The 142,013-nt window shown below is 36.4% G+C and overlaps 2 protein-coding genes across 2 annotated transcripts; both read left to right on the forward strand.

Annotated features, from left to right (window-relative positions):
• Positions 1-15,990: 15,990 nt before the first annotated feature.
• On the forward strand, positions 15,991-99,449 carry LOC147393159 (DNA repair protein RadA-like protein). The gene is made up of 15 exons (XM_086455698.1): positions 15,991-17,010; positions 23,010-23,065; positions 46,688-46,746; positions 46,933-47,004; positions 50,518-50,601; positions 50,995-51,102; positions 64,907-64,969; positions 66,249-66,329; positions 72,763-72,828; positions 74,056-74,211; positions 75,565-75,642; positions 91,992-92,030; positions 92,492-92,574; positions 94,627-94,699; positions 99,111-99,449. Exons 1-15 carry the CDS (start codon positions 16,175-16,177, stop codon positions 99,270-99,272), a joined length of 2,016 nt encoding a protein of 671 aa, XP_086311824.1. The 5' UTR covers positions 15,991-16,174; the 3' UTR covers positions 99,273-99,449.
• LOC147393160 (uncharacterized) lies at positions 26,655-29,008 on the forward strand. The gene is made up of 2 exons (XM_086455699.1): positions 26,655-28,562; positions 28,799-29,008. The coding sequence occupies exons 1-2, from the start codon at positions 27,947-27,949 to the stop codon at positions 28,834-28,836; spliced, it is 654 nt and encodes a 217-aa protein (XP_086311825.1). The 5' UTR covers positions 26,655-27,946; the 3' UTR covers positions 28,837-29,008.
• Positions 99,450-142,013: the final 42,564 nt, after the last annotated feature.

Below are 142,013 nucleotides of genomic sequence, written 5' to 3' on the forward strand. Positions count from 1 at the left end.
CGCCGAGGGTTTTCTCGGAACTATGCTCAGATGCCGCCAAGGATTTTCTTGGAATTATGCTCAGATGCCGCCAAAGGTTTTCTTGGAATTATGCTCAGATGCCGCCAAGGATTTTCTTGGAATTATGCTCAGATACCGCCAAGGATTTTCTTGGAATTATGCTCAGATGCCGTCGAGGGTTTTCTCGAAACTATGCTCATATGCCACCAAGGGTTTTCTTGGAATTATGCTCAGTTTATATTCACTTCATGCTTAGTTTTGACTCATTTCCAACTCAAACTCTTTGAAATCTATCTCAGATTTTGAGTCCACACACTTGCACAGTTTTTACATCAGTCAAACAGAATTTTTTAAAATTCAAGGATCTGACACTGCCAGTGAAAACTCGCGCTCAAGGACCTGACAACCTTTTAGTTCGGGGAGAGTTTTACGCTCAAGGATCCGAACACCCCGACGAATTGCTAAATCAGGCTGCAAAATGAACTGTCACTAGCTTTGGCATTCGGATATTGTACTATCTACCGAAATAGATTTGCTATCTAGTTTGCTTCAACCCTCTGCCAAAGAGGGGCATCTGTAGACACCCCATTTTTGCATCCGCCTGATTAGTCAACTCGTCAACCTGATCGCAACGGTTCCCCAATGATGGATGTCCATTCAAATACTTTATTTTGTTACCAGATATATTTCAGAAATCCGGATAAGGTATCTCAAATTAACAAAACTTAGAAATCACGCTACGCTAGGAAAATACGACCCCAGAAACATAGAAATCATCATCTTGCAAACCAAGAAAAAGCTTCACGATAAAAACCACTAAAAATGATCAAATTACCAAAATACCCCTAACATCAAAATAATCCTAGAACCTACGTTACGCTTAGAAAAACCCATTCAAAACACATAAAACAACAAATCGAAACCAAATAAACCACTTCGCCAATTTTCACAAAATTTGACAAAATTACGAAAATACCCCTCATAAAATTCACGATCATTTCACACAAAAAATTTCATAAACGACAAAAACTAACATTCTCATTGAATTCCTTAAGAAAAACTGATTCCAAAACATCCTGAAACATTGAAAAATGACTTAAAACATAAAAAATCCTCTCCGAGGGCAAAACGGTAATTCTACAATTTTAATAATTAAAATTTTCGAAATTATAAACAAATCATTAAATAATGTAAAGTGAAACATTAAAGTCAATCAAGTAAGGCTAAAGTCAAGATATTAAAAGTCAACCAAGAAAGACTAAAGTCAAAGTATTAAAGTCAATCTCATAAGACTAAGGTCAAAACCCTAAATCAAAACCCTAATCTAAATTAATCAAGTCAATCTCATAAGACTAAGGTCAAAACCTTAAATCAAAACCCTAATCTAAACTAATCAAGTCAATCTCATAAGACTAAAGTCAACACCCTAAATTAAAACCCTAAAGACTAAATCAATCTCATAAGACTAAAGTCAAAACCCTAATTGAAACCCTAAAAGAAACCCTAATCAAACCCTAATTCTTCTAAAAAACTTTATAAATAGAAGCCTCCACACCCTATTTTCGTATAAAAAAAAATCCTAGAAAAAGTAGGTCAAGAAGCCTCCACAACCTTCCCAAAACCCTAATTTTGAAGCCCAACTCCTTACCTAACACCCATACTTCTTTTTTAGCCTGAAAAACACCCAGAAGCCCTTCAAAAACACCTTAAAATCCATAAAAAAAATTTCAAAAAATCCAAATCTAAGAAAGAGATACCTTGCCTCGACGATCAGAAATCAGATCCGGAGACAGAACGAAATAAGGAGTACGGTACAAGGAACGATTTTATCAGATCTGAGGGAATAAAATCGTTGCGCTCGAAAAAGGTGAGTATTTTTATTTTTTTATTGTTATTTAGGTTTTGTTAGCAATGTAGTTTTATTTGAGAATTAGTAGAAATCGGCGTTTGCCGGGCGGGATTGGTGCCTAACACCTTCCAACCCCGTAACGTGATCCCCGGACCCGTATTTTTCTTTCGTAGATTAGTTTATTTGCCTTTTAGAGTCAAAATTCGATTCCTAGACCGTAATAACTAGGTGGTGACTCCCAAACCTCAAAGGTCAAAAGCGGATCCGACACCCCGCGGATCGAAGGCGCTTTCAACCAAGCATCATGCATAGCAATGCCGATTAAAGGAAAAAAATTGATTGCTCCCCATCCCAACCACCATATTTCATCATCAATTCATATGTCACTTTGAATCTTTCATTATTTAGGGTTGTTTTAAATGACCCTCGATTGAACCATAAAAAAAATTATATGCCAAATCAAAGTATCCAAAATCGAACCAAAGGATACCAATAGAGGATAATACAAACCCAAAAATAATTCAAATAATAAAAATGGGTCAACACCCATTTTTCCACATCATCATCCTCTCAATATCCTGCATTATTTAGGGTCATCCCAAACAACCATAAATTAAATCATAGTAAATAATATTCCATAATAATACGCTAAAAAATGATGTCGAGAGAAAATAATGCCATCCCAAAAATAAATGAATCAAATAAACTAAAAAAAAAACAAAACCAACATAAAAAAAACTAGGTCTAAATGGCAATGTTCCCATACTTAGGGTTTATCAAGTTTGATACTCAATAATCCCCAATGGAGTAGCCACTGAAAGCGCCTTCGATCCGTAGGGTGTGTAGATCCACTTTTGATTTTTGAGGTTTGGGAGTCGCCACCTAGTTATTTCAGTCTAGGAATCGAGCATCGACTCAAAATGGATAAAAATAACTAATCTACAAAAAGAAACTAAGTCCAGGGATCACGTTACGATGTTGAAAGGTGTTAAATACCAACCCCGTCCTGCAAAGCCGGTCTCTACTATTTCCCAAGAAGATTACATTGCTAAATAAAATCTAAAATAAATAAATAACACAAATAAAATAAGATAGAAGGAAAATATACCTATATGATCGCAATAAGTTGTTCCCTCATAATTAATAGAGCGGTTCTTCGTAAGATATTCCTTGCTTCGTTTTTGTCACTGGATTCACTTCAGATCTCTAAGATAAAGTGCCTCCTTCTTAGATCAGAGTGTTTTCTAAATTTTTTTGATGGATTTTTAGGTGTTTTGTGGAGAGTTTCTGTGTGTTTGTGAAAAATTAAGATTTGGATGATAGGTAAGGAGTTAAGGTTTCAAAATCGGGGTTTTGGGAAAGTTAGAAAAGCTTTTTGACCTACTTTTCCTATGATTTTCTTTGACCTATGAAATTAGGTTGTGGAGGCTCCCTATTTATAGAGTTTTTTTGGTAGAGTTAGTATTTGATTAGGTTTCTTTCAAGGTTTTAATTAGGGTTTCACTTTAGTCTTATGAGATTGACTTGGTCTTTTTAGATTAGGATTTTGACTTAAGTCTTATGAGAATGACTTGATTTCTTTATATTAGGATTTTGACTTAAGTCTTATGAGATTGACTTGGTTAGGGTTTTAATTAGGATTTTGACTTTAGTCTTATGAGATTGAGATTGACTTGGTTTAGATTTTTAAATTAATTTTATTAGGGTTTCACTTTACGTTAATTAATATTTTATTTATTAATTTCGAAATTAAAAATTTTAAAAATTACCATTTTGCCCCCGGAGAGAACTTTTGCGTTTCAAATCGATTTTCGATGTTCCGGGATGTTTTAGAATTGATTTTTTGTAAGGAATTCAATGGGATTATTGGTTTGTGTTATTTATAAAAAAAAATTTGATGTGAAATGATTATCAACTCTTATGAGGGGGCATTTTCGTAATTTTATCGAATTTGGTGAAAATTGGCAAAATGATTTATTTGATTTCATTTTGTTGTTTTATGTATTCGAATGGTTTTTTCTAAGTGTAAGGGGGCTCTAAGAATGTTTTGATGTTAGCGGTATTTTGGTAATTTGGTCATTTTTTAGTGATTTTTATCATAAAGCTTATTTTTGTCTGCAAATGATAATTTCTGTGTTTTTAGGGTTATATTTTCGTAGTTTAGCTTGGTTTCTATAGTTTTGTTAGTTTGAGATACCTCATCTGAGTTTTTAAAATATATCTAGTAATAAATAAAGCATCGGAATAATCATCCATCATTGGGAATCGTTACGATCGGGTTGACGAGTTGATTAATCAGGCGGATGCAAAAATGGGATGTCTACAACTATCGATTTGTAATTATTTCCCATATCACTCTACAAGAAACGTGCAAGAGAGAAAATTTGGAAAAAATAAAAAATAGAAACCTTTCATATAGGACATCCCATTAAAGAAAAAACTGAAAATTTTTAGAAAAGAATCCAACGTCCCATTTTGTCTTAGAAATAAAAAATAAAAATAAAATAAAAGGATTTTTTATAAAGAAAAAATGTATAAAATCCTCCATTCTCCCAAATGTTGAGGGCTCTCTCTTTTTCCCTCTTAGAATGATACATTCTCTATTCTCTCACTCCCTATTCTCCCTTACGTCTTCTCCCACTCTCTCAACCTCCTATATGAATCTATCATACTTCCTATCTTTCTAGACAGCAAAGAATAACGACATAGTTATATATAAAAAGGGGGGGGGGGGTTTCGACTTTGCTAACACTGAGGAACACTTTTTAGGAAAAGAAAAGCGAAAGGAAATAAGAGCTTACCTTCCTCCATTAATGTTACATCGCAGTAGCTCACCTTCCTCTATTAATAGTCCCAACTAATTTTTTTTCTTATTATTCTTTTATATTATTTCATATGCTAATGAGATTAGAAAATATATTTTTTCTCATCATGTTCACTGTCGTCGTGCTTAAATCAATTTTACTTTTTGAAATTTATTTGTGATTATAGTGATTTGATTTATTTTGGTAATTTGCATGTTTAAGAATGGATAATTGTTCAAAGTGATGTATTGTGATAGATGATACTTGTGCAATGATTTGAAAATGATGTCATGCAATAATTTATTCATTAAATTGTTGAATATTTAAGACAAATGTTTTGAAAATTCAAAAATTGGCATATATATCTCTCTTGTTGATTTTGAAATTTCATCTATGTGCATAATTTATCAATTTAGAAATTTAATAATCATAACTTGATAATTTAAAAATTTATAAATTGCAGGTGTTTTGGAACTTTCTCTTCTTATTTGTAATTTTCTATTTTGAAAATTTTCATCTTCATAATTTCTATTTTGAACAATCCATATTCATAAATTTCTATTTTTGGAAAGTTTATATTTGTAAATTGCTAAAAATTCATACTCGTGTTTTCTATTTTGAAAAGTTCATGATCAAAAGTTTTTATTTTGGAAAATTTGTATTTAGAGCTCCCTAATGTGGAAATTTCATCATTTTCTCTCTTGGAAAAATTTATATTTATCAATTTTAATTTAAGAATTTCTTTTGTTTGTAATTTTCTAATTTAAGAGTTTTTGATTTTTTATTTAGAAATTCCATGTTGATTTACGACTTGCTAACTCAAAAATTTCAAGTCTTTTTGAAATTTTCTATTTTGCAAAATTCATATTTTATAAATTTCTAATTTAGGGAATTTCATATTTCTAATTAACTAACTTCATAGGTCGCCAATTTAACAACTTCACGTTCATGATTTTCTTATTTGAAGAATTTTCATAAGTTCCTATTTTGGATGATTTGGAAAATATTTTCACGTATGAATTTTTTATAAACTTCAGAAAATGGGATATAATTATGGTTTTTTTACAGTATTCCCTTTTTGTGCGCAATTCAAAAACTCATTTAAGTATTTGGGAGAATTTTATCTATAAGATTCATTTAGCAAATTTGATATAAATTGATGACGACTGAAGCCTAGTCTAACTTTAGCCTTTGCATGTTGACCGTAGGATAGTTTTGGATCGTAGTTGAAATCGATCATCTCAATCGGGCGGATTTAGTGTTTAACACCTTCCGAAACCCGTAATTTGACCCCTTACCCATTTCTATTATCCGTGGACCGATCTGGATTTATTTTATAGTTATTTTTAGTTCCTAGACCTAAATTAGGTGGCGACTCCCAATTCTCAAAAAATCCCTCGTTTAACCAATTAACCAGTCAGATTCCTTTTCACTATTTAGCGAAAAAGGGCCGAGATGATTTCATTAGTCAACAATACAGCAGGACATGCTATACTTTCGTTTATGGATAGATTTTTGGAATACAATCAGATAAATATAGATCCGTGTAATATGCAAATGACATCGTTTATCATACAATGGGGACCACTCTATTACAAGGTCATGCCCTTCAATTTGAAGAATGTTAGGGCCACATATTAAAGAGTAGAGACAACTCTGTTACATGACATGAAGCACAAGGAAATTGAGGTCTATGTGAACGACATGATAATAAATCTAAGGAACAAACAGGCCACACAACTGTACTACAAAAATTTCTTACTAGGATTTAGAAATACCAGTTGCATCTCAACCCATAAATATGTGCATTCGGAATTACTTCAAGAAAATTAATGGGGTTCGTAGTTAGTTAGAGAGGAATCGAAATAGATTTGGGAAAAATCAAAGCTATCTAAAAAATGACATCTCTTAAGATAGAAAAATAAATTCGAGGGTTCTTGGGTAAGATTTAGTATATCAGCAGATTTATTGTTCAACTCACCAATGTCTGCGAGCTTATCTTCAAGATTCTCAAGAAGAATGAGCCGACAGTTTGGAATGAATAATGTAAGCAAGCTTTTAATCAAGTTCAGGAGTATCTCACAAGTCCACCTATCTTGGTTCCACCTACTCCAGGTGAACCATTTCTTCTCTTATCTATCCAGTCCTAGAAATAGTTATGGGATGTTTGCTAGCACAATATGATAAAGATAGTCGCAAAAAAAGAGTCATTTACTACATCATTAAGAAAATATTAGAGTATGAGCAAAAGTATTCCTCACTTGAGAAGACCTACTATAGACACCCCATTTTTGCACTCACCTGATTAATCAACTCGTCAACTCGATTGCAACGGTTCTCAATGATGGATGTTTATTCCAATGCTCTGTTTGTTACTAGATATGTTTCAAAAATTCGAATGAGGTATCTCAAACTAACAAAACTGTAGAAACCATGCTACGCTAGGAAAATATAACCCCAAAAGCTTAGAAATCATCATTTTTCAGACAAAAAGAAGCTTCACGATAAAAATTACTAAAAAAGTGATCAAATTACCAAAGTACCCCTAACCTCAAAACATCCTTAGAGCCCACATTATGCTTAGGCAAATCCTTTCAAACACAAAAAATAACAATCGAAACCAAATAAATTATTTCGCCAATTTTCACAAATTTTGATAAAATTACAAAAATGCCCTTCATAAAGATCACGACCATTTCGCACACAAATTTCATAAATGACACAAACCAATATTTCCATTGAATTTCTTATGAAAAATTGATTCTAAAACATCTTGGAATTGAAAAATAACTTAAAATGCAAAAAGTCTTTTCCGAGGGCAAAACGGTAATTTTACAATTTTAATAATTAAATTTTTTTAAATTAATAATTCAAACATTAATTAATGTAAAGTGAAATCCTAATTAAAATCAAGTCAATTAAGTGAGACTTAAGTCAAAATCCTAAAATCAAGTCAATCTAATAAGACCAAAGTCAAATCCTAATCAATCTAATAAGACCAAATTCAAACCCTAACCCGAATAGAATTCTAATTAAACTCTAAAACTATCTAATGTAATTTTAATTAAACTCTAAAACTATCTAATGTAATTCTAATTAAACACTAACTCTACCTAAAATAATTCTAATTAAACACTAAATCTATTTAAAATAATTTTAATTAAACACTAACTCTATCTAAAAAGTACTTTAAAAAATCTATAAATAAGGGTTTCTACAACCTATTTTCGTATGAAAAAATAAACCCTAAGAAAAATAGGTCAAAAAGCTTCCTTAGCCTCCCCTAAATCCTAATTTTGAAGTCCTAACTCCTTACCTAACATCCATACCTCAACTTTAACTTAAAAAATACTTAGAAATCCTTCAAAAACATCTAGAAGTCCATAAACAAATCAGAAAAATTTAGATCTAAGAATGAGATACTTTGTCTTAGAGATCTGAAGCGAATCCGGTGATAGAACGAAGAAAGGAATATTAATCAAGGGATCTCTCCGCCAGATCTGAGGGAACAATACCGTTGCGTTCGTAAAGGTAAATATTTTTTATTATTTTTTTATTGTTTAGGTCTTTTTAGTAATGTAGTCTTCTTGGAAAATAGTAGAGACTGGCATTTGCCGGGCGGGGTTGGTGCCTAACACCTTCTAACCCCGTAACGTGATCCCCAGACCCGGAGTTTCTTTCGTAGATTAGTGTTATTTACCTTTTTAGAGTCAATACTCGGTTTTTAGACCGTAATAACTAGGTGGCGACTCCCAAACCTCAAAAATCAAAAGTGGATTCGCGCACCCCGCGGATCGAGGGCACTTTCACTTACCTATCAGTAGTTTTGACTACTCAAAGGCATTGATATTACATACTCTCTCACTCAATTATCTTACTATCTAGGTTGGATCCTCTCAAATATTTTGATTTGGAAATTTTTTAAATAAATTTGACATATTTACTAATTTTGAAATTTTTATGCATTCGACGTGTTTACCGATTTGAAAATTTTATGTAGGTGACATTTACTGATTTGAAAATTTATTGATGCATATGATATTTTTACTGATTTGAAAACTTATTGATGCATATGATATTTTTACCGATTTGAAAAATTAATTTACATATGGTGATAATCTCTACCAATTTAGAGATTCTTAGTATGTGATAATATTCTTATCGATTTGAATTTTTTTTTCATATAATTACGTATTCACTGAATTAAAGATCATTCATGTGATGACATATTTACTTAATTGAAAATTTTCATGTTATGAACTTTCATCACTTTGGAAATTTTTCATAGTATAAATTCTCATCAATTTGAAAAAAATTTCATATTATGAATTCTCATTAAATTGAAAAAATTTCATGTTACGAATTTTCACCAAATCGAAAACTTCTTATGTGATGACTTGTCTACCAACTTTGGAAATTTGGGCATGCGATGATATTAACTAATTTAGTAATTCATTTATGAATGTGATATACTCTTTTGTAGAAAAAATTATATGCAATGATGTGTTTAATCATCTGGAGATATTCTCATGCATGCGATATTTATCACATTAACTACTGTAAGGCATGCTAATTGGATTTCATTCTTATAAAAATTTGTTGCACGAGGCCTAGGACATCAAATTGATTTAGGTTTTTTTCAAATTATTTTTTACATCTATGCGAAACATGAGGAATTATTTTATATTTGGGAAATTTTATCCTTAGGGTTTACTTAGCCAATTTGATATAAAATGATGATGATTGGACTTTAGCCTTGACTTTAGTCTTATTTCCTTGTCTTTAAGACATCATGGATCGAAGTAGAGACCTATCATCTTAATCGAACGAATTCAGTACCTAACACCTTCTGAAACTCATAACTTAACCCCTTGCCCATATCTCTTACCCATGGATTGATCCTGATCCATTTTGAGTTATTTTGGTTCCTAAACCTAAATTTGATGGCAACTCCCCATTTTATGGTAAGATATTTTTTTTTATTTTTTTAGTAAAAAGTGTTAAGGCGTTTTCAATGAACTTGTCTTGATGAAGTAAAGATAGATTACTAGGATTGACCAAATGAATGAAGGAAAGCGGGCCAACTAGTTCTAGTTTGGTTAAGTAAATTTGATTCAAAACGAATGGAGGTTGACTTTAATAAATGGGCAAAGAATTGGTGGTGACATTAGATGTCGTAGCTGTGGATATGGTGACTTTCTTATGATCAATCAGATTTTGAATAACATGCTGCAAAGTCACACATTTGTCAGTGTTGTGACTAGGCATTTGATGGTATTCATAGAATATGTTGGCCTTATAGTTTTGTGTAAGGGGATTAGTCAAAAGCCTAGGTTGTAAGGTTGTGAGAAGACTCTTTTTCAATATCTTTTGAAATGCAGTACTAAGAAGTATCCCGAGGTTAGCAATTTTTCTTTACAGTCTAGGGTGAAAGTTGATTAGCTTGGGGAGATGGTATTATTCAAGTATTGGCCAGTTGTAGTACATTTGTATTAGATTTTGTCGAATTATCAAAAATTCCCAAGTAGAGATCGTCTTCTATTTAACTTTCAATTTCAAGAAGAGATTGAAAATAAGGAAGATATTAAGGCATCAAGTATTTAGCATAAGTGGGAGTGAGATTCCTAAGGATGATTTTGACTCTTTTTTTTCTTGAAGTTGGTCCCACAATTAAGCAACCTTAGCTCTCTATCGGGCAATGAATTCAGTGAAGGTTTCCCTGGACTTTTGTTTGGTCTTTTCCAGATCCCGTCTTGTGAGTTCGATGTCTATGTTGAACGAATATTGAACGATAAATTTATTTATCAATTCATGTCATGTTTTCATACCAGATGAGTTTAGTGACATTAGTCAATACAAAACACGCCCTGTGGGGGTTCTTTAAAAGAGTTGAGTCATTTGTTCCTCACTCAGTCCTTGAGCTTGCTTGATGCCAATATATATTTTTACGTAAATCTTAGGGCATCCAATCCCATCAAACTTATCCATATCTGGTATAATAAATTTCTCTAGCAGATGAATAATAGGAAATAACGACATTGTTCCTAATCCAAGGGTGAGATCATTGGGATCCTTGATATTTTTCAGCGCGGTTTCAACCTCAGTAATTCAATGAATACAGACAAGGTCGATGGGTACTTAATCTACTCTTGGTCTTCATTGAGGTCAAACACATCTTAAGGCTCTTCAATTTTATCTTTCTTTTTTTTCAACTTTCATGCCATCAATCTGTGCTTTAATAGATACAATGCTTTATGCTTAGAAAAAATCTAAAATCTAATGGAGTGTTGCTTCATCCATGATAGTTGTTCCTTCATAAGACAATGATATGTTACTTGGACCTGGCGATGATATTCTAGCAAGACGATTCTCTTGATGGCCCTAAAATGACATAATCGGTGGTTTTGAGTGCCTAGGAGCAATTATGAGCTGGTCAAAACGAACTTACGTTAATTGTTGATTCTGAATGATTGACTCTTGACCATATGATTAAAGATTTATGATGAATTAGCCAAAGTTTGGTGGAAATCATTAAGTCCACATGCACTATAAGCTTATAGTGACCACATGAGTGATAAAGTTTGGTCATAGTCTAACCCTAATTGGGTTGAAAACTTGGTCAAATTGGATTGATAAAATCACAAGATTGAATCTTCTTAGTGTATTGGTTTGGATCTTTGAATCCAGACCAATTGGTCCAATCAATTTAATATTGATTCGTTTGATCCATTTATCAATTGGGTCAACTAGTTCAGCTTAACTTTGTATTTTTTACCAATTAGATTTATTGGGTCGAACCGATATTATGCGCTTAAATTAAACGGTGTGGATCAGTTTGCCCACTTACATATTGGTTGGATTAAGGAATTGCAATCCAGGAACACCCATAATTAGTTCAAGTCATGGTTAATGGTATCACACTTAGGTTTGAGTCTTTAAGCTCATTGTATGATTGAGGCTAGATTAGAATAAAGTTTAGGTCACTTTAGCCTGAAACATCGATATACCTCATAGTTTTACCTAGTTAAATAATATGTGGTGTTTCAATTTAATATATTCGAAGGTATTAGACTGAAGTTGTAACATACACATGCGTTACCCATGTCCCGAAGGACCAGGTTGGCTATAGGACTATTGAGGGACAAAAAATGATGCAAACATTAGATATGCATGCTTGTGAGTGTGTGCAAAGGGATGGGGTACGTCTGGGGTATTTTCACGAATCATAAACATACAAGCATAATCATCACAAAAAGTAAATAAATAAAAATAGAAAGAAAGAGAAATAAGAGGAACAAAAAATCTAACCTTTCTTAGATTTATAAAAAAATGAAGTTTTTATTATTAAACTTTTCAAATCAAGAACCTTTGTGAGTTTCTTGATTTGAGTTATCCAAAAAGAACTTGAAAATAAATTGATTTAAATTAATTATCCTGTGTGGATTCAATCTCCTTAGATGCTTTCAATTCAAATTTTTTAGTTTTTCTCCAAAAATCAGATCCCTTTTCCTATTAATTTCTAAAATTTGGAATATTAGGGTCTGTCCTTTACAGAAGCCAGCTCCAGGTCCAGAAACTGCTTTCTAGAAGAAGCAGAAGCCCAAAGCCTAAAAAGCCAAATTCAGCAGAAGCTTGTTCGTTACAGAAGCACAGAAGCCAGAAATTGATGTTCGTTTGACAGCTTTTTATTGCGAGATTCAGGTAAAATGACCAGAATACCTTTTATGTTGATAATGTACCGAGAATGCATAAAAAATGACTAGAATGCCTTAATAAATATATAATTACACAATATATATAATAAATTTATATTAAAATTTTATAAAAATAATTATTTTTAATTTAAATAAATTTATAAATATTATAATTCTATCGAAATTTTGATAGCATCTCCTCTTAAAAATGGACATATGAAAATTTTCTGATAAAAAAAATACCTGCATAATACACAATCTAACATCCACGCAACATCCCATACATATTAACATTAAAAAAAACACATAATACGTACATCAACATGTTTTAAACCATTATACTTTAGCATCTTTGAAGGAGAAATATTATTACTAACACTGTAATAAAAAATGACCAGAATGCCTTAATAAACATATCTATATATATATGTGTGTGTGTGTGTGTGTGTGTGTGTGTGTGTGTGTGTGTAAATTCATATTAAAAAATTAAAAAATTAACATTTCTCCTTCAATGAGAAAATAAATTATTTGAGTGGTTTATGGGAGTATTTTTTTTATGAGTTTTTGTGGGAGTATGACAACCGATTCATGACTTAGTAGCATACATGCATCAATAAGATCACAAGTAATGGACTTTTAATGTTTTCTATGTTAGAATGTCCAATGGAGTGTTGTGAATTGTCATACAAGGCACTCCTAATAGAAGCACCTGCATGAGCGTGGAAGTGGGGCCACTTCGTATGAGAATACCGGTTGATTAGAAATCTTGTGAAAACCAACGAATGTTCATAGTCAAAGTGAGTACAACAAAAAATAAATAAAAAATACTCAAGGTGTATCTGAAGAGTTATGATTGGAATTCATTGTGTCAATTTACATTATAAGGTAGGATAATTCAATACAAAAGTTCATTGAACAACTAACATATTGACAAATTTACACTAAGAAAATGTTTAAATCCAAAAGATATTGTTGTCATTCAACTTATCAAAAAATATATATCATTTGGATTCATGAATTTTCCATTGAATTCAAATTTGTTAAGATGGTAGAAATTGGGTTTTTGACATCCAGTCAGTTGGAGACAATAAAGGGAGTGGGATAAAGTCCCCATGAGAAAAAGGTCCTTGCTTCTATACTCTTCTCCTTTGCTTATTCGAAACCTTTTTTTCAGTATTATGTTCATAAGTTTTACATGGAATATTTATTTATGATGGTTTTGAGTTCAAACACATAGAGTTCATTCTTCTTTGAGCTTGTGTTGGGTGTAATTGTTAGCTATTGGAAAGCTAGCTTTCATTAATTTCTCTGAAATATACTAGAAAATTAGATTGATATTTGGTCAATCCTTTTTTTTTCTTTTTCTTTTTTTGCTAAGCTGTTAAATCCAAATTATCTAGATACACAAAAATAAGATTTGTCATCATTTACAAACAATATCCAAAAATTTGAGGTTGGAAACATGAATCATAATTAATCATTCAAATCTATCCATATTTATAAATAAATAAAACAACAATAAAGTTTCATAATTCAACAACACCGATCTATTTGTTTCAGATTTGAAATTTCACGCAAGTATCTAACTTTAAACATTCCAACAAAAACGTTTTCTTCTCTAACACTCAATTTAACAAAAGTTCCATAACAGTGATGATCCCTAACAGATTAACAAAGAAATAAGATCACCTTCTACGAATTAAAAAAGAAGTAGCTTAGAAATCGACCCATCTTTAAATCACAAATTGCCTACAATCATAGATACGAAATTGAATCGAAGACAAACGAAAAAACATAGAGATTCTCTCATAGAGTCTAAGAAATTAATAGAAAGAAAAAAAAAATCCTAGAAATTCAACAAAGGCAGAAGAAAACCTAGGTTTTAGGGAACTTTGTTGCAGTTGAGATCTTCTCGAATTGACACTTCACCTTCGCCCACCACTTCTTCAGTTCTTCCCCTCCTATTGTTCCACTCGAGGTTAAGAATGAGAGAAAGATGTAAGAGTTTCTCTGCAACTGCCTGCCTGAAAAACGAAATTTGATAAAGATGAGAGAGACGAAAAGGGTTTTCTTCGAAAGTGGGGGAAAGATGAGAGAGACGAAAACGTTTGGGCACTCGCAGGAGATGAGAAAATGAAAATGTTTGGATCTCTGCAATTGCTTGAAATCCACTAATTTTTTTTCTAGAGTCATCTCGATCTCTTGGGCGTTCGCAGGGGATGAGAAAATGAAAATGGTGGGTTTTTTTTTTTTTGTTGAAAATTCATTAAAAGATGGAGGGCATTTAGGTAACTTCATATGAACCATTTTTCGGTAATAGGCTTTGCGCAAAAGCCAATTGAAGAAGCGGGCCTGGGACTACTTCAATAAAGAGTCGCTTATTAGCTTCATTTAAAATCTGCGGAGCCAAAGAAGCCCAAACGAACAAAATTTGTTTGACGTTTTGGGCTTAAAAGCAAAAAAAACTGGAAAAGCCAGCTCCAAAAGCGCAAACGAACAGGCCCTTTAGTCTCCCAATCCTTAGTAGAACAACTCTACTTGCCAATCTAAAGTAGATTTTTTAATGTTATATATGATCTTGTTATTTTCAAAGACATCTTTACAAAACGAACTGTCTACATATGACTCCAAATCTTAAATATAAGAGTTTGGGTGATTAAACATATTGACATATTGTGTAACAAGTATAACAATAAAATCATATAAATAGAAATTTCAATTTATTATGTTATTCACGTTATTTCGTTTCCATGAAACTTCCAATGGGAAAATGAGAGATGTTCTTTGATTGCTTATATATGATGGATATGTTGATTTTCTTTGGTGGAATCTTTTTTGTTTGATTACAAGTCGGACAACTTTTCAAGTTTCAAGGGAACCAAAGTATATATTGCAAAATGATTTCGAAAAGTACAACTTTGTAAAGATGGTTCTAAAACGGCCAAGTATTTATTGCAAAAACTTTTTGTGGGCATGATTGAAGAAGAAGAAAAAAAAGAGTGCAACATTTTTTATTAACTATTTTGGGAGTTTAATCATCCAAATCGAAATAGCAAAATGGAATTTTTATGTGATGGAGTACAATTGGTAAAGGGTCGTGTGCAACTACTCAGTCCCTTAATAAATCTCTCCTATTTAAAGCTGTCAATGGATCGTTTCGGATTAGATCGGATCAAACTCTTAATGGATCATGTTTTTATAGGATTCGAGTCCGGATAAACTCGATCTGATGCACAAAATCAAAAATAAACTCTATATATTTAAATAAATAATATAATTTATGACATTTTATTGGATTGGGACATGGTCAATCTAAATTCAATCCAATTAGATATCAAATCGGTACCTTAGTGGAATCTAAATCCTTAATCCAGATCCAGATCCAAAGTTATCAGATTGGAACAGATAGGATTTCGGGACTGATCTGATCCATTAACAGTCCTACTCTATTAATATTGCGTTTGGAAGAGTCATGTGAAGGTTAAATTTATTCGAATATATTTCTTTTTTGGAGTTTTAGTGTTTGATATCGTTAATAAGTCTTTTTAGTTGTCGATTCATTTATAAAAATTAGTCGAATCTCTCGACTACCGATCCGATTCGTTCATAAAAAAAAAAAAAAAAGTTGGACGATCCGAATCGATCCATTGATAACTTTAGGCTACCCGAGAATTTGAGAGAGAAGTATAATACCCTAAACCACGAAATTGCTCAATTCTATGGTCTTTTTGAACTTTGAAGTGAACTTGGCGGGGTTTGTTCTTCTTCTCTCAAGTCTCAACTGAAGGAAGGAAGGCCAACAACCCCCAAACACAAACTTCTCTAAAATGAAAACACTTCGCGCTTTCTGCTACCATATACCTCTCATAAAAACCAAATTTATCCCAAAAAATCTCTATTTGTTTCCTTCGATTTCCACCTTCAAAAGAAATGGGCGCTTGTTGTTCTATCTCCAAGATCGAAGACCTATGCATTCCAGCAACCGCCGCCATGGTAGAGAATCAAGCAGCTCTGGAGATTTGTGTGCTTCTAATTCATCGGCAGATGAACAGCTTGGACCCAATGCCAGAGAGAATCGTGGAGTTTGGACTGCTTATGATCCTGTATCGGACACGCTTGTGACAAGGACAAGATCACTTGGTGAGGAAGAAGAATCTTCGAGTAGTAGTGGTGACGAAAAGTCTACGAGTTTGTCTAGTTTCGACTCACTTGAAAACGATTTCTTGCCAAGGAGATCTGTTACTGTTAGAGCAGTTAAGAAATCAGAGGAAGAATCAAGTAGTCGAGATAAAACGGCGACAACTAGTGCTTGGTTGTCGAAAAAAATTGAGAATCGAGAGAGGGAGAAGAACCAAACGATTGGGTTAAATTCTCAGAATGTTGTGTTTAGGAAGAAAAAGGGGAAGAACAAGATCTCTTGGGTTTGTTCGAATTGTGGGCAGTCGTTTGGACAGTGGTGGGGGACTTGTCTTTCGTGTAGTAGTACAGGTACATTGAAGGAGTTTTCAGTGGCTGAGGATGCTGAGAGTAGTAAGATGAGAGGGTTTGATGTATCTGAAAATGCGACTCGAACATGGCTTCAACATAAGCCGGGAGAGTTGCATCCTCAGAGGTTGACAGATGTTAATAAGGGAATAAATCAATTAACATGGCGGATTCCATTGTAAGTGGTTTCTGCTCTGCTACTATGGTATGTTTTTAGTATTTCATAATTTATTGTACTGTTGAGGAACATGTACGTTAGTTTTCAATTAAAAAAAAGAAGCAAATAATTACAAATTTCATCTCGTATACCAATGTATTAATAACAACAGCTATAGTCACAAAGAAAACTAGGGCTGCAAACCCGAACTCGATGTGTTCAACCTGACCTTGGGTTGGGTTTGGGCACAATTAGGTAGGGTTCAAACTTGGCTTTGGGCAATTTTTTTTTTTTTTGACTGAATGGAATTGGGTTGGGTTCGGACATAGACATCAGATTGCCTGAACTGGAGCCTGATTATAATTTGAAAATATTTTGAAGTATTTTTGATTCTTTCTCATCCATGATTCACATTTCAAACTTTAATTAATCATCATCATCTTCATTAGGAAAATAATTGTAAATTCTAAAATTTTCTACATATCACTTATCTTTTTATAAGTTATTATTGTTACTAAATTATCTAGTCTTACTGAGGAATGAGCTAACCTGACATGGGTTGGGCTTGAGCATTTTATGACCGAGGTCTTGTTGGGCACTGGCCTGGGTTGGTGTTTGTCAAGTGTGGGTTGGGCACTGCTTGATAATCTGACAGGACTTGCCTGAGTTGCAGCCCTAAAGAAAACTTCTAAGGTTCTTAAGTACCTCATCTGATTGAAAAACTCTGCTATAGTTGACATGCCCCTACATTGAAGATCAGTTTTATGGTAGTTTATCATTTTTCTACAAGTCATACTGTAAAATACAGAGGAATGACATACAGGGTTAGTGCTATTGTGACTGAATTTATTTTGTATCTTTTAGAGTTGGTTAGATTCCTAAGGACTGCATAGTTGCTTACATGGAGTGAAAACCACCAAGCTAATATGCTTCAGATCTGATATGTGTATATTTGTTTTTGCCGAGTAAAAAGGATTATATTACAGAAGAGCTGGTTGAGATAACCAGCAAAAAGTCGTACAAACAGAGGTGAGAACTAACCCATGAGTCACTTACACTCGGCTATTACTAGCCCCTTCCACCAAAATATTACACAAGGTCCCAACGCACCAAAAAGTCCTTAAAGAAGACTCCTTTTGATTCTTTAAGCACTTTACATCAAAAGAACAAAAAAGACAAGATAGAAGTAATTACGTCATGTTAAAACGACCCAGACTTGTTCGGTTGACCGAGTGTTTATAATTCTGTTGTTCAACTTTTTCCTCTTCTGTTTTAACGATCAATTTTATCCGAGAAGACTTGGTCTTTGGTTGTTTTCGAACTTGATGACTCTTTCAAGAGTCTATCCTTAAGTTGTTAGGATTTCTCTTCAAATCCTATTCTCTTTTCTCTTCTATAAATAGGAGAGTTCTAGCACAGAAGATTATCAAGCAAAAATCAATTACATCTAAGTTCATTCATCTTCATTTCTTCTTCTCTGATCCATTTTCCGTAATACTCCGAGAGAGAGTGTTCTATCTTTGTTATATTTTTACAGAGATTTCTTGTCGTGAAATTTCGGAACAGCTTGGGTGAAAGTCTCAGGCACAGTGTCCGAAAGCATTAAATAAAAAGACATAAGCTCAAGTGGTTTGAATCTCGTTAAACTCTATCTTGTTTATTATTCTGATTGGTTGAATGTTGTGGATTCTTGTGTGGTTCATTTAATAATGTAACAATTAAAAATTATTAGACAGCCTATTCCCCCCCCCCTCTCTAGGTGTTCTTTATTGTTATTTCAAACCAACTTTCCTGCTCTAAATTATCCAATCTAACTGGAGGCCATCCAAGAGCATTCTAATTCTTTCGTACTCTGTACAAATAGAATAACAATAGTCAAGTACCATCTTTCCCATTGTAACGTGGTTAATGGCTGGACATCACAAAAAAATAAATGAGTGACAACAGTTTTGGATTGTTTCGTGGTGCATGAAACACGTAATATATATATACACTAGAGTACTGCAAACAGTGTTCCATAACCAGAGGGTGACATCAAGCTTTTAGGGGAACAGACTCCAAAACCAGAAAATGCTGAAAAACTGGAGACGTGTTTGTTTTTGACCCAATCCAGCCAGACATCTCTTTTTCTCTCTCTAATCAGAGCTCAACACCAGCCCAACCTCTCTCTCTTTCTTTCTCCGGGATGTTTCCATGGCTTCTATTCTTAAGGTAGTTCATTATGCCTTAATTTCTTCCCAAAGGGTATGATTGATCCAAAAAAAGAGAAGAGAAAGGAAGAGGAAGAGGAAGAGGAAGAGAATGAAAAAACGGTAGAAGTCATACTTATTGAACATCTTCACGCTCCAACACATAGAACTAATCTCCCCCCAATAAATTACAGAGCCTATCCCAATGAAGCACAAAATTCTCAAACAAAACCCCTTATCTTCTTGACAGCTCTCCTTCCCAATTGTATTAGTGTTGGATCTTGATATTTGGTAGAAGTTTTTGTTTCTTTGCATATGCAATATAACTTATGATAAGATCCTTATAGTGATCATTTGATTGATAAGGGGGAGCTTTTGTCTAATTTATTTCCTATGCCAAGCAATTGTGGATCACCTTTTGATTCATTGCCAATTTGCAAGCATGGTATGATGTGTATTGTTACTTCTTTTGTCCTATGTAATGTTAGGTAATTCCTAAGAATGTCAGGGAGTTAATTACCTGGTTGGTGTGTTAAATCTTTACGTCCTTAGAAGGGTTTTGTTGGAGATTCCTCCCTTTGGCCTTTTTGGGCTTTCTTTAAGGAGGAGCAGTTGTATTTTGAAGGAATAATTTGAGTCAATTTAGTCATTATGAAAATTTATGCTATGATCTATTGATGTACTTTTTATCCTCTTGAATAAAATAAATTTTTTTTTTTTGGAGTTTCTTGCTAAACTTGTAAGAGATTGGATTGGGGCTTGTCTAACCATGTCAACGTGTCATTTTGTAACTAATGAAGGCACAACAAATCCTTTTTGTTGAGTTGTATTTTTTTCTCCATTCTTGGGTGTGTCATACCCCAATTAAGCCCCCGTTACCCTCTTATCTTCATATTTTCTCCCTCTGCAACAGATCGGTCTTTTGGAGTAGTTGGTTAGTTAACATGGTACTAGAGCACTAAGACTGCATAGGTCACGGGGTTCAATTCTTTTCACCCTTATGGGTGAGGGGAGGGGGGAGTGATGAGTGTATATTTTCCTCCATTCTTGGGTTTGTCATACCCTAGTTAAGCCCAATGGCATGTAGGACAATGCAACTATTTAACATGACCAAATGCTAAATCTAATGGACAAAATACTAAAACTAGGTGATGAGGTGATGTCCTCATCAGTGAAGTTGTAGATTAGTTCTAGAAGAAGAAGAAAAGAAAAGAGAGAAACTAGAGAAAATATTATCTGAGATTAGGGTTAATCAGCCCTTTTCCCATTATTTATATATTAACTATTTAGAATTACAAACTAGTCTTCATAATACTAGAAATTAGTTAGACCTTTTCTAACATACTCAAAATATCAAACTTAACTATTTCTACACTCCCCCTCAAGTGGGGTATAGATATCAATCATGCTCAACTTGTTAAGAGCTTCAACCAATTTCTTCCTTGGAACCTCTTTAGTCAATACATCTACCAGTTGATCTTCAGATTTCACATAAGGAAGACACATAGTTCGAGACTCCACTTTCTCAATCTCAATGTGCTTTGTAAGATTTGTTGCATCGGATTGAGACCTATATTGAGCTGCCTAATTATCGCAGTAGAGTCTCACAAGTTTTGCCACTATAACACCAAGTTCACCTAACAAGATGCGGAGTCAAAAGATTTCTGTAGTACCCCGAGCCATAGGTCGATATTCTTCTTCAACACTAGATAAAGCAATCACAATTTGTTTCTTATTTCTCCAAGTGACTAAATTACCTCCAACGAAAGTGCAATACCCCGAAGTTGATCGACGATGTTCTTTAGTTCAAGCCCAATCTGCATCTGTGAATGCTTCTATTTTGAGATGGCCATGATTAACATATAAGATTCCCTTTCCCGGAGTGGGTTTCAAATACTTGAGAACTCTTTCTGCCGTTTCTAGGTGAGAAGTTTGTGGGGCATGCATGTACTGATTAATAACATTAACCGCATAGGTTATGTCTGGTCTAGTCAACTGCAAATAAAGAAGACGTCCCATCAATTTTTGAAATTGCCCAACATCTATTAATAATTTTTCTTCTGGTTATCAAGTTTTTGATTCGGATCCATTGGAGTATTTGTAGGTCTGGTGCCAAGTTTTTCAATATTATGAAGTAAGTCCAACATATACTTATTTTGGGAAATAAATATACCTTTCTTGGACCGAGCTACCTCAATGCCAAGAAAGTATCTTAGATCTCCCAAGTCCTTAATTTCAAATTTAAAAGTTAAAATTTTTTTCAACCTCTGTGTATCATGCTAGCAATTTCTTGTAACCACAATATCATCAACATACAAGATGAGGATTGTGATGAATTCCTTTTCCTTTTTCACAAAGAGAGTATGATCTGCACGACTTTGAACGTACTTATCTGTTCCACTAGTTTGCTGAATCTGTTGAACCAGGCCCGGGGAGACTGTTTCAACCCATAAATGAATTTTTTTAATTTACACACCCTTCCTTTGCTTTCTGGAGTCAAAAAACTTGGAGGAGCATTCATGTATACTTATTCTTCTAGTTCTCCATTTAGGAAAGCATTCTTCATATCTAACTGACGTAAAGGCCAAGATAAATTTGCATCAAGGGATAACAACACCTTAATATTGTTCATCTTGGCTATAGGTGCAAACGTTTTTGTATAATCAATCTCTTGGGTCTAAGTATACTCATTTGCTACGAGTCTTGCCTTGTACCTTTCCACTGTGCCATCTGCTTTGTACTTTACAGTAAACACCCACTTGCAACTTGTTCTTAGCCTTCAAGTAAAGTTACCATTTCTCAAGTATTATTTTTTAATAGAGCATCCATTTCTTCTTGGATTGCGTTTTTTTCCATTCAGGAGTTTTCAAGGCTTCTGCAATACTATGAGGAATGAGAATAGAAGACACAAAGGCACGACGTGCAGGGGATAATGAAGAATAGGAGATGTGGTTAGAAATAGGGTGCATTGTGCAGGAACGTGTTCCCTTACGTAAGGCAATATGAATATCAAGATTAGAAGAATTAATAGGAGCAACAAAAAAACTATCTGCCATTGGGGAGTCCAATTGGTTGGTGTAATCAACGAAGAGTCTTTTGTTGGATTGTCTTATGACGACAAGAATAAACTTGTAACTTTTTTCTTTTGTCAATTGACTCTCCAGACAAAGGCACACAAGATGAAGGATTACCTATATCAGTCAGTAGAGGAGCTACAACTGGCAAAGGTAAGGGATTATGATTATGCTACTCTTTCATACTTATCACCTCCCCATGAAAAGAGGCAGTCGAAAGCAAGTACAGAGTAGACTAAAAAAAAGTGACATCCCTGATGACATATTGTTTCCCAGTTGATGGATCTAAACACTTGTATTAACTATTTAGAATTACAAACTAGTCCTCATAATACTAGAAATTAGTTAGACTTCCTCTAACATACTCAAAATATCAAACTTAGCTATTATTACAAGTGACCCTCTTATATTCATAGTTTTCCACCTCTCCAACAAATTGGTCTTTTGGATTAGTTGATTGGTTAACACTTTTGTCCTTTAAATGATAAATGGGCTCTCCCCATGCCATCTAATACAATATATTTATCAGAAATAAGAATAAAAATACCCGGCCATAAATAAATGAAAATAACATCAAATAACTTCTCTTGTAATTTTTGGCCATCACTTGATCATTTTCTTTTTGATACACTTATAATAAGGAAGGGGAATGGGAAGGGTGCAATTTTAAATCTTGTATCTTTGAAGTCTTTGAAATCTCTGTAGTTTGGTTTTAGAGTTTCTATGCAAATATTCCTGATGAATGCACTTGTTTTAGGTCTGGACTCTTTGGAGCTGAAGTTGCTAGGGTGCTTGGTGGTGGTCTTGTACCAGGTATTGGCATTTATATTATATTTATTTATTGTTATCAAAGGATGTTAACTTTTTGTATTTTTACTTAAATCTTTGAATATTCATGGTTGTTGTAGCTGAGTTCTATAGGGACGAAGTGGACGGAGGGTCAATGTAAATAAGCTCATTATTGCGAGTAGTCTAGTAGTCTGGTCTTAAAGCTCCAAGCTAGCATTATAGTCAAAAGCAAGTTAGCTCTTTAGTGAACATAAATTTTGCTTTTCTTTTTGTTTCTGAAAATTTTATTGGAATGGAAATGTAATTGTAAATAATTAAAATGAGAACATATTTTTTCAATAAAAATTTGAAGTTTAAACTTCGGTGGATTATTATTACTTAAAACAGTTTAATAATTTATTTGAAATTTGCGGTGGTTAATCTCATCTATTTTTTAGTTTATTCGTCTTGATTAGATTTAGAGCATATGTTGGACTTTTGAACATTGGCAAATGTTTATCCTTTAGGAGGGGATAGACATTTAGTGGATTTGAACCTACGTTGTTCCCCTAAAAAGGTCGTAGGTCTAGGGGTCCAGAAATTTTAGGTCCATGAATTTAGCATTGCTGGGAAGGTCGTTGTGGAGGATGAATTTGTGGAGAAAAATTATTAAGGCTAATTACGGGGAGTGCTATTTTGTGAGTGCAAAGTTTCGTGGTGAGATCGTCTTTTGGATGTGGAGTTTGGAAGGGGATTATGAAAGTTATCCTTGAGTTTTGGGAAAGGATATCGTTTAATGTCACTCCCCAAAATCCTAACACGCATCCCTATGATTAAGTATTAGAATCTCGAGGTGTGAGATATTTCCCATGTAGTTATAAACACATAATCCAATGATTTAAGACAATGATATCATATATTACATCAAAAGCACAACTAAATACAATACAAACAAAAGCAACAATCCTCTATAACAACTTCCTTTCTTTATATATTATAGAAAGAAATATTGGCACGTACTGCGAAGAATATATTAACCTTCCCTCTCAAAATAAACCAATCTACTCTATTTACTGACGCTCACAACACAAAACCTTATTGATCTCGAAACTGCAACAATCCTAAAGTTGATCTTTGATAACTGGAACTTCTTGAAACTGAGATGATTGGTACGATAAGTAACATGGGAGTTACCTAGAAGGAAATGTATATTTTTTTAAATCGGTAAAGATGAATTTATTGATAAACAAGGAAAAGCGAGGGGGGTCGAGTGGACCCACCCAAACAAGGAGAACAACAACAAAAGAAAAGACAAAAACGAAGCAAACTACAAAAAAACTATCCTCCCAAAGTACAAACTTTGTCCCATCTCGCCACATTATCCTCAAAGAAAATTCTTTTAAATTCATTGTAAAGTTTACTCCCAAGTGAAAAGAAGCTCTAAGACCGATAAAACCCAATGATCAAACAAGGAAACTTTTCCTTCAAAGATGCACCCTTTACGAGTTAACCAAATGCCCCAACAAATCGCAAAAGGAGTCAAGAACCACAGAATCCATTTTGAGGATGTAAATGAGCTTAACCGAGATAGGAAAACAACCCATCAAACCGAATAATGACAAGAAATGCGGCCAAATGTGATATGCTACCTGACAATGAATGAGTAAATGGTCTACGAATTCAGCATGAGATCTACACATACTGTATTGATTCAGAGAAATGAACCCTCTTCTGATTAGCTGGTCCATGGTTGGTAGCTTTCCCAGAGCTGCCATCTACTTAAAGACCGAAATCTTAGGAGGGATATAACCACCCCAGACAAAGGTATGAGGAAAAGACAACACACTTTTTGGGGCAATACCAGCATACAAAGATTTCACCGTGAATTTCCCATCCCTAGTATCGCTCCACAGTCTTTGGTCATCTGTTGATCTTCTGCTGTAGCTATTTTCCACTAGACTAATCTTCCTAAAATATCCACCTCCCAGTCATTAAACATTCTTTTGAAACCAAAATCCCAATTTGTTACTCCGTTTATGAAGTTAGTGACAAGGGAGATAACTTGATTCTTTTTGAAGACAAAACGAAAAGGTTCGAGAACATGTCTTTAAGAGGACTTTCCCCGCATCACCAATCCTCCCAAAACCTCACCTTATTCCCGTTTTCCGACTTTAAATTTCACTTTCTTTTTAAATAAAGGAAGTCTTCTTAGAATGCCTTTCCACACCCCACACCCTAATGCACCTCTAGTCGACCCACTCTCCCAACCATTCCTGCTCACCCCAAATTTATCCACAATAACTTTCCTCCACAGACTATCCTCCTCTTCCCCAAACCTCATAGCCATTTACCCAATAAAGCTGAGTTCATAGAACCAAAATTTTTAAATCCCAACTCCCCATTCTTTTTAGGCAAACAAAGCTTCCTCCAATTCACCCAATGATAGTTCTTCACCCCTTCTTTGCCATGCCATTAGAAGTCCCGGCAAATTTTTTCCAACTGAACTTCTATTCTCCTCGGTAAGGAAAATAAAAAGAAGGTGTAGATAGGAATGCTAGCCAAAATGCTTTTAATGAGAGTTATTTTTCCTCTTTTAGATAAGAGCTTCGCTTTCTAGGAACTTAATCTCTTGCCCATCCTTTCGATCACCAGGTCCCACATATCTTTACAAGTATAAGTATAGCCTATGCCCAAAGAAAGACCCAAATAAGAAGATGGAAGGACCCCCATCTGAAACCCAATCGAAGTTGTAGCAACCTCCACTCCTTCCACCTCTCCCACCGCATACAACTTGCTTTTGCGATAATTTACCGGAATACCCGAAATTGCTTCAAAACACCCAAGGATACTACTTAAGAAACTCAATTGTCTCGGAGAGTAATCCAAAAAAATCTAAGTATCATCTGCGAACTGAAGATGAGAAATCACCAGACCACCTACCTTGGTAGAGAACCCTGATAGCTCACCGCTGTCCATCGTATCTCCTTGGCGAAGCCCCCTCGAACTTCATAAGTACCCAGTTGGAGATCCGTTTACCAGAATCGAGAAATTGGAGTGGAAATGCATTTCATAATCCATCGAACCCATCTCTCGCCAAATTCCATCCTCCTCAGTAGGTATTTCACCAAATTCCAATTCACATGATCATAAGCTTTCTCTAAATCTACTTTGTAAATGAAACCCAGAACTCAGGCTTTTCTCCGCCAGTCAATACATTCATTTGCAATTAATACCCCATCCAGAATTTCTTCCTGCTACAAAAGCTTCTTGGGCCTATTGGAAAATAGTAGATAGTAGTAGTAGATAGTAGTAGTCTAATTCTTTTATTTATGTCCATTCACCTATGTAAGGGCATTTATGTCTATTCACCTATGTAAGGGCATTTATGTCTATTCACCTTTTTATTAGTATAAAATCTGCCAAGCTCTTAATTAGAGACTTGACAATTCCTTTCTATAATTCTTCTTGGTATCAGAGCCAAAAAAGGATCCATCAACCTCCCTTCTCTTCCCTTCTTTTTCTTCCTTCATCTTCACCCTTAATCGCATGTTGCGATAAGGATTGTTCCCGTTTTCACATGCTGCGATTTTCTGCGCTGTGTTTATACCCTATCATAGGGTTTTCTGACTTTCAATAAAAAAAAAAAAAATTTATCTATCCCTAGCCTGTGGTGGCCTGCAACAACAGTTTAGTGACTATTTGGTGGACAACGACAGTATTGGTGGCTGCTTGGGGACCTACAACAGCACCATATACCTATTGGAAGACCTGTGGTGGTTTGTGACAGCAACAGACTGTTGCTGGGTGACCTACGACAGCCTCCCTTAGTGGTTTTTCTGCCCCACAACAACAGTAGTTGCTGTTTAGTGACTTGTTTTGTACCTGCGGTGACCTGCAACAGCAGTTTGGTGACTATTTGGTGGTCTGCGACAGTGCTGGTGGCTGCTTGGGGACCTGCGACAACACCATATACCTATTGGGAGGTCTGCGATGACTTGTGACAGCAATAGACTGCTGCTGGGTGACCTACAACTGCCCTCTTAGTGTTGTTTCTGCTCCACGACAGTAGCAGTTGCTGTTTAGGTCTGTCTAACAGCAACTAGATCAATTTTCTGGGTTGCAGTACTCTTGCCATAGCAGCAGATTTGTGAGATAGCAACAGTGGCTGTGTGGAGCCCTTCTTTATGCCCTGCGACAGTGTTTGGGGCAGTGTTTGGTGGTGCTAACAACAACAGAGGTGATTTTTTTTTCTAGGGTGTGTTAATATCTTGTGTGGTTGCTGTGTTTTGCGACAGCAAAACCTATTACTTAGGTGACTATTCTTAATTTCGACTATTCGAGATCTCCCTTCAATCCACAAGTATTTTTACTTCTAGTTCAGAGTAAGCCATGACATCTACTCAAGAGACAAAGGACTCACACACTCTTGGGGCAAATTTTTCTGCACAGCGAATTACCATTGCTCTGTTAGATGGTCGTAATTTTCAGTCCTGGTCGCAGTCTGTGCGACTTTATTTGGGTAGTAGGGGTAAATCCGGTTGGTTATTAGGCACCATCCCTAGGCCATTCCTCACTGATCCCAAATTTGAACAATGAGAAATCGATAATTGTACTATTCTTGGATGGTTATTTAACTCTATGGAGCAGCGCATCTATACCATGTTCATGTATCATGAGACTGTCTCTTCTTTGTGGTCAGCCCTCACTCAGACATATGCACATGCTATGAATGACTCGAGGATTTATGAACTTTAGCGGGATATTGCCCAAGCTACCCAAGGCACTCAAAGTGTGGCAGATTACTTTGGATTCCTTCAGTCCCGTTGGGAAGAGCTTTCGCATTATGAGTCTATGGCTGAGTTGTCTGCAGAGGCAGCTGGGTATGTGGTTAAGCGGATTGGTTGACATCAGACATACCACTTCCTCATGGGTCTACGTCCTGAGTTTGAAGTACTTCGGACACAGATCCTTAACACCACTCCTTTACCATCTTTATTTGAAACATTTGCGACCATTGATAGTGATGAGCGTCGTCGCCGTGTAGTCTCTTCACAGACTCAGGCTCCTGGGGTTCTCTCTGCCCCAGCTACAGATCAGATGGCTCTTGTAGCCAATTCAGGTTTCTCTGACTCTCGTACTCAGGGACATGGAAGTCGAGCTCGTGGAGGTCGTGGTCGTGGTCGTGGTAAAGGGAGTGACCTTACTTGCAGCCATTGTGGGAAGGTTGGACATGAGAAGATTCGTTGTTTTCAGCTCTATCCCTACCTTTTGAGATCATCTGTGGGACAACCTTCTCCTCGTGCTGCTACTGTGGAGTCTGCATCAGTTTCTCAAGCTTCCCTTGGCACTATAGATTTACAACACCTCCAGACTCAAATTGCCGCCATTGTACGGGATCAGATCCATGCTCACACTACCTCATCCTCGACTGTTGCGTCAGTTATTACACCCCCAGGTACATCTTCTGCACTTCATGCTACTCAGTCTAGCTCTACTCCTCTGACATGGGTAATTGATTCTGGCGCCTCTGATCATATGACTGGTGAGTCTAACCATTTTACATCCTCTATTTTTCCTACTGTCCATAAGGAGGTTCGCCTTGCTGATGGATCCCTTACACCTATCCATAGTAAGGGTACCATCTCATTATCTCCTGATTTTTCGCTTGACTCTGTGCTTCATGTTCCTCACCTATCTCTTAACCTTTTATCTGTGAGTAGCATTACCAAATCTTTAAATTGCTCAGTAACTTTTTTCCCTACTCACTGTATTTTTTAGGACCTAGTTTCGAGGAGGATTTTTGGCAAGGGGTATGAGAAGGATGGATTGTACGTGTTTGGATCTCAACCAACTGCAGTTCCGGCTTTTGTGCTTCCATCTTCTGGGAATCACACTTTTTCTTCTCATTCGTTAGATTTATGGCATGCTCGCTTAGGACATGCCAATTTTCAACATTTATGTTATTTATTTCCTTCTTTAAAAACTTCTTGTAGTGGATACAAATTGTAGTGTTCTGTGTGTGAACTATCTAAACACACTCGCACCTCATATATTCCTCGTATGCATCGGTTTAATACAATATTTGATTTAGTTCATTCTGATGTGTGGGGGCCTTCCCCTGTTACTGCGTTTAATGGTCATAGATACTATGTTACATTTATAGATAATTATTCTCGTTGCACTTGGGTTTATTTGATGCGTTCTCGTTATGAGGTGTTACCTATTTTTGTTAATTTTCTTAAGATGATTCAAACTCAATACAACATCACTGTTAAATCTCTTAGGTCAGATAATGGGGGGGAATATATTTCTGATGGGATTCGTTCCCATCTTCATGAGAATGGTATGCTCCATCAGTTGACGTGTCCATACACTCCTGAGTAGAATGGGGTGGCAGAACGTAAGAATCGCCATCTCATGAATACCGTTCGGTGTCTTCTTCGAGGCATGCATGTTCTAAACGCATATTGGAATATGGCAGTCCTCACTGCGGCTTTTCTTCTCAACCGTGTTCCGAGTCGCACCTTAGGGGGACAGGTACCTCTTCATGTTCTTCAACCCGACCGCACTCTTTTCCCTATTACCCCTAGAGTCTTTGGGTGCACGTGCTTTGTTCAGGATAGGACTCCCACTCGCACTAAATTAGATGATAAAACCATTCGGTGCGCCTTCTTGGGATATTCCTCTATGTCAAAAGGGTATCGGTGTTATGATCCAGTTTTTCACCGTGTCATACATTCTCTTGATGTTACATTCTTTGAAAATATTCCATACTTTTGTACTACTTCTACGTTGTAGGAACCTTTTTCTTCGCAGGACCCATCACCTATAATGCTATCTTCTCCAATCTTTCCTTCACCTCTGTCGGAGCTTCAAGTCTACACTCGTCGCCCTCGTCCCTCTCCACCCTTGCCAACCTCCTCCTTGGACTCAGGTATATCATCTCCTACTCTTACACCTATACCTGCTCTTATTCCTTCTGTTTCTGATTCTCACTTGCCTATTGCTCTTCGCAAAGGTAAGTGAGGGTGTGTTACTGATCATCCCATTGCCCAGTTTGTTTCCTATCAGGGTATTTCTCCTTCTTATCAGGCCTACCTTGCTCTTATTGATTCTATTCGAGTTCCTCGGTCTATATCAGAGGCTTTGCAAAATCCTCAATGGACTAGAGCTATGACTGTCGAGATGGATGCTTTGCAGAAAAATAATACCTGGGAACTTGTTACCCTTCCATCTGGGGAGCGGACCGTTGGTTGTAAATGGGTCTTTACTGTGAAATACCTCGCGGATGGCACTGTTGATCGGTATAAGGCACGATTAGTTGCTAAGGGATTTACACAGACTCCAGGGAAAGATTTTGGTGCCACATTTGCTCCTATCGCCAAACTTTCTACTGTTCGACTTCTAATCTCTTTAGTTGCTTGTCACTCATGGCCCCTTCATCAACTCGATGTGAAGAACGCTTTTCTGAACGGTGATTTGACTGAAGTTATATATATGGACCCCCCTCCTGGGTTTCGTCTTCAGGGGGAGTATTGTGGGAAGGTATGCCGGCTTCTCAAATCTCTGTATGGCTTGAAACAGTCCCCGCGTGCTTGGTTTCAGCGTTTTTCAGAAGTTATTTTATCTATGGAGTTTACTAGATGCCACTCTGATCATACTTGCTTTGTTCATCGAGGATTGGATGGTCGATGTGCCATTGTTCTAGTGTATGTAGATGATATTATCTTGACAGGAGATGATGCACAATGGATTGACAGGGTGAAGATGATATTGGGTCGTGCCTTTGAGGTTAAGGATTTGGGTCCTCTCAAGTACTTCTTGGGAATAGAAGTAGCTCGTTCTCGACGTGGTATTTCGTTATCTTAGCGCAAATACACAGTAGACCTTCTTCAGGACACTGGTATACTTGGTTGTCGTCCTGCCTCTACTCCTATGGATCAGAATCATTGACTTCATATCGAATCTGATGATCTATTGTCTGATCCTTCTTCGTATCAGAGGCTTGTAGGTCGTTTGATTTATTTGACTAACACTAGACCGGACTTGACCTTTGCGGTTAGTGTAGTCAGTCAGTTTATGCATGCTCCGCGCACGTCTCATCTTGATGCCGTTCACCGTATTCTTTGCTACTTGAAGTCACGTCCTGGCCTTGGCCTTTTTTACTCATCCATTGCTCAACCACATTTGTCGTGTTTCACTGATGCTGATTATGCGGGCTCTCTTACAGATAAGAGATCTACATCTGGTTTCTGTACATTCCATGGAGATAACCTTATCTCATGGAAAAGTAAGAAACAAAGTGTGGTTTCTCGCTCTTCCGCTGAAGCTGAGTATCGTGCTATGGCTCTTGGCACATGTGAACTTCTTTGGCTTCGATCTTTACTAACAGAGATGGGATTTCCTCCTTCTGGTTCTTCCTCGTTGTTTTGCGACAACAAATCTGCTATCATGCTTGCTTCTGACTCAGTTCTTCATGAACGCACTAAGCATATAGAGGTTGATGTTCACTTCCTTAGGGAGAAAGTTCGATCTGGTGCCCTTCAGACAGTATTTGTATCTTCTTCAGATCAGCTCGCTGACATGTTTACAAAATCTGTTGGTCCTTCTATCTCTAACTCTCATCTTATCAAGCTGGGTTTAGTTGATATATTTGCTCCAGCTTGAGGGGGAGTATTGGAAAATAGTAGATAATAGTAGTCTAATTCTTTTATTTATGTCCATTCACTTATGTAAGGGCATTTATGTCTATTCACCTATGTAAGAGCATTTATGTCCATTCACCTTTTTATTAGTATAAAATCTGCCAAGCTCTTAATTAGAGACTTGACAATTCCTTTCTATAATTCTTCTGGGCCGACCCAATGATACCACCAAGCATAGTCTTAAGCCTTGAGGTCAGGATCTTCGAAATGATCTTATAGATAACACTCACCAGACTAATCGGTCTCAGATCTGTGATGTCTTCCGTACCCACCCCTTTTGGGATCAATGCAAGGAAGGTGCAATTGGAACTCAGGTCAAGGAAGCCTTTCCTGTAAAAATCCTCGATAGTTGCCAGGACATCGTCTCTTACTATCGCCCAACAAGCCTTAAAAAAACTCAAAGAGAAACCATCTGGACCCGGGGCCTTGTCGCTAGCCAAGCCATTAACCATCCCCCACACTTCTTCTGCATCAAAAGGTCTCTCTAACCACCTTTGTTGGTCCAATGAGATGCTGTCAAAATGCAAAGAATCTAAGGTAGGCCTGTACTCGTGCTCCTCCGTATACAAGTTCTTATAAAATTGCACCGCCCCCTTGCACACCTCATCCTCGCCCACCTTCCTTGACCCATTAACTTTTAGCTTTGAAATAAAATTCGCTCGACTATGAGCATTGGCCATACGGTGGAAAAACGCAGTATTCCTATCCCCCTCTTTTAGCCAACGAACTCTCAATTTTTGTTTCCAACTTATTTCCTCCTTAGTTGCTAACTCTTGGAACACAAATTTCAGATTAACACGACACATCCTCTCCTCAACCCCCAGACACCCTCTCTCATCCTTGCCATCAAGTTCATGTAACTCTAACAGCACGGCTTTCTTCTTTTCCATTACGGACCCGAATATCTCCTTATTCCAAATTCTCAATTTATCCTTAATAGCTTTTAGTTTCAGCCTCAACACTTTCCTTGGCCTACCCTCAAAAGAGGTCTCGTTCCACCAAGTGTGGATCATCTCGTCAAAGTCTTGATGCAACAACCACATATTCTCAAATCTAAAGGGCGAGGGACGATTTCTCGGCACCCCCGCCACCAAGGAGATAGGGCAATGATTTGACACAGGGTTTGGCCATTTTTCTTGAACCAGCATCCCAAAATGCTCTTCCTAGTCCAAAGAAACAAAAAACCGATCCAGTCTGATCAGAGTCAGAGTCTCTTGATTATTAGACCATGTGAATCTACCCCCACATAACGGAAGATCAATCAGCTCAATTACATTCCACGAACTTTGAGAATCTTCGCATTTTAGTCGTAATTCTCGACTCCCCACACCTATCGGACGAAAACCGGGTGACATTGAAATCCCCCCCAGCACCCATGGTTTATCCCACCGCCCTCTTATATCCTCCAATTCTTCCCAAAATTGGCTCTGCTCTCTATTAAGCGTCGGACCATACACCCCTGAGAAAACCCAAGTAAAATCCTCCCCAATCAATCTGCACAAAACTGACACTGAGAAAGCCCCTATAAGATTGTCTAACACTACCATTGACTTCCTGTTCCACATAAGGATTATACCACCTGAAGCCCCCAGAGAAGGAAGAGCACACCACCCTACTGACTTAATCCCCCATAACTCCCTAATCACCTTATCATCCACCTTCTCTAACTTTGATTCCTGCAAAGCCACCAAGTTAGGCTTCTGCTGATATAAAATGTCTTTAAATTGATGCCCTTTTCACCGCCGCATGCAGCCCCCTCACGTTCCATGACAAGATTTTAATCGACATTAACACTTACTAAGTGCCTTCCGGCTCTCTTCCCTTTAGTGGCTGTAAGTGGAAATTCCTCAACTGATTTCTTGAGTAAAATAATCTCCTTCTTCAGTCTTTTATTTCTTTCCTTAATTAGGTCATCACAGTACGACAAATTTCTCAAGATCTTCAAACTAGAGAATTCCTTCTAAAATCGATCCCTCGGCGTCATTTCCACTTTTCGATGGTCCAAAGGGCTTCCCCCCGTTAGAGGCCATTGTCCCACCACCTTCTGCATGCAAAATTCCTTGTCTTTACATTAATCAGAATTTGAGAAATATTTCCTTCATTTCTGACAGACATCCCAACCTTCAAACCAGCTTCTAACATGTTAGCTAACACCTGCTTTGTGAGGTCCTTTAGGCTACTTTTGTAATCCTCGCTACCACTCTCCATCCTATACGACTGATCAAAACCATTTGACGCAACTAGATTCCTCCTCTCCTTATCAGAATCTGAGAAAACACCTGTAACCCACTGTGCATGGTTGCAACTCCTGAGATCTCTTTGGCAATCTAATGGTCTTACCCTCCTACCCAACGCTAAATTGTTCGAAATCTACAACTGTCCTCTAATATCTCCCAACATTGGTGAGAAAAAATTAAAACAAGGAATCAATCTTCCTCCTCTGTTTTCCAGCACCGATAGAGATAAGCTTCTCCCTTTAACACCCTCCAACCCCCAAATCCCTGATTGCGATCTAAAAACAAGCTGCTTTCGGGGACCATACGTGCAAAATTCCCCACTGTCCTCCCCACAAACTTGATCAACTTTAAGATTAAGCAAAACCTCTGAATCCCGGAGCCTACCACTGATGAAATCCAGACCATACCCACCCATCGCCTTGCTGAAACATCCTTGAAACTCACCCTCTGTGGTTCGGCTGATTCCTTCTTTGCACGCTGACTCGAGCTTCGAATTGACCTTGCTGTTTTGGACCCTAGCAATCTCCCTACTAAACCAGTCTCAGATGAAATCGCGCTAAAAGTAGACGACGAAAAGCCTTTGTCTAACCTTTGACGCAGTCTCGATCGTCTGCGAAGAGCTCTAAACTGAGAGACCAGCCCACGGACCTTCTTAACACTTGGACCAGCCCTTATAGAAAGCCCTCCCACCCCATGCCAAGCCTTATAACCTCTCCCCTGGCCTTTACAACTTCCATCTAGGCTTGGACCACAATGCTTTAGATTTGGCCTTAGCTCCAATGGGACATTACAGCCCAGCCTGATCTCAATCGAAGAATGGGCTTCAAGAACAACAGGCCCAACATCTCCTCCCAATACCCCAGCGGTCGCCCAACCCAATCCATTTATACTGGACTCTATGGATTCCATTGCCCCACTTCTTCTTAACCACTTTCTGCTTCAAAATTCGGGCTGTCTTGGCCAGCAAATCGAACATGCGAGAACGATTCCTAGCTTGTCGACGTGGCAACAACCAATTAATGCGCCGAATATGTGTCTTACTAAAAAGGCGAGATTTAAAATTCAAACAGCTGTGAAGCATATTGCGCACGCGTCCTACACCTAGCTTCAATAATTCCAGGTCCAAATTTGAACTACCAGGTACCTCCAGCTGTACCTCCTTCTCCAACGGACATCGCAACTCATTTGTCTGCGTTCCTGTAACTTCTAAGCTTCTGTCCCCTTATCTACCGCCGTTGAGTATAACTACTCCCCAGCTTCTGCGGCTACGACCTCCGCCCCTAACAAATATTTGAACCCATCAACCCACAAGTACAGACCACGAGGCATCTTCCAAGGAGAGCAGCCGACTCTTAACCTCACACAATCCAGCCTTGCGCGGCGAAGAGTGATCTCCTCCACTTCCCAAAGTCCTCTTAGCTGGATGCCAATTTTCCTGAAAGCAAAATTGTTCCATAAATGAAATGGCAACCCACTTATTTGAACTCGAGTTCCCCTTTCTTTCCACTTTGGCCTCAATGCATTACAGTCCGCAAACCAAGGTCTGAGCTCAAAAGCAGTATTACCCAACCAAATCAGTCTACTGAGTTTAACTTTTAAGAAATCTGGTCTTCCCCCCAACATCAGAATGTAAGACTGAGGTTCCCATGCCAACAACTTAACCGTAGGCTGAGAACAGCCTCGCTTAATGACTGCTAAAAAGCTATCCTAATCCGCCTCCTTATTATTTGCTTTACATATGAAGGCCCACCTCCAACTACCAAAGACCTTCCCGTTGTCAAAAGCTTGCTTGTTCCCAAGGTTGGAGCTCGACTCCACTCTTTGCTTCTTGGGATCTACTAACTTAGAGATCAAAGGTGCTTGGACTATCTTGGACTAGGAGAAACCCAAACCGCTCTCCTCTAATACAGCGGTAGAGGTTTGCCTAGAGTTCTCCACCCGTGAATTACGCAACCCACCATCTATCTCGATTTCCTTCATCTTATCGTCTTGTTTTAACAGCAACTTGAGAAGAAGACTAACTTCCCCCCAGCCCTTACCCCCTTGGCCTTCCGGAAACACGAGTGCTCGCGAACGTGTTCTCTCCGAGAACATTTGAAGCTTCAAGAACCGACCAAAGAGGTTCTGATCTCCCAGAATTAGAAACACTACCATCCTTTGAAAACTTCGCCCTAAAGTTTTTCAGAGTGACTCTCGCTTTATCTAGTTGTTCCACAACCCACCATGCTTCCTCCTTCAGTTGAAGAACCGAAGCACATCTTCTGCTCTGCTCCTTCACCTCAAGGCCTCTTTTTTGCTGAATCCAGACTTCCTTAAATTCAAAACACTTACGCTCCACTGTTAGTTCCTTAGTCTGAAGCATCCCTAAAGTTTTTTGAGAACCAGATTAACTAAGCTCTATCCCAGAAGAAGTATTTTGATGAGGTATTGTGTGATGTGGTTCCATGTATATTTTAAAATCATAATCCTAATATGCAGATTAATCACACTAAAAGCAGTTTTTAAAATATGAAGGTTTTATTCCATGTAATATCAACTAAGAAAACAGTCAAATTAATATATTGAAATAACTGCATTTAAATAATTTAACTGAAATATTGTAAATTTAAACATCCGTAAATCATCTCAGCATCTATTTAATATATAATCAATTGTGTGTTAGAATACAGGTTGAGGATCATGACTAATGTGAACATCTCAATCAAGATACGTGGATGTTCCAATACTTCACCAGTGTGGAACCCCACCGTTAATTCTTGATTTTGTGGCCAGCAAGGCAACCCAATAGGGAGTAGCTATTTATTCAACTTAGGTTGGCTGTTTGACGTGAGCAATAGTGAAAGATGCCTCCATAATGTGAGTCAAATCTGTTCGATTACATGATCATTAGCTAGCCAACTTTGTCTATACCCATCGGGGTATATGTGAATCTCTAGTAACTATAGTCTTGTACAAACACTATTTTTGCATCTTGTTCTCTATTAAAGATAGAAAGGGATTTCCCAGATTCTATGTGAGATGTTGCATTCTTATGTATCCCATAGTACATAAGAAATCATACACCGCAATAGTTATCCTAGAATGACGTATGTCTAGAAGTAATGCAACAAGTTATTCTTTATAGGAGTTAACAATCTCTTTAGTAAATCACTAAAATAATATCATAAACTTTTTTTTTTCCCAAAACATGAAGCTTTCATCTTTTTCAAAACATAAATCAAACTGAGAAGTACACTCATTATGAGTATGAATACCTAGTCTTTTTGTGAAATACCATCTCGTTACAACATCCATCCTTGCGATCACGTGAGCTAAAAATTAGGAAAAGAAATTACACCTCGCAATCATGCGTGCTATACTAGGAAAATAAATCACCTCGTGATCAAATGAGCTATATCTAGGAAAATAAATCACACCTCGCAATCACGCTAGCTAAATGTAAGGTACCTGGGTATTTATACACCATACTCATTAACTAATTGAGAACCGAGTCCTAAGTATAATAATACTAGCAATCACACCTCCAATGTTACTTTAAAACGTACTACCAGGTTCTTTTTTATAAAATCAATTTCTTTTGTACTTGTCCAAACTTTGAAATTTCTTTTACAAAATTAATAAAACTATTCTTGAAATCACTATAAAATATTTCGGCATCAAATATCCTACTTTCCATAAAACAATTTTCCTTCTTAGTTAATTAAAATCATAAAAAAACTTGTTTTACTTTTCAATATTCTTCATTATGAAATTCTTTCAAAGATCATTTAAAAAAAAAAAGCAATTTTAAAGAATAACTTTTAAAATTAAAACTTTTTGCTGCACTTTGATGTCAACAAACAAAATCTCCTTTAACATAAACAAAACATCACTAGATCCGAATTCTAAACTAACATACATGAATTTTTGTCAATATACATTGAACATAAATTTTGAAGTAATCATTTCTTTGAAACAAAAACACATTTTAAAACAAATCTGGAAGAAGATTAGGCTTAAAGAGAGGAGGAAACTAGAGAAGAGAAAGAGTAGGTTATCCCCTAGTAGAGTTCTACCTCTCTTTTATATTAAAACATGTGGTTGGTAATGTGGGCGGGCTTAAGTATTGGGCCCACACGACCTTACATTAATGAGAAATAAGACATGGGTCATGTGGGCTTAATTATTGGACCCACACGACATTAAATAAGAACTCTAACAATTCCCCTCAAGCTGGAGCATACAAATCTCACATGCCCAGCGTGGTACAAAAAGTAAGAAAGGAACTCCTAGACAATGGTTTTGTGAGAACATCTCCCAGTTGATTTTCTGATTTGTTATAGGGAGTAGATACCTTCTTAGTCACCACTATATCACGAATAAAGTGACAATCAACCTCAATGTGCTTGGTTCTCTCGTGGAATACTAGATTACTAGTTATATAACTACCAACCTGGTTATTACAATACAAATGCATAGGAATAGGAACTCCAATTCCTATCTCCTTTGGAAGATTATGAACCCTCGCCTTGTATTCTGCTTCAGCATTAGAACGAGATTCAACTTTGCTATTTTTTATTGTGTCAAGTCATCCAATTACCTCTTATAAAGGTATAATATCCAGAAGTAGATCTACAAGAAGAATTGTAGAAAAGTAATTGTCAAGTCTCATAACGAGAGCTTGACAAATATTTATATTAACTAATGTGTGAATGGACATAAATGCCCTTACATAGAAATAATAGTAAATAAATAATAAACTACATTATTTTCAATACTCCCCCTCAAGCTGTGGCAAATATATCAACTAAGCCTAGCTTTACAAGATGAAAGTAAGTGACAAAAGGAACAATAGACTTCGTAGGCATATCAACAAACTGATTTGAAGAAGATACAAAGACTGTTTGAAGGGCACCAGATCGAATTTATTTATAAGAAAGTGAATATCAAACTCTATATGCTTAGTTCTTTCGTGAAGAATTGAGTTAGAGGCAAGCATAATAGTAGACTTGTTGTTACAAAACAAAGTGGAAGAATAGAGATAGGAAATCCCAGTTTCGTCAGTAAGGATTGAAGCCAAATAAGCTCACATGTGCCAAGGGCCATAGCATGATACTCAGCTTCAGCAGAAGAATGTGAAACCACACCCTATTTCTTACTTTTCTAAGAGTTCAGGTTACCACCATGGAAAGTACAAAAACGAGAGCTAGATTTCCTATCTGTAAGAAAACCAGCATAATTGACATTAGTGAAGTAGGATAAATGAGGTTGAGGAGTGGACGAGTAAAAAAGCCCAAGACCAGGACGTGACTTCAAGTAACGAAGAATACAATAAACAACATCAAGATGAGAAGTGCGCGGAGCATGTATGAACTGACTAACCATACTAACCAAAAAATTCAAATCCGATTTGGCGTTAGTCAAATAGATTAGACGACTTGCTAGTCTTTGATAAGAAGAAATATCAGATAATAGATCGCCAGATTTGGCATGAAGGCGATGATTCTGTTCCATAGGAGAGGGAGTAGGATGACAACCAAGCATATCAGTGTCCTGAAGAAGATCCAATGTGTATTTTTAGTGAGACAATGAAATACCATGATGAGAGCAGGCCACTTCTATCTCTAAGAAGTACTTGAGGGGACCTAGAGCATTAACCTCAAAAGTACGACCCAATAACATCTTTACCTTGTCAACCCATTGTGCATCATCTCCAGTCATAATAATATCATCCACAAACCAGAACAATAGTGCACGACCATCTAATCATCGACGAACAAAATAAGTATGATCTGAGTGACATCTAAAAAACCTCATAAGATAAAATAACCTTAGAAAAATGTTAAAACCAAGCTTGCGGAGCCTACTTCAGGTCATATAGAGATTTGAGGAGATGACATACCTTTCTAGAATACTTCTCCTAAAGATGAAATCCAAGAGGGGGGGTCCATATAGATAACCTCTGTTAGATCACCATTCGGAAAGGCATTCTTCACATCGAGTTGGTGAAGAGGTCATGGATGACATGCAGCTAAAGAAATAAGGAGGTGAACAAAGGAAAGTTTAGCTATAGGGGCAAATGTAGCACCAAAATCCTTTCTTAGAGTTTACGTAAATTCCTTAGTAACTAGGTGTGCCTTGTGTAAGTCAACAGTGTCATCTATGAGATATTTGATAGTGAAAACCCATTTATAGCCAACTACCCATTCCCTAGAGGGAAGAGGATCAAACTTCTAGGTGTGATTCTTTTCCAAAAAATCCATCTCAGCAGTCATGGCTCTAGTCGATTGAGGATCTCACAAAGCCTTAGATATAGACTGAGGAACTCACATAGAATCAGTGACGACAAGGTAGGCCTGATAAGAAGAAGAGAGTCCTTACTAGGAAAAATTGGGCAATAGGATTATCAGTAACACAACTCCGCTTACCTTTGTGAATTGCAATAGGCAAATGAAAGGATAGGAAGAGGTGTAGAAGAGGATATTCCTGAGTCCAAGGAGGAGGTTGGCTGTTGGAGAGAGGCGAGGGCGACGAGAGTAAACTAGAAGCGATGGTGAAGATGGAGAGAAGACTGGAGATGGTAACACTATAGGAGAGGGATCCTACAAATGGAAATAGTAGGGAACATTTTCAAAAAAGGTGACATCTAGAGAGTGTATGACACGACACAAAATGGGATCATAATAGCGATACCCCTTTGACATAGATCAGTAACCCAAGAAAATGCACTGAATGACTGTCATCTAATTTTGTGTGATGAGGGGTCTTGTCCTGAGCAAAACAAGTGCACCTGAAGACTTTGGGTGTAATGGAGAAGAGGTGCTCTTAGGGCGGAGAACATGAAGAGGCACATGTCACCCTAAGGTGCGACTCGGAACCTGGTTAAGAAGGAAGACCACAGTGAGGACTGCCATATTCCATTATAACTTAGGAACATATATTCCTCGAAGAAGGCAACAAGCAATGTATGGAAGTAGAACGAATCCCACCAGAAATATATTTCCCACCATTGTTAGAACTAAGAGATTTAACAGTTATGTTGTACTGAGTCTGAATCATTTAAAGAAAATTAACAAAAATAGGAAGCACCTCAGAATGAAAATGCATCAGATAAACTCAAATACAACGAGAACAATCATCGATAAATGTAACATAATATCGATGACCAGTAAAAGTAGTAACAGGAGAAGGCCCCCACATATTATAGTGAACTAAATCAAACATTGCATTAAATCGATGCATACGAAGAATATATGAAGTACATGTGTGTTTAGAAAGCTTACACAGAGAGCACTGAAATTTGTGTCCGCTACAAGAATCTTTCAAAGTAGGAAATCTAGAATATAAATACTCAAAATTAGCATGTCTTAAGCGATTATGCCACAAATCTAAAGTCTGAGAAGAAAAAGTATGGTTCCCAGAGAGTGGAAGTACAAAAGCTAGAACAAAAATAGGCTGAAATTCAAACAAGTACAACCCATCCCTCTCATATCCCTTGTCAAAAATCCTCCTCGAAGTCGGATCCTAAAAAATACAATGAGTATAAAAAGGGTAATTGAGTAATTTAGAGATTTTATAACACTACTCATAGACAAAAGCTTAAGAGATAGGTTAAGAACATGAAACATAGTATCAAGGGAAAAATCAGAGGATAAAGGGATGGTACCTTTACTGTGGATAGGTGTAAGGGATCCATAATCTCCCTATGAGTAGCAGGCCAAATAGAAGAAATAAAATGGACTTATTGGTAAGGTGATCAGAGGCATTAAAATGAATTACCCAAGTCAGGGGAGCAGAGCCAGACTGAGAGACATGAAATGTAGAGGATGTACCTAGAGGCATGGTAACTGAGGCCATAGTCGAAGATGAATGATTATGAGCATGGATCTGATCCCGTACAATAGCGACAATCTAAGTATAAAGTTGTTGTAAATCAATGGTGCCGAGGGAAACAAAAGTATCAGTGGGAGAAAACGAGGATGACTCCACAACAGCAGCACGGGGAGCAGAATGTCTCAAAAAAGGAGTGGCAAAAGATCGCAACAAATGGGGATAGAGTTAAAAATAGTAGGCCTTCTCATGACCAATTTTCCCACAATGGCTACAAGTAAGACTACTTCCTTTACCACCTCGACTCTCATTTCTTTGGATACGAGAGTAAAAAAAACTTGAATTGGCTGTTAAAGCCATCTGATATGTAGTTGGAGCAGAGAGAATACTAGAGACCTGAATCTGAGAAGGAACTACACAACGATGACGCTCATCACTATCAATGGTCGTAAATCTCTCAAATAAAAAAGGTAAAGGTGTGGTATTAAAAATCAGGGTTCGAAGTGCCTCGAACTCGGAACATAAACCCATGAGCAACTGGAATGTCTTATGTCGAGCAATCCTCGCAACCGTATACTCCGCTGCTTCTGCAGATAACTCAGCCATAGATTCATAGTGAGAGAGCTCCTTCCAACGGGGTTGAAGAAATCTAAAGTAATCAGTTACACTCTGAGTCCCTTGGGTAGCCTGGGCGACTTCTTGATAAAGCTCATAAATGCTCGAGTCATTCCTAGCATGTGCATATGTTTGAGTGAGGGCTGACCACAAAGATGAGACAGTCTCATGATACATAAACATGATGTTGATGCGTTGCTCCATGGAGTTAAAAAGCCATCCAAGAATAGTGTAGGTGTCAATCTCCCATTGTTCAAACTTGAGATCAGTAAGGGGCGGTTTATTAATGGTGCCTAAAAGCCATCCAAAATTTCCTCTTCTACCCAAATAAAGCCTAATAGACTAAGATTAGGACTGAAAGTTCCAACCATCTAATAAGGCATTGGTAATGCGTTGGGTTGAGGAATTTGCTCCAAGAATGGTGTTGGAGTCCTTGGCCTCGTAAAACGATGTCATTACTTATAATGAACAAGAAAGTAGTAGTAACTTTGGTTTGAAGGGAGATCTATACCAGAGAATCAGAAACAAACAAATTGTGGCAGTTGAAAAAACAACCAAGGGACCAAGCAGAAACTACCAAACAACTCCCTAGTGGCTGTCACAGGCACCTACACAACACCTTGTTGCTGTTGGAGGCCACAAAAAATAGCCTAGTTGTTGCAGGGTTTAAGACAGCCCCAAAAACAGCCTAGTTGTTGTCCCTCACCTACACAACACACTGTTGCAGGTCACAAAGTCCACACTGTTGCTATCGCAGTCATTCAAACTCACCTACATAGCATACTACTGTTGTTGCAGGTCACAAAAATCCACACTGTTGCTATCGCACTCACATACACAACACACTACTGCTGTTGCAGGTCACAAGAAACCACCTAGTTGTTGTTGCAGTACTAAAAAAAGAACTTCTGTAGAGTAGCAGTAAGGGCAGAAAACCCTATAGCAGGTAAGCAACAACACTCCAATAGGCTTAGCACAGATAGAAACACTAACATAGAGGTGGGATCAAATCAAACAACTTATGCAAGGAAGAAACCCTATCTTAGGGCAAAAAACACTGTGCAAAATCACAGCATGTGAAAACCTTAAAAAATTCCTATCGCAACATGCGATAAAGGGTATATGAATTAAAAGAGAAAAAAGTCCCCGAAGGGGAGACCTTCTAATGAAGCTGCTACTAGGTTATTAGGTTTCAAGATCCAAAGGTATTGAGAAAGGAAGAGAAGAGGAGTGAAGAGAAGAGAAGAGACTTCAAGGTCCCAAAAAATAGAAAAATTGAACCCAAAGGGGGGGGCGATGGTTCCTCTAGGGCTCTGATACCAAGAAGAATTGTAGAAAAGTAATTGTCAAGAGCTTGGCAGATATTTATATTAAGTAATGTGTGGATGGACATATATGCCCTTACATAGTAATAAATAGGAATAATAGAAAACAAATAATAAACTACATTATTTCCAATACTACGATTAGTCCAGCTCCTCGCCCAATCAGCATCTGAGAAGCCAATAATGGATATAAGAGGTTAAGGTTTATTTAATAATCCTATGCCTGGTGACTTTTTAGTTACCTCAATATCCTCAACACAACATCCCAACGAGTTTATCGGGGAGCATGCATAAATTAGCTAACTACTCCCACAATAAAGGTAATATCTGAGAGAATGATAGTCAAGTAGATAAGTTTGCCAACTAATCTAAGGTAATGCCCTGCATTAGGATAAATAGGCCTATTCAACACCAAGCATAGTAGTGGGATCTATGAGAATATTGGCTGATTTAGAACCCAAAGTACTAGTCTCAGATAGCAAATTCAGAACATACTTCCTCTAAGACAATACTTTCTTTGGAGTATGCTATTTCAATACCCAAGAAGTAGTGAAGAAGACCCAAGTCTTTAGTGTGAAACTGTTTTGCTAAACGAGTCTATAAATTTGAGATACCATTAGGATCACTTCCAGTGATGATATTAATCACATAAACTATCAACACAATAATTCCACTAGAAGAGTGGCTCACAAACACTGAATGATCAGGAGTAGACTTAGCAAATCCATAAACAAGAACAACTAAGTTAAATTTATCAAACCAAACTCTAGGCAACTGGTTCAGTCCATAAATTGCCTTTCATAGGTGACACACTAGTCCATCTTACCAGAGGCAACATACCCAGGTGGCTGTTCCATATATACCTTTTCCTGCAAGTCTCTATGTAGAAAGGGATTTTAAATATCCAATTGATACAGGGGTCAAACATAACATATTGCCACAAAAATAAGAACTCTAATAGAGTGAACGTGAGTCACTAGAGAGAAAGTCTCATTATAAACAACCCCATAAGTCTGTGTGTATAAGGGTTACAAGGTGGCCCTTCAACTTCTTAATTTATCCATCAGGAAGATACTTGACTGTGTATATGCCCATCTGTACCTCAGTCTGCTTCTTAGGTGAAAATAGAGATAGATCTCAAGTATGATTATGATGAAGTGGTACAATCTCCTCATCCATAGCTAGTTTCCAACTAGAGGAGGATAATGCTTGCATATAGGAAGTAAGAACAAAAATAACATACAAGGAAAGTGCAAAATGATGAAAAGAAGGTCGACATAAAATCAACAGCTGGGTGCTTAGTGCAAGATCTAGTACCTTTTCTTAAAGTAATAGGAAGATCACTAGAGGTTGAAGTGGATGTGGAGGAATCTCAAGTGAAGCTGATGATGGATCTAGGGCATAGAGAAGATGAAGGTGTTCTTGAAAATGAGTGTCTCGATATACTTGAATAAGTACAATGGAAGGATCACTTGCAGGAAGAATTGGAAGTACAAGACATGATAAAATTGTAGGAGACAGGTCCCCTTAACGAGAAGACACAAGATTCAAAGCAAATGCGGTATCGACAAAAGAAAAGTAAAGTGTAGACTCCAAGAATATCACATCAACACTTACATAATAGCGTTGAATGACAAGACAATAGCACCTATACCTTCTTGTAAATGAGAGTAACCTAAAAAGACATTTGATGTATCTTGGGGAAAGTTTATTTGATCCAAGCTCAAATGCGTAAACAAAACAAACACAACCAAGGACTCTAGAAGTAATAGTAAAAGAATGAACTTGAGGATAAACCAGAGAAAAAAGGTGATTGACCATTTAAAATTAATGATGGCACACGATTAATAAGATGACAAGCTTTGAGGACAACCTCACCCCATAAGGCTTAGGTACATGCATTTGAATCATAATGGCGCTAGCAACATCATGTAAATGACGATGTTTTTGCTCAGCAACACCATTCTATTGAGAAGTATGAGCACAACTGGTCTTATGGATAATGCCATTATCTAAACAAAAAGGCGAATATAAGATTATATGTATTCTAAGGCATTATCAGAATGGATAATTTTCATAAGTTTTCCAAATTGGACTGTAATTTCTTTATAAAAAGTAAGCAAATCACGAGGTAATTTATTGTGATCTTTCATCAAAGTGAGGAATTTCAATATTAGGTTGGTAAGTGACTACACTATCTCCTCTTTCAACAAGTCCAAAGAAAACTTGAGCCTCCTTCCTCTTTCGAAAATCCTGAAACCTCATCTGCTCTTCACCCAGATATGCCTTAGCTCAAAAAGCTTTTGATCAACCTGAACCAAGCCCATTTAAAGTTAGAATTAGACTTGATCACTAATCTACCATCAATGAGGTATACTTCATACTACTTGTACTAGGAGTCCATTGGAAGATCATCTTGGTTGAAATTTAAATAGCTCTATTGTTTTGGTGGATTGGTTGAAACATTAATCAAACATGCCTCAGATCTATTTCATACAATCTTAAATCCTTTTCTCATTTTGTTATATTCTTAGGTGGAGCTAAAGACTCCCTACAAATGTTGTGAAACAAATCAACCAAACCCTAAAATCGCTGCTTCCTCCATACTCAGCTAGAGAGAGAGAGAGAGAGAGAGAGAGTAGGTTAATCGGGCTGGGTGGGGGAAAGACCTTGCATCCAATTTATTGTGCATTAAAACTGGTAAGATTTCCTAGTAGTTGATTTAGTATGAACATATTGCCTATGAATGTCATGTTTTAATTCTATTTTCCTTTGACATTTCACTATTTTGCTTTGTGCATTATTTAATAACAGAAGCCCATATTGTTACATCCCTGAGATGTTCCAGCTCTATTACATGATGCTAAGTGCTTTATATCACTATTACCTTGTTTAGAAGAGATTCAAGTTGCTAGTCCTATATCATCCCTTCTTGAAAATATTTAGAGTATTTCACCAATTCGTTGAATTTTGTAGGCTGCTTGGTTTTAGTTGGCGGTGATCCTGGTGTTGGCAAGAGTACACTATTGTTACAGGTATAAGTTTATTTTCAGGATTAATAATCTTGATACAGGGATGGGGTACATGGATTTATACTGAATGCTTTTAGATTTATTCTCATATTCCATAAGATTTTTTTTTTTTTAATATCCATAAAACTTCAAACCACCATTTTCTTTTAATTTTTCTTTTCTGTTACAAATTTTGTCTTGAATGAGAAGATTGCTGCAATGTTAGCTGAAGGACGTGATTTTGGTGATCCTGCTCCAGTTATGTATGTCTCAGGTGAAGAGGTCAGTTTTGTTGGATTTCATGTTGTTGCTCTCCTATATGCAGAGCTTGTTACAAGAGCTTTATTAAAATTATATTGTTCTGATTTTGTTCGTGACTCAACATGTTGTGCTTTCTTTTGTCACCATTCTGCTTTCTCATCATTTTCTTTGAGTGTTTGGTGTATGTTGTATAGATGTAACTATTCAATTTAACCTTTATCTGTTGCAAAAGATGGAAGTTCTGATTTTCCTTCAATCAAGGTTTTCAAATTTTGATGTTGGAATATATTTTGGATCCCCTGGAAGTGGAAACATGTAGTGGAAGTTTATGGAGAGAATATATTAGATTTCCATAATTTCTTGAAAATTTAAAGAATCTCTTTCTCAAAGCACTGATTGAAAAGCACATTCTTTCCTTATTACTGACTTTGAATGTATCCTTTCTTTTCTGCAAGGTATTAAAGTTATGCAATTTTTTTTTTTTTGTGTGAATGATGTGTTTCCATTGAAACTTCAATTGAAATATATAAAGTGGAAGATTTCCTCAAAATTATGTTAAAGTTTTTGAATAGGAAAATTGAACCTCCAATTTGTGCCCTATTGTTACTTGAACGATTGATTCCAATATGCAGTCTGTTATCCGATATATACGATCAAATGACCGATTAGTCAATGTTACAATAAAAAATTAATCCTAACTGATTAGGATCACACAAACACTCAGATTTCCTACTTATTTAGTCTTCTTCCTTCCCATAATTTCTTGAAAATTTCACGAAATCTCATTCTTCAAGCTCTGACTGAAAAGTGCATTTCTTCCCTATTACGGATATTGACTGTAACTTACATTCGTTTTAAATACCAACATTGCAAAATATAAAGTTCATACTTACCTCAAAATTATGTCAAAATTTTCGAATAGGGAAACTGAACTTCCCACCATGTAAATCCCATTTGTACCCTATTGTTTCTTCAATAATTGAATATCACTTTCTCTTTTGTGGGAAGATTGATGAATGATTTCTAGCATGGGTGGAGTTAGGGTAGGTCCTAACTAGGTGATCTCATCTCTTAATTAGATGATCTTTCCCCCTTTTTTTTCATTGTGTCCCTTCTTTTTCATAACCTTTGTATTTACATTTGATTAGGAAAACAATAGATATAATAAAATGTACGAATCCCCCCACCCCCCACAATGGGCAATGGACTAAGAGAAGGTCTATTGCAACCCAGTTTGAAGAAATGTGCTATTAGAAGGTCCTAAAGGAAGTAGAGGAAGACCAAAGAACATGGACTGAGTTATAGACTAGTGAGAGAAGAGAACATACTTGCAACAACGTACGATGTTGAGTGAGGGAACATGACTCTTCAACCAAGCCCAATTTTTGAGTACACCTTTGAATGCAATACCTCAAAGTTTCATTGTAATATGTCAACTAACTGGCTATGGGTTGAAGTCCACTGACACTCGCTAGCTGCAGACATGTCTAATGTTTAGAATAAGCTGTATGCATATCAATGTTTAGATGTCATGCCATTTCAATTGATGATGCAAATAGTTTAAGCTTAGCGAAGTAGTTTGAATTTTTTTGCAAGATTTCCTATCTATTCTACATATCAAGACATATTTTTATATGTAAACTAAAATGTTATTTAAGTTAACATTTACTTACAAATTTAAGGTAATAGAAGTAATTAATACATTATAGTATGTTTTTTAAATATATAGTTATGGTATCAAATTTAACCTTTCTCTGAATTATTTAATCTTTTTTTTTGATAGTTTTAAGTGTGAAGGTAGGGTTTTAATCCCAAGTCTGGTATTACCACATAGACTGCACCATCTCACTAAGCGAGACCTTCAAATCTTTTAATTTTGTTATATTTTAAATTGAAAATAATTTTCCAAGAAAATTTGTTTCTAATCAAAGTACTCATTTAGCTTTGCTTAAAAACTTAAACTTGTTTAAGGATGGATGGTAGGATGGAGGGGTGTAAGTGGGGTTTACCTATGATTCTCATTTTCTAACTCAGAAATCCTAGATCCAACACAAAAATCTGGCCTAGGTTCACCAAGAAGTAAATTAGCATACTTTCGGTTAATAAATTAGAACAATTTGTTGTTGTTTGAATTGAAATTAATTCATTGTGTTAAAAACCATTAGTCTCAAGCTTCACAACTTGATTCCATTGCCCAAAAGGTATTTATGGTCTTTGTTGAGTGTTGTGTTATCCGCCTCCGCTGCTAGGTGTCACGTGCTCACGCATTGTGCTCCAGTTCGACCTGTGACCCTCTTATATTCATAGTGTCGCCTTCTCCAACAGATCAGTCTTTTGGAGTAGGTTGTTTAACATGGTATCAGAGTGCTAGGTTCGTATAGGTCACGAGTTCGATTCTTTCACCCTTATGGGTGAGAGGGAGTGTTGAGTGTATATTTTCTTCCATTCTCGGGTGTGTCATACCACAGTTAAGCCCCGTGACCTTCTTATATTCATAGTTCTCCCCATCTCTTACAGATTGGTCAATTAGAGTAGTTGGTTGGTCAACATGGTATCAAAGAGCTAGGTTTGAATAGGTTATAGGTTTGATTCTTTCCACCTTATAGGTGAGGGGTAGTATTGAATGTTGCGTGTCGCACCTACGCTCCCGGGTGTTACGTGCTCACGTTACGTACCCCTATTTAGCCCCATGACCCTCTTACATTCATAGTTGTGCCTTACCCATCAAATCGGTCTTTTGGGGTAAATGGTTTGTCAACATGGTATCAAAACGCTAGATTCGTATAGGTCACGCGTTTGAGTCTCTTTGAGGAAAATTTTCACCCGTATGGGTGAGGGGGAGTGTTGAGTGTTGTGTTATCCGCCTCCCCTCCTGGGTGTCACGTACTCATGTAGGGTGCTCCAGTTCGACCCGTGAACCTCTTATATCCATAGTGTCGCCTTCACCAACAGATCGTTCTTTTGAAGTAGTTGGTTGTTTAACATGGTATCAGAGCGTTAGGTTCGTATAGGTCATGGGTTCGATTCTTTCCATCCTCATGAATGATGGGAAGTGTTGAGTGTACATTTTCCTCCACTCTCGGGTTTGTCATACCCCAGTTAAGCCCTGTAACCCTCTTATATTCATAGTTCTCCCCCTCTCCTATAGATCGGTCTATTAGAGTAGTTGGTTAACAGTCTTCAATCTTATTTATGTTTGGTTTTGACCAATAATTACAATAAAACAAGCCTCACTTCAAAATATGAATCAAGTGGGTGTTTCTGTCGAGTTATGGGAAGTTGATATAGACTGCTTTACATGTTTCCATATATCGATCCTGTCTTTATGATATTTATAAAAGCTTGTATGACATATCTCCAACGTTCCATGCAATGTTATGACATATTGTAACTTTATCATAACTTCAATTTTCTTTTGCTGGAAATTACATGTTTAAAATATAAAACCCTGCCTAAAATGCATAATTACTATTTCATGCCAAATTCAAAATTTTTCATTTAGACGAGTTCACCCATTTCTATTTTGTATGGCAGAGTGTTGAGCAAATCGGCAACAGGGCTGACCGTATGAGAATTGGAACGAAAGAACTTTTTTTATATTCGAGTACTGATATAGAGGTGCTTTCTTCCAAAGGTTTTACCAACTTGTTTAGTTCAATTACTCTTATAACTTTTATAGGTTTTCCTAGTGACATGAAATTTGGTTTTAGTTATGATGCAAATGTTGTTTGCTTTAAAATTCTTATTGGTGATCTTTGAGGAAAATGATATTGGTCTCTTGAGGAGGGCATCCTTTCTGAGGTTCATGCCATTGCATGGAAGCAGGGATTTGTGTGATGTGAATCCTAATGTTGTCCCATACCATGGATTGCTTTCCCTGAGAATATTGTCATCTATTTTACGTGGTGGATGATATAGTGAAATTCTATCATTACAGTGGAAATATATATGATTGATTTTGTGGTCTTACTATTATCTCAATAAATGATTGTCTTTGTTCTGTTATCTCAGGACATATTGGAGAAAATTCAACTACTCTCTCCCCGTGCTCTGATCGTGGATTCTATTCAAACAGTTTATTTGAGAGGAGTGACTGGAAGTGCTGGAGGTCTCTCCCAGGTTGGATCTTTTGAGCTCATTAGGTTTTCTTTTTTTAACTTAAATAGGGAAGTCTACCAAGCTTCAGCTCAGGATGCTTAATAGACGGTTGTTTCTAGACCTTCCCATCAATTGATGGGAAAGTGTTTCTAAAAATTCTTTTACTTGGTAAATAATGTTCAAATTTTTCCAACAATGAAAAGTTCTACACAATCAGCTTTTTACCAACTTTTCCCCTGATGTACAATGGGAAGAAATAATTGTAATATCTTTTTTCATTATAGGTAAATGCAAATATCATTAATGGTGAGGCATCCAACAAAAGTACTCTCAAGAGGATGACTTGACCACCTAAGGAGAAAAGAAGAAAAATGAGATACTCCCGAATCCTACTTACGAAACAAAGCCATAGAAGCCATCAGTTATTATTATTTTTTTGATTAAATATAAATTTATTGAATAAGCTAGATCAAAGATACAAAAAGGCAGCCAAGATGACCAACCAAAGAAAATTAACTGGCACACATAAAATCCCACCTAAATACAAAATCCCCCTTTGAAATCGGGGAGTAATTTGCACAAAAAAAAAAAAAACAGCAACCCAAGAATGTTTAGCACAATCCCCTCGAACGATGCTTCCTCTCCTTTGAAAGCTTTCCTATTCCTCTCCTATCATAGCCCCCAAGCAATGGCTATAGGTAGAAACTTCCTAAAGGTTTTCTTTCTCCCCGAAAACAAGGTAGTATCCCAACTTTGAAGAAGAGATAATACCAAATTTGGGACCACCCAAAAGACCTTAAATAGGTTAAAGAAATGACACCAAATGGAGTTAGATAATTTGCAATGAATTAAGATGTGGTCCACTGATTCACTCGATGAATTGCAGAATCAAGAGATCAAGAGTGGGAAGCTTATTTAGCGTAGCTAGCCAAGTGAAAAAAACACAACTTAAAAGGAGCCTTTGAATCCCAAATAAAACCAATGGGGAAATGATCAAGAGATCTGGACGGGGGTTACCATCTCTGAGGCAAAATGATGTATGGTAGAACACACAAACTTGGAGTTTATGTTAAAAATCAGGTTCTAGGGTGAAATCCCAAAAATTAGGAGTAATGAAGATTCTCTATGTTGAGCAAAACAAACTAGAAACTTCAATCTAGGTTTGAGATTGATGGAAATTAATTGCAAACATTAAAATTAAGAACCAATATTGGGTTCTTCTGCTCAAAAATAAAAAAACAAAGAAGGGGAAGAAAAGTCTTTTTATTTTTCTTTTTTATTAATCAATCTTAAAAAAAACTAACTGTTGGATTTGTTTATTGGAGTTCCTTATATAGATAACTCCTTCATAACTACTTAAAAATCTTCTAAAATACTAAAAAGTAACTTCTTAATCTATCTTTAACATATTACTAACCTTCTAATCCTATTAGAACTCAATTTGGACATCTAAAATGATTTCTAATTATAACCTAAAGAATAAAAATGAATTTTAGAAAAGAATAAAAATATAAAAGATAAAACAAATTAGAAACTAACAAGGAAAACAAATTTTCTAAAGTTGAAATAAAAACTAATTAAAACTACTTAAGAAACTTAAAAAATAGAAACTCAATAAAAAAAAGAGTCCTAAGAGAAGTTGGACACGGTCAAGATTGGATCCAGTTGACTTGGTCAAACCGAGTTGACTCGGTTAATGTTGCTGATTTCTTTCTTTGACACTTCTTAACTTAATCATAGGCATTGAGATAAGAGTCGGTAAGCCTATCTACATCACAAAAGAATTAACGGAAAAAATCTTTCTTTTAGAAAGAGCGCTCCTTTCGTCATCTCTTGTGTGCTCCCAACTGGCCTAATCAAGCTGAGTTGTTAGATCTATCAAGTCTTGAAATTCTCAATCTTTAAAACCCCTCCTGAATCTCAAAAATCCCACACTGGCAAATTTCCGTTGAGATGCAAGAAAGCAGCGCAAGGCAACCCCTTTTTTGAGGAAAAGTTGTAAAGGCAGGGAATTGAAGACTGCGAGCTAAGCCTCCACACAACCAATCCTCCCAAAATCTGATCTTGTCACCCTTTCCCACCTTGAACTTCACCCACTTCCTGAAATTCGACTTATTTTCATAATACCTTTCCATGCACTACACCTGTATGGAGACTTGACATCTTGACTCTCCCGCCTACTACTCTTTCCCCCTTATTTTGATCTAATGATCATTTTTCACAGACTAGAATTTTCAATACTATACCTCCACAACCACTTCGCTAACAAGTCCTTAATCCTGAGATCCCCATTTTTCTTTGGTTCGCAGACCAACTTCCAATTCACTAAGGGTGTGTTTGGAAGCTGGAGTTAATCAGAGTTGGAGTTGGAGTAGGAGTTAGAGTTAGTTGTGCTGGACCTAATGTATAAATCTGGATTAGAAATCGGTTATGTTAAATCTGACAGTAAGAATAGTTGGTATGAACCTATTGGTTTGATTGAGTGACTGAGGTATGGAGAAGCCGCTGTTCTTCCAACTAATTTCGCCCCCTTAGGATGATATCCACAATGCAGTCGGTCTCAGGTAATCGGTTTCTACGATTCAACAGTCACAAGTCTGTTAACTGCGCACTTGGAAATAACAGATCTTTGGCGGACTCGATCGAATTAGTTGGTGTATGAGCAGTGAAAATGAGAAGAATAGAAGATAGGGAGATCAAAACAATGTTTCTGTTTGCAGTTTGAGTTTCTGCGTACAAAACACTAGGGCACACTTCTCTTTTATAGTAGAAAGCCCAACGGTACAAAAAAAACCTAATGGCTCAACATATTAAAGGTACGTTTGGGCCTTAATTGACCCATTTCTGAACATTGGAGGATCCAAATGGTCAACACACATTAATTCTAATGGTTACTTTGATCAACAGTCAAGATGAATAAAGGAAAAATGACAAAACAAATTTTAGCAAAAGTGGGCCTATCACATGCACCCACATGAGGCTTAAATTCAAGATTTGCACCTCCTTCGTACACACACTCACTAAGGTTTTTCAACGGGTTGGCCCCAAACACAATGGGCTGTAGTCCCATGGTGCCTTGGGCCCCCATGTGCGCGCGAGACTCTCTCTTTCTCACTCACACTTGGGCAAATAGTAGAGTGGGAACATTAACAAGTTGAGCACAAGTCTATATTCATTTGATGTGGGACTAAAGATTTAGAGAGTTATCTCTACAACTCTCAAGAGAAAGCAAATCAAAGAATCGTTGACTATTCAACTATCATAAATAAAGAAAATGCACTTTTAGCTAGGGTTTCACAAAAAATGGAAAAATCGTGCACCAACCACACTCAAGAGAAAAGGTATTGAGTTCAAATCTAGCCCCCAACAAAACCCAATAAATGAAATTAACTATGAATCCTACAACAGTTTGGGGTTGGAATCCGTGGAGTTAGTTATAACTCCTCAAATAAACTCTAATACTTGGTTTATCTAGGAATTTAGCCTAGGAATTGTAAGAAAACTTCATTTTGCTAAGATTAGTTATAAATCAGTTGAGTCAATTTGGTTTCATGTATTCTTTTTTACAAATAATTAATTTTTATTATTAATTTAAATATTTATTATATTAAATAAATGTGATTAAATATTTTCTTATCACTTTAATCACTTTATTTCATTATAAATTATAATTATTTAAATAAAAAATTCATTTATTAAGTAATGAAAGTGAGTTAAACGATTAATATGCAGGATGACTGAGCGAGTCAATTCGGTTTTTGGGATGAAATGATATGTTAAGATTTATTGTAAGTCTATCCTTGCTAATTTGGCAAGATTTTCAATCTTACTAAAGGTTGTTGAGATCATAATATATCATCCAAAAGATGATCTAATGCCACATGGATGTAGAGGAAGAAATACTATAAATTTTGAAGAAAACTTATAAAAAGTTATTTTCCACCGTTAAATTTTAATTTTAGATTTAGGAGTTAAGTAGCTACCCTTTTCCAAAGCAATATATCATTCGGATCTAGACGGATATAGGGAGGTATTTGTATCTGACCCGGATCCGACTTGGGTTAAGGGACATCAACCCATATTCGACCCATATTTTTCTTCGAATCTATTCCAAGGGTCCAAACCTTCTAAATTCGGATCACTCGAATTTCAGATAAAATTTGAGGGCAACGACGACTCTGTTTGCTTGCATTCTCTGTCGCACTAGAAGCAGGTAGTCAACGAGAGTGTGATCTCGTTATCTACGTCAATGAATGAGACTATAGGCAGACTACTGTAACTACCTAATTGTCATTATAACATAACATCACTATAGACCTTCAACAAGTAGGAATCTAACCTACAATGTCACCCTTTTGAAAAGCCGAAATCACCGTACTGTCGTCATTCGCAAAAGGTAGCATCATGATATCTTCTTTGACGATGCGGGTAGACTACCTTCACTTTTCATTGAGCAAACAGAGTTTGGTAGTCGGACCGGTAACTAACTGTTAGAAAGGAATAGACAGAATAAAGTGTTAGAGAGGAATAAGCGAGTTTCAGAGTAGGCCATGCTAAAAAACGCATATAAGACTTATCCTTGGTGTGTTGGTGGGTTGTTCTTGTATGTATCAAGTCGGTGACTGATAGGTAGGAGATCTCGTATATATCTGGATTGATAGATAACTATAGGGAATGGTGACCATCCAAAATCAAGAAATGAAATAATAGAAAAAAGCACAATAATAGACTCAATGTAAAAAAAGTATAAAAGTGAATTGTCTAAGTGCTCCTCCCCCATTTTATGACCTATTTTAATCTCCTTATTTTATTTAAAAAATAGAAAAAATTTAAATAGGAACCTAGATCATAAACAATGTAAAGTGAGTTAAATGATTTATAATAGAGCTATTAAAGGTTTGGCCCGATCCAGCCCGGTCCGCTATGGACTAGGTTTGGATTTAGTTATTAAGTCCATTTAGCTATCGGGTTGGGCTAGTCAAAGCTCGTTTTGGGATTTGAATATAGGCCCGATGGGTGGCTTGGTCCACTATATTATATTAAATACAATATATAATAGTCTTATTATAAATTAATAATGATCCCCTTACCTTCGTAGTGTCTTTGAAAATGGGTTTGGCTCAGCATAGCCCGATCCATTGACAACCTTAATTTATATACTAGATGACTCAGGTGAGTCAACTCAATTTTTGGGGTTTAAGATTTTTGACTGGAGTTGTATATCCCATCCACATAGGTGGGAGTTGTAACTCCTTTGGAAATAGGAGTTGAGGACCTTCTTGGATTTGCAACTCTGTGGAATTGGTGAACCAAACAAAATTAGAATTCTTAGGTGGGAGTTGCAACTCCAACTTCTACTTCCAAACACACCCTAAATGAATTTTATTCACCCCATCTTTATTGTCTCACAAAAAGTTTCAAACAAGTTTGCTTAATTTTTCTTCCACGCTACTAGGAATCAAAAACAAAGAAATATGATAGATCGGGATACTTGCCAAAGTGTTTTTGATCAAGGTAAGCTTGCCGCCCTTAGACAAATACTTACCTTTCCAGGAGCTCAACTGTTTTTCCATACGCTCAATCATCGAATCCCAAATCGACTTATTTTTGTTCTCCCCCTTTATAGGCAAACCCAAGAACGTGGACGATAGGGCCTCCCTTTGGCAACCAAAAAGGGCAGCCCATCTAGACACCTCATCATTGCCACCAATCTCGAACATTTTGTTATTATTGAAATTGATCCTTAACCTTGATATTGCCTTAAAATAACATAACACTCCCCTTAAGTATTTTACTTGTGAATCCTTTGCTTCCAAAAAGACTAGGGTATCATTTGTGAAATGGAGAAACGACACATTGGAATCCTCTTTTCCTATCGAAAAATCTGAAATCTCTCAAGACTAGAAGCTTTTTTAAGGAAACGACCCAATACTTCCACCACCAACACAAATAACAAGAGGGGCAAAGGATTGCCTCACCTTAAACCCCAAGAACTTCTAACATAATTTGTGGGACTTCCATTCACCAAAATCTAAAAGGAAGTTGTAGACACACATTTCATCTCCCACTCTATGCACTTATCCCCAAAGCCCATGCGATGCATTAAGTATCTCAGAAAAGCCCAGCTCACATGGTCATAAGCTTTATGTATGTCGATTTTGGATGCTAAACCCTGTCTACCTGAACTCTTTCTATAATCTATACACTTGTTTGTGATAAGGACTCCGTTCATAATTTGTCTGCCCTTCATGAACGCCCCTTGCTTCGAGCCTATCAGATTTTTAATCACCTCCTTTAGTATATTAGCTAGCACCTTTGCTAATAACTTGTAAGCCAAACCCACAAGGCTAATAGTTCTAAAGTCCGCTATCTCTGCATCTGGCTTCTTTGGGATCAAGGCAATGAAAGAGCTATTAAGGTTGTAGTCTAAATAATACCTATCCTAGAGCTCCTTTATCATGTTCATGAAATCCTCTTTAATCGTTACCCAACACCTCTTGTAGAAAGCCATGGTGAAATTATCTGGTCCTGGTGCCTTTTTTTTTTACGCATCGAAGTTAGAGGCTTAAACAACTACTCATCAATAGTCCTGATGTAGATAGGTTTGTCGACGCTGATCTTAATGCCTATGATTGAGTTAAGAAGCGTTGAAGAAAGAAATCAGCAACATTAACCGAGTTAAATCTGTTTGACTAAGTCAACTCAATCCAATCTTTGACTAGCCCCACAAAACCTAGTCCAATTTCTCTTTGAACTCTTTTTTTATTGAGTTTATATTTGTTAAGTTGCATAAGTAGTCCTAATTAGTTTCAATTTCAATTTTTGAAAGTTTATTTTCCTAATTAGTTTTATGTTCTCTAAATTCATTTTTATTCTTTAGGTTATAATTAAAAGTCCTTTTAGATGTCCAAATTGAGTTCTAATAGGATTAGAATATTAATAATATGTTATAGATAGATTAAGAAGTTACTTTTAGTATTTTAGAAGGTTTCTAAGTTGTTATGGGGTTATTTATAGAGTTAATTGTAAAAATCTGGTTCTAGGGTGAAATTCCAAGAACTAAGAGTAACGAAGAATCTCTATGTTGAGCAAACAGACTAGAAACTTTAATTTAGGTTTGAGATTGATGGAAATCAATCGCAAACATTAAAATTAAGAACCAATATCGAATTCTTATACTCAAAAGAAAACAAAGAAAGAGAAGAAAAATCTTTTCTTTTTGAATTTGTTTATTGGAGTTCCTTATATAGATAACTCCATAACAAGTTAGAAACCTTCTAAAATACTGAAAAATAACTTCCTAATCTATTTATAACTATAACATATTATTAACCTTTTAATCCTATTAGAACTCAATTTGGACATCTAAAATGACTTCTAATTATAACCTAAAGAATAAAAACGAATTTAGAGAATAGAACATAAATTAGGAAAATAACCTTTCAAAAATTGAAATAGAAACTAACTAGGACTACTTAAGCAACTTAACAAATAAAAACTCAATAAAAGAAAAAGTCCTAAGAGAAGTTGGACTAGGTCTGGTGGGCAGGTCAAAGATTGGATTGAGTTGACTCGGTCAAATAGATTTGACTCGGTTAATGTTACTAATTTCTTTCTTTGACGCTACTTAACTCGATCATAAGCATTGAGATCAGTGTTGGCTAACCTATCTACATCAAGTCCTTTCTAGTTAAGCACTCTGACATGGAGTTATGGATCCTAGCTCTGGGACTTCAAGGATGGGATGAAAAGGTTGCTCCTCCTCAAACAAATTCCTATAGAAATCAACTATCCCCTCTTTGATCCTTTCCTTCCCCCTCGATTGATATATTTCGTATGTGATTAATGCTTCTCCGGGCATTTGCTTTCTTATGGAAGAATTTTGTGTTCTCGCCTTCCTTAAGCCCTTTTACACGTGACTTTTGCTTCCAAGTCACTTCTTCTATCAGGGACACCTTCTAATACTCGACCTCAGATTATTTCTTCTTAGAATTTTATCCCCTGAAAGTCCCTAATCTTCTTCTTTTAGGTTCAATATACTTAAGTTCTCTAAAATGTCCTTCAAACCCTTGACTTTCTTAAAAACTTTGACATCCCAAACTTTGATTTTCTCTTTCAGAGCCTTAAGTTTACATTTAAAGATAAAACTAGGGCTCCCATTGAATTGAAACTCTTTCCACCACTTGTCTACCTTCTGACAAAAATCCTTGGTCAAGAGATGGGGAAGAGGTTCTCGTTTGAAAGGTTGACATTAAGTGATCCAAAATTGTTTTAACCGGAATCAAAATCCCTTTTCTTGGCACTGAGGAACATTTCACAGCCGTTGCGGAGTCTCGACCATTGTTTGCAACTGTTGTTGGAGCCGTAGGAGGTCACGGCAAATCCTCTTCTCTTTTCGAAGATGATAAAGTGCCACCCTTCACACTTTGACCCAAGCTCATTGAATCAAGCCCATTGCACCCTCGGTCTGATCTTGCCCAACAATACACTTCTTGGGCTCTTTCTTTCTTACTCATATTTGGCCAGCTTCATGCCTTTGTATTGGACTGGACCCAAGCCCATTGGCCCTACTCTTAATAAAAAAGTATGCCATGTCTCCCCCAACCCACGACTCAATGGAAAGTTGGGCTTAAAAACTTGTGGGCCTTTGATGAAACTGTACTGGTCATTTTCCTATGGGCCACACCTTGTGTGAGAAACTTTGGATCGCCATGGGCCTTAGAGGTGTGTGCTTTCCTTTGTAGAGCTCTATCAATCTTATGGCCTTGTCCTTTACCCAAAGTTTTGCCACACGTCCCTCCTATTCGATTGCTTAGGGATCTAGACCTCTGCCTTACGCCTTTTTATTAAACTTGTTTCCTTTCAGTTGGATAATACTTGAAAAAAGTGAAGGTTTAGTGTCCCCTGCTATAGGGACTGTTGAAGCAATACCCAAAATCCTCCCATCCGTCCCTTTTCCTACCTCATGGCATAGCCCCCCATTTCCACATGTCCTGCTATTTTTATTTTGAAATTCAAATCCTAAACCACCCTTTAACCCTACCATTAGAACTCAACCAAACCCCATGGCATGATACTACCAGGTTGGTCTTGTTAACTCTAGTCAACCATCTTCCTCGGCTCGCACCTCTTACCGAATTCTTTGCAACAATTCCTTCGGTCAATAACGACGATTCCAATGAGACCATTTAGTCGATCTTGGATAACCCAACCCACACCTTATAACAAACAATTTCACATTGAACCAAGATGCTTCTGGGGATTGAGGCAACACTACTTGCCACCTTGATGGTTGCCGTGGTCAGAGACTTCCTTTTTAGCGTATCTTCTTCGGTTTCCAGCAAGCCTCCCAAAGCTTTTCTGATATTAGAAAAGACATCTTTCTCTCATAAGAAGAATGGTAGGCCCCATAGCTCGATCCAAGACTCAACCTTGAACCATGTGCTAGAAATTGAGTTGGTCAAAGCCCACCAACTGCGTAATGAAACTTCACAATCCTTAATAGTCTGCACAAGAAACACTACTCTAGTGTCAAACATAAGAAACAACCTCTTGGAAGATCTTACCAAATCCTTCAAAGTAACTTTGACTACATTACAAGAGATCCTATCCAAAGTGGCCTTGCACACCACTCTCCTTTACCAAATACCAAAACCCTTCCACTTCACGTCTATCGGCCTCACTCGTCCTTCTTGAGATTCAAGATTGAGTGCTGCCGATTTGTAATCTACTACCTTCGAGTAACTTGGAGCAGATTTTGTTGCCATTACGCTGCTCTCATTAGCTTTTTTGAGACTCACTTGAACTTTCTTAGAAACAAAACTGACAGTAGGTTCCTTGAGTACCAAGTTTTCCAACCCAAAGTCCTTGGCTGACATTGATTGTTGAAGCAATAACACAAAATTTTTCCGACCTATAAACTCTTTCCTAGTTGGTGACCCTTTTCCATTTCTTGAAGGCTATTCTCAGGTAGAACCCCTTCTGGTTAGAAACCCATTCTGCTACTTTCACCCTTGATTCAGAGGCGATTGATGTAGGACGATGAGGGAAGAAAAGAAAATATGAGGTTTAGTGAATTTGGTTTAGGATTGGGTTAAGGATTTGAGTAGGTAGGATAGGGTAATTCATTTATGACCTTTTGCAAATATAAGTACAATTCCAATGAAAATGGTTAAAGGTTTATTGGGTAAGGAAATGATTAAGTGTTAAGATTTGGAAAATAGATTAATGAATTAAGGGTTAAAGAAAATGGGGGAGGATTAAGGGTAAAATAAAATTGGTTTCAAGAAATCAAGATTCAAAAATAAAGAATCAGGAATCAAGATTAAAGAATTTAAGAATTCAAGAAAAGGGTTTCAAGAATCAAGAACAAGGAACGAAAAGAAAATTAGGAAAAAAAACAAAAAAATTAAAAAGAAATAGAGAAAAATAATGTTATCTTGGATTCATTCCAAAATGGCCTCACACTACACCTATTGTTGGGAAGATCAAGCTTAAGCTTTCTTTTTTATTCATCATTCTTCATTAAAAAAAACCTTAATACAATCTATATAAAGAAAACAAATCTAAGAATCCTAATCAAATTAAAATATCAAATAAATAATCCAATTTTCGTAACTTTCTCTCTCTTAATTTTCAAACCTTAATGAACTTAAATAAAAGACAAACTAAAGTTACTAAACTACCCCTAAATATTATAGAAGATCATGGGCCAATAAAAGATGAAAATAAGCTCAAAAGACATAAAAATAAAGTCATAAAACAACTCAAAACTAAAAAACATAAGTAATTTAAAATAATCCCGAACTATAATCTAGGCCAAATTAAGTGAATACCTAAATAATTACAAATTCTTCGTTGGAACCCTTGACCGTTGACTTGACTTGCATTTCGCATTAATGACTTTCTTCTGGAAGGACTTCTTTAATGGTTTCTCCAGAGCTTTAATCCATAAATCTTTCAACCAAGCTATAACTCTTTGTCCCTAAAAGATAAAGAAGATTTACCCCATTTACTTGATTTGACCACAACTAGTTCTTGAGTTCTCCTGCTTCTCGGCCAACTGAAATGAAAAGTCTTTGAATCTATAGTCAGTTCTTGTGCCCAAACTTCATCTTTTTGTAACACTTTCCTTGTAGACTCCCAGATCCTCCGAAACTGGTTTGCTTTTCTCACCATCACTCTCTCCAATAATAATTAAGATTTGAAGCCTTCAGTATGATATTATTGAATGTAATCGGCGAAAAACATCCCTTTGAATTCTTTGAACGCTCTTGACAAGTAATGCATATTATATTAGATTTAATATTCATATGGAAGATGTTCTCATCCTATCCCAAACTTTAATCCTGTGTTTGTACCTCTTCTATGCATCTTCTTTCCTCCTTGGCTATTATCTAGAGCCTTATGAGCTTTATGAATGAAGAAATTGAGAGTTGAAGAGTTTGAAATTCGAAGAACAGTTAAAGAAATTAAGAGATTAAAGATTGATTGATGAAGAAATGATGTTGCTGTCCAAATCGCTCTGAGGAGTACTGCAGCTGAACCGCTATATGAGCACTACATCAAAAATCGCTATGATTTTGTCCAAATTGCTCTAAAGAGCACTATAGCTGAACTGATATACCACTATATCGCTATAGCGATTTTGCCCCTCAACTTCATTGAGTAATTCTCCATGTGTTCTTTTGAATGTAATGTAATTTTCTCACGCATGTGCTATTATAATGTAATTTTCCACGTGCTCGTATGTCTTGTTTTAGACATTGCGTAATAATTACGTTTTTACTATTTTTGGAAGGGCTTAATCTGTAAGTTTCCTCTCTCTATGATTTCTATAAATAGAGGAGGGAGATCACTAGTTCAAGTAGAGGTTGGATCAGATTAGATCGAACAAAATTGAATCATTTTTTTAGATTTTCTCATTTTCTTAAGTTCAGAGAGAGAGAGTGTGTGTGTGTGTGTGTGTGTGATATCTTCCCATTTATAGCGAAGATTTACTGTAACTCAAGCTTGCTCAATCAATAAAGGAAAGAAGAAAGGAAATTTGATTGAATTTGCTGAAATCCATTTGATTTAAGAAAAAAATGAGATCAAATTCATGTTGAGTTTTTCTTCAACAATTCGCAACTTAAAATTTAAGTTTATCCGCCAATTTCCTTAGATTTGACTGTAGAGTTGATTTTCATCATCAAAATGATTTTCCAATCAATAAATCTAAGTTTCCCTCCATCCATTTTTGAGATCCAAATCTTAAGAAATAGTTTTCTTTTGAAAATCCAGAGAAATTCTGAAATATGAAATGGAGTTAATTACCTTGCCGTATTGCAAGGTTGGATTCCCGATCCTCTTCTTTGCAATGGGGACGGGATCAACCAAGAACTCATCACTCTTCCCCAAAATCAGATTCGAGTAACACCCCGAGCAAGTGTGCTCACCAATGATTCTAGATCTAAAATCTGAATCACATAAACGAGCTATGAAGTTAGTGGGGGAAACACTAGGCAATTTGGGTCCTGATGTAGATTATTTCTGTTTCTTGCTAATATTCTTACAAGCAGTCCTACCTATCGCTTCTTTCAGTATTGAAGTTCTGTCATTTTGTTTCTCCCATTGTTTTTTTTTTTCAACTATAAAGGAAATATAATTCCTTCTTATACATAAAAATAATCGTGAAACTCATTTAATTCCACTTAACCTTCAGTATGATCTTTTGATGGAAGTATGGTCTTCAAGCCTTTTATCCTTGTTAGCAGCTTTGAAAGTACTTGGTAAGAGTTTCATTAAACTGTGAAATTCCTATTTCATATGGATGTTTTTTTTGAGTTAATACTTTTGGGTTTATATCTAGTTTCTTAGCAAGATTACCACATCTTATCTATTTCTTCATTTTATTGTCTTCAATTGTTCCAACAAACTACTTCCTTTTGTACTAAATGAGAACTATTTTATGTGGTGTCTTATGAATGATTGGTTTTTGAGAATATGTTAAGAAGCTCCTATAAAACTAGGGTTAGGTATTGGCTGTGCCAGGTTAACTTGCCCAGTTTCATTCTGCATCTCGATACCAGATTCCTTTTATCTTGCATAGTGATGTTAGTCAGTTCTTAATGGAGTGTTGCTACCGACTGAATCTTGGCTTGGACTTCATGGCAATTGCCTTTGTCACGTCAACATTGCGTGATAGGTGCACTCCTTTCGAATATGATACTGATGTTCTATTTTGCTGGTTTCACATTGCACTTCTTTCCATGAGTTTAGTGTTTGCCATCAGAGTTTCCTAAAGAGCTTTTATGTATTGTAAGTGAGGATGCAAGTTGTCGATTCTATGTAAAAACATAAATTGTTGTTTCTTGTTTGCTGGGAGTCCACTTAAACCCTCGATTACCTTACAAAAAAAGAAAAAAGAAAAAAAGAAAAAAAGAAAAAAGAAAAAAGAAATTGGACTTATATAAGAATGTTTAATGTTTTTGGTTGCATTTGTGCTTGCTTTAACTCTTGTGTAAGATCTGGGTACTTTTATCTCCAAGTAAGAATTACCTCTAAACTATTAGTCACTAGTAAATTGTCTATTTATTTTACGAGTATTTGATAAATATTGTTAATACAGTTCTAAACTTTTTACAACACAAAAGGTTGAGTAGGACGAATGGTGGTTTTGTTACTATCTTATAAATTAAGGACCTCATAAGGTGAACTTAATGCATTATTCTGGTGAAATTGTTACAAAGCATCAAGCTTGCATGACCACATTGATTTTATTTTGTACTTTTCTTTTGTTCTACTTTGATATTTTGTCTCATGACATAGCATTGATGTTTAACAGGTGAAGGAGTGCACTTCTGCTCTTTTGCGGTTTGCTAAGAAAACAAATATCCCTGTTCTTTTGGTGAGCTTATCTTATTTGAAATATAATTTATCATCTATCAACTTGTTTTCTATTTTGGAATCTCAAAATTTGATTTGGAGTCAATCAGTGTTTGAGTTTATGTAGGCTTTGAACTCGGTTGAGTAGTTTTCGGCTTGTGCTCTAGGTTGGTTGGGTGATCTATAAAGAAATGAAAAATGACTATGAAGATTAGCAGAACTATTTCAACTTGATATAATTTTTCTCTATTTTGTTCTCGTCTTGTATTTCCTTTCTTGTTTGCAAACACTGGCTATCAACAGAAATGACAACTGCTTCCTCGTATCTGTTTTTTTATCCCTTTTTTCTACTAATTTTATTTAGTGTTTTTTTTTCTGTAGCTGATTATAAAATTAATCCCTCAGAATAGTAGATACTTATGAATGTAGGTGCATATCTTGGTTTTTTCATTTCCAAATATTCAAGATACACTTTAATGATGATTATGAATGGACGATGAAGTTTCTTTTAAGGTTTTCCAAGTGGAGCTTTGGTCGGCATACACTTAGTTGGGCTTTCCTCCAAGAATATAATTTCTTTTCCCTTTTTCCCCACACTAGAGGCTTGTGTGTAGTTTCTCCGTGTGATAAGATAACCTTGATAATTATTGTTTGGGAAAATGAAAGATTAAGTTATTTGTTGATTTGTTCACAAATAAGGCTTGGTCATCTCTTCATGTGTTGAGAATCTTGATGATCAGTCATGGGTTCTCCAAAGCACTCAAGAACTAATCATTGAAATGGATAAAAGTCACATTACTTCTAGACACAATTCTTATTCTTCTAGACACGGTAGTTTTTTGACATAACTGTTGTCCTATGTCTAACCTTGGAAAGTTGGAGGAAAAAAAAGAGAAAAGAGGAATGAGAAGAGATAAAGTAAAACAAAAACTGAAGCAGAACTGTTCCTCTATAGTTTTCTTCTTATCACGTGTTGAAGGACTTGTCTTGATGTGTTACCAATAAACAAAAACTTATATTTGAATGTTCAAGGATGCTTCCTATAAACTTTTATGGCTCCTGTATTAGATGAGGGTGTTGTCAAAGGATTTTTAAATTCTGAATATGCATTCTTCTTCTGCACATAGCATGATGCTTGTTGAATGTATAAATTTTGTTTTCTAACACATGCAATAATTCACTAACTGGGTCCCTTGGGATAAATCTTGATTGTCATCATGCTCTATTTGTTTCTATTTTGTGCGTGGTTTAAAACTTGTGATGCTCTTTATGGATCTCATGCTTTTTCTTCATGCTTTCAGATTGGACATGTTACAAAAACTGGAGATATAGCAGGGCCACGTGTGTTGGAGCACATTGTTGATGTTGTTTTATATTTGGAAGTTGGTACCTTTTTCTTTTGTACTGTATTTATGTAGATTCTTGCATGTTAAAGTAGTATATATTTGATGTTATGATCATTTGGGCCCTATAATGTTTGCTATCATACTGGGAATTAAGTTGGATCTTGTGTCCCAGAGCACATCATATTTGTTATTTGTCTCGAAGTTCGTAAATTGTTGGATACTGCTGTATACTGTGCATTCTTTTCATGTTAAAATCACATCTAGCTTATGTTATGTTCATCAATCTTATAAGATTGTAAATAAATTTGCAATCAGTTCGAAATAGAGAGAGAAGATTAAGTCTTAATTAATTAGCCCTAATTAGGCTATATAAGAGTTACATAAGAGAAATAAAGAAAAGGAAAAGACTAAAATAACCCTAGACTTATTTAACACACCCCCTCAAGTTGGTGTGTGGATATCAACTATGCCCAACTTGGACAAGACATCTTCAAAGGAAGTTTTACTAACTCCTTTAGTAAGAACATCAGCAAGTTGTTGAGAGGTAGGAACAAAGGGAGTACAAATCTGTCCAGAAACTATCTTTTCTCTAATGAAATGACGATCAACTTCTATGTGCTTCGTTCTGTCATGCTGAACCGGATTTGCAGCTATGTTAATAGCTGATTTATTATCGCAATATAGTAAGAAGGGGACCGGCACAGGAAGACATAAATCAGCTAGTAAGATTTTGAGCCACAACAAATCGCATACTCCAAGTGCCATAGCTCTATATTCTGACTCAGCACTCAATCGAGAAACCACATCCTGTTTCTTACTACGCCAAGTTACGAAGTTACCACCAACTTTAGTACAATACCCAGAAGTAGACCTTCTATCAGTCACTGAACCAGCATAATCTGCATCTGTCCATGCCTCAATGCGAAGATGACCATGATTGTTGAATAAAATACCTTGACCAGGACATCCCTTAAGGTATCTAAGAATACGATAAACAGCAGCAAGATGAGATGTTCGAAGTGAGTGCATAAACTGACTTACAACACTAACAGCATAGGCAATGTCAGGGCGAGTCATAGACAAGTAGATCAACTTTCCCACAAGACGCTGATATTGGCCAATATCTGACACACACTCCCCCTCAGAATCAGCCAACCTGTGATTCTGCTCAATAGGAGTATCAGCTGGACGAGATCCAAGCTGACCAGAGGCACTGAGTAAATCAAGAACATACTTACGCTGAGAAATAAATATACCTGACTGGGACCGGGCAACCTTAATACCCAGAAAATAGCGAAGATGGCCAAGATCCTTAATCTCAAATTGACGTCCTAAGTAAGTTTTGACCTCGGTAAGGCCATCGGCATCATCTCCAGTAATAACAATATCATCCACATACACAATCAGAGCAACAGTTTTGCCTTGGGAGTGATGCAAGAACAAGGTGTGATCAGCAGAACTCTGATGGAAACCAAACTAATGCATGGTCTTAGTGAAGCGCTCAGACCAAGCACGAGGAGACTGTTTCAGACCATAAAGGGACCGGCGAAGACGACAAACATGTGCAGGAGAAGCAGAAGGAAGAAACCCAGGAGGTTGGACCATATAGACTTCTTCCTGAAGATCACCGTTGAGAAAAACATTCTTGACATCTAACTGAAAGAGAGGCCAGCCTCGGATAGCAGCAACAGAAAGGAGAACACGAATGGTGGTCATCTTGGCAACTGGAGCAAAAGTATCCTGATAATCAATCCCATAAGTCTGAGCATAACCTTTGGCCACCAGACGGGCCTTATAACGAGCAATGGAACCATCCGGATTATGCTTAAGGGTGAATACCCAACGACAACCCACAACTTTCCGTCCAGGCGGAAGAGGCACAATTTCCCATGTTTGAGTCTTTTCAAGAGCAGTCAACTCATCAATCATAGCTGCGCGCCACTCAGGATGAGCAAGAGCATCTGCAACAGTAGTAGGAAGAGAAACAGCGGAAACAGAGGCAAGAAAACTCTGATAGGATGGTGAGAGTGCAGAGTTAGATATATAATTTGAAATGGGATAAGTACAAGTACGCTTACCCTTACGAGTGGCAATAGGACGATCATCACAGGGAACCGATGGAGGCGGAGCTGGAGGCGAGGAGGCTAGCTGGTCGGACATAGAAGTGATGGTAGTATCACGGGGACGTCGAGAGTTAACCTACAATGGAGGAGAGGACGAACTGACGGGGGGTGGAGAGGGAGGAACAGGCATGGGAAGGGGGAATAAAGAAGGAAAAGAATCATCAGGTGAATCTAGAGGAAACCACTCAGATTGAATACCAACAGACCCACTATAGTAAGGAGTATGCTCAAAAAAAGAAACATCTCGAGAAACGAAACGCCGTCGAGAAGGAGGATGGTAACAACGGTATCCTTTCTGGGTAGAGGAATAACCCAGAAAGATACATTTTACGGCCTTAGGGTCAAGTTTAGTACGAGTTTGGGCAAGAATTTGAACAAAGCAGACACACCCAAACACGCGCGGAGGAAGTGGAAACACAGGACAATCTGGAGAGAGCTTAGAGAGGGGTGTGGCAAACTGAAGAACATTAGAGGGGGTCCGATTAATAAGGTAAACGGCAGTAAGAACTGCATCGGCCCAATAGGATTGAGGCACATTCATGCCAATAGAAATGACACGAGCTAACTCTAGAATATGGCGATTTTTTCGTTCTGAGCGACCATTCTGCTGAGGGGTCTTAACATTGGACATTTGATGCTCAATGCCAGACTCTAAACAAAGTTTCAAGACTTCACTATAGGTGTACTTAGTACCATGATTAGAACGGAAGGTCTTGATGGTACAACCAAATTGGGTATGAATCATAGCAAGAAATTGCTTGAAGATCCCACAAACCTCACTCTTGTGTTTCATAAGATAAACCCAAGTGGTACGACTGTGGTCATCGATAAACAAAACAAAATAGCGAAAATCAAAAGTGGATGTGAACAAGGAAGGACCCCACACATCAAAATAAATTAAGTCAAACATAGCAGGTGTAGTAGTATTCATACTAATAGGATAAGAAGAACGCACATGTTTAGCTAATTGACAAGTTTCACAAGACAAATCAAACAAATTGTTATTATGAAATAAAGTAGGGAACATGTGTTTCAAATATCCAAAGGAAATATGGCCTAAACGTAAATGCCAACGCATTATAAGAGCCTTATTAGACTGACTACGACTACTACTAAGCTAAAGAGCAGAATGAGTGCTAGGTGAACCGGGAACGTCCATGAGCTACAATCCATTTACTTCATGTCTAGTGCCAATCGTCCTCTTCGATTCTAGATCCTGAAAGACACAATGAGAGGGATAAAAGGTTACACTGCAGTTCAAATTTTTTGTAATACTACTAACAGATACAAGGTTAGTAGTAAGTTGAGGAACATGAAGTGTGTTAGTTAAGGATAAAGAAGATGTAACGGGTAAATGACCTTGACCAGCTATGGAAGGCAAAGAACCATCAGCCAGTCGGACCTTGCGATGACCAGAACAAACACTATAGGTTTTAAATAGGGAGGACGTACCGGTCATGTTATCTGAGGCACCAGAATCAATGATCCATGGTGAGGAAGTGGTAGAAACACTGTGTGCAGATGCAAAGGTACCTGAGTGAGCGAAGGTAGAAACTGGTTGAGATGAAGTCTCTATCTGATTGAAGAATTTTCTAAACTAGTCAAGCTCGGCTTGGACAGAGAAACCGAATCCGATGAGGAGGTAGTAGCTGAAGGAGGTGCCAAATCATTCGTTTGCTGAGAAACTACATGAGCTGAAGACTGTTGAGACTGTTGACGATGCTGGTTTGGACGACCATGAAGTGCATAACAGCGAGCCTTCACATGACCTAACTTTCGACGATGATCACACTTATGTCGTTGACGGGTAGGCAGAGACCCATTGGGGGACTGTGAAGAAGGTAGACGAGCAAGCATAGCGGAGTGATCTCCCGAAGAAAGGGGTATGACAGCTGTGCGACGACTCTCATCAGCCAAGACATAGGAATACACAGTCTGTAGTGAAGGAAAATGATCCATTCCCAATAAATGAACTCTCGCATACTCAAACTCATCCCGAAGACCAGCCAAAAACTGAAAAATCCGATTCTTATCCAGAATTGACGCATACAATGTCTCATCAAGAGGGTCCTTCCAGGAGTAGTACGAAGAATAAAATGTCAACTCTTCTCACCGAGCACGTAGTTGTGATATATAGGTAGTAACAGAAGAGTCACCCTACGAGAGTCGAGAAACTCATGCTCTAGGTTAAAAATGCGAATATTGTTTTGACGTTGCGAGTAAATGCTCTTTGCGGAATTCAATATCTGTTTTGCTGTCGAGGAGAACATAAAACTAGCTGCAATGTGTGATTGCATAGATGTAACCAGCCAAGAACGGACCATAGAATCATTAGCAAACCATTGTGAGTAAGAACTGTCGGTCTGTGCAGGTTGTTTGTCCGCCCTTGTGAGGTAACCGATCTTCCCTTTTCCACCAATGAACATTTCAACCGATCGTGCCCAAAGGAGATAGTTAGGATCATCTAATTTCACGGTAGTAATTTGAATGCTTGGAAAGTTAGTTGAATGAGAAGGAAGACCACTCGATCCATTACTAATACCAGTGATAGAGGAAGAGGATGACTCAGAAGCCATCAAATAATCCGAGTACTTTGGTTTGAAGAGAGTTCACGAAGATGAGGGCACAACTCTCTAGAATAAAGTGATCGCAGCACCCTAAAGGTGACAATACACGATCGAAAGAGCTATAACGGTTGATTAAACACTGTTATGGGTGACCCAAGTAATCATTACCGCAAGTAATCCTCCTTGCAGCCGGGTTGGTTAATAAGTTGTGTAAACAGCCCTAGGTCAAGGGTTCGAGGGTCAATAGAGAGGTGAGAACAGCCTTAAACAGCACCCGGTTGTGATCGAAAAATTTCGTAGATGTTCAAGAACACTGCCGGAACCCTCATAGAACCACTACGGGGATCATAAAACTAAAACACAGCCACCAGCTGAGTCGCACGAACTAGAACAGCCACTTATTGGGTTCGGCTGCGCAAGAATCAACTACCTGCTGTAGTTTTAGGGTCCAAACACGCACCAGCAGTGTCGCATGAACTAGAACAGCCAGCTGCTGGGTTGAAAAAGCTGAAACACAGGCACCTGCTGTGATCGCAGACGTCTAGACTCTACCTTGGGTGTTGCCGGACCTCAATACAGCCACCTTGGGTGTCGCCGGACCTCACTACAGCCACCTTGGGAGTCGCAGGGCTGAAATACAGCTGCCTTAGGAGTCGCAGGCTCTAAACAGCATCGTTGCTGTACGTAAAGCTTGATCGCAGGCTCCAAAAATTGTTTAACTCCCTATCGCATGATGCGATTAGGGTTTGCAGCAACAGAGAACCCCCGTAGGGGTGATATAGGTTGAAGACAAGTGGTGTAGGGGTGTACGAGGTCGATTAAGGTCTGTTACAGATGAAGAAGGAGGTGTTCGATATAGCTTCAGAGAGCCAACTCTGATACCAAGTTCGAAATAGAGAGAGAAGATTAAGTCTTAATTAATTAGCCCTAATTAGGCTATATAAGAGTTACATAAGAGAAATAAAGAAAAGGAAAAGACTAAAGTAACCCTAGACTTATTTAACACAATCTTCTAAAATTTGTGTTCTAGGTGTTAAGAAACAAAAAATGGAGGAAAAATGAAAACGAAAAAAGAAAGAAAAGTAAAAAGAGAGATTTTAAAGTGTTGAGAGGTACAAATTTTTTCATTTGACTGGGAAGTAAACAAAATCTGATATTTTATAGTTTCCACGATGCACTTATGTTATTAGTAACTAATTTTTGAATTATTTAATATGGGGCCTGGATAGATTTTGTTTCTTTTGTCTTCATCTATGGGTCGATCTTCTTGATACCCGTGGTGTGTATTTCTTAGGATACATTATTTCTTGGTACATCTATGCTTTACATATCAGAAAAAGAATGATTTGATGTAGTAGAACACCATGAACAGTTAATGATGAATTGTTTAGATAATTACTTTTACTTGTTTAATTTCTTCTTGTGCTTCTCTAGAAATGCAGGCCAAGGTACTTGAAATACTAAATATTAGGTAGTGAAAAGCACCATCTTTGAGACAATGAAAAGCCAATACATACTTTTCTAAGTTCACTGATATCAAAAAGTTAATTATGTTTAACCTATGCTCTGTGGACACCATTCTCCTTGGATTCATTTTGTTTTAAATCCTCGGCATTGTAGTTTTGTCAGTGCTCGATATGACATTTTGTAAGTTTTTATTTATTCCATGTGCAGATTTTCTTTCGATTGTTCCATTCCGTGTAGTGGATTAGAATTATGAAGTTCCTAAGCACATTATTTGAACACAACCTTATTATTATGTACCCCTTTTATTGTCAGGGTGAGAAGTACTCAGCTCATCGTTTTCTTCGATCAGTCAAGAACCGTTTTGGGTCCACTGATGAGGTATTTGGTTTGTTGATCTTTTTCCTTCTTTGTTTTTACCCTCTATTTTTTTTAACCTAGTTAAGTTGGACTTTCATGTTATACTATTACAGTCCATTGTCGATAATCTTTTGTGAGTACCTACTTTTCACATATTCCTTTGCCTGCAATCAATGTTGGATTCTATGTTATTTTCATTGAGATGAAAGTAGGTCCTCAAGAAACATTGTGGACTATTGCAAATAATGTAGTTTATTAGTATTAGTTTTCTTTCTTTTATTTCTATGTTTCGTAAGGGCATTTATGTCCATTCACTTATCAGTTAATATAAATTGCTGCCAAGCTCTCATTATGAGACTTGACATTCTTTTGACATAACTGTTCTGCTCTATCCCCTTTTGTTGCGATCTTTTGGCACTCCTTCTTTGAGACATTCTACTCCCCGTGCTGCTGCGTGGAATCATCTTCGGTTCCTCTTACCGATACTTTTGTTTCCATTGGAACCTTTGATTTGCAACAACTTCATACTTAGATTGCCGCATACTGAGAATGAGATTGGGCATTTCATTTAAGTGTTGGCACATTTATGGTCTCTGTAAGATGGGATGACCTTGTTTTAGTCATTGTAGTTGATTTCAAACTTTTCATGTGGATACACTATCATACATTGATCCTAATCTGTATATAATGCACTCGATAAAAAATTATTGGCAGTGGAAAAGGTGAACATTAGTTTCTACAGAAGACATCTTGGGGGTTCAATTGCACAAGACTTTCTGGGTTTATCTGCAATTAATAGAGTTCTAAATTAGTACTTAATACGATTTATTTCTCAAGGTATATTTTAAAATGAGAAGAGAAACCTAGACTTGTAGTTACGAGGTTGGAACCCAAAAGGATTCCACACCCCTAAAGAGGGATGGCTTCTTCCTCTTTACATGGATAAGGGCGGGTTATATAGAGTGGACCAATAGTTATGTCGTTCTTATGAGGAAAGGAAGTCTCCCTAGGTCAGGGTGATATTCTTTTGGTGCTGGACCAGATAAGTAGAGTCCAGTTCAGCCATAAGAGAAAATGTAATTTTGTTCTATGTTTCAACCTTAGATCAACATATGGAGATCAAAACAAATAATATCTGAATTTTTTCAACAATTCATAATTTTATGTTCGAACTATGATATTCTTCTTTTAGTTCATGTTGAAATTTTTTGCACCAATACTAATGATTGAATTATTTATCTTTGCAAGCTTGGAGTGTTTGAAATGTCACAATCGGGGCTGCAAGCTGTTTCAAACCCTAGCGAGATATTTTTAACTGAGCAACACTTTGATTCAGAAGTTTTAGCTGGACTTGCTGTTGCAGTAATTATTGATGGGTCCCGAACATTTGTTATTGAAATTCAGGTATTTCTGCTTATGCTTTATCGTTTGTGTTTGTAATTGATGAATTTCTAGGTTTTTTTTCGAGGTATTGAATTCTTAGATATCTATGGCTTTACGTATGATAGGGTCAATAAATTTATCTTCTCACATTCTTTGCACCATGTTGTGCGTAAATCTATTGTACTATCATTAATATAGGGAATTCATTTTACTGGCTTTGATTTATTCATTTATATCTCTCTTCTTCAAATTAACATTGGTTTTGATATTACTAGTGTTTGTTTATCTTTTATTTTAGCTTAGCAAGTGAGATTAGTGGTCAGTTATTAGTAGGTGAAGGTGGGTTTTGAACTTGGGTCATGGTATCGACACTCATTTCTTGACCAACTTATCAAGATTGCATCTTTTGTTTGTTTTCCTAATTAAACTTAATTGTTTCTAGTGAAAAAGGCAAACTATTTTACTTTTACACTTCAAAATTGGACGAGTACTTGTGTATGACATTTCGGTTAAGTTTAAAAATGCCAGTTACCCATCATGGTCACCCTTGATGATTTGTACTCTTGAAATTCTAGGAGTTAGTCATTATTAGCATTTCCATCCTCTGTCATTGACTTCAATGGAGTAACCTTCATTTATGCCCTGAACTTGTGGCCATTTCTGAGATTACTCTTGTAGCAGTTTCGACTAATGAACCTCATTGAACCATCAATATTAGCTCCATTTATGAAACTAATGAATATGATTTCTTTTGTTGAACAGATTGTCATCATCATTGTCAAGTCTTATCCCAAAAAATTAGGATCATTTGTATGAATCTTATTGATCTATTTGATTTTGTATACAGACATAACCTTGTACTATTTAATTAGCATTTTAAGAAGTATCCCCATGCTAGAATTTTAGTGGCCCCAATATGTGACAAAATAAGAGAGTTGAACAAGATGATTTTGTTGTGTTTGGCGATGACTGGTGACAACCCTGATTAGGAAGAATGTGCAAGTTAAAGGTTCTAAAATAGCAAGAGTAAGACCCAAAAAAAACAAGAATTGATGCAGTGAACGCGTATGGGAACACTCTTGCAGTAACAAAAGTCATGGCTCTAGGAAAATTAGGATTAAGGAACTTGATTTGTTCACCCAACTCAAAATAGGATAAGGCCATAAGGCTTTGATGATGATGAAGTTTCACTTTGCTATCTTTTCGAAACTCAAATTTTGTTTGTTTATTTATTGTTGTGGCAATGTCAATAGCTAACTTCTCCATGGAGAGGTCAAGTCAATTTTAACCCAGACTCGATTGCTTTTAACTTCCTCTCATCACATCTCTCCTTCATGAAATTGAATTTGAATAATTGATAGAATTTCTTTGCAGGCATTATGTTTATCTGACTCGTCAGTGGGAAGGCATGTTAACGGAGTCCAACAAAGTAGGGTTGACATGATTATTTCAGTGAGTAGTTATATCCCTCTTATCAACGTTACCTGGATGGTTCATGCATGTCATTCCCAATGTTAATTCTTACATTCTTGATCTATGACTTTCTATGGTTACTAGAAACTAATAAATCATTAATTAACACTTTTTTCACTTCAACATTGTATTCACGGTGACGGGCCATTATTATTCTACTAATGTTGACTACATTTTGCCAATGCATTCAAAGGCATATTTTTTTTTTCCGGTTATGCATGATTTTGCATGGTGCATGGATGGATGTCAAAATAGGTATGGATAGGTCTAGATTGAGAAGTTCATTTTAATCATTTTATGTCAGAAAAAATAAAAAATGTGGTAAATAAGTTGCATAAAAATCTTAGTAAATGAGTTAAATGTGGATATGGCTTTTATATAAAATGATTAGTATTCCGACGATTTTTTCTTAATTATTTTGGTTTTCACTTAATTGGGACTAGATTTATCGTTTTGTCATTCGGGATTATTTTAGATTACTTATATTTGTTTAGTTTTGAGTTGTTTTATAACTTTATTTTTATGTTTTTGGGCTTATTTCCATGTTTTATTGGCCCATGGTCTAAGTATAATATTTTGGGGTAGTTTATTAATTTTAGTTTGTTTTTTATTTAAGTTTATTAGGCTTGGAAAATGAGAAGAGAGAAAGTTGAAATTAGGTTATTTATTTGAAATTTTAGTTTGATTAGGATTCTTGGATTTATTTTCTTTATGTATAGATTGTATTAGGATTTTTTTTAACAAAGAATGATGAATAAAAATAGAATTTGATCTTTGATCTTCCCAAAAATGGGTGTGATGTGAAGCCATTTTGGAGTGAGTCCAAGATAACATTCTTTTTTTCTTCTAATCTTGTTTTTTTTTTTTTTCTTTGATTCCTAAATCTTGAATTTTTGATTCTTGATTCTTGATTCTTGATTGCTTGAATTCTTGAATTCTTGAATCTTGATTTCTTGAAAACTTTTTTCCTTAACCCTTAATATTTCTCCATTCTTTTAACTTTTAATTATTACCTTATAGACTTAACCCTTAATCATTTCCTTATTTTACAAACCTTAACCTTTAACCTTTTTCTCTCTACCTTAAAATAATTGCAAAAAATTTCATTCTACTTTTTGGGTTTACCCTATCCTAGCCCAAATCCTTAAACCAATCCCTAACTAGATTTCCCTTTTCCTTACCTCCCCAGATTTTCATCTTGTTCCTTCACTATCTTGCATTAGATTTGGTATTAAAGCTAAACATGGAATAGATAGAGATGGTACTGGAAATCATAACCAGATTTGTTTTTACCTTCCAGGAAGTCATTTTGGGTATTGTGCAGTGACGAATATGAGGAAAGCTTGATTTCCATAAGTTTTTTTTTTTTGAGAAGATATTGCAGAATGTTGAAGATAAAACATTTATTGGATATTATGATGAAGGTTTCGTCGTTCAGTTCCTTTAGGGAAGGTTTATCCATGTTGCTGAGTGCAAGTAGGGCTTAAAATATGTCGAATGTTATCCGAAACTCGAGAGATTTGTATCCGATTTTAGCGGGTTTGGTTCCTTCAAGTATATCCGAATTAAAATATTGGTCGGATATGGATTGATGTAATTTGAAATAGAGAAAGAGATTAATTTTATTAATTAGCCCTAATTAGGCTATATAAGAAATACATTAAGATAACTAAAGAATGCAAAGGACTAAAATAGCCCTACAGACTTATTTAACACTCCCCCTCAAGTTGGTGCGTGGATATCAACAATGCCCAACTTGGACAAGACATCTTCAAAGGAGGTTTTCCTAACACCTTTAGTAAGAACATCAGCAAGTTGTTGAGAGGTAGGAACAAAGGGAGTACAAATCTGTCCAGAAACTATCTTTTCTCTAATGAAATGACGATCAACTTCTATGTGCTTCGTTCTGTCATGCTGAACCGGATTTGCAGCTATGTTAATCGCTGATTTATTATCACAATATAGTAAGAAGGGGACCGGCACAATAAGACATAAATCAGCTAATAAGATTTTGAGCCACAACAACTCGCATACTCCAAGTGCCATGGCTCTGTATTCTGACTCAGCACTAGATCGAGAAACCACATCCTGCTTCTTACTACGCCAAGTTACCAAGTTACCACCAACTTTAGTGCAATACCCAGAAGTAGACCGTCTATCAGTCACTGAACCAGCATAATCTGCATCTGTCCATGCCTCAATGCGAAGATGACCATGATTGTCGAATAAAATACCTCGACTAGGACATCCCTTAAGGTATCTAAGAATACGATAAACAGCAGCAAGATGAGATGTTCGAGGCGAGTGCATAAACTGACTTACAACACTAACAGCATAGGCAATGTCAGGGCGAGTCATAGACAAGTAGATCAATTTGCCTACAAGACGCTGATATTGGCCAATATCTGACACACACTCCCCCTCAGAATCAGCCAACCTGTGATTCTGCTCAATAGGAGTATCAGCTGGACGAGATCCAAGCTGACCAGAGGCACTAAGTAGGTCAAGAACATACTTACGCTGAGAAATAAATATACCAGACTGGGACCGGGCAACCTCAATACCCAAAAAATAGCGAAGATGTCCAAGGTCCTTAATCTCAAATTGACGTCCTAAGTAAGTTTTGACCTCAGTAAGGCCATCTGCATCATCTCCAGTAAGAACAATATCATCCACATACACAATCAGAGCAACAGTTTTGCCTTGGGAGTGACGCAAGAACAAGGTGTGATCAGCAGAACTCTGATGAAAACCAAACTGATGCATGGCCTTAGTGAAGCGCTCAGACCAAGCACGAGGAGACTGCTTCAGACCATAAAGAGACTGGCGAAGACGACAAACATGGGCAGGAGAAGCAGAAGAAAGAAACCCAGGAGGTTGGACCATATAGACTTCTTCCTGAAGATCACCATTGAGAAAAGCATTCTTGACATCTAATTGAAAAAGAGGCCATCCTCGGATAGCAGCAACAGAAAGGAGAACGCGAATGGTGGTTATCTTGGCAACTGGAGCAAAAGTATCCTGATAATCAATCCCATAAGTCTGAGCATAACCTTTGGCCACCAGACGGGCCTTATAACGAGCAATGGAACCATCCGGATTATGCTTAAGGGTGAATACCCAACGACAACCCACAGCTTTCCGTCCAGGCGGAAGAGGCACAATTTCCCATGTTTGAGTCTTTTCAAGAGCAGTCAACTCATCAATCATAGCTGCGCGCCACTCAGGATGAGCAAGAGCATCTGCAACAGTAGTAGGAAGAGAAACAGCAGAAACAGAAGCAAGAAAACTCTGATAGGATGGTGAGAGTGCAGAGTTAGATATATAATTTGAAATGGGATAAGTACAAGTACGCTTACCCTTACGAGTGGCATAGGACGATCATCACAGGGAACAGACAGAGGCGGAGCTGGAGGCGAGGAGGCGAGCTGGTCGGACATAAAAGTGATGGTAGTATCACGTGGACGTCGAAATAAACTTGCAATGGAGGAAAGGACAAACTGAAGGGGGATGGAGTGGAAGGAACAGGCATGGGAAGGGGAAATAAAGAAGGAAAAGGATCATCAGGTAAATCTAGAGGAAATCACTCAGATTGAATACCAACAGACCCACTATAGTAAGGAGTATGTTCAAAAAAAGAAACATCTCGAGAAACGAAACGCCGTCGAGAAGGAGGATGGTAACAACGGTATCCTTTCTGGGTAGAGGAATAACCCAAAAAAATACATTTTATTGCTTTAGGGTCAAGTTTAGTACGAGTTGGAGTAAGAATTTGAACAAAGCAGACACACCCAAACACACGCGGGGGAAGTGGAAACACAGGACGATCTGGAGAGAGCTTAGAGAGAGGTGTGGCAAACTGAAGAACACTAGAGGGAGTCCGATTAATAAGATAAACAGCAGTAAGAACTGCATCAGCCCAATAGGCTTGAGGCACATTCATGCCAATAGAAATGGCACGAGCTAACTCTAGAATATGACGATTTTTTCGTTCTGAGCGACCATTCTGCTGAGGGGTCTTAACATTGGACATTTGATGCTCAATGCCAGACTCTAAACAAAGTTTCAAGACCTCACTATAGGTGTACTCAGTACCATGATCAGAACGGAAGGTCTTGATGGTACGACCAAATTGGGTATGAACCATAGCAAGAAATTGCTTGAAGATCCCATAAACCTCACTCTTGTGTTTCATAAGATAAACCCAAGTAGTACGACTGTGGTCATCGATGAACAAAACAAAATAGCGAAAATCATGAGTGGATGTAACAGGGGAAGGACCCCACACATCAGAATGAATTAAGTCAAACATAGGAGGTGTAGTAGTATTCATACTAATAGGATAAGAAGAACGCACATGTTTAGCTAATTGACAAGTTTCACAAGACAAATCAAACAAATTGTTATTATGAAATAAAGTAGGGAACATGTGTTTCAAATATCCAAAGGAAATATGGCCTAAACGTAAATGCCAACGCATTACAAGAGTCTTATTCGACTGACTACGACTACTACTAAGCTGAAGAGCAGAATGAGTGCTAGGTGAACTGGGAACGTCCAAGAGATACAATCCATTTTCTTTATGTCCAGTGCCAATCGTCCTCTTCGACTCCAGATCTTGAAAGACACAATGAGAGGGATAAAAGGTTACACTGCAGTTCAAATTTTTTGTAAGACTACTAACAGATACAAGGTTAGTAGTAAGTTGAGGAACATGAAGTGTGTTAGTTAAGGATAAAGAAGATGTAACGGGTAAATGACCTTGACCAGCTATGGAAGACAAAGAACCATCAGCCAGTCGGACCTTGCGATGACCAGAACAAACACTATAGGTTTTAAATAGGGAGGACATACCGGTCATGTTATCTGAGGCACCAGAATCAATGATCCATGGTGAGGAAGTGATAGAAACACTCTGTGCAGATGCAAAGGTACCTGAGTGAGCGAAGGTAGAAACTGGCTGAGATGAGGTCTCTATCTGATTGAAGAATTTTCTGAACTTGTCAAGCTCTGCTTGGGACAGAGATACCGAATCTGATGAGGAGGTAGTAGCTGAAGAAGGTGCTAAATCATTCGTTTGCTGAGAAACTATATGCGCAGAAGACCGTTGAGACTGTTGACGATGCTGGTTAGGACGTCCATGAAGTGCATAACAACGAGCCTTCACATGACCCAACTTTCCACAATGATCACACTTATGTCGCTGACGGGTAGGTAGAGACCCACTGGGGGGCTGTGAAGAAGGTAGACGAGCAAGCATAGCGGAATGATCTCCCGAAGAAATGGGTATGACAGCTGCGCGACGACTCTCGTCAGCCAAGACATAGGAATACGCAGTCTGGAGGGAAGGAAAAGGTTCCATTCCCAATAAATGAACCCTCGCATACTCAAACTCATCCCGGAGACCAGCCAGAAACTGAAACACCCGATTCTTATCCAAAATTGACGCATATAATGTCTCATCGAGAGGGTCCTTCTAGGAGTAGTACGAAGAATAAAATGTCAACTCTTCCCATCGAGCACGTAGTTGTGATATATAGGTAGTAACAGAACAGTCACCCTGTGAGAGTCGAGAAATTTCACGTTCTAAGTTAAAAATTCAGACATTGTTTTGACGTTGGGAGTAATGCTCTTTGCGGAATCCCATATCTGTTTTGCTGTCGAGGAGAACATAAAACCAGCTGCAATGTGTGATTGCATAGATGTAACCAGCCAAGAACGGACCATAGAATCATTAGCAAACCAATGTGAGTAAGAACTGTCGGTCTGTGCAGGTTGTTTGTCCGCCCCTGTGAGGTAACCAATCTTCCCTTTTCCACCAATGAACATTTCAACCGATCGTGCCCAAAGGAGATAATTAGGGCCATCTAATTTCACAGTAGTAATTTGAGTGCCTGGAAAGTCAGTTGAATGAGAAGGAAGACCACACAATCCATTACTAATGCCAGTGATCGAGGAAGAGGATGACTCGGAAGCCATTAAATAATCTGAGTACTTTGGTTTGAAGGGAGTTCAAGAAGATGAGGGCACAACTCTCTTCAATAAAGTGATCGCAGCACCCTCAAGGTGACAATACACGATCGAAAGAGCTATAAAGGTTGATTAAACACTGTTGTGGGTGACCCAAATAATCATTACCGCAAGTAGAGGGAATTAATGAGCAAAATCAGTGTGAGAACAGCCTTAAACAGCTCCCTGCTGTGATCAAAAAATTCCGTAGCCACAACTCTCTTCATATAACCACTACGGGGATCAGAAAACTAAAAACACAGCTACCTGCTGTGTCGCACAAGGCAGAACAGCAACTAATTGAGTCGCACACAACAACACAGCAACTAATTGAGTTCGTTTACGCAAGAATCATCTACCTGCTGTGTCGCACAGGGTAGGACAGCCACTCATTGGGTTCGTCTGCTCAAAAACTCAACTACCTGCTGTAGTTATAGGGTTTAAACAATCACCAGCTATGTCGTATGAATCAAAACAACCAGTTGCTGTGTTGAAAAAGGTTATACACAGTCACCTGCTGTGATCGCAGCTGTCTTGGCTCTACTTTAGGTGTCGCAAGACCTCACTGAAGCAACCTTGAGTGTCGCAGGACCTCACTGAAGTAACCTTGGGTGTCGCAAGGCTGAGATACAGCTACCGTAGAAGTCGCAAGCCCTAAACAGCATCGTTGCTGTAAGTAAAGCCTGATCGCAGGCTTTGAATATGGTTAACTCCCTATCGCATGATGCGATTAGGGTTTGCAGCAAAAAAGAACCCCCGTAGGGGTGATATAGGTTGGAGACGAGTGTTTGTAGAGATTCGTTTTTAAAGAAGAGGTCAATTGAGGTATGTTGCAGATGAAGAAGGAGGATTTCGATATAGTTTCAGAGAACCTGCTCTGATACCAAATTTGAAATAGAGAAAGAGATTAATTTTATTAATTAGCCCTAATTAGGCTATATAAGAAATACATTAAGATAACTAAAGAATGCAAAGGACTAAAATAGCCCTACAGACTTATTTAACAGTCCCTTGACCCGAGTTGGATACGGGTTAGATACGGCATCCATCCCTATATCTGCCTTTTTCCAAATGATATAATATTTTGTATGTTGGGGAGAGTTTTTGAGTTCAAGTCACATTTAAACCACATTTTTAATAAATTACTTTGAAATGATTTGAAGTTATTCGACTCGAATCAATTAATTTGGTCGGATTGAATCTAGATATGGGTTTGATGAAAGTAAAAAATATTCAGATATAGTTTGAGCTAGTAGGATTTGAGTCAGATCTAGATTCGGATTTGGACCCGAATAAAAAAATCCGGATTTGGATATAGGTAGATACATATCCGGCCCAAGCACGACCCATTTTAAGTCCTAAGTGCAAGATGACTCCTTTAAAAGATTGTCATATTGTATTGGGTTGAGATTTTATCTCACATGTACAAGTTACGTTTGATGCAGAGCAAAATAATCTACGTGTTACTTTAGGCAGACAATATCTACTCAAGGTATATTCATGAAAATCAACTCTTGTGGTACCATCAGTCCAAGAGCAAATTGAAGAAAAGATAGATCATACATTACCTTTAGAAGATGGCGTGCCTAAAACTTTAGAATCAACGCAAGAACAAGATCATGAAAGGGGAAAGTACATCAACGGAGCCTAAGGAAGATTTTTTGTAGACAATGTCTACAGTTTTTGTTCATAATGCAGTTGTTCCATCACTACCTCAAATCAACTTAATCATCTCAAACGAGTACAATGAAGACTTTGCCAAAGTAGAAGATCGCAATTTTAAGTTACTGGTTCAACACCACATCAAAACACGAGGATGAATCTTTTGCCAAAAGGGATGTACCACAAATTGTCATGATTATTCTCAAACACTTTAAAACTCGATGATGGGTTTTCTCCAACTTGATGAGAATAATGTAGAATTCAAATCAAGTCAACGGTCAAAAGTTCCGACAAAAACTTTGTAATTATTTAGGTTTTCAATTAGATTTATCGCTTTATCGTTCAGGATTATTTTAGATTAGTTATTTTTTTAGTTTTGAGTTGTTTAGGGCTTTAATTTTAAGTTTATTAAGGATGAAAAATTAGAAAAGAAAAAGTTGAAATTAGGCTATTTATTTGAAATTTTAGTTTGATTAGGATTCTTGAATTTATTTTCTTTATATATACATTGTATTAGGATTTTCTAGCGAAGAATGATGAATAAAAATAGAGTTTGAACTTTGATCTTTTTAATCTTGTTTTTTTTTTTTTTTTTTCTTGATTCTTAAATTTCGAATTCTTGATTCTTGATTTCTTGAATTCTTGAACTTTGATACTTGAAAACCTTTTTCGTCAATCCTTAATCATTTTTTCCATTATCTTAACCTTTAATCATTAACTTAGAAACTTAACCTTTAATCTTGTCCTTAACCTACAAACCTTAACCTTTAACCCTTTTTTCTACCCTATAATAATTGCAAAAAATTTTATTTTACCTTTTGGGTTTACCTAATCCTAACCCAAATCCTTAACCAATCCCAATCTAGATTCCCTATCTCCCCAAATTTTCATTTTCTTTCCTCGTCGTCCTGCATCAATATGGTTACTATTAGATTTTAAAAATTTGCTTATGTTTTTCTTCCCATTCTCAATATTTCTTCCCAAATGTTTGATCACCATCAACTTTTTCTTTCTTTCTCACTAACCTAGTCTCTCTTTCTATTTAACCACTACCAGCACCATCTCTTTCCCACAACCAACATTGCGGGACCGTTATGTTTGCCCCATCTATTTCCCTATTTTCCTCCTTTTTTTCTTTCTCTACATCAATTATTGCTCCACCCATTCTCTTTCCTATCATCATCACTAACACAATTACAGAGCATTTTTATCTTGTTGTGAAGGCTACTTTAGTCACTTTATTGCTATTAGAAGAAAAGAGATTGGATTTAAAGGGAAAAAAGAAAAGAAGAGAGATGAATGTGAGATCAATCCCCTTCTAGGGTTCGGCTTCACTATTTATGTATGATTTAGTCAGTGGTGATGGGCATAAGTTATGGGCCCATCACATACAATGAATTAAATATATTACTAAAAAATAAAATATCTACCACTCCCCCTCAAGCTAAAGCATATAAATTAGACATGCCTAGCTTGGTACAAAAATTAAGAAAAGAACTCCAAGATAGTGGCTTTGTGAACACATCCCCCAATTGATTTTCTGACTTGATGTAAGGAGTAGATATCTGTTTTTCCAATACCATGTCATAAATGAAGTGACAATCAACTTCGATGTACTTGGTCCTTTTATGGAACACTGGTCTACTAGCAATATAACTAGTAGCCTGATTGTCACAATACATAGGCATAAGAGAAGGAACCTTAATTCCCTTTTCCTTGAGAAGTGATTGAACGCAGAGCATCTGACATGCAGTGCGAGCCATAGGTCTGTATTACGCCTCATCACTGAAGCGAGCTACAACTTGTTTCTTGTTGTGCCAAGTCACCAAATTTCCACCCACAAAGGCATAGTAACTGTTAAATAAGTCTAGGGTTATTTTAGTCTTTTCCTTTTCTTTATTTATCTTATGTAACTTTTATATAGCCTAATTAGGGCTAATTAATTAAGACTTAATCTTCTCTCTCTATTTCAAACTTGGTATCAGAGTTGGTTCTCTGAAGCTATATCGAACTCCTCCTTCTTCATCTGTAACAGACCTTAATCGACCTCGTACACTCCTACACCACTTGTCTTCAACCTATATCACCCTTACGGGGGTTCTCTGTTGCTGCAAACCCTAATCGCATCATGCGATAGGGAGTTAAACAATATTTGAAGCCTGCGATCAAGCTTTACGTACAGCAACGATGCTGTTTAGAGCCTGCGACTCCTAAGGCAGTTGTATTTCAGCCTTGCGACACCCAAGGTGGCTGTAGTGAGGTCCGGCGACACCCAAGGTGGCTGTATTGAGGTCCGGCGATACCCAAGGTAGAGTCTAGACGTCTGCGATCACAGCAGGTGCCTGTGTTTCAGCTTTTTCAACCCAGCAGCTGGTTGTTCTAGTTCGTGCGACACTGCTGGTGCATGTTTGGACCCTAAAACTACAGCAGGTAGTTGATTCTTGCGCAGACGAACCCAATAAGTGGCTGTTCTAGTTCGTGCGACTCAGCTGGTGGCTGTGTTTTAGTTTTTCGATCCCCGTAGTGGGTATATGAGGGTTCCGGCAGTGTTCTTGAACATCTACGAAATTTTTCGATCACAACCGGGTGCTGTTTAAGGCTGTTCTCACCTCTCTATTGACCCTCGAACCCTTGACCGAGGGTTGTTTATACAACTTATTAACCAACCCGGCTGCAAGGAGGATTACTTGCGGTAATGATTACTTGGGTCACCCATAACAGTGTTTAATCAACCGTTATAGCTCTTTCGATCGTGCATTGTCACCTTTAGGGTGCTGCGATCACTTTATTCTAGAGAGTTGTGCCCTCATCTTCGTGAACTCTCTTCAAACCAAAATACTCGGATTATTTGATGGCTTCTGAGTCATCCTCTTCCTCTATCACTGGTATTAGTAATGGATCGAGTGGTCTTCCTTCTAATTCAACTGACTTTCCAAGCATTCAAATTACTACCGTGAAATTAGATGGTCCTAACTATCTCCTTTGGGCACGATCGGTTGAAATGTTCATTGGTGGAAAAGGGAAGATCGGTTACCTCACAGGGGCGGACAAACAACCTGCACAGACCGACAGTTCTTACTCACAATGGTTTGCTAATGATTCTATGGTCCGTTCTTGGCTGGTTACATCTATGCAATCACACATTGCAGCTGGTTTTATGTTCTCCTCGACAGCAAAACAGATATGGGATTCCGCAAAGAGCATTTACTCGCAACGTCAAAACAATGTTCTCATTTTTAACCTAGAGCGTGAGATTTCTCGACTCTCGCAGAGTGACTCTTCTGTTACTACCTATATATCACAACTACGTGCTCGGTGGGAAGAGTTGACATTTTATTCTTCGTACTACTCCTGGAAGGATCCTCTTGATGAGACATTGTATGTGTCAATTCTGGATAAGAATCGGGTTTTTCAGTTTTTGGCTGGTCTCCGGGATGAGTTTGAGTATGCGAGAGTTCATTTATTGGGAATGGATCATTTTCCTTCCCTACAGACTGCGTATTCCTATGTCTTGGCTGATGAGAGTCGTCGCGCAGCTGTCATACCCCTTTCTTCGGGAGATCACTCCGCTATGCTTGCTCGTTTACCTTCTTCACAGTCCCCCAGTGGGTCTCTGCCTACCCGTCAGCGACATAAGTGTGATCATCGTGGAAAGTTAGGTCATGTGAAGGCTCGCTGTTATGCACTTCATGGTCGTCCAAACCAGCATCGTCAACAGTTTCAACGGTCTTCAGCTCATGTAGTTTCTCAACAAACGAATGATTTGACACCTCCTTCAGCTACTACCTCCTCATCGGATTCGGTTTCTCTGTCCCAAGCCGAGCTTGACAAGTTTAGAAAATTCTTCAATCAGATAGAAACTTCATCTCAGCCAGTTTCTATCTTCGCTCACTCAGGTACCTTTGCATCTGAACACAGTGTTTCTACCACTTCCTCACCATGGATCATTGATTCTGGTGCCTCAGATAACATGACCGGTACGTCCTCCCTATTTAAAACCTATAGTGTTCGTTTTGGTCATCGCAAGGTCCGACTGGCTGATGGTTCTTAGTCTCCTCGTGCTTGGTCTGAGCTCTTCACTAAAGCCATGCATCAGTTTGGTTTCCATCAGAGTTCTGCTGATCACACCTTGTTCTTGTGTCACTCCAAAGGCAAAACTGTTGCTCTGATTGTGTATGTGGATGATATTGTTATTACTAGAGATGATGCCGATGGCCTTACCGAGGTCAAAACTTACTTTGGACGTCAATTTGAGATTAAGGATCTTGGCCATCTTCGCTATTTTCTGGGTATTGAGGTTGCTCGGTCCCAATCCGGTATATTTATTTCTCAGCGTAAGTATGTTCTTGATTTACTCAGTGCCTCTGGTCAGTTTGGATCTCGTCCAGCTGATACTCCTATTGAGCAGAATCACAGGTTGGCTGATTTTGAGGGGGATTGTGTGTCAGATATTGGCCAATATCAGCGTCTTGTGGGAAAGTTGATCTACTTGTCTATGACTCGCCCTGACATTGCCTATGCTGTTAGTGTTGTAAGTCAGTTTATGCACTCACCTCGAACATCTCATCTTGCTGCTGTTTATCGTATTCTTAGATACCTTAAGGGATGTCCTGGTCGAGGTATTTTATTCAACAATCATGGTCATCTTCGCATTGAGGCATGGACAGATGCAGATTATGCTGGTTCAGTGACTGATAGAAGGTCTACTTCTGGGTATTGTACTAAAGTTGGTGGTAACTTGGTAACTTGGCGTAGTAAGAAGCAGGATGTGGTTTCTCGATCGAGTGCTTAGTCAGAATATAGAGCTATGACACTTGGAGTATGCAAGTTGTTGTGGCTCAATATCTTACTAGTTGATTTATGTCTTCCTGTGCCGGTCCCCTTCTTACTATATTGCGATAATAAATCAGCTATTAACATAGCTGCAAATCCGGTTCAGCATGACAGAACGAAGCACATAGAAGTTGATCGTCATTTCATTAGAGAAAAGATAGTTTCTGGACAGATTTGTACTCCCTTTGTTCCTATCTCTCAACAACTTGCTGATGTTCTTACTAAAGGAGTTAGTAAAACTTCCTTTGAAGATGTCTTGTCCAAGTTGGGCATAGTTGATATCCACGCACCAACTTGAGGGGGAGTGTTAAATAAGTCTAGGTTATTTAGTCTTTTCCTTTTCTTTATTTATCTTATGTAACTCTTACATAGCCTAATTAGGGCTAATTAATTAAGACTTAATCTTCTCTCTCTATTTCGAACTGTAACCCAAAGTGGAACAACGATCTGTACGACTTCCAGCCCATTCAACATTTGAAAAACTAATGACAGATAAAACCTGAGACAGTTTGTATAACAATCCCTTGCCTGGTGACCCCTTTAGATAACGCAAAATCTGAAAAATTGTATTCCAACAAGTCTATTGTGGAGCATGTGTAAATTGACTAATTACTCCAACAGAAAATGTGATGTTTGGGCAAGTAACAGTACGATAAATTAATTTACCAACTAGTCTATTATAATGATTCGCATCTAGAAAAATCTCTCCCTATTAAACATTAAGATTTCTATGAAGATCTAAATAGAAATAGGTGTGGGGACCACACTTTCCTGCATATAGTGGTTTGGGGCCCAAGGGTGCCTTCCAAGGTAGCTCTTTTTTGTTTGGGTGGCTGTATGGGAAAGGATTCAAACTCAAGATTTTTTGAGCAGAAGAGGTTTTTGTGGCCGAATGGGTGTTGCATGTGTATGTCTAACGAGAAATCTACTAATCACGTGCTCATTCACTGTGAGGTAGCAAAGGAGGTGTGGGCTCGTTTTTTGTCCTTGTTTGGGATAGTCTGGTGTGGTCCATGCTCCGTTAGAGGTGTCTTTGGGGAATGGCTTCAATTGGGTTTGAGTTTTCGGCATGCGAAAAAGTTGATTTGGAGCCCAATGCCGTTTGAGATCTTTTGGGGCATTTGGAAAGAAAGAAATGCTATTACTTTTCAAGGGAGGTCACAATCGACTCACAAGTTGATATTCTCGATCCTTTGGCTGCTATTCTTTTGGGCAAAATTTTTAAAGAATTCAAAGGGCTTTTCTTCGAGGATTTCTTGGTCCAATGGGATATCGTTTGTTGTATCGCATTTAACTAGCTTTCAATTCAGTTCTTTTTTTTTCTTTTTCTGCTCTTCTTAGGGTGGGTCATCTCGACCGGCATTTAGTTGTATATTTTCTATCTTATCTATCCAAAAAAAAAATGAAACAAAATTTATGGGTTTTCTTCTCCAACGATTGGATTGGTGTGAAGCCATCCATTGAAATGGATTATTTGGTGTGAAGCCATCCATGGAAACTTTGGTTTGAAGTCAAGGTACAATGCATTAAATCTTCTATTCTTTTCTTCTCCTCTAAATATATATATATATATTTTTTTATGTTTTCAACCAACCAGCCATCCTGAAGCCTACTCCTTCAACCAGTCCCAAACCTCTTCTAGCCATCCCAGGTTTTGTTACCTCTTTCCCTTACCCAGAAACCTTCTGTAGCTTGATTTATAGCAACCTAACCTACCCCAAATCCTACTAAAACTTCCTTAAATCTTCATTGCATCAATATCTACCCTGCTCTACAAAATTTGATCCCTATCCTAGCCTCCCTAACTGCTGCCGCACCTTTTCCAGCCATCTAAATTGCTGCCCAGTAAACCCTAGACCAGTTCCAACCTTTCCTAACCTGCATAAAACCAACTGCAGCATCAAGACAGCCTCAACTAAAGCCCTTGAATCCCATGTAGACATTGTTTAAACCCTAAACTTTAACCCTACACCTGCTGCCCCTACTGTTGTCCTAAAAATAGACCCACAGTCTACTCAACTCAAAATTTTTTTAAGTTCTTTTTTTGATTTATAATTGTTGGAAATTCTGCTTAAATATTCGAACCAGATTATAATACCATATACATCATTAGTCTTCCAACAAATAAAACCCTTTGAGCTTAAACTTATTATAGAATTCCTTGAAGAGATCAATCTTTCACATTGGATTTGTAATTAAAACCCTAAGCTAGTGGAAGTCCAATCTTCCATTGGCATTCCTCTTCCTATTTGAGGGATTCAGTTTTGTGGGATTGTGATTGCATTGGAATTTTAATATAATTATTTATTTGATGTTCTCGTGTTGTGGATGAATGAGGGTTAGTTTATTTATTTAATTTTTAATTGATTTTAGTAATCTTATCTTAATCTCAAACCCTCCCTTTAGATAAGCATAATAGTCCTGCATCGCTAAATGCTACACATTGACATACAAGATAGACTATTAGAAGAATTTTCTTCCAGTTGCAAAGATGGGCTTCCTTAGCGTGATTTTTTATTTGGTAACAATCTTTTGTAACTAGTTTAACATGATGTCACGAATAATTCTTCATGGATCATTACGTGAGGGCTATATGGAATTCCTGTGTAGTTTCTTTTCCACAGATAATAATGGGAGAGTTTGCTAGCTAAAAAAGCTTATATGGGTTGAAGTAGTCACCAAGGTCATGGTTTGCAGGTTTAGTAATTCCTTGAAAAGATTAGGTTATATAGTGGCATAGTGGCTCTTATAGTGTATATGGGTGAGTGATGTAGTTGTGATTGGATATTATAAAAGCTGATTCAACAACTTAAGCTTATCTGGGAAGAGTTTGAAATTATGGATCTGGGGTGTTGAGATACTCTCTTGGAATTGAAATTAAGAGATCAATGGAATACATCTCTCTCAGAGAAAATACCTATTAGATGTTTTCAAGGAGTTTGAAAATCTTGTTAGGCATTGTTTGAATGGTCAGGATAGGCATCCTTTTATTAGTGTCGATTAGTTTCAAGAATTAGTTGGTCAATAGATTGCTCTATCTCTTATTATCTAGACATTGCATATGTTGTTAGTGTGTGTCAATTTATGCATTCATCTAGGATGACTCATCTTGATCTGCTAACAGAATCTCTAGGTATCTCCATTCTTCTCCTTAACATGAACATTTGAGAGCTATTTGATTCCTTCTTGTCTTGGCAAGGAGCCACAACTCTCAGATGATAGTTACTGAAAAAACACAACAAACAAGAAGAGATGGCACTGCAACACACCATTTAGGTTTGAGATCCAAGGTGTTGGAGGTGCTTTCAATTATCATGTCGATGGGTTTCACCAGGTCGAGGAGATAAGCTCATCATAGCCTCATTTTAATCTCCATTCTTGAGTAGTGTATTTAATCACCTGCCGGATTACCCATGGATGTAGTCCTTTTTCTGTGAACCAAGTACATCTTATATTTTCCTTCTATGTGGTTGGGTTTTCTTCGTTTCATCTGCATTTCTTACTTTTATTTTGTAGCTTCTTGGGGTATTTTCTCTGGATTGGTTCAGGACCTCATTCCTATATCATCTAAGTTTCTATCATTTTCTGTATGTCGCTGCTTAATTCAATCCACATGGAGTATCACAAATCTGAATGCTTGAATTATTTACTTTCATGATATCGTAATTGAGCGCCCGTCGCTTCTTTTGTATCCTTCTATTCAGCGGACCATGGGATGATAAAAATATTGATACTGTATTTATTTTTTACGAGTACAAAATAATGCTTTTATATATATGCTGTACCTCTAATTAAAGACTGATTTTAGAGCTTTGATTTTGTAGGTCCTCATAAAGCAAGCAGGTCTAAAGCTCCAAAACAATGTAAGAAATTTCCTTTGAATCTTATGAGTCATGTTTTTTTACCCTTGATAACCCAAGTTGTAGCCAGATATTTAGCCGATTTTTTATCAACATTTCTTAAAGAATTGTCATGCAAAAATGATCAGGCAACAGATTTAATCATCCCATTGTCTAGAAGCATAGAAAGACTAACATATGCCTATAAACGGAGACTACTTTCATTAGTTAAACTATGTTCATAAGTAATTTCTTTCTTTAGTGGTTCTCTATGTTAAGAAATAGACATATTTGATTATGAAAAAAGAAGAAGAAATAGAGACCTAGAGACCAACCTTTCTGGTTCGTTGTTTTTTTTTTGTAAGCTTTGGTTACTTGAAAACCTTTGGATTTCTGGTTGCCTTTCTCTTTGTAAGTTTCTCCTATCTACGAATCTGTCAAAATTTTGACTTACATTGGCTTCCTTTTACACCTTTGTTTTGTAGGCCATTTTTATAAATGTTGTTAGTGGAGTGACGTTAGACGAGACAGCCGGGGATCTTGCAATAGCAACTGCAATTTGCAGCAGGTATGCTTATAATATATTGATTATTTAATACATATCATTTTGAGAGTGCTATAATTTATGCGAGAACAAATGGTGAGACAAAAGAGGTTCCCTTTTATGATTGTTGTACATGAGGGATCATCTTTTAGTTTTTTTTTTTTTGTTTTGTTTTTACTTTAGTCATAGATGAAATATCTGCTCATATTCAAAAGTAGTTCCCTTTGGTATATGTTGTTTGCAAATAATATAGTGTTAGTTTATGATATTAGAGAGTAAAAATTTATTAGTGGAGAGACACTCTGAAGTATAAGGACTGCAAAATGAGTTGGACTGAGTATATACATTCCGACTTCAGGAATTAAACACAATAGATAGAGGCAGTAAAAATTGATGGTCAAGGATACCTCATAGCTGTATTTTTATTACCTGGGTTTTCTTATCCATTAGAATGGAGAGATTTAGGATTTGTTCATAAAATTAGAGTTTAGTAGGTAAACTGAAGGGATGCTTCTAGAGTTCTAATTGGCGGCTGCTTCCCGATCAATAAATATATAGGGAAAGGATTGCCAGCCAAAAAAAAAAAGCCACGCTTTCTGTCCTATATGGGTTAGAAGTTTCAGAATGGAGGATGATCTCCTCACCATAGATATCCTCGCAAAAAATCAGTCCATCCTGAAACTTCTAACCCATCAAAAGTGGTTTAGTGAAAAATGGGCGGTCCACAATTCTTCAACTTGTCAACTGGGGTTAGAAGTTTCGGAGTGGGCCGATTTTTGATAATCTCCTCACCATAGAGATCATCCTCACAAAAAATCAGCCCATCCCGAAACTTCTAACCCATATAGGGCGAAACAATGGTGAGGAGATTATCCTCACCAAAAATCAGCCCATTCTCAAATTTCTAACCCATATAGGACGAAACACGTCAAAATGTTTGTCTCTTGGACGACCTCCCATATATATATATAGGTCAAGTTCACCAGCCCTACTAAATGGCCAACGATATAGCCAATGTGTTTTTCCTATATGAGTTAGGAGGTGAGGATGATTTCCGAAGAGATCATCCTCACCAAAATCACCCCATTTAGAAACTTCTAACCCCAGTTTACAAGTTGAAGAATCGTGAACCGTCCATTTTTTGTAAACTACTTTTGATGGGGTTAGAAGTTTTAGAATGGGTTGATTTTTGGTGAGGATGATCTCCTTAGCATAGAGATGATCCTCACCAAAAATCAGGCCATTCTGAAACTTCGAACCCATATTTTCAAAACACGTTGGCTATATTGTTGGCCATATAGTTTGCTGGCGATCCCGTCCCTATATATACATGGGAAATGTTCGGCAACCAACATTAGGGAGCCAATGATGGGAGACAATTTATCCTATATGGGTTAGAAGTTTCAGAATGGGCTGATTTTTTGTGAGGATGATCCTCACAAAAAATCAGGTCATCCTCACAAAAAATCAGCCCATTGCAAAACTTCTGACAAGTTGAAGAATCGTGGACTGTCAATTTTTACCGTGAACTTGTAAACCACTCTTGATGGGGATAGAAGTTTAGGAATGGGTTGATTTTTTTTCTTTTTAGGATCATCTTTATGGTGAGGAGATCATCCTCACAAAAAGTCAGCCCATTCCGAAACTTTTGACCCCTTAGAAGACAAATTTTTGCTTCCAACGTTGGTTCCTTAATGTTGGCTGCCAAACAGGACCCTATATATATAAATGTCCAATATGCCGTCCAAAGGAGGATGAATCAACAAATTATTAATTTACTTTTTGTTTTAATTACCGACAGGTGTCCTGTCCAATATTGTGGTGCCATGCAAATATAAGCAGAGATTGTTACATTTAGATTCCATGTATGATTTTATAAATTTTGATTGGAAAAATATTAGGTGTTAAGAAATAACCTACATGACAATAGGTGACAAGAAAGAGACTGTAGAAGATAACAATCTTTTATTTTGACACCTGTAATATGTGCATTTTGAAGAATCATGGTATCATAATATATTCTACTTTTTACAATTCTCTCTTTCTCATGTATTCTTTTACTTTATTGTCTTTAAGTTTCCTCGAGATTCCCGTTCCAAATGACATTGCATTCATTGGAGAGGTCGGCCTTGGTGGAGAGCTCCGCCCGGTATGCATTCTCTTACTAAATTAATCTAGACATTGTAGTTATGGATGCCAAGTTATTTTGATTACTATATAAGATAAACACTCACTCAATTACAAAGTATATGTAGTTTACATGTATTCTTTATTTTCCTTGCAAGGGCATATTCCACAAGTTACCAATGTTGGACTTCAGATTTGTTTCCGTTAGTTGTCTCTCTATAAACTTTTAGTCGATCAAAACAAGGCAACATATAAAAATTTCCTTGCATCATTTAGAGTAACAATTTTCTTCCCGATCTAATATATGACTTGTATCGACAAACCATTTACCCCAAAAGATTGTGGAAGGCACAACTATGAATATTAGGTCACGGGTCGAACTGGGGCATGATACGGGAGCATGTGACACTTGCGGAGGCAGATAACACAACACTCAACATTCCCCCTCACCCATAAGAGTGGAAAAATTCTTTCGAGTAGACTCAAACCCGTCACTATATGAACCTAGCGCTCTGATACCATGTTGACATATAATTTACACCAAAAGACCGATGTGATGGGGAAGATGCAACGTTAGCACATGTATTGCGGAATGCAAATCAAGTCGATGGTTAAGGGTTCCGATGAAAAATTTGTAATTATTTAGGTTTTCACTCAATTGGGTCTTTAGATAAAACGATTTTATCATTCGGAATTATTTTAGATTAATTATTTTTTTGTTTTCAGTTGTTTTATGGCTTTAATTTTATGTTTTTGAGCTTATTTTGATGTTTTATTGGCCCGTGATCTTAGTATAATATTTAGGGACAATTTAGTAACTTTAATTTGTCTTTTATTTAAGTTTATTAGGGTTAGAAAATTAGGTTATTTATTTGGTATTTTCATTTGATTAGGATTCTTAGATTTATTTTCTTCATATAGATTGTATTAAGCGTTTTTTGTAATCGAAGAATGATGAATAAAAAATGAGTTTCTTTCATGGAGTGAAGTGAGTTCTCCACCATTCTTGGTGTGATTCCAAAAAACCCTTGATGTGGTTCCACAGTTCTATCTTTCTATCCCTTTTCTTTTTTCTTCTAATATTTATTTTTATTTTATTGTTTTCTCTTTAACTTTCTTGAATTCTTGAATTTTTTATTTTTGATTCTTGAAACCTACAAATCTCAACCCTTAGTCCTTTTTCATTTTCTTAACCTTTCATCATTACCTAATAAACGTTTACTATTAATCATTTCCTTACCCTACAAACCTCAACCTTTAACCGTTTTCTCTACCCTACAATAATTGCATAAGAAATTAATTTACCTTTTGTGTTTACCCGATCCTAGCCTAAATCTTTACCCAAAATCCTAAATCAAAATCCCTAATCCTCAAATTTCATCTTCTTCCCTCACTGTTCTACATCAAATTCGGTATCAGAGCTAAACCTGGAATAAATAGAGATGCTATTGGAAGTCAAAATCAGGTTAGTTTTACCTTCTAGGAAGTTATATCTATTGTGGTTATTGAGATGAAGGCATCCTCGTTCAGTTTCGTCAAGGAAATTTTATCCATGGTGTCAAGTACAAGATGGTTTTCCTAAATGATTATCATATTGTGATGAGTTGATATTAGATCTCACATATACAAGCTACATTTGATGCAGAGCGAAATAATCTACGTGTTACTTCAGGCAGATAATATCTACTCAAGTTAGATCCATGGAAATGTTGCCTGTGGTACCATCAGTCAAAGAGGAGATTGATGAAAAGACATTCATCAGCTTCAGAAGATGATGTGCTTACAACTCTACAATTAATGCAAAAACAAGACCATAAAGTGAAAATACGTTAAAAGAGTAGGAAGATCTTTTGGAGATAACATTTACAATTTTTGTTCATGATGCAGTTGTTCCATCACTACCTCAAATCAACCTAATCATCTTAGATGGGTACAGTGAAGACTTTGCCAAGATAGAAGATCGCAATTTGAAGTTAATGGTTCAACATAACATAAAGACATGAGGAAGAATCTTCTCCAAAAGGGATGAACCATAAATTTTCATTATTATTCTCATGTACTTTAAAACTCAAGGATGAGTTTTCTCCAATCAGAGGAGAATAATGCGGAATGCAAATCTAGGGCTGGCAATAGATCGGTTTGGTACTGGATCAGTACCATTCCAATACCGATCTGAAAAATTTTCAAACCTGTACTCAATCCGATCCAAACAAATTAATGAATATGTGGACCGAATTTGATCCGTAATCTGAAACCGATCTGATCCAAACACATGCCTTACTTTCAAACGATCAATGTTCAAAAAAATTAAAAAATATAAAATCATATAAAATTTTAAAAAATCTTCTTTCCAAGTACAAATATAAAGGGAAACTGAAAATACTAAAACATTTTATCTATATGTATTCATATGAAATTAAGAATAATAAAATAATTATTAAAATACGTTTGGATCGGACTCGGGTAGATTCAAATCCAATCCGAATTTGTTTTGGATATAAGATTGCAATTCGAAATCCGTAAATCTGATTTTTCATGTTTTTTCAAATCAGATTGGGTATCTTTTGGATAATTGCCAGCCCTATGCAAATCAAGTTAATGATTAATGGTTCCGACTAAACTTTGTAATTATTTAGGATTGTACTTAATTGGGTCTAGATAAAATGATTTTATTATTCATGATTATTTTAGATAAGTTATTTTTTTAAGTTTTGAGTTAGTTTAGGGCCTTAATTTTATGTTTTTTTGTGCTTATTCTTAGTGTAATATTTAGGGGTAGTTTAGTAACTTCAGTTTGTCATTTATTTAAGTTTATTAGGGTTGGAAACTTAGGAGAGAGAAAGTTGCGAATGTTTGATTATTTATTTGGTATTTTAGTTTGATTAGGATTATTAGATTTATTTTCTTTATATAGATTGTATTAGTTTTTTTTTTTTTTTTTTTTTAACGAAGAATGATGAATAAAGAATGAGTTTCTTTCATAAATTGAAGTGAGATCTTCACCATTCTTGGTGTGATTCCAAGAATCCCTTTCTGTGATTCCAAGGTTCTATCTTTCCATCCCTTCTCTTTTTCTTCTAATCTTTATTTATCTTTTTATTATTATTTTCTCTTGATTTTTTTGAAATCTTCATTCTTGATTCTTGAAACCTACAAACCTCAACTGTTAATCTTTTCTCCATTCTCTTAATCTTTGATCATTACCCTATTAACTTTAACTTTTAATCATTTCCTTACCCTGCAAACCTTAACCTTTAACCTTTTTCTTTACTAAAAAATTTCATTTACCTTTTGGGTTTACCCTATCCTAGCCTAAATCTTTACCCAATATCTTAAACCAAATTTCCTACTCCCAAATTTCATCTTCTTCCCTCACCGTCTTGCATCAACGTGACATTCGGAAGTGGAGGCGGATAACACAACACTCAACAATTTGAAATACTTTAGTATAGTGATAATTATCATACTTGATGCATGTCTATTTTTCAACATAAAAATGTGAATAAGAGGTGGAGTTTGATATTTGTTGCAAAACTAAACTAATTAAATTAATTATGACTTGTTGTAAACACTGTTTAAAAGGCATTGTTGTTGCAATTAACATCATATTTTTTAGAGTTACTATTGTCACACCAATTCCTGTATAATTCAACAAAGAAGTGCACAAACCTGGTGTGGCGTTAGGAAAAATTTGGTGTGGCAATAGCAACTCTTTTTTTTTTTCTTTCTTATCTTACCTAAGCATTGAACATATTATCTTACCTAGTTTATTGAACTGAAGTGTGGTTCTTTCTAATACATATGATTTTAGTGTTATTTTCGATGCTTTAAAAACATCACATTTGAAGGTGATAATATGTCATCTATGCATCAAACATATTTTTCGAGTAAATTAATCATACTCCGAAATGACATTGATGTTTTAAACTACAGTCTAGAGAGGTCTTAGGGAGAAATATCTAGATTTAGCTTAAAAGTTTCATATGGAGATTCTATTCAACTTCAGTACATAAGATGCACGCGATGTATTGTATATATTTGCTTTAATGCTATGTATTTACCTTAGATATGTATTCCGATAAAAGGAAAGAAAACATCCAATGCAACATCACTGTATGTTTTACTCAAGAGTAGTAGCGCTGGAGTGACCTCAAGATTGTACCTCATATCGCACATCCTGATGTGAAAGTGTGTATATAAACCATAGATGAAAAAACATCTACGGTTCCTAAACACTTTCTCGCCATGATGTGCGACATGAGGTACAATCTTGAGGTCACTTCAGCATTATTCTTTATTCAATTGGGATAGAGACCAGTATGATATTAAAAGACATTTCACCACACTATTTAGAAGCTATATATTTACTCCTTTTTTATCTTTTTTTTTTTTTTTCCTTCTGTTTTAAATTTCTGTCCCTTTTATTCTTCAAGGTTCCTAGAATGGAGAAGAGAGTGAATGCAGTGGCTAAACTGGGATATAAAAAGTGTATCATCCCAAAATTGGCTGAGAAATCTCTTGCGACTCTTGGGTTGGAAGGAATTATGATTTTGGGCTGCAAGAATTTGAAGGAGGTAATCAATGCTGTATTCTGAGTAGAATGAGTGGCTGTAAGATATGAACCATTTTAATCACTTGTTTAATTATAAATTTCCACCAATTTTTGCAACATTGGAATACACAACTAATGTAAATTTATATTGCTTACTTCTTGAACTGGTGGTTCCTTTTGTGGATCAAATTAATTGTAATCATCTTATAATCTTCTTTTCTTCCTGGCAAAACCAACGTAATATGGTTCACAGTTTCATTCTGCACTCTTAGAAGTTCAATTTATAGTTTGTTAATGAAGGAAATTATCTAATCCATTTTTAAGTGTATGAGAACCGTATGCAGAAACTACCTCATCTATGTGTGATTTAGGGCCATTTGGCAACCATTGTTGTAAAACTGATTATGTTTTTCTGAATAAGTTATGTAAAAATCAATTGTAATAAAAATATTTTTCAAAGATAAACTAATCCTTTAGGGTAGGTTTGGCTGAAACATAAATCGTTTTACATAATCCTGAATTGGAATTTCCTCGGTCATGTTGTGGTAAAAACTAAACTAAATTAACTTCTATGTAGTTTGTACGACGTTAATCCTACCTTGGGTTTATTTTATATGGTGATTGCCTGACCAAACAAGATCATGGTACAACTTAAATAATAATTAGAAAATTAAGAAATACTAAATGATCATGATTTTTGAAAATTACTCCACATTGACCTAGTAATTGACTTTCGAAGTCATCCACAACTTGTAGTTGCATCTTATCTTGCTCAACCTTCAAGTTGCAAGAACAAGATATAAAATTTTGGTTAGAAAAATACAAGTTTTCTACAAATAAATTGAAAACGAGATTAAATATTTAAGAACACCATATGGTTTAACCTTGAAATTTTTTAAATAGAATTTTTCAAAAATAGAAGATCAATGGAATCTTGGATTGACAAATCAACGGTTTCTACACGTTATTGTAGAAGAGATTGAATAGGTACACCGTCGGGTTTAACAACTTGAAGATTAAAATTTTAACCTTCCTCTTCACCCTTAAAATTCAATCACTTCAAATCCAAACAATAGGATAAGACTTTTGAAGGAGGTTGAATATTTTTTTGTGTAGAAATATGTAGGAATTTGTACAATACATTGAGGAAGATGAGATTTAATTTCTAACTTGAGATTAAAAACAATGGAATTTAGGTCATTTTCTGTTGGTCAAAGAGACAAGTCTTACTAAGGATCGTTTTTGCTAAAATGGATTACCACATTGGCAGTCCAACACCATAACCCTCTAGATTTCATGGAAAAACTCAAATCAAAAATAAAAAATAAAAAAATTTAATTAATTATTTTTGGCTTCATCCAAGGTTTTGAAAATGGACGGCTTCAAACTTCCGTTGAACTCCCAAATTAAATTTAAATTCAAAGTATATTTTTCCAAAGGTCATAGATTTTTGTTCTCTACAACCTTGTAACATCAGATCGTGTATTTGGATGCCACAAGATGAAACGACTCTTAATAAGAGTTGAAATCTTACTAAGTTAGTAAGCCTAGCCAGACTCTTTTTCTAGGGGAAACGTAAGCAATGTGGAAAGAGGAAACCCGATCTTTTAGTGGGATTCTTCTTTCTGGGTATTGTGGTTCCCCTAATTATTTTTGGTTTCCATTAAAGGATTTTTACATCAGATAACTTGTCAAACAAATACTTTTTTTTAGGATAGCATATTTAACAGGCTAATGGGTTAGATTATTTTGAGTGGCAAACAAAATAGGACTTTAGAATATCTGCCTAACATCAGAAATCGTTGCAATCAAGTTGACGAGTCAATTAATCAAACGAGTGCAAAAATGGGGTGTCTGCAGATACCCATTTTTGGCAGATGATACGTGCAACTGAGACAAGGCCCAGTCTTAATGGTAGATGCGGGAATTTGAATGTCAAAGTAAAGACATGACATTTTTTCTGCTTGATTTCTCAACGAGTCAGGCGTGTCCAGATCTTGGAGTTTTCATTCTCTCGGACTAAAGGTGTCACATCCTAGAGTTTCGAAACTCTCGCTGACAAAATATGATAAAACATACTAAACATCGATAAAACCAAAATGTAGTGTGTGATTATGTGATGCTTCGAGTATTTATCAAATCCTTAAGGGTGAACTCTCATCGACTTGAAATGTTGGTTAGGTCGTAAAGATCTTTTCTCACTGACAATGCTAGTTAATATCGATAAATCTTGCAAACATTGCAGTGTGTAGTGAATACATGCGATGATATGATATGAAACCATTCATTTCTAAAATTTGAAGTTTTTGGGCCACAATATTTTCGAGCTTGAATTAACTGGAGCCTCAATATGATTAGGCTTAGCATGGTTAGAGTCACGGTATTGTCGAACTCAGAAAAGTTGGAGCCAATGTATGGTCGGGATAGAAATGGTTGAGTCGCGGAATTATTGGACTCAAAATAGTTGGAACTTCAGTATTGTCGGGCTTGAGATTATTAGAATCACGATTTTGTCAGACTCAAATTAATAAGAGCCTTAGTGTTGTTGGGCTGTGCCATGATTTTGTCAGACTGTAATTAAGGGGTACCTCAGTGTTTTCGGGCTTGAAATGGTTGAAACCTCAGTATGATCGAGCTCAAAAATGAATGGAGTCATGGTATTATCGAATCCAGATTAGTTGGAACCTCAATTTTATCAGGCTTGAGGTAGTCAAACTCTCAATCTTTTTAGATTCAAATTAGCTAGAGCCTCAGTATTATTGGGCTCAAGGTGATTTGACTCTCGGTGTTGTCAGACTCAGGATTGATTAAGCCTTAATTATTGGCTTATCATACATTTGGACTCATAATTGGCATTGAGCTCACTTTTAGACTAGGGAAAAATATTTTTCCTTTTAATCATGTTATTAAAAATGAGTTTTTTGAATCATGGTGATTTTTCAAAAAATGCCCCTAGTTTAGGATTGACTTCTAATTGGAACTTGACTGCGAAGTTGATGAAGTGCATTGCACTTGAAAAGTATGGACGAGAGACTATGGACTCTAACAAACAATAGACAAAAGAATTGACATTCCAATAAATTTTCAAAATTCTTAAGATTATTATATGTGCAATAATGAATTAATCATTTCCTTTTGAATTTTTTTTTAGAAAAGCTCGAGTTTGACTCAAAATTTTGATAATTAGTGAAATAGAAGATCCTCCTCTTAAAAGTGATCATATGATTCTATATTTTCCTTTATAAAACACTTAGGTAAGTAAACATACTCTTGAAGATCCATCATGTTTGAGATGACTTTTGAGTTTATGTCACCTTCAACTCTGACATTGTCTTGGTTGGATTGAGGTCTTTGTTGGAAGACAGATGTTGCAACTTGAATGAACTTTCACATTTCTCTTAGCTTTTGCTTAAGGTTCCCTTTGTGTTTTCATCTTAGTGGGATTGTTCTTTTCCCTCTTTTGGTGCCTAGGTTGCCTTTTTCTGATTTTCTACCTAGTGGATTTTTCCCTTTTTTTTTTTCTAGTGCCCTAATTTTTGCTTAAGTTGTCTTTTTAGGTTTTCAACCTAGTAGACTTTTAAAAAAAAATTATAGTTATGCTCTAACTTTTTCCAAGGTCTTCTTTTTGGGTTTTCAACTTAGCAGACTTCCTTTTTTCCTTATTGATATTTAGGAAGGCATAGGAAAAGGCTTAGAAGGAAAGAGTGTAAGGCTCAACTTCCCAAAAATGCCCCTAGTCTAGCATTCTTTTTTCTTAACAATTATTTTGATTCACTCATTTTCTTTTTAAAATGCCCCTAGTTTGGCATTCTTATTTCATTTTCTTCTTATTTTTTGATGGGACATTTTTTTTAAAGAATTTTTTTTTTATTTTTTTTTGTGACCGGGCTTGAAGTAACTTCTTAGGTTGCCTATGTAACCCAATTTTTATTTTTATTTTTTAGAATCAGGTCAAGCGTAGTTCAAACCAGATTACCTTCCCAAGGTTCGTAAGTGTGGTTTAGAAAAAAAATAGGCTAGTGATTTTACATAGGTTGCAAAGGGTTGAAGAAATGATTTGTTTCTTTCTGTGGGCAAGAAAGGAAAGATGGTTCGGCCAAAGAAGGCCTCCTAAGGTGAAATACGCTTGATCTGGTTAAGGTTCTATGAATCCAATGTCTTAATTGGTTTGTCGAGTTAGGTATTTTCTTTAAGAATGAATGGTCATGCCCAAATAAGTCTTTTATCTTAAATTATTTAAACAAAGACTTGAATGGTACTTATTGAGTGCAATAAAACCAATTTTTCTTCACAATGTTGAGTTCTTCATATCTAGCTTGGAATCATTCAACTTTTTAGAACTTCAGAGAATCATCTTTAACTTCATGTCTTGATCTACCTAGCATTTGTGTGCAACAAGGTCCAATGTTAGTCAACGCAGTTGTTACACTTGACACATCCTTATAAGACCATGCAAAAATATTATTAAATATCTCAAGTAAGTTTATTTCTTTCTCATGTTCCATTCAAGGAAGGAACAGTACCAAATTGCATTTCTTGAATGTGTTTTTTTATTCCAATATTTATTAAGTTCGGTTATTGAGCTCCGAACTTTTCTTCATATTAGATTTTATGCTTAAATCATTACTACACATATAATAATCAGAATTATCCTTTATTTTATTTGAATTGAGAAAGACTTTGATAACATAGACTGATGGACTCAACTAGAGCTAATTGACCAATAAAAATTAGCATGACCAACATGACTAACTGAATTTAATGACCAACACAGCTAAATCAAATCTAGAAATGACTTTTGGATGGTTGACTTCAACTTTCAAAGTAGGAAGAAATGCTCGAATGGATGGATTGTGATGTTGGGGATCTTTGCCACCTTAGATATCTTCACGATGGGGGTCTTTCGAATACTGATTCAAATCTGTTAGATGCTGAATAACCCATTGCTTCAACAAGCTTTTTTTTTTCAATAATAGAGCTTTTTTTTTTCAATATTTTTTTTTCAATAGGGTAGATGGACTCATTCCGATGGAGTGAAGATAGACCGCTAGGATCGATCAGATGAATGAAAGAAATTAGGTCAACTAGCTCTAGTTCGGTTGAGGAGATTAGGTTCAAAGTGGGTGTGTTAGTTCCATATTTTTTCAATCCCAAGATATATGTTGAGTGTCAAATTGATTTGCCATTGAAGACATATGAAGGCTCTAATAAAACTGTTCAACCGCATGCACTCAGACAAAAAGCTTCCATGTGTGTGCACAAAGCCTAAAAGGTAATAAGACCATCTAAGAACATTCCCCAACACTTAGATGTTTCATAGGGCGACCTGTAGTGAATAGGAAAACTCTTTCCTTCACCCATTCACTCATCAGATTTTTCGGGAACTGAAAATGATCATAAAGGAGACATTAGAGATTTGACTACCCTATGTAGACACCCCATTTTTGCACTCGCCTGATTAATCAACTCGTCAACCCGATCGCAATGATTCCCAATGATGGATGTGTATTCCATTACTTTATTTTGTTACCAGATGTGTTTCAAAAATCCGGATAAGGTATCTCGAATTGACAAAACCTTAGAAACCATGCTACGCTAGGAAAATACAATCCCAGAATCATAGAAATCATCATCTTGCAGATCAAAAAGAAGTTTCACGATAAAAATCACTAAAAATTGACCAAATTACCAAAATACCCCTAACCTCAAAACAACCCTAAAGCCTACATTACGCTTAGGAAACCTCTCTCAAACACATAAAACAACAAATCAAAACCAAATAAATCATTTCGCCAATTTTAACAGAATTTGACAAAATTACGAAAATGCCCCTCATAAAGTTAATGACTATTTCACACAAAAAATTTCATAAATGACACAAACTAATATTTCCATTGAATTCCTTACGAAAAATCGATTCTAAAACATCCTAGAACATTAAAAACTGACTTAAAACGTGAAAAGTCCTCTCCGGGGGCAAAACGGTAATTTCACAATTTTCATAATTAAAAAATTCGAAATTAATAAATAAAACATTAAATAATTAAAGTGAAACATTAATGAAATTAATTTAAAATTTTGAATCGAAGAAATCGATCAATCGGGTTTTCAAGTAAAATTGTTGAGGGTTCGTGAGATATTTCTTTAAGGACCCCTCCATTTAGGGGTCCAAAGAATTAAAGAAATAATGGAGGAGGGGTCTCCAAAAATTAAAAGTAAATCAAACAAGACTGAAGTAAAGGTATTAAAGTCAATCAAGTGAGACTAAAGTCAAAATTAAAGTCAATTAAACAAGACTGAAGTCAAAATATTAAAAGTCAATCAATTAAGACTAAAGTCAAAACATTAAAAGTCAATCAAATAAGACTAAAAGTCATAATAGAATTCTAATTAAATAACAACTCTATCTAATAGAGTTCTAACTTAAAACACAATTCTACCTAAAACAATTCTAATTAAAATACAATTCTACCTAAAACAATTTTAACTAAAACACAACTCTAATTAAAAGATCTCTAATTAAACACTAACTCTATCCAAATCAACCTTAAAAAAATTCTATAAATAGAGGTGCTCACACCCTATTTTCGTATCAAATCATAAACCCTAAGAGAAGTAGGTCTAGAAGCTCCCCTAGCCTCCTATAAACCCTAGTTTTGGAGCCCCAACTCCTTACCTAACATCCCCCCTTCAATTTTAGTTTAGAAAACACCCAAAAACCTTCCAAAAACATCCCAAAATCCGCAACAAACTTGAAGAGTTCATATCCAAAAATAAGAAGATACCTTGTCTCGGAGATCCGAAATCAAATCCGGAGACAGAACAAAGCAAGGGAGTACGGTACAAGAAGCTCTTTTGTCAGATCTGAGGGAACAAAGTCCTTGCTATCGGAAAGGTAAGTTTTTATTTATTTTTATCTAGGTTTTAGCAATGTAATTTACTTGGGAAGTTAGTAGAGACCGGCTTTGGCCGGGCGGGGTTGGTGCCTAACACCTTCCAACCCCGTAACTTGATCCCCGAATTCAGATTTTTTTATGGTAGATTAGTTCTTTTTATCCATGTTAGAGTCAGTTTGGTTCCTAGACCACAATAACTAGGTGGCGACTCCCAAACCTCAAGGGTCAAAAGCGGATCCGCGCACCCCGCGGATCGAGGGCGCTTTCACCCTAAGACCATCTTTTATCCTTGGTGATTTTTTGGAGACATTAAATAGGTAAAATCTAGCACACCTTCAAACCGTTTCGTTATTGGACAACTCGAAATCTCGTTTTGACTAGAAATGGAAAAAGGGTATTTTGGTCATTTCAACTAATTTTTCCATGGTCATCACTTAGTGGAAGCTTGGAGATGTTCTACATAGTAAGATCTATCAGATCTCCGAACGGCATGTGAAATGGAGCTACTGTTGAAAGTTATGACTAAAATACCCTTCGGTGGCATTTTTGTAATTTCCTCTAGTGCCACCCTTGTGATTTACGGTGCCACCATCAGGACAAGATGGCACCACCAACAGCAAATGTTCAACAGCCATATTTTTTATCATTGAGAATCAAACTCACCCTTTTCTATTTTAAACCAACTCTACACATTTTTGTTAATTGGTTCAAGCTCTAGAAAAGAACCTTTCTCATTTTCAACCCATCCTAAAACTCTCTGTAGCCATGGAAGGCCTCATACTTAGTTGAAAACACACTCAACCCAAGCCCTTCCCACTGCTGAACTACTTCATCCAAAACATTTGCTTGTACACATATTGGTGAATCTCATGGAGCTCAAAGCATCATCTTTAAGCAATGAGCACTTTAGATTGAAGAAGACCTTCTCAAGGACATGAAGAACTCGATCAATACATTGGCAAATCAATCAAGTTAGGTCAGGTCCTTGTGAGTATTTTTGTTATTTTTCTTTCTTTCATAATGGTTCCAACACAAAAGCAAGCACTTAAGAAGAGTTGAGAACTCTACTCAAGAAAATAAGGTTCTAAGTTTTGAGAGGATAAAACTTAGAGTTTGAATGAGGTGGCGCCTCTTTTGAACAAATTGATTTAAGGATTAAACTGATGAAAAATTTTAATTTCGAGAGGATGTCGTTCTGTCGATCTTAAGGGTTAGAATTTTTCCTAGGCATAAAAATTATGTGTAAGGTTTCGTGGTGAACCATAAACCATTATTTGATAGTGGAGCCCAAAACCCGAGAGTAGGGTACTTGGTAGTGGATATAGGCAAGTTGCTGAACCACTATAAATCTTGTATTTTCTTTTTAATTACGCATTGTGCTTGATTTTATATGAATGACATAAATGCCATGATATGCACATTAAGTGTTTAATAAAATATCTACTTTATGAATGTGTGTTGTATGTTATGCCATAACTAAAAATAGATTAATCTTGTGCATTTCTATGTTGTACTTAGCATAATCGAGAGACCTATTAACTTCGTGAGTGATTTTAAAACAAAAATTTTAATTTTCTTATTCACCCCCATTCTAGGTTTAAACACGGTACATAGCTCATAATTTCAATTAAAGGTCTAACAACCTTGAGTTGATCTTGTCGGCTTTGAATCATGTCTAAATTTGAGAAATGGAACTCTACTCGACCTCTCATATTCGTTGGTGTTAAATACGCCTTCTGAAAAAATTAAATGATGATATATATCAATTGCTTAAGTAGGGATGAGTGGAACATGATAGAGGAAGGTTGGGAACCTCCTGTTGACGTCATAGAAGTTAATGGTGTCTCCACTACTGTTCCAAGACCATCAAAGAATTGGCCTGAACAAGATAAGATTGACAGCAGTAGTAACTTCAAAACACTTAATGTTATAACTAGTGTCATCTTCGATGATGAATATCAAAGGATATGCATGTGTATGTCGGTCAAACAAGCTTGAAAAATCTTAGAGGTCGTGTATAAAGGAACTACTATTGTTTAGAAGTCTAAACTCCAACTCCTCAAAATTCAATTTGAAAACATTAAAATGGAAGAGAGTGAAACTGTCCATGAATTATATGCATGGTTAAGTGACATGCAATTCCTTATTTTATTGGGAAATTTTGTCCCACATGGTAGAATTTGTGCTAAAATTCTTAGATCCCTACCCAAGAGGTTCATCTCTAAAGTCACTTCAATCGAGGAATATCGAGATGTGGAGACAATGACAATTGAGAAACTCATGGGTTCAGTCACAATCGTTGAACTCCATTTCGAAGGTCCTCCCTCTAAAGGGAAAACATATGTCCTGAAGACCTCCTCGTCCAAGGCACTATCTAAACGATCATCTCGTCATCTTATTGAATCTTCCACCCAGGATAATAATAAAATCACTTATGAGGAAGATGACGAGAGTGACTTTCAAAAAGAGGACTTGGCCTTACTTGTTTCAAAATTTAATAAATTCTTCAAGAGGAAAGGTTCCAATAGTACCGATAGAAAGAGTCGTCATGTGGATAGACGACCAACAATAAGAAAATACTTGTCCAAATCCAAGGAAGATAACGAGTACTTCAACTATGGCGGAAAAAGTCATTATTCTACCGTTTGTCCCTCCAAAAAAAAATCTAAAGATCCTTAAAGTCCTAAGTTAAGGGAAATACTATGACTGCAAAAGCCACGTGGGATGACTACTCAGATGAGTTGGGAAATTAGGAACAAAGATCATCGGATTTTGAAGACTACAAAACCCTTCGAATCCTTATGTCTTTTACTACAGTCTCTATCCTTAATGAGGATGAAGTTGATGAAAGACTAGAATATAAAAATCAGAATCACCCTCAAGATGCTTCTTCCTCTGATGAGGAAAGAAAAGATGTTGATGACAATGAATTTGAACTTCAATCAACATTTGATCAACTATTCATTAGTCATGTAAAGTCGACCAAGAAACATAGTCAAGATAAATTTAAAAAAAAATAGTGGCATGCTGAATATGATCAAGTCAGTGAGGAAAAGTACTCCCTTGGACTTCAATTAGAAGACATTAAAATTTAACTCGAAACAGCGCTAGAGAGATAGTCTAGCATACTTTCTATAATTGAGAAAGCCACGAATGAGAATAATGAAATGCTCACAAATCTTTAACAATTGAAAAATCTTCTTACTATGACAAACTCTACTAAAACTCGTCAAAAACTCGTCAAAACTTAGAATTATCGAACCTTCGTGATGAAAACAAAGTTATTAAATTTAACATTAATGAGTTGCAAAAATAAAAAGGGTAATCTTGAACGTAACAACACTCAAGGAAGTTTGGAGTTAGAAAAACTTCTAGGAGTTCAAAAATCCTATGGGGATAAAGAAGGTTTGGGCTATGATAGGTATACTTCTACATCACCTCCATCTCTTACCGTGTTTGTTCATGGAGAATCATCCAACAGTAAGAAGAACTCCAAGAAAGTCATCACATGGCATTTTTGTTGTGGATCAGGTCACATAAAATTTGAATGCATCGAATTCAAGACCATCTACCAGACAACCTCACAGGCCCATATTGGTAAATCTCTATTGGTTGAAAAGAAGACATGATGAAAGGAAGTCTCCTCTACAAAATAAAGTTAAAAACACTAAAACATAAGAGTCTCCCAAATGGAAGGGAGCAAAGAATTCATCACCTCCCATACAGAACAACAATATGGGGGATCTGTTCAAACAAATTACTTGTTTGAACCTAAAAGCTAAAAAACTTGCTGATTTAAGTGGAGGCAATCAAAGTGTAAGAAGAAAAAATCACCTTCATGATCACCCAAAAAGAGTAGGTCTCCTAAGAGGAACTCACCTGTCTAGGAGAAAATAGAGTCGAAAAAGAAAATTCATTTCCCTCCTAAACGTAATCCTCAACCCCCAAGACAACTCTATACTAGAAAGTCAAAAATGGGGACAACAAGTGCTTCATAATCTACACAGCTCTCAAAACTGGCAATTTGGCACACTGGTCTCTTGATAGCGACTACTCGATGGGTGATCGAAGTGAGTTTAATCACATAATTGACTTTGATGGAGGGTCTGTCACCTTTGGTGATGGCAGCACTGTTAGGATTATTGGGCAAGGAACCGTCAATGGTCCGGGATTGCCCATGGTGAAAAATGTGTTATGCGTAGATGGTTTGAAACATAACCTTCTTTGCATATCCCAAATATGAGACAAAGACCATCGGGTGAGTTTCAATCGTGAAATCTACGAAATCTCAACCCCCAATTTCAAAGTTATTATGAGAGATTTTCATACTTCTAATAACTGTTATGTTATCAAAAACACAAGAGAAACCACAGTCTCTTGTGTGAGCAACGTGACTCAAGTTAATGAAGTCCAACTGTGGCATCAACGACTCGATCATATTCATTACAATAATTAGTTTCGTCTTGCCTCAAAAGGCTTAGTCAGTGGATTATCCAAGCTGGGTAAACAAGCAAGAAATGTCTACGAGGAGGCTAAATTGATAAATAAATTTGAAGTACCCACAAAAAGACAACCACTCTTGCCACCTCAAAACCCCTAGCTCTTTTACACATGGACCTCGTGGGTCTCGCTAAAGTTAGAAGTCTAGAAGGTAAGAGACATTTCCTGGTGATCGTTGATAATTACTCTAGATTCACCTAAGTCATTTTTCTAAGAGAAAAATCTAAATTTTTTGATGAATTCAAAAAGATTACTAAGCGTATCCAGAAAAAAAAAAGGATCTATCATAGGTAGGATTAGAAGTGATCATGGTGGGGAGTTTGAGGATGGTCAGTTCACATATTTCTACGATGAAAATGAAATTTGACATTAATTCTCAACTTCTACGACCCCTCGGCAGAAGGATGTTACTAAGATGAAGAATTGTGTTCTTTAGGAAATGACCATAGTCATGCCTCATAGTAAAAATCTTCCCAAAAGTCTGTGAGCCGAAGTTGTGAATACTGCTTCCTACATTATCAATCGAGTATATCTTCGAGTAAACTTAAACAAAACAACTTATGAACTATGGAATGACAAAACTCCCAGTATCAAATACTTCAGAGTCTTTAGAAGTAAATATTATATCCTAAAAGACCGTGACCACTTGAAAAAATTTGATTCAAAGAGCGACGAAGCAATCTTTCTGAGATATTCTTCAAACAATCGTGCTTTTCAAGTCCTTAATCAGAGGACCTCTTCCATCCAAGAATTCATAAATGTGGTGATCGATAATCAACTCATTAAGGATAATGGTCCCTTTGACTAGAGTTTGAGGATAAGGAAGTATTTCCTGCTTGACCCTCACATCCCTCAACGTCTCAGGTACCGAAAATATTACTTGTTGTCAAGGATCATTCTGTAAATCAAATCCTTGGAGATCCTAGCATTGTTGTTAAAACCTGATGACAACTCAGATGTTGAAAAGTCATCTCTACTTCATATCTAAAATGGAGCCCAAAAATATTGAAGAAACCCTCATTGATGAATATTTGCTTCAAGCCATACATGAGGAACTTCTTCAGTTTACTTGGAATCAGGTGTGGTACTTAGTACTAAGACCATCCGATAAGAATGTCATTGAAACCAAATGGATATACAAGGACAAATTCGATGAACTGAGTAATGTCATCCGAAACAAAGCTCATTTAGTAGCTCAGGGATACTCTTAGATTGAGGGTGTTGACTTGATGAAACTTTTGCCACTATTGCCAGATTCGAGTCTATTCTGATTTTGATGTCCATCGCATGCTCTATGAAATTTAAATTATTTCAGATGGACGTCAAAAGTACTTTTCTGAATGGCATCTTGGATGAAAAAGTCTATGTTGAATAACCCAAGGGTTTCATTGACCCTAAACTTCTTCACAAAGTCTTTAGACTCAAAAAGGTTCTCTACGACCTTAAATATGTCCCTCAAGCGTGGTATAAATGGTTGACTCAATTTTTTATCAACCATAACTATACTATAGAGGTAGTGTTAATCAAACACTCTTTGTTCAAAAGGTCAAAAGTCATAACCTTATTGCCCATATCTATGTGGATGACATTGTGTTCAGCTCCACTAATGAAGAGATGGCTCACAAGTTTGTTCACTTGATACAATCTGAATTTTAAATGAGCATGGTGGGTGAGCTCAACTTCTTCCCAGGGTTGCAGGTTAAACATCTCAATTTGTCTCCCAGACTAAGTATGTGCATGAATTGGCAAATCATTTTGGTCTTCAATCTAGTAGAACTCACCACATCCTAAGGAGTACTATACTCAAGCTTTTTAAAGATATATCTGGAAAAAGTATGGATCCTCACCTTTATAGGAGTATGATTGGTAGCCTTCTTTACTTGATAGCCAATCGACCATACATCTCATATTTTGTTGGAGCCTATGCCCACTTCCAAGCCAATCCTAAGGAATCGCATTTAACGATTGTCAAAAGGATTATTAGTTATGTGACTGGCACTTCTGAGTATGGCCTCTGATACCCTATTGATTCATCTTCTACTATTGTTGGGTACTCCGACATCAATTGGGCCGAAAATATTGACGATGGAAAATCTACTAGTGACGATTGTTTTTATATAGGAAACTATCTCGTTGTTTGCCAAAACAAAAAAATAAAACTCCATCTATCTATTCACTATTGAGGTTGAGTACATTGTTGTCGGAAGTTGTTGTGCTCAATTTCTGTGGATAAAACATATGCTTCTAGACTACGGGTTATCTCAAGAGATGATGAGCTTATTCTGTGACAATACTCTCAGATAAAACATATCAATATTCAGCATAATTTCATATGTGAACTTGTTGAAGATCACGTTATTTCTCTTGAATATGTTTCAACCAAGAATTATCTTATCAATATTCTCACAAAATCTTTGGATTCGATACATTTTAAACATCTTCGAAAATCCATTGGGGTGTGTTTCATGTGAGCCCCCCAATTTGAGATAATTGGCCGAATGCTAGTTAGTACTCTCGAAAATTTTTAATTTTTGGATTCTCACCCAATATGAGCACATTCGAGTCCTTGGGCTCAAATATTATGCTTTTAAAGTCATATCCGAGGTTATGACCTTACTTGCATAAAAAAAAATTACATCATTTTTTGGACTAAAGCTTTTAAGTAAAGTCACCGATACTTGAATCCTTCTTGAACTTGAGATTATTGGTAGATTCGGGTTCCTAGACCCCTCTTAAGTTCATTCTCAAGCTTCTATCGAATTTTTTTACTTATTTCTAGCTGGTTTCCTCTCTTTCAAACTCTCAAAAAATTTCACGTTTGCACAATTTTGTTTATTTTTTTTGAGACTTCTTGAAAATATCTTGGGGCATGTCCATAGTGATTTTTGCATGTTGGTAAATCTCATAGAGCTCAAAGCATCCTCTTGAAGCAAGGAGCACTTTGGATTGAAGAAGACCTTCTCAAAGACATGAAGAATTCGATCAATATATTGGCAAATCAATCAAGTTAGGTCAGGTCCTTATGAGTATTTTTGTTATTTTTCTTTCTTTAACAAAAATGATTATTGGTTCCAACATAAAACCAAGCTTTTGATAAGAGTTGATAACTCTACTCAAGAGAACAAGGTTCTAAGTTTCCAAAGGATAAACCTCAAAGGTTAAATGTAGTGCCACCTCTTTTGAACAAATTGATTTAGGGATTCAACCGATGAAAAATTTTCATTTCGAGATGACATTGTTTTCTCGATTTTAAGGGTTAGAATTTATTCTAGGCATAAAAATTTTGTGTAAGGCTTCGAGGTGAACCATAAACCTTTATTTGATAATGAAGCTCAATACCTGAGAGTAGGGCACTTGGTAGTGGATGTGGCAAGTTGTCAAACCAATATAAATCTTGTCTTTTCTTTTCGATTATGCAATGTGCTTGATTTTATATGAATGACATAAATGTCATGATATGCACATTCAGTGTTTGATAAAATGTCTACTTTATGAATGTGTGTTATATGTTATGCCATAACTCATAATCAAGAGACCTATCAACTTCTTGGGGTGATTTTAAAATAGAAATTTTAATTTACCTATTCACCCCCTCTCTAGGTTTAGACACGAAACAAAGCCCATAATTTCAGGATGGGTGTTGATTTTGATAGGTAGGCAAATGATTGGTGGTAATGTTAGGTGTTGTAGGAGCAGATATGGTGAGTTTGTTCTGGTTAATTAGATTTAACTCGGACCATATATATGGCTCTATATGGATGAAAATGGTAACTTTGCTCATGAACCTCCAAATGTTGCACATCTTCCTCTAGAACAGTCAAATCTTATTAAATATAATCAAGTTTCAATGTTTCTGCTTAGGATGATGATGATTACTATGATTGCCAATATTTCTTTCATATATTTATTACTTTTTGTAAGTCTGAAATCATTCTTTTATATTCTATCGCTTAGTATAATATATGTATACATAGATTTTTTTTAAGGAAAGCGATCAATGATGTGATGCAATTATTTCTTTTGTTAAAAGGTAAAAAAGTGTTCATCTTGAACATATTAATATGAAAGATTGTTGTGATTATCATATATGGATTTATGTTTTATAATGGGGACCTTTTCTTTACAATATAAATGGTTTCTTATCAAGTACGTCATAATTCCACATGTTCTGTCGATTTTTGTTTTCTAAGGAGATATGTTTTTGGTCCAATATATATATATGATCTATTCATTTAATTTATTATAATGTAATCATTTATCAATTGTTTTATTTGCAGGTCAAAGACATGATGTAAAACTTCGAAAAATCTCTTGATCAATACTTTTTTTCATGATGAGTTGAACAACTTATGTTGGAATATTGAACTTAAATGAATTAAATTTGATTTTTGATCTCAATATTTATTAGTAATGAAGATTTTATAATCTCATTTAAAATATAAGTAGATTCATGAAAACAAGTATATATATAAAGAATTTAATGTCACTAAATTTATTGTCCCAAATTGTTTTAGGGACTTTTAGTTATAATTTTTTGGTTGTAACTAATAGTCCACTTTTAGTCGTAAATTAATTCGACACCAAATCTATTCTTAACTTTTTTTTAGTGATTATTGATGATTGTGGCTAATTGTTTACATTTAATCACAAAAAATAAATTATAACATTTTTAGTGACGATTTATCGTTTTGACTAACTCTCTACTTTTAGCGACTACCAAAAGTGGTCACTAAAAGTCCATTTTTATCAATTAGTTCAATAAATTTTAGCGACAACTTTATATATTTAGTGACATTAACCTTTTAAATTAGTCGCAATATCTTTTGTGGTTGAATATTATATTTTTAGTGATGATTTATTTGTCGTAACTAAATGTATAATCTTTAGTGGTATTTTTTAAAAGTTGCAACTAAAATATTTAATCACAACACTTTTAGCCGTGACATAGCCGCAATAAAATGTTGCCACTAAAACTTTTAGTACAATTTTTAAACATTTAGTGACAAAAAATATTACGACTAAATTTCAAATTTCTTGTAATGTGAACCCTTGGTCAAATGGATTGATTAAACCACATGATGGAATCTTCTTGCTATGAATCTTTGAACTTAAAATCAATTGGTCCAACTTGTTTAGTGTTGATTAGTTAATCTATTTGTCAATTGGGCCAATATGTTTAAGTGGTATTGACCGGTATGTCTCATCAATTAAGTCTATTGGGCTAGACTAGTATTGTAGGTTCAATTTGAGCGGTGTGGACCGATCTATCAACTTACCTTTTAGCTAGGTTGAAAAACATGCAACTCGGGAGCATCCACAATCGATTTGGGTTGTGGCTTAATGGGACCGCACCTAGGTTTGGCTTTGTAAGTTCATTATATTATTAAGACTAGGTTAGGACAAAGCTTAGGTCACTTCAGTCTAGAACGCCAATATACCTTTCAGTTTCACTTGCTTAGATCGTACATGGTGGTCCAGTTTAATATACCCGAAAGTACTAGACTGAAGTTCTAGCGTTTGCATGTGTCACCCGTGTACCGAGATACCAGAATAGCTAGGCTTCAGCTACAGGACTTTTAGAGTCAAATCATGATGCCAATGCGACATGCATACTTGTGAATGTGTGGAAAGGGACAAGTTGTGCCCGAAGCGTTTTCTTAAGGAATGGGCCCGTAAGTCAGATCACATAATGAAAGCGCCCTCAATCCGCAGGGTGCACGGATCCGCTTTTGACCCTTGAGGTTTGGGAGTCGCCACCTAGTTATTGTGGTCTAGGAACCAAATTGATTCTAAAATGGATAAAAAGAACTAATCTACCACAGAAAATCTGAATCCGGGGATCATGTTACGGGGTTGGAAGGTGTTAGGCACCAACCCCGCCCGGCCAATGCCGGTCTCTACTTACTCCAAATATAACTACATCGCTAATGACAAAACCTAGATTCAAAAAAATAATGAAAAATCTTACCTTCGATCTGCAAAAGTACTATTCCCTCAGATCTGGTGAAAACAGCTCCTTGTACCGTACTCCTTGCTTCGTTCTGTCTTCGGATCTGATTTATGATCTCCAAGGCAAGGTATCTCCTTCTTGGATCTGGATGCTTTGAATTTGTTATGGATTTTTGGGGTGTTTTTGAAAGGTTTCTAGGTGTTTTTTAGGCTAAAATCGAAGGAGGGATGTTAGGTAAAGAGTTGGGACTCCAAAACTAGGGTTTATGGGAGGCTAGGGGGCTTTTAGACCTACTTCTCTTAGGGTTTATGATTTGATACGAAAATAGGGTGTGGGCACCTCTATTTATAGATTTTTTAGGGGTTGATTTTGATAGAGTTAGTGATTAATTAGAGTTGTGTTTTAGTTAAAATTATTTTTAGTAGAGTTGTGTTTTAATTAGAATTGGTTTAGGTAGAATTGTTTTTTAGTTAGAACTCTATTAGATAGAGTTATTTTTTAATTAGAACTCTATTATGATTTTGACTTTTGATCTTATTTGAGTGACTTTTAATATTTTGACTTTAGTCTTAATTGATTGACTTTTAATATCTTGACTTTAGTCTTGCTTAATTGACTTTAATTTTAACTTTAGTCTCACTTGATTAACTTTAATACCTTGACTTTAGTCTTGCTTGCTTGAATTTAAATTTAAATTTTTGGAGCACCCCCCTCAATTATATCTTTAATTCTTTGGACCCCCAAATGGAGGGGTCCTTAAAGAAATATCTCACGAACCCTCAACAATTTTACTTGAAAGTCCGATTGATCGATTTTTTTAATTCAAAATTTTAAATTAATTTCATCAATGTTTCACTTTAATTATTTAATATTTTATTTATTAATTTCAAAATTTTTAATTATGAAAATTGTGAAATTACCGTTTTGCCCATAGAGAGAACTTTTCACATTTTAAGTCGGTTTTTAATGTTCTAGGATGTTTTAAAATTGATTTTTTGTAAGGAATTCAATGGAAATATTAGTTTGTGTCATTTATAAAAATTTTGTGTGAAATGGTCATGAACTTTATGAGGGCATTTTTGTAATTTTGTCGAATTCTGTTAAAATTGGTGAAATGATTTATTTGATTTTCATTTGTTGTTTTATGTGTTTGAGTGGGTTTTCCTAAGCGTAACGTAGGCTCTAGGGTTGTTTTGAGGTTAGGGGTATTTTGGTAATTTGATCAATTTTTAGTGATTTTTATCGTGAAGTTTCTTTTTGATCTGCAAGATGATGATTTTTATGTTTCTAGGGTCGTATTTTCCTAGCGTAGCGTGATTTCTAAGATTTTGTTAGTTCGAGATACCTCATCCGGATTTTTGAAACACATCTGGCAACAACATAAAGCAATGGAATACACATCCATCATTGGGAATCATTGCGATCGGATTAACGATTTGATTAATCAGGAGAGTGCAAAAATGGGGTGTCTACAGATGCCCCTCTTTGGCAGAGGGTTGAAGTAAACTAGATAGCAAATCTATTTTGGTAGATAGTGCGATATCCGAATGCCAAAGCTAGTGACAGTTCATTTTGCAACCTGATTTAACAATTCGTCGGGGTGTTCGGATCCTTGAGGGTAAAACTCTTCCCGAATTAAAAGGTTGTCAGGTCCTTGAGCGCAAACTCTCACTGACAGTGTCAAATCCTTGAATTTTAAAAAATTTTCCTTGACTGATGTAACAACTGTGCAAGTGTGTGATTTAAAATCTGAGCATAATTTGAGCATAATCTAAGTATAAACTGAGCATAATTTGAATATAAACTGAGCATAAACTGAGCATAGTTCCGAAAAAGCCCTCGGCGGTATCTGAGCATAATTCCAAGAAAACCCTTGGCGGCATCTGAGCATAGTTCCAAGAAAACCCTTGGCGGCATCTGAACATAATTCCGAGAAAATCCTCGGCGGCATCTGAGCATGATTCCAAGAAAACTCTTGGCGGTATCTGAGCATAGTTCCGAGAAAGCCCTCGGTGGCATCTAAGCATAATTCCAAGAAAGCCCTTGGCGGCATCTGAGCATAGTTCCAAGAAAGCCCTCGACGGCATCTGAGCATAATTCCAAGAAAACCCTTGGCGGCATCTAAGCATAGTTCCGAGAAACCCTCAGCGGCATCTGAGCATAATTCCAAGAAAACCTTGGCGGCATCTGAGCATAGTTTCGAGAAAGCCCTCGACGGCATCTGAGCATAATTCCAAGAAAACCCTTGGCGGCATCTGAGCATAGTTTCGAAAAAACCCTCGACGGTAACTGAGCATAACTGGCAAAGGAATGAAGGAATTTTGGGAAATAAAGAATGAATTTGGAGAAGACTGATTAGAATGGATCAAATAAATCTGGAAGAGAAATGATCGAATCCAAGAATGATTGGATCTGGAAGAGAAACTGGGAATGAAAGAATGCCATATTTCCTAATGAGTTATTAGTTGATCTCTGGATACAGTCAAATGTGATATCCGAAGTGCTTTTGTTTGAACCTCAAGGTTTTATCCAAAAGTTTTGTGAATTTAAAACCTGAGTTTTTTTTATTTCTTTTGAACCTCAAAAGTTTTTCGAAAAACTGTTATCAAGAGGGTTACCTTAAATTTGGGGTTCTCATTATCTCTTAGGATTAACATTGCTCAAAAGAAAAATGCCTCTAGTTTGACAATAACCATGGCCTTGAAAATAATTGAACACATCATAAAAAAATGCCCCTAGTATAAGGGGGAAAAGTTACATTAAAAAAAAGAAAGAAAATGCCCCTTGTATGAAGGTTTGAAATAATTGATTATCACAATCGCAATAAAGACTCAACTTTTAATTTTGATTAATTTTATTGAAGGTTTTTGAGTCAGCCTCAAGAGTACAAAATTATTTCCTTTCGAGTCACATCATAGAATTCACCCTTATCTCCCTTGGTTCACTTGGGGGAGTAAACATTTTCAGATCGATCGTAGACAAGATACTTGTGGCTTCTGAGTCTATGCCTGGTTTAAGCTAAGTATTGAACTTGGTTATTCGGACTTCTGATGTTTCAGCTCGGACCGCTCTCAGCTTGGAATTTTCTTCTGTCTTTCTTTATTACTCTAACTTTTGCCTAGATCGCCTTTTCAGGTTTTCAATTTATCGAGCTTGCTCTAGCTTTTGCCTAGATCGTCTTTTCAGGTTTTCGATCTAGCGAGCTTTTTCTTTTTTTCTTGGCTCTAATTATTGTCAAAGTTGACCTTTCAGATTTTCAACCTTGCGAGCTTGCCTTAATTTTTGCCTAAGTCGCCCTTTTCGGGTTTTCAACTTAGCAGGCTTCATCATTTTTTTATCTTCTTTTTCTTTTCTTCCTGTTTGAACTTCTGGAGTTGCTGTCTGATCATGCTTTGCTATCTTCCTTGACTTTTCGCACGGTACTTAGGAGGACTTTTATAGGTAAGCTTAGGACTGGGTATAAAAAGAAAGGAATTTTAAGGCTCAAAATCCAAATGCCCCTTGTGTGGCACTTCCTTTTAAATTATTTCTTTTTCTTTTCTTAAATTTTCTTCCCCATTTTGAAGATATTTTTCTTTTCTTTTGAATTTTTTCTTGATTTTTTTTTATTGTGTGGGAACTATATTTTTTTTATTTTGATGTGGTCGGGCCTGAAGTTACTTCTCAGGTTGCCTACGTACCCTAGAATTTTGGGATCAGACCAAAACGTAGTTCGAAGCTTCCCTCCCCTAGGTTAGGTGATCGGGCTGAGAAAGAAAAAGACATAATTTTTCTTTTTGAAAAGACTGCAAAGGGGTTGATAAAGGATATGTTGGACTAGGTAACTGGGTAATATGAGGATTGATTCGGCCAAAGATGACATCCTTAAATGTAGTACCGTTTGATTTGGTCAAGGTTGGTTGGTTCTGGTAATTCGATTCCATCATGATCTTGAAGTCTGACAGTTTTTCCTAGTAATATTTCCTTGACGATGAACGGAACTCCCCAATTTGGTTTGAACCTCCCCCTGGGATCAAAAATAGGTGCCCTGTTCTCTTTGAGTACTAAATCCCCGACTTGTAAGTGACGAGCCTTGATTTTCTTGTCAAACGCACGGGCGACTCTTCTTTGATAAGCTTGCATGTGATACAACGCTCTCAGTCGTTTTTCCTCGATCAAATTCAACTCTTCATACCGTTGACGAACCCAATCTGCTTCTGACAACTGACTTTCTAACAAGACCATGAGAGACGGAATCTCTATTTCAACTGGCAAGACTGCTTCCATTCCATATACTAAGGAGTAGGGAGTAGCTCCAGTGGAGGATCGAATTGAGGTTCGATATGCCTATAATGCAAATGGCAGTTTTTCTGACCAATCTCGATGTGATTGACACATTTTTCTGAGGATAGTCTTAATATTCTTATTAGCTGCTTCGACTGCTCCGTTAGTCTGAGGTCAGTAAGGAGATGATTTATGTTGTGAGATTTTGAACTTTGAACACAATTTGATAACCTCAGCTTTAAAGTGTGACCCGTTATCGGAGATCAACTCTGAAGGTACCCCGTATCGACTGATGATGTTCGTTTGAATAAACTTTGCAACTCGAGACGCAGTGAGGACAACATAAGATGCAGGTTCGACCCATTTGGTAAAATAATCGATGGCAACTAGAATGTATTCATGCCCGTTTGATGCCTTAGGTGATATTTTACCAATAATGTCAATTCCCCAGACTGAGAATGGCCATGGTGAAGTCAGACCCACTAATTGAGATGGTGGCACATGTATAAGGTTCGCATGTATTTGGCACTTATGACAGGTTTTGACCATGTGATGACAATCTGTTTCCATCGTGGGCCAATAGTATCATTGTCTCATAATCTTCTTAGCTAACATTTTCCCACTCATGTGAGGGCCACATTCTCCTGAATGTAGTTCAACCATTATCTGTTCAGCTTGATCTTCATCAACACACAACAAATGAATCCCATCATAAGACCTTTTGTATAGATTTCCTGTGCACAGAATGAATTGAGATGCTAATCTTAGTAGGATTTGTCGTTCCTTCCTTGATGCTTCTTCTGAAAATTTTTGTTTTTCCAATACTCTCTTTATATCTGTGTACCACGACTTTCCATCGGGTAGTCGAGTAGCAATGTTGATCTAATGACAGTATGCAGGTTTGTCTTTGACTTCAACAGTAATCGGCATTAATTCCATGCTAGGGGGTAAATGGATCATTGAAGATAAAGTTGCTAAGGAGTCAGCAAATCTGTTATCCTCCATTGACAAGTGCTGAAACAGGATAGATTTAAACTTACTGACTAAGTTTAACTAATACTTATGATAAGGTTTCAACTTTTCATCCCTAGTTTTCCATTCTTCCAATGACTGATGTATGACCAAGGCCGAATCTCCAAAAACTTCAATTTCTGAAATGCTCATGTTCAAAGCAGCTTCGAGCCCCGCAATGCACGCCTCATATTCAGCCGTGTTATTAGTGTTCGAAAAGGCTAACTTAATAGCGATAGGAATGTGGCATCCTTCCGGAGAAAACAAGACTGCCCATATTCCATACCCATTTTGATTGGCGGCTCCATCAAAATACAACTACCATGTTTGGTTCTACGGTTCTTCTTTAACGTGCAAGATGTTCTCATCTGGGAATTGATCGACAGACCTTATTCCTTCTACTATAGGGTGATCTACCAAGTATTCTGCTACAGCTCTCCCTTTGATAGACTTCTGTGTAACGTGCGTGATGTCAAACTCTAATAGTAACAACAACTATCGCGCGGTTCTCCCTGTCAACGCCGACTTCTCGAAAAAATACTTGAGAGGATCCATCCGAGATAATAGGATAATTGAATGAGACAGCATATAGTGCCGGAGTCTCTGAGTGGCCCATACCAGTGCTAAGCAGGTTTTCTCCAAGGATGAATATTTTCGTTCATACTCTAACATCTTCTTGCTGATGTAGTAGATGGCCCTTTATTTGCGAGTATCTTTGTCATATTGTGCAAGCATGCATCCCATAGCTTCTTCTGTAACTGATAAATAAAGAAGAAGTGGTTCACCCGGTGTAGGTGGGACCAAAATAGGTGGGTTTGAAATATACTCCTTGACTTGGTCGAAAACCTTTTGACATTGCTCATTCCAAACTGTTGGTTCATTCTTTTTTAGAAGCTTGAAAATAGGTTCACAGACGTTGGTGAGTTGAGCAATGAATCTACTAACATACTGGATTTTGCCTAGAAAACCTCGAATCTGCTTTTCAGTCTTAGGCGGCGGCATATCTTGGATAGCTTTAATCTTCACAGGGTCTACTTCGATCCCTCTTTGACTGACCACAAATCCCAACAGTTTTCCAGAAGTTACTCCAAATACACATTTCTTTGGGTTGAGGCGGAGTTGGTACTTTTGAATCCTTGTGAGAAATTTTTCTAACGCAGTAACATGCCCTAGTCGTTCTTTGGATTTGACTATCATATCATCTACATAGACTTCGACCTCTTTGTGTATCATGTCATGTAGTAAAGTTGTGGCTGCTCTTTGATAGGTAGCTCCAGCGTTTTTCAAACCAAAAGGCATGACCTTGTAGCAGAAGGTCCCCCACTGTGTGATGAATGAAGTTTTTTGCATATCTCGAGGGTCCATTTTTATCTGATTGTACCCTGAAAATCCATCCATGAAGGACAACAACGCGTGTCCTGCTGTACTGTCCACTAGAACATCTATGTGTGGTAAAGGAAAACTATCCTTTGGGCTTGCTTTGTTCAGGTCTCTAAAATCCACACACATCCTGACTTTTCCATCCTTTTTCGGTACTGGAACGACATTAGCAATCCACTCAGGGTATTCTACTACTTCCAAAAATCCAGCGTTAATCTGCTTTGTAACTTCTTCTTTGAATTTCAAAGTCCATTTCGACTTCATACGTCGAAGTTTCTGTTTGATTGGTCGAGCATCAGGATATAACGGAATCCGATGTTGGACAATATTTGTGCTTACCCCCGGCATATCCTCATAAGACCACGCGAATACGTCTTTGAACTTTTTGAGTAAATCTACTATCCCTTTGCGTTCATCGGGAGATAAAGTGACCCCTATCCGAATTTCTTGAGGACTTTCTTTTGTTCCGAGGTTGATAACCTCTACTTCCTCTATTAGAGGTTGAGCCTGACGTTCCTCTTCTTGTTCAAGTAATTTGATTATTTCAGGGGGAGGTTTTTCATCAGAAGACTCTCCCTCCGAAGCCAGATTATTAGTCAAATTATTATTGCGCTCGGGGTAATAAAAAATTTCTTTCATTTCATTAAAAAGAGATGGGGTAACAGGACTCATTGCAGACTTGACAGAATCACTCGACTTAGTAGGAAAAATAGACTCCCTAGAAACAACAGACTCAGCAGAAACAACTAACTTACTTGACTCAACAGAAATAAATGACTCAACTAGCATGTCAGACTGGACAGGACTAATGGGACCGACAGACCCAGTCTTGACATGCAACACAGGACTGATTACATGATAATTTGATAGAGACCCAACAGTGGGTTTGATTACAGACTGAGGATTTGGGATTCCTTTCTCAACTGACAACACTAAGATACCATGATCTTCAATGAATAGTTGATCTATGTCGAGGGAGTCCAGATCGAGCTGTCAGTCTTCAACTTTCTTCTCCTTAACTTCTATGCTTGCTTCCTTTTCGGGCCATTCCATGCCAAAAAAGATTTCAAACCCCGGCAGATGAGTACCTGTGATGTGATCATTGAACGGCTCTAGGAACCCACAGTAGCGGAAGTCTTCTCCTTCTTTCACAAAATAACCATTGAGGGTCTTTCGATAGGGCTTCATTTTAATGAGATATGTGGTACGCCTTTGCCTTTTAACAATGGCCTTATCCCGTTTTGTCTTCCAATATTGGGCCCAATCTTTCTTAGTAGGTTTATATCCTAGTCCGAATGTGTCGATGACCTCTTTAATCACTGGTGCCTCCTTAATACCTTGCTGCTTGCGACCTAAGCCCATACTAGGGAAGAATCTCATTTTCTTGAATATATTGGCCATGTAGCAATTAGAGGTATTTTCCATTGGTAAATATTCTTTCATGACTTGATCCCATTGGACTGAGCATATCTTTTCAAACTCAAACCCACTGAGCTCTACTCCCTGTTGTTCTGGTTGAATTTCAAGCAACGGCTCATCCTTAGCTTCAGTACTGTTCATAATCCCTACAATTTCAGCATCTCCATGGAGAGTAATCACTAGCCCATCCTTGATAAACATGACTTTCTAGTGTAGCGTAGAAGGGATGGCTTTGATTTGGTGTAACCATGGTCTCTCTAACAGTAAATTGAAAGAAGACTGGATGTTAATAACCTGAAATTCCACAGGAAATTCAGCTATGCCAGTGGACAGTCGAAGGTGCAAAATTCTCAGTACATCCCTCTTGGTGTTATCATAGGCTCTAACACCTTGATTAGTAGGTTTGAGATCTTCAGCCTTAAACCCGAGACAAGTAGCAGTTTTCAGAGGGCAAACGTTCAGTGCACTCCCGTTATCGATCAAAACCAAAGGTACCCTCATCCCGTTACAGTCAACTGTAATGTGCAACGGCTTAGTTTGGCTTGCCCCTTCTTTTGGGAGATCCGAGTCTGAGAAGGATAGGATATTCTCCACGTAAGTTGCCCCTACTATACTGGCCAGCTGATCTGGAGAAGTATCAAGGGAGACTTGGGCTGTGTTTAGTGCTTTGAGAACAGCCTCCCTATGAGCAGTGGAAGCCATGAGTAAACCCCATACTGAGATATTGGCCCCTGATTTTTTCAACTGTTTGATCACGGAGTTATCCTCTTCGATGTTTTCCTTGGTGGGATCATCTCCTTCTTTTCTTGCCAGGGCTGCAAGATTATCAACACAGAGTTCTTGTGGCTTAAAAACTTTTCCCCCTCGAGTCATATGTCTAACTTCATCACAGGAAAGGGAGAAAGGCTCATCTTCTTCAGTCAACAAGTATAGATCTTCGACTGTCAAAGGTTCAGGGTTTTTCAGATTCATTTGGGCCAACAGGTAACTAGTGAACGCGGGACTATCGTAATGAGGTGGGGATAAACAATAGGTATCATCCGAGGTTAAATCAAATGGGTCATAGTTTGTGGTGAAAACCTCATCAGTGAAGGCTATTCTGGCAAGGGGGTAACTGGGTGGTTTAACTTGGATTGGATGGATGAGAGAAACAGGGTCGAATAGTAATGGGGTGTGAGAAACCATGTTCAGGGTTGGTGGAGGTTGATAAGCAGGTAGTGGATTAGTGGTGACATTTGGTGGGCTAGGGATGGTGACCTTTTTGTTGTCAATAAGGTTTTGAATAGCATGGCGCAAGGTGATACATCGATCCGTGTGATGGCCAGGGTTTTGATGGAACTCGCAGAACAAGTTAGCATTGTGTCCAGCTAGTAAGGGATTAGGTAAAGGTCGGGGTTGGATAGGGGTAAGAAGCCCTTTTTTTCATTAATTTGTGAAGTGCTACCGTAAGACTCATCCCTAGATTGGTGAACTAACGCGGAGTTCGAGATTGACTTGGGTGAACCTGGTTATTAGTCCGGGCTGGGGGTTGAGCTGGGGTAACTGAGGTATTGGCGATATAAGTATGGTTGATATTGGGTTTGGGAACATATGGTTTCTTAGGCTTGTTATCTGAGGGGTTAGAAAGAATTCCAGAGGCAAATACATCCTCGAGTTGACTTCCGGCTTGTAACAATGATTCAAAAGTAGGGAGGTATTGGGCCACTAAGTGCTGAGCATATCCTTGAGAGAGATTCTTTAGGATAATCGCTACTTGTTCCTTCTCCGAAGGTCTATCCCACATTTGAGAAGCCTTGGCCCTCCAGCGACCAATGAAATCAGTGAATGTCTCCCCATTTTTCTGTTTAGTTGCTTCCAAATCCCTTCTTGAGATCTCAATTTCAGTACTATATTTATACTGATGCCAGAAGGCCTTTGACATGTTTTCCCATGTACCCACAGTAACTGGATCTTGTTAGCCAACGTAGTGCTGATCCAGATAAAGTCCTTTGGAACAATAATGTCATATGTTCGTCGCTGAGCCCCATAGTGCGCATGTTGGTAACATACACCTTAAGATGTGTTTTCGCACACCCTGTCCCACTGAACTTGTCCATCTCAGGCATCACAAACTTCTCTGGCAAATGGATTCTAGGGATGCGGTTCAGAGCTTCAATGTCTGCTGCAATTTCATCAATACCCTTTATACTCTTCATAGCTGACTCCATTTGAGATATTCTGTTAGAATCAGAGTGCATTGTGAGTTCAATGTATCATGATAATCACACGAAACATCATCACAGGGCAATACATAATAACAAACCTTATCACATGGCAAAGTATCACATGATATAAGAAAACATATAAAGAATGAGTAGCATGTCACATGGTGCATTGCGAGTTCAATTGAGTTGACTTACCTCATCGATTTCACCTTATAATTCGATTTTTGAAAATTCATTCAATACTTTTCGATGAGACATTTATCGGGTGGATCTACTTGTTGAATTTTTATTATAAAAACATCCTTACTTTGTCAAGTTTGTTACTCAAGAAAATTTTGAAGGATGGCAACCTTCTAGATTCCATGGAAATGAAACAATATATATTTTTTATCCAAGGCATTGAAAATGTATGGGTAATGAAATGCCAAATTTGAATTTAAAGTTATGATGAAAATTTATTTGCTTGAAAAAATGTATTTTTTCTAACATTTTATAATGTCGTCCCTCACAAGCTTGTAACATGATACCATGTTAATGGATTCCAATCAAAACAAATTTGGGCTAGGCTTCTTTTGGCTAGCATGAGTGTTTTCTTATTAGTCATTTTGTAATAAAAATACTAGGTACCTCATATTTGTGTGTTTGTAAAAATTTTAGTCATTTTTACCTGAATTCGTTAGTTTTCACATGTCTTGCCTTTTAGATGTATACTTTCATGAATGTCTATTTTTTGTAAAATTGACATATTAGGTCCAAAATGCGAATGGAGGAAAATACCAAAAGGATTTTATAACTAAATTTGTCAAAAAAATAAAGAAACTTTTTTAGTAAAATTTGATTCTGGCCATGGGTCACCTTTGGCAAGGCCAAAATTTTGTGCTGGTCTTGGTTTACCTAAAAGTCGAGCAAATTTTGCTCTGACCATGGGTCACCCTTGGCTAGGAAAAATTTACTCCAGTCCGTGGGTAAGGTATGGATCAGAACTTTTTTACGACTTAAAAAATTCAAAAATTAATATTTTATTCATAAAACTCATGATTTTGCTAAAAAAACTTGTCTCTCTTACCTTAAATTAAAGATGGAGCCTACCAATTATTCAAGAGTGAGTGATATTGAAATCGGGGAAGGATCCTGTAAAACCTTGAGTTTTTTATTCGTATTTCGAGGAAATAAATAGTAAAATTTTGAAAAATATTCTAAAAGTGGGACTTAGGGTAAAACTTTAGAATTTTATTCTGATCATTTTTAATGAAACCTGACCTCACCATTGGATTCAAAATGGTCAGAAAACATACTTTAGCTTATAAACATGCTCAAATGCGAGTCCGAACAGAAAAATTACAAAATCTTCGATTTTTTAATCGGACCAAGCTAAAATAATAAGTTTTTATTAGAGGAAGAATTTTTAAAATTCGATCAAACATTGGGTTCGTAACGAAAAATTATATAAAATGGACAATTTACTTGTCATTTTTAGAATCCAAAAAGTCAAATTATCGTCAAAAATAAAAAGAAGTCAATTTTAGGATCCCATCAAATCGAAAGAGTAAATTTTTGTTAGAGACATAATTTGTAGAATTTGACCACATTGTTAGATCTGAAATGAAAAATTATATAAAATAGAGTATTCATTCCTCACTTTTGGAGTCCGGATAGTCAAGTTATCATCAAATGAAACAATAGGTAAAATATTGATTTCGTCCCAAAAATTTATACAAATAATTTTTTAAATTAATTTACTATTCATCATCATTTTAAAAGATCCAAAGCTAGTCGTGAATTTTAAAAAAAATTGATTTCTTTTCTGAATTTCAATCGTAGATTCACCGCGAACAGGTTGTCATTGACTTCCAACACAGAAGGGAAAAACGTCCGCAGCCTCGACCTCTATAAAATCTATCCAATTTCCTTTCGTTTTCTCTTCTTTTTTACCTCGTATCATCAAAATCAGCTATATGTGATATGGGGGTTTCGAATTTTATCCATTTTGGGATCAAACCGTCCTTCACCGTGAAGAAAGAAATGACGACGGCATCAAGTCCTTCGAAACTACCGGGCCAGATTCAAAAATTAACCATCTCAAATTTCAATCTGTTTCAATTTCTGTGCATACACTTCGATATTATCGCGTAGAGATTGTAAGGAACTCTCAATTTTTATTAGTAATCGTAGATTGTGAAAATTACATTTTATCAAAAATTTGTTATATATTTCAAATATATAAAATTCTTATCGTTGTTTCAAATTCACACAAGAACCTGCATATTTGATGTGTTTAATTGTATTTTAAAATAAATTATACGTGGGTAGGACATTTCACCGGGTTATGTTAAGTCAGTTGGGTTCTATGCATTGCTCAGACCCTATATTGATATAAGTTTTGTAATTTTTCAGTTTAATTGATAAAAATGAATTTTAAAGTTTGAAAAATATTTTAATAATCAATGAACTCATATTGAGTTGATGAATGTTGAAAAATGAATATCATATTCAAAAAATTAAAACTGTAAAAATCAGAAAAGGGTATGAAATGGTAAAATGTCAGAGTCGCACCCGAGGGGTGATATCTGCATTTTACATTGTATTGTTATGCGTAAGTTGATGAACGGATATCTAGGGATAATGATATTGATTGCATGTTTATTTACTTTCTGTTAGCACGAGACGCTAGTTACTTTTCTTGTTCTGTTATTTATTTTAGCCCGCGTTGCCACAGTTGCTTGGTAGAAAACTGCATATCCATTCTCAACTCTATAATGTTAATTTCTCATTTGTTTTCAAATAAAATTTCTTATTTGTTTTCAAAGAAAGGAAATGATATATACATGTAGCTATTTTGTGAACTGTTAAAGAGTTTGCGAATACCTGAAGGGATAGTCTATCATATCATCCGGAGTGATATACTATCGTGGGATGTACGATTGGGACAACTAAACTCATACGTGGTATGGGATGCGTATGAGAGGGGAGTCACAACTGAAATCTGGGTATATTCCTTTCCATGTTTATCATTGACCTTATAATGTAAAAGTGGTCGTATACAAATGGATTGTATATTTGGGAATCACATGCATGTCTGATAGGTATAGACGAAGATGATTAGTCAGGGATCACTAACAATCTATAGCAGTTGAACATTCTAACACATCAAAAAGAGACTCATTGCTTACGGTCACGTCAAACGGCCAGCTTGAAGAGAATGGTGAAGAAAATGATGGTTGAAAGAGAGGTATTGTTACAGATCGAGTCGAAATGGGTGCTGGACAGCAAGAAGGTGAGGTAGAAGGTCTGTTAGAGGAGGAGATGTCCAGAGGAAGAACGGGGGGGAGGAGACCACATAAAGAAGAAAAGAATAAGAGCCCCTAGAGAGAGACATCTATATCTTTTTATAACACAACTTTTTCTATTTATTTCTTTCCAAAATTCTTACACGTCATAACTCTTTCCTTTTTTTTTAAGAGAATGGGAGGAGCGATCCCACGCTACTCGCCTAAAAGTCACTCGTTGGTGAATTTGAGATCAATTTTCCTATTTTTCGATTTTTAACGAGATTAAATTTGCAATGCTTTTATTTTGATCTTGAATGGTTGATTTTATTTTATTTTTAATCTCGATTGATCGATTCTGTTCGATTTTGAATTTTAAATTTGTTTATTTAACTCAATTGAATTTCAATGGAGTTTTTATTTGAATTGGTCAATTAGTCTTTGGTTTTAATTTCGCTTTGATTTGTTTGATTGTTTATTTGAGTTTGATTTTTAATTTTAATTGTTTGATTTTTAATTTTATTTGTTGGATTTTCGATTTCAATTTGATTTTTTATTTTAAATTTGAATTTGAATTATTTCATTTTTATTTTCCTAAGAATTAGAGTCTCTAGTTCGAAGTTCGAGATTGAAGGACATTTCGGTCATTTTTGTGATTTTTCCTAAATTTCTCTGTTTTCGTCGAGTTGGGTCCGTTAGACTCGAAATCACATTTGGAGCGTAATGGAGGTACTTTAGAAATTTTTCGGGGGTCCAAAATTTATGAAGGGTATTTTTACATTTTGGTGATTTTTACAAATTTTGACGTGAGATTTCTTTCAGTCCCAATGTGATTATTTCTAAGTTTCAAAGTCGTATTTTCCTAGCATAGCAAGGTCTCTAAGTTATCTAACTGTGTAACGAACGTAAGCGTGCGTACTTGTTAAGTCAGGTGTAAGGTGTATCAATCCTAAGCATGTGTAAATTTCTATGTCGAATCATAACGAATAGAGGGATGAAAGGACTAGAAACAAAAGGAATCAAAGATAATACTCACAAGCCTTCGAGTTCTTTGCGCTCATTATTAAGAATTCACGACAACCGAACGACGAATTATCGAATTACGCAGATGCAAAAATGGGATGTCTACACATACTTATTGGTTTGCCCCAATTTTAGGTGGTCAAAGAAGCGATCAAGGTCAAAGGTATTTAACTAAGGGATAATTTGGTAAAATGATGGGAAATGAAAAATGGCATCTCTTCCTTTCAAGTATCGGATCTTAGGCATAATATTTCATAACTATGTCAGTATTTAGTGGCTCAAGAAATACTTCGCCATCCATCTCTGTGAGGATTAGTGCACCTATTGACATCACCTTCTTAACTATAAATGGACCTCTATAGTTTGGCTTGAACTTGCCTCTTGGATCTTCTTGAATCGAAAGGATCTTTTTCAGAATTTATCACCTGACTACAAATATCTCAGTCTAACCTTCTTGTTGCAAGCTCTTGCAATTCATTTCTAATACAACTATCTGTGAAATATTGCAACAAGTCTTTTTGTCTCAATTAGGTTTAGCTGGTCATGGCATGCTCAAACCCATTCAGCTTCTTCCAACTCTGCTTCCATAAGGACTTTGAATGAAGGAATTTCTACCTCAATTGGAAGGATTGTCTCCGTCCCATAAACGAGTGAGAATGGTGTTATCTTAGTAGAGATTCTGATCGAGGTTTTTATAAGCTTGAAGAGTGAATGATAACATTTCATGCCAATCTTTGTAAGTTACTACCATATTTTTAATGATCTGCTTAATATTCTTGTTAGCTACTTCCACTGCTTCATTCATTTATTATTTATAAACCACTTATCTACAGTATTGAAAGTACCCTCGATCCGCGGGGTGTGTGGATCCACTTTTGATTTTTGAGGTTTGGGAGTCACCACCTAGTTATTACAGTCTAGGAATCGAACATTGACTCTAAAAGGCAAATAACACTAATCTAAGAAAGAAAATACAGGTCCGGGGATCACGTTACGGGGTTGGAAGGTGTTAGGCACCAACCTCGCCCGGCAAACGCCGGTCTCTACTAATTCCCAGAAACGATTACATTGCACAATAGACCAAAAATAACAAAAAATAAAAAATAAAAATAAAATTACCTCACGAATTACAATGATTCCCTCAGCACTAGCAGAGAGTATCCTCGTATGTACCTCCTTGCTATTCACTCGTCACCGAATCTGATTTCTGATCTCCAAGTTGAGGTATCTTCTTCTTAGATCTGTGAGTTTTCTGATTTTTTATGGATTTCAAGGTGTTTTGAAAGGATTTTTGGGTGTTATTTGAGTTCAAGTTGGGGTATGGATGTTAGGTGAGGAGTTAAGACTTCAAAATTAGGATTTTGGAAAGGTTGGAGAGGCTCCTTGACCTACTTTTTCTAGGATTTTCTTTTTTATAAGAAAATAAGTTGTAGAGACCCTTATTTATAGATTTTTTTAGGTGCTTTTTAGATAGAGTTAATGTTTAATTAGAATTACATTAGATAGAGTTAGTGTTTAATTAGAATTACATTAGATAGTTTTAGAGTTTAATTAGAATTCTATAGATAGTTTGACTTTGGTCTTATTAGATTGATTAGGATTTTGACTTAAGTCTCACTTGATTGACTAGAATTTAGGATTTTGACTTAAGTCTTACTTGATTTAATTTTAATTAGAATTTTTCTTTACATTAATTAATATTTTAATTATTAAAATTATAAAATTACCATTTTACCTTAAGAAATTACTTTTTGCGTTTTAAGTCATTTTTTAATGTTCTAGCATCCTCATCTTCACAATTTTTTACTAATTTTTTTTCATCCTAACAACCACAATTTTATCCTCATTCCATTATTTTTTGAAAATTTTAAATTGTTTTGGATCATCAAAGGTGACCCTCGATTGGACCATAGAAAAAAACTTTCAAAAATAAAATTCCTCAATTGGATCATAGAAAAAACTTTTAAAAATAAAATGTTCAAAAACTATATAACCAATCAAATAATCCACAACCATGCCAAAAAAAATAAAATAAAATAAAAATAAAAACTAGGTCGATCTTGCAGTGCACTAATATTTGGGATTTTTAGGTTTGATCCTCAAACAGATCCCTAGTGGAGTCGACACTGAAAGTGCCCTTTATCCGCGTGTACAAATCCAATTTTTCTTTTTGGGAGTTGCCATCTAATTTTATGGTCTAGAAACCCAATATGACTTTTAAATAGGAAAAGAATACTAAGCTACGAATAGATTATGCATACGAGGATCAAGTTACGGGATTTGAAGGTATTAGGCACCAATCCTGTCCAGGGAAATCTAGTTTCTACTCCTCTCAAATATTTACATTGATAAAACGGCCTAAATTTAAAATAAAAATAAAATAAAATAATTACATTTTCTTTTATCCAAGTGATTACGATGATAAATTTATTCAGAAACTGGCGGTGAACATTCCTCGTGTGAATCTTCTCATTTTATCTTCGTTTTTAAATCTACTTTCAATCTTTAAGATGAAACTTTTGAAAGCGCCCTCGATCCACGGGGTGCGCGGATCCGCTTTTGATCTTTGAGGTTTGGGAGTCGTCACCTAGTTATTACGGTCTAGGAACCGAACATTGACTCTAAAAGGTAAAATAAAATAATCTATGAAAAATAAAAAATTAAGTCCGGGGATCACGTTACGAAATTGGAAGGTGTTAGGCACCAACCTCGCCCGGCAAACGCCGGTCTCTACTAATTTTCAAATAGAACTACATTGTTAAAAAGACCTAATCAATAAAAAAAATAGTTACCTTTTCCGAACGCAATGGTTTTGTTCCTTCAAATCTGATAGAACAACTCTTTGTATAGTATTCTTCACTTCGTTCTATCACCGGATCTGATTTCTGAGCTTCAAGTTGAGGTATCTCTTTCTTAGATCTGAATTCTTCGAATTTGTTTATGGGTTTCTGAGTGTTTTTGAAGGATTTCTAGGTATTTTTTGAGCTAAAGTTGAGGTATGGGTGTTAGGTAAGGAGTTAAGACTTCAAAATTAGGGTTTATGGGAGGCTAAGGAAGCTTTTTGACCTATTTTTTTATGGTTTATTTTTTCATACGAAAATAGATTTTAGAGACCCCTATTTATAGATTTTTTTAACTGCTTGTTTTGATAGAGTTAGTGTTTAATTATAATTCTTTTAGGATTTTAATTAGGGTTTTGACTTTAAGATTTTGACTTTAGTCTTACTTGATTGACTTTAAGATTGACTTTAGTCTTACTTGATTAACTTTAATTTTTTTTTAGAACCCCCTTTATTATATTTTTAATTCTTTGGACTCCCAGATGGAGGGGTCCTTTAATAAATATCTGGGCAACCATCAATAATTTTGCCTGAGAGCCTGATTGATCGATTTTTTGGTTCAAAATTTTAATTAATTTTATTAATATTTTATTTTACATTATTTAATATTTTATTTATTAATTTCATAATTTTAAAATTTTTTAATTTGAAAAATTACCGTTTTGCCCCTTGAAGAGAATTTTTGCGTTCAAGTCAGTTTTTAATGTTCTAGGATGTTTTAGAATCAATTTTTCGTAAGGAATTCAATGGGAATATTGGTTTTTATCATTTATGAAGTTTTTTATGCGAAATGATCGTGAACTTTATGAGGGGCATTTTCGTAATTTTGTCGAATTCTGTGAATATTGGCAAAATGGTTTATTTGATTTCGATGTGTTATTTTATGTGTTTGAATGGGTTTTCCTAAGAGTAACGTAGGCTCTAGGGATGTTTTAAGGTTAGGGTATTTTGATAATTTAATCATTTTTTAGTGATTTTTATCATGAAACTTCTTTTTATCTGAAAAATGATCATTTCTAAGCTTTTGGAGTTATCTTTTTCTAACATAGTATGGTTTCTGTAATTTTGTCAGTTTGAGATACCTCATCCGGATTTCTGAAACATATCTAATAACAAAATAAAGTATTGGAATTCACATCCATCATTGGGAACCGTTGCGATCTGGTTGACGAGTTGATTAATCAAGCAAGTGCAAAAATGAGGTGTCTACATATGCCCCTCTTTGGTAGAGGGTTGAAGCAAACTAGATAGCAAATCTATTTCGATAGATAGTGCGATATCCGAATGCCAAAGCTAGTGACAATTCATTTTACAGCCTGATTTAACAATTCGTCAGGGCGTTCGGATCCTTGAGGGTAAAACTCTCCCCGAACTAAAAGGTTGTCAAGTCATCGAGCGAGAACTCTCACTGATAGTATTAGATCCTTGAATTTTAGAAAATTCTCATTGACTAATGTAACAACTGTGCAAGTGTGTGCACTTAAAATCTGAGATAAATTTCAAAGAGTTTAAGTTGGAACTTAGTAAAACCTTAGCACAAAGTGAATATAAATTGAGCATAAACTTAGCATAATTTGAGCATAATCTGAGCATAAACTGGGCATAAACTGAACATAAACTAAGCATAGACTGAGCATAAACTGAGCATAATTTGAGCATAATTCTGAGAAAATCCTCAACGATAACTGAGCATAATTCGAGAAACCCTCGACGGTAACTGAGCATAATTCCGAGAAAACCCTCGACAGTTATTGAACATAATTTCCAGAAAACCCTCGGCAGTAACTGAACATAATTCTGAGAAAATCCTCGGCGGTTACTGAGCATAATTCCAAGAAAGCCCTTGGCGGCATAATTTCGAGATAACCCTCGACGGCATCTGAGCATAATTCCGAGAAAACCCTTGGCGGCATCTGAGCATAATTCCAAGAAAACCATCGGCGGCATCTGAGCATAGTTTCGAGAAATCCTTGGCGGCATTTGAGCATAGTTCCAACAAAACCCTAGGCGGTTACTGAGCATAATCCAAGATAACCCTTGGTGGCAACTGAGCAAAATCCAAGTTAACCCTTGGCGGCAACTGAGCAATATCCAAGATAACCCTTGGCAGCATCTGAACAAAATCCAAGCAAAATCCAAGTTAACCCTTGGCGGCAACTGAGCAAAATTGACAGAGGAATGAATGAATTTTGGGAAAGAATGAATGAATCTAGAGTAGAATGATTAAAATGAATCTGGATGAAATTGAAAATAAATCTGAAGAAAAATGATTGAATCAGGGAACGAATGAATAAATCTGGAAGAAAATGATCGAATCTAGGAATGAATAGATCTGAAAAAGGATTAATGAATCTGGGAACGAAAGAATGCCCTATCTCCTACTTTAGGTAAATAAGTTATTCTCTGGGTAAAAAAAATATGAGATCAGGAACGCTTTTGTTTGACCCTCAAGGGTTTTTTTTTTCAAAAGTTTTATGAATTTAAAACCTGAGTTTTTATTTCTTTTGAACCTCAGGGGTTTTACGAAAAATTGTTATCAAGAGGGTAACCTTAAGTTTGAAGTTCCCATTATCTTTTATGATTAACATTGCTCAAAAACAAAATGTCCTTAGTTTGACAATAAATATGGCATTGGAGATAATTGAATACATCATGCAAAAAAATACTCCTAGTATAAGGGAGAAACTACATATTTAGAGAAAAAAAAAATGCCCCTTGTATGAAGGTTTGAAATATTTGATTACCACAAGCACAATAAAGATCCAACTTTTAATTTTGATTAATTATATTGAAGATTTTGAATCAGGTTCAAAGAAATTGGAACAAAATTATTCTTTATGAAATTCATCATAGAATTTGTTTTTTCTCCCCATCGGTTCGCTTAGGGACATGAAACTCTTCAAATCAATCATAGACGAGATACTTGTATCCACTGAGTCTATATTTCTTTCAAACTGGGTATTAAAACTTGATCATTTGGACTTATGATATTTCGGTTCGGACCGCCTTTTCAGCTTCTCAACTCAACGGAGATTTTCTTTTATTTTTTGATTATTCAAAGTTTTGCCTAGATTGCCTTTTCAAGTTTTCAATCTAGCGAGCATGCTCTAGCTTTTGCCTAGATCATCTTTTTAGATTTTTGATCTAGAGAGCTTACAATTTTTTCTCTTTTCTTTGCTCAGATTGTTGCCAAAGTCATCCTCTCAGATTTTCAACCTTGCGAGCTTGCCCTAATTTTTTGAATCTCAAGAGTTTTTCAAAAAACTGTTATCAAGAGGATAACCTTAAGTTTGGAGTTCCCATTATCTTTTAGGATTAACATTGCTCTACCTTAAAAATAAAATGCCCCTAGTTAATAGGAAGCATGGCATTGGAAATAATTGAACAAATCATTAAAAAATGCCCTTAATATAAGGGGGAAAACTACATATTAGAAAAGAAAGAAAATGCCCCTTGTATGAAGATTTGAAATATTTGACTACCACAAGCGCAATAAATATCCAACTTTTAATTTTGATTAATTTTATTAAAAATTTTGAGTCAGGCTCAAAAGAACAAAACATTTCCTTTTGAGACTTATCGTAAAATTCACCCTTCTCCCCCTTGGTTTACTTGGGGAAACAAAAAATTTCAAATCGATCGTAGACAAGATACTTGTGGCTTCTGAGTCTGTGTCTAGTTTAAGCTAAGTATTGAACTTGATTATTCAGACTTCTGATGTTTCAGCTCGGATCGTTCTTTTTAGCTTTTCAACTCTATGGAGATTTTCTTTTGATTTTTTTATTGCTCTAACTTTTGCCTAAATTACCTTTTTCAAGTTTTCAATCTAGCGAGCATGCTCTAGTTTTTGCCTAAATCATCTTTTCAGGTTTTCAATCTAGCGAGCTTTCTTTTTTTTTTCTCTTTACTCTGATTGTTGCCAAGACCGTCCTTTCGAATTTTCAACCTTGCGAGCTTGCCTTAGTTTTTGCCTAAGTCACCTTTTCGGATTTTCAACTTAGCAGACTTTTTTTTTCTCTTTTTTTTCTTTTCTTCCTTATGGAATTGCTATCTGATCATATTTTGCTATCTTCCTTGACTTTTCACACTGTACTTAGGCGGACTTTTATGGGTGAGCTTAGGACTGGATATAAAAAGAAAAGGATTTTGAGGCTCAAAAATCCGAATGCCCCTTGTGTGGCATTTCTTTTATTTTGCTTTGAATTTTCTTCCCCATTTTGAATATATTTCTTTTTTTCTTTTGATTTTTTTTTGGATTTTTTTATGTGGGGAAATAGATTTTTTTTATTTTGATGTGGTCGGGCTTGAAGTAACTTCTCAGGTTGCCTACGTACCCTAGAATTTTGGGATCAGAGCAAAACATAGTTCGAATTCTTCCCTACCCTAGGTTAGGTGATCGGACTGAGAAATAAAAAGGTTTTTTTTTTAAAAGACTGCAAAGGGGTTGAGAAATGATATATTGAACTGGGTAATAGGAGAATTGATTCAGTCAAAGATGGCCTCCTTAAATGTAGTACCGTTTGATTTGGTTAAAGTTGGTTGGTTCTGGTAATTCAATTCCATCATGATCTTGAAGTTTGATAGTTTTTCCTAGTAATATTTTCTTGATGATGAATGGACCTCCCTAACTTGGTTTGGAGAACACCTCCAACGAAGGGTTTTTTATTAAATTATCTTGAACTATTTGACATGTGAAGGGTTCTTTATTAAATATTAGGTAAGCCCCACTTGAATAAATTAACCACCACTTAAAGTTTGGCCCATGGGCTTAATTAATTAAATTTATTTTTTCAAAAATTTTAATTTGATTTATTAATATTTCACTTTGTATTAATTAATATTTTAATTATTAGTTTTGGATTTTTGAATTTTGGGATAGAAAATTATCGTTTTACCCTTAAAAAGGACTTTTGAGTTAGGATGTTGTTTTTTAACATTTTGAAGTATTTTGAAATTAATTTTTTGTAAGGAATTCAATGAGAATATTGATTTGTGTCACTTATGGATTTTTGGCATGAAATCATCGTGAACCCTATGAAGGGTATTTTGATAATTTTATCGAATATTGTGAAAATTGGCGAAATAATTTATTTGATTTTAGTTTGTTGTTTTATATATTCAAATGGATTTTCTTAAGTGTAATGTAACCTCTAAAAGATGTTTTAGCATCAAGAGTATTTTTGTAATTTGATCATTTTTTTTATGATTTTTCTCGTAAAGTTTTTTTTTGTCTAAAAATGATGATTTCTATGTTTTGGATCATATTTTCTTAACGTAAGATGGTTTTTAAAGTTTGTTTGCTTGAAATATCTTATATGAGTCTCGGAACCACATTTAGTTACAAATAAAACTTTAGAATATTCATATATCATTGGGAATCATCGAAATTGAGTTGACAAATTGATTAATCAGGCAAGTGCAAAAATGGGGTGTTTACAACTACATTTTACATTAGTTTTCAGTGGGGTCCACTTAAGTATTTCACTACCAAGCACACTCATTTTTCAAACCATTGGGAACTTATGCATTTCCACCTCTTTGCATAAGTTTCGCGGGATACCAAACACGGCCTTGGCTTATCAACTATGCCTAATCTATCTACAAAAATATAACGAATAATTAGGATCCGTAAACTTCATACAATTAACTAATAAAATATAAATATAATGATTTAAGTGACATGCATGATTTTTTTTATCGAGATTGATAATACGAGTTAGAAAAAATGTTAAGTGCCTAAGGAAATGATGGGAAAATATAGACTTGCAGGCACTTAAAACACTCCCAAACCTATATTTTGCTGATCTCGAATAAAATAAAATATATAAAAAAAAATAAGTCACTTTCGCAGCCCTCTCGATTGCATTTTGTGAATGCAACAAGCCCTTAAAGCCCTAGGTTATCCCCTAGTGGACAAGTTTGACTCGTGGTGGTTTGCAATCGAAGGCTATAATGGGAACCATATGTTTAGACTGATTATGAAGCTCAAAGGGGTTAAAGCTGCTCTCAAAACCTAGAGCTTCAATAGATTCAGAATCATTGATCCAAAGATTCAGCATGTTCGCAAAGATTTAAATACAATCCATACAGAAATGCAAAAATCCCCTCTAAACCAAATGTTGGTTGTGTAAAAGAAAGCATTAGTTTTAGAGTTTTCCTTCATCTCTCATTGGGAAGAAGCTACTACAAAACAAAAGGTGATGTAGGACATCTACAATCTTAGTTAGAGTTTTAGTAGGATTTCTATTTCTATTTCTAATAGGATTTATATTTTATAGTTATTGTGGGGGTCAGATTCTGGTGAACGGCCCTGATGGACTATGTTTCACTGATCTGAAGTCGCTCATTCCATCCTCCTACTTGCATCGATGAGGTACCTATCAAAAACTCTCTGATGCTCAAGTTAGAGTTGTAGAAAAATAATGGATCTTGCTAATTAGACTTTCAATCGGCCCAAAGATCCCCTAGCATGTGCCTACTGTGCTATTTATATATCATTCCTCTGAATCAAGGTTTCCCATTCTTGCGGAAGATGATCCCGGAGAATCCCCTAATTCCTAGGATCATAAACAGAATGAGGATCTTTGGGATTGGATTTGCTATATTGGGGAGATCTCCTCCGAGATCTCTGATTTTGATATTCGCAAATCAAGATTACAGATATTTTTTAACCAGGTCAGCCCTGCTTGGTAGATTAGGTTTTGTTCGGTGTTGTGCTACCCTTAAATATGCTAGGCACTCTCTACCTTGACCTGCTCTTCTATAAGGCAGCGATATATATGTTGATTTACGCATGGTACCACTTAATCGGCTTGGACACGTGTTTGGTCTAGATGATTTAGCTGTTATTTCTCTCTATAATTAGCCCCTCTCTAGGATATGCGAAATCTCACCATCTTCTCAAGACACGTACCCATCTTTAATTGGTTGCCATGATTCTCTATCATTATTTCTACTTTTAATGAATCACACATTCAATGTTGTGTCGTTTCAAATATTTTTTTTAGGCTGAAATGAATCGCCTCTTATTTGTGGTCGCCCACATGCTCCACTAACGTCTGCACTACGCCCCAGGCTACGACGGTTAAGTTGGATCAGGCTATCCTCCTAGGTACTCATTTACACTTTTTTTTATAAATAAGAGACTTGCACCAGCTTTTCTTCCTATTGTGTACCTTTGTGACTTCATCTTTCTGTGTTTACGACATTTTCCTTCTCTCTCTACTTTATCGCCATCTTTACCTCTCTCAGGATAAGGTTATCTTCTATTCTTACCTTCTCTTTTTTACAAACTTAATTTCTCAATGATTGCCAACATGACCCAACTTTGGAGGAAGCTCTATATCCTTACCTCTGTGTCTATCCGGGTTTGCAAGAACCCCCAACAACCCTAATGAGCGTCTTCAAGGGGAAATTATGGTCTACACCAGCCAAATCAAGGCTGGCCTAAGTTTCCCTCTCTCTCCCTTCCTCAAGGAGGTGTTGAGTAAAATAAACCAAGCCTCAGGCCAAATTTTTAGTCATTTCTACCACCTAGTAGAGATAGTGGAGAAAATGGTTATATCCTCCAATGACTTCCTCTCCAAATACAATTTGAAAATTATCCCTTAGCGTCTTGGGTACTATTCGTTGTCTTCCAAGAGTGCAGTAGTTGCACTGGTTCCGTCTTTTCCTAGTGCCAACAAAGGGTGGTACAAGGACCTCCTGATTGTCTCTGGAAATTGGGAGTTTACCCTTGATATTTCCTGTAAGGGAATTAAGGTCCTCGGAACTTCAAGGGTAAGTCCAGTTTTTAGGCTCCTAGTTGTGTCTCATTTTTTAGTTATATGCAAAGTTTAAACTTATTTTGACTTTTCCTTCCTTTTTGTAGATTATTTTGCCATCTCTACTATTGAAGCTAGGAACGAATAGTGCAAAGCATCCAAAGATAGGGGCTAGTGGCAGTGGGTCTCCAAACCAGGGTGTTAGAAGGAGATCAAACTTATCCTTCCCTTTTTTCTTTGCCTCAGCCACTTGTATGACGAACTTCTTT

The sequence above is a fragment of the Akebia trifoliata genome, chromosome 10 (assembly GCF_017979445.1).
Source record: "Akebia trifoliata isolate Shusen 1 chromosome 10, ASM1797944v1, whole genome shotgun sequence".
Taxonomy (NCBI): domain Eukaryota; kingdom Viridiplantae; phylum Streptophyta; class Magnoliopsida; order Ranunculales; family Lardizabalaceae; genus Akebia; species Akebia trifoliata.

What these genes read in the sequence shown, in the direction of transcription:
- LOC147393159 (XM_086455698.1), top strand. Translation starts at nt 16,175, where the DNA reads ATGAAAACACTTCGCGCTTTCTGCTACCATATACCTCTCATAAAAACC. An exon ending in TTAACATGGCGGATTCCATT is followed by an intron (nt 17,011 to 23,009) that starts GTAAGTGGTTTC and finishes CACTTGTTTTAG; the next exon opens with GTCTGGACTCTTTGGAGCTG. An exon ending in TTGGTGGAGAGCTCCGCCCG is followed by an intron (nt 94,700 to 99,110) that starts GTATGCATTCTC and finishes TTATTCTTCAAG; the next exon opens with GTTCCTAGAATGGAGAAGAG.
- LOC147393160 (XM_086455699.1), top strand. Translation starts at nt 27,947, where the DNA reads ATGGGTCTACGTCCTGAGTTTGAAGTACTTCGGACACAGATCCTTAAC. An exon ending in CGCCTCTGATCATATGACTG is followed by an intron (nt 28,563 to 28,798) that starts GTGAGTCTAACC and finishes TGTATTTTTTAG; the next exon opens with GACCTAGTTTCGAGGAGGAT.